This window comes from Pongo pygmaeus, chromosome 3, assembly GCF_028885625.2.
Source record: "Pongo pygmaeus isolate AG05252 chromosome 3, NHGRI_mPonPyg2-v2.0_pri, whole genome shotgun sequence".
In the NCBI taxonomy this organism is placed as follows: Eukaryota; Metazoa; Chordata; class Mammalia; order Primates; family Hominidae; genus Pongo; species Pongo pygmaeus.
In genome coordinates, this window is record NC_072376.2 from 131,236,659 (window position 1) to 131,342,754 (window position 106,096).

A 106,096-nucleotide genomic window follows, 5' to 3' on the forward strand; every position below is an offset into this window, starting at 1 on the left:
AAATTCCACACTTTATTCAGATTCGCTAGTTTTCCATTAATGTCCTTTTTCTGCTGGAGATCCCAGCCAGGATACCACATTACATTTAATCATTATGTATCATTTTCTCTGGCATAATAGTTTCTCAGATTTTTCTTGTTTTTGAGTAGTGATTAGGTAATTTGTAAAATGTACATCAATTTGGTTTTGTGTGAATTTTTCCTCATGGTTAGTCTAGGGTATGGGCTTTGAGGAATAAAAACATGGAGGTGAAGTATCCTCATCACATGGTAACAGAGTACACATTATCAACATGCCGTATCACTATGTTAAATATTGATCACCTGCAATCCGTAATGTGTGCCACTTTTCACCAAAGTTCAGCTTTCTCCCCTTTCCTTACGCTACCCTTTGAAAGCAAGTTACTAAGCACAGCCCACAATAAAGCTGGTGCTGGTATCAGAAAGGGGAATTAAACTCCATCTCCTGGAGAGAAATGGCTTTCTAAAGTAAACATAAAACCTTTTTGATTTCAGAAACATATTGAGTACTTCAAAGCATTCAGTAATGCAACTGACTGTTCATATAATGAAAGTCGTTCTGCTAGGCACTTTAAATAAGAATTAGACATAGTCCTTCACCACAGTTTATAATAAAGACACTACAAGAAAAATGTGAGTTAAGTACTATAGTATGTTAAAAAAAGGAAAAAATCAAATTCAGTTGAAGTAATGAAAATTTTCATAGAACAAGATATTTGAGCAAAGCACTGAAAGCTGAGTAGAATTTTGACAGATAAAAATAGATGAGAATGTAGTCAAGATGGAGAAAAGATCATAAAATATGGGGGTAGAAAAGAACAGATTTTCTAAAGTCCGGTTTCAGACAAAACACAAAGTTCTAATCAAAGGCCAGGACACACGGGTGCACACAAGCGTGCATGCACACATGCTGTCATTCATGTTCATTGGTGTTCTAACACCTTAAGCCAATGGAAACATTAATTTCAAATCTTCAATCAGACTTTTTAAGTTAGCATAAATGCATGGTGTTTTGGGCCAAACTGTGCTTCCCAAAACTCATATGTAGAAGCCCTTATCCCCAGCACCTCTGAATATGACTGTATTTGGAGATGGGGTCTCTAAAGAGGTAATTAAGGTCAAATGAGTTCATTAGGGTGGGTCTTAATCCAATTCGGCCAGTGTCCTTTTAAGAAGAGGCAATTGAGACAGGCAGGTTCAAAAAGAAAACGATATGAAGATACAGGGAGAAGACTGCCATACACAAGCCAAGGAGAGAGGCCTCAGAAGAAACAATCTAATGACACCTAGATCTCAGACTTCCAACCTACAGAACTGTGACAAGTTTCTGTTGTTTAAGCCACCTGGTCTGCGGTATTTTGTTATGAGAGTCCTAGCAAACTAATACAGATAATTATTTAGATTTAAATAAAATGTAACTTGGCAGAACTCCCTCCTGTGATTCAGTATGCAAGCCTTGTTATCTTTTCGGTTCATTAGTGGAATGAAGTGAGTGAAGTAACAAGACAAAGTAAGATAGGGTGAAATATGGTGAGCCTTAGAAGCAGCTCTATTATCTCAAATAAAAATGTGTCTCCTATAAGCTTGTCCATTCCAATCCGAATGGCAGTTACTGCTCTAATTAAATCTCTCCCCCCAAAAGTATGTAATGACTTCATGTTTTTGCAGATCTCCACTGTACTTTATTCACTCGTCTTGATACCTTTTTCCTTAACAGCAATTGCTACAATGTGCTGCTCCAAATGGTCCAGCACTAAGTAAAAACTTCACCTGGTTTGTTTCATACAGGAGGAAAAGGAAAACAGAAATTTAGCGTTCTGTTAAAAGCACGTGTCTAACAAAACTATTCCTAAAGGTTGGAAATTCCACTTTACAATGGCGGTAGCTCTATTTCATTGCATCCTCCAGGCAATGTACAGCGGGTAAGACTGAGGCGTTCCGCTTTCAGGAATTAAGAGTCCAACGGCGGCCAGATGTGGGCAACAAACTGCAGGTCAGGGTCAGACTGCAACATGGGAAACGTGCACACGCGCATGAAACCGGGTGTCTCCTAGGCTCATCGGGTCTAACATCCTTTCATTTTTTTTTTGAGACGGAAACTCGCTCTGTCGCCCAGGCTGGAATGCAGTGGCGCGATCTCAGCTCACCATAACTTCTGCCTCCCGGGCTCAAGAGATTCTCCCACCTCAACCTCCCGAGTAGCCGGGACTACAGGCGTTCACCACCACACCAGGCTAATTTTTGTATTTTTAGTAGAGACGGGGTTTCGCCATGTTGGCCAGGCTGGTCTCCAACTCCTAACCTCAAGTGATCCGCCCGCCTCGGCCTTCCAAAGTGCTGGGATCACAGACGTGAGCCACCGCGTTCGGCCGCTTTTTCTAATATTGTCTAAAATAAGTATCCTAAACAGGAAATACCAAAATAATCGCCCTCGCTTTCGTGACCTACACCGGTAAGCGTCAGCATCTTTCGCTATGCGAGAATCTTTTGGCTCTCGTATGTGCGCATGCGTCTGGATCCGGAGGCAGGTGACCCGCTCAGACGTGGACCATGGGCGGGGGAGGGGGGAAAGGAGCCGCGGAGCGGGTGGTAGACAGAACAGGTGGAGCCGCGGCGGGGCTAGGCGGGGCGGCGAGTGAAACAGCGTAGGCTCCGCCTCTCGCGGTGCTTCCCCCGGAATAGCGTCATCAGTTCTATAAGAGAGCGTGTGCCGAAAGCCTCGGCCTTTCACATTCGGGAAGCGTCGGGATTAGGTGAAAGTACGCAGTTGTCTTTCGTAAGTTAAAATGATAATTGAGCCGAAACTTACTGCCTTACCTAAAAGGCAGCGCAGTCAGGATATTGGTAGGTCGGGGGCGGCTTTGGAAACCCTTAAGTTTACAAGCATGCGCGGACTTGAGTGCTCATTAGGTCGCCGGACGGCCACATGCAGCCCTGGACCCTGAACCCCGGCGTGCGTGGGCCGTGGGCCCTCGGGGAGAGGTTCCGTGCAGTCGGGGACTCCGGGGAAGCCTGTTTCGCCGTCTGTGTCATGTGGCCATCTTGAGTCTACTCTGTCGCTCTTGTGCCATAGCACCCCGAGAACCGTCAGTTTGAGCCAGATGGTGAGTAATAACCTGTAGCAGTTTGCTTGCTGGTTAATTCTGGATTGTGAATCTCCATGTATCTTTGGGACCTGTCAGCCGTGGCAGTCTCCCTTCCTAGCCATGGAAGAGCATATTCTTGTTTATTGGCAAAGCTGTCACCATTTAATTGGTATCAGATTCTGACTTGCACAAGTAACATTATTCACTGTTAAAAACCTAGAGGGTGCCGCGTTATTGGGCAAACTTTTCTAAACCGTTGTTCAATGTTTCTAGGAAGCTGAGCTGAACATATTACGATGGATGATGGAAACATAAGGTACGTTTCTTTTTTGATATTCCTGAGTTAATCTGAAACGCCTTAGCGCCAGGACGTTGGAAAGCTAAAGTTGGCCCGTTTTGCTGGCTTTTGTAGTTTAACAACCAACTGAATTAGCTGATAAGATCTCAAAACAGTGAGGTAAGTACACAGCTCGGAGTTTTATAATGCTTTTTTTCTCTTGCAGACTGTCAAGAAATCCAAAGTGGTAATGGGCGAAGTTTATTCAGCATCCGGCAATGGACTTATCGTAGCTGGGGAAACAGGTGTTCCGAATAATATCCTGGAAGTTATCAGGACACCTATTTTAAATATAAGCCTGAATTTTTTAAAGTAATATTTAAGGTGGTCCGTGATAATTAAATAAAATGCTTAATTCATGTGGCTACTCACTGTTCCTTGACTGAGTGATTAATAAACGGAAAGGTAGTTAATAGTGAACATAATACCTATTTAGTGTTACACGCCCATGTGGAAGTAGTGTGAATGAGTACAGTTCTAAGGTTATTGTAGCCTTTGTGAAAAATGTAAAATATAAAAATTACCAGGTTACCCCCCAAGGGAGACAGCAGTCTTTTTAAACCATACAAAAATTTAAGGCAACTATACAAGGTGAAAAATTATGTATTTATTTACACAGATATGCACAGAACACTTGTATCTTTCAAAAGTCACACTTAAGACAGTTGGTTATAGTAAAAGCATGTTGTATGAACAATGTATTCTTAAGGATTGAGCAAACTGCAGGCTGCTTGCTGCCCTTTAGGTTTGCCAGTCCCTGATGTACTTGAAACATGGATGTTGCTTGCTCTCCAACACTGTAGTTTAATTATAAGGGCAGCCTGTGAGAAAGTTTCAATAGACATTTTTCTCACCTATATCGCATGTTTTTCTGAAGCCCTCGTGCCAAGTGTGTGTGCCATGTGTACCTCTATTTACATATAAACGCTGCTTTAAAAGTTTATCAAAATCATGAGTTTTTACAAAAGTTTTTAATGCTCATCTGCATTATATGCAGCATTGGAAATCTGCAAAGTAGTAAAACTATAAAGCACCTTTAGGTTTGCACCAGTTATTACAGAAATGGGGATTTGTGAAAAGGATGTAATTTGATGTAGAAGAGTAAAGTCCTTTAATGACTGGCATTCAAGAGGATTACTTAAAACAATTCGTAAGTTCATGCTAACCTCTTATCTATATTTATACTACTGGGACCTGGGGAAGGATCCATGACATTGAAGTATCTTGAGTGTGCCTTTTAAATTTGAGCATTACTGCTAAGAATGTTCTGTAAAGGTGCATAGTTAAGCAGCTATCCCTTAACTCTTGGAGAAATAGCCATAGGGAAACCAATCATTTAGGTAGGAGAACCATGGGGAAAAAAATCCAGCATTTTTTCTGGAGTTTGGAATCAGTGTTTCACCAACTGGTCTCACTTTGAGGCAAGCCTGTTTTCCCCCATTTGAAAACAAGGGCTGCTACTATAAGATCTACTGGCCTTTTGCAAATTGTCAGTGATGTGCAAAGCTGCCTAATGCAGTGCCTGGCATATATGTGTTCTAACTGCTGTATGCATTAGAACTTTTCAATGTGTAGGCCAGGAAAGCATTTTGACTAGTATATCTTAAGATTGGATTGTATCAGGTTGGTCTTGGGAAAACCTGCAGGTATAAGTCAGTTACAGGGAAGTGTCAGTGGGTGGCACTCTTACATCATGGTCGGGGAACGTGGACTATGATGAGGTGCTTGTTAAAAGCAAATATAGTAGATATGTTAATATGTTGGAGAAACTAGGTTGTATGTCCAGCTGGCATTTAGTTACCAGAAATCCTTTCAAATTTTACTAGTTTATACGCTGTAGGTAGAAAGTATTTTTATCTTACGGTTTCTGTAGCGCTTGGTACTCAACAAGGATACTTGTTTCCAAATATCATATCACTTTGAGAATATATTGTGACAGGCAGATGTCCTTGAGGCTTTACTACTCCTATTCAGGCCTAAAAGTTTATAGTGGAATTCCTTAACCATTGATTTCCTCACTTGACAAAGGCTACAGAGAAAATGAAGACTTCTTGTCAAGTCTTTTGAAAAGATCTAAGCATAAATATGCCACTCTTGTGGGTGTAGTAAAGGGTACCGCATTTATGTCAAATGTGGGTATTTAATATGATTTCAGACACCATTGATTCAATTAAAAGGGGTTCTCAGTTCAAATGTAAAAATGATCTTTTGTGAAATCAGCATAAAATGATTTTGAGAAATAGGCAGGGGATAGATGAGGCTTAGAAGAAGTCACTCCAGTGAAATTAGGGTAGAAAATGTTCATTTAAGGATTATCACTTCCACTACACTGAGGTCTCTGAAAATGTTCACAAATTTCTCAAAAGCAGCAGGGGGTACACAATTTTTTACCACAGCATAAAGCAAAAACATGGATCTCCCCCTTTGTTGTCATTCTGCTGAGTGCTAATAGTGGGGATTCAAAGTTTTCCATTTGTTTAAATGCTGCTTTGAAGTTTCCATGAAGAATTACAGTTTGGTGACACTTTTTATCCAAGGTACAAAGGCTGAGACTTTGGTATAAACACCAGGAGAATCCTTGACTCCACAGCCATACCCCCAGGAGGTCACCCCATACACCACCCAGCTCTCTCCGGGCCGTTCACACATGAGTGGTCCTCCGCTGTCTCCCTGGCAGCTGTCCACGCGTTTGTGTTCATGGAGGTTTCCAGCACAGAGCATTCTCCCTGTAAACCGACCCTTATAACGTTCTTCACAAAACCTCTTAGGAAGTAAGGGAATGGCTGCTTGTTGTAGTGTTCTTGAATAGGCTCGTCCTACTCAGACCAAACATCCGATTAGTGGCATTCCAGATAACCATCACAACATTTAACAGTTACTGAGCATGTAATAGTCATGAAAATAAAATCCCTGTTGTGGCATTAGTGTAGTTTAAAATGAGCAATGACTAACTGGTATGTACTATTGTTAGCTGCCTTTTTTAGTGTTGACACAATCTTAACCTTTACAAATTTATTTCTCAGTACTGAATTGTCTGAGGAATAATGAATAACATTTATGGATTTGTAGAGTAAGGTGACCTAAGAAAGCACATTTGTGCAGGCTTTCGTATTTGAATTCTGTATATTAAAAAGCATAGAATGCATTAATGCTGGTTTCGCATTAGCACATCAATTCATATCTACTTCACTGAATTAAACTTAGTTCTCAGTTTATGCTAAAGTTCTCATTAGAACCAACAATACCTCCAGAATATGTCTCAATTATATGCATGCATTTCACACTAAGCAAAATTTCTCCAAATAAGTGAATCCATTTAAGATCTTACTGCCCATTGCACACCCAAATATGTGGATAATACCAGACACAAAAAGGTGCCCTACTTTTTTTGATTATGCCTCACCTGTGTCACCCCATCCTGTTATGTAACAGTTGGATGCTGTTTTCTGTGGCCTCTCTCTCCAGAGTGGTAAACAGGCTGGCAAAACGTGGCTGCTGAATCTGGCACATTGCTCTTCTGGTCCTTGTAATCTAACCAGGGCTATGTCATAATCACTGCTGTCGGGTCGATACTCCCGATGAATCACAATCTGTTGAACTCCAACTTCTTCCTCAAACTCCTCTGGTACCAGAGTATGATAATCTCCAACCCTAACAGCATAGTTCCTAGTGCTGTTGCCATACCTGAGAGGCAGACAGTACTAATGAGAGACTTGCTTCAGATACTGAAAATTATTGTCAAGAAGGAAGACTAATGAAGATACAAGCCTTTCTTCCAAATCATCAGCCCCTTTTGTAAATTCAACCTTTCTTTCCATTTATCTGACCCATCATTCCTGATCCTCTACTGCAAACCCATTGTCATAACCTCTTGTCTTCATTTCACTATGTAATCTGTTCTCCAAGAATGAGCAAATGTGGAGGATGAGTGGAAAATAAAGACTAATCATTAACCTGTCATTTCCCAAATGAAAAGGGATCAAAACAGGAACAAATAGGTCAAAATTATTGTCCTGTGTTTGCCATTTTTGTTGCTCTGTTATTTCCAAGAATTGTTAATTTGTCATGAAGCTCTGTGAGGGCAGAAACTAACATTGTGTCCCTCAAAGTACTTAGTACAATCCACTTCACTCTTGCAAGGTGGACTTAAACTCCTTCCCTTTCCTCTAAAGTGAATGCAAACCCAAACTGTACTTTCAGATAAACATATATTCATTCTATCCTTTCCCCTCTTTTAAATCTTTATTCAGATGTCACCTCAATGAAGCCTACTTTGACACCCTCATATTTAAAATTGCAACCCATCTTTCTTTGTCCTCCCATCATCAAACACTCCCAATATCATTCATCTCTACTTTTCCTCTTTTTTAAGCATCACTTTCTAACAAAACTATCTAATTTACAATTTATTACATTTATTCTCCTCCCTGCTTGAGTCAAAGCTATTCCAGGTCAGAGATATCTTTATTGTGTTCACTGATTAATCTAAAACACCTAAAATAGTATTGTGCCGTTAATTAGGAATGCAAAAAATTGATTGTTAGTGAATGTTTATTATTAAGGTATACTTTCTATATTCCATTAAAATAGAAGCAATATTTACCAGATGGATAGTTCTCAGCCCATTTTTCAGCCATCATACTTTAATTCTGATACCGAACCCACCTAAAGCAGGGTTTCTCAATCTCAGAACATATTAACATTTTGGACCAGGTAATTATCTGTTGTGAGGGCTGTCCTGTGCATTATAGTGTGTTTAGAAGCATCCCTGGCCCCTATTCACTAGACGCCACTGGTACATGGTACACACACCCTTCATCCCCAGTTGTGATTACCAAAAATGTCTCCAGACATAGTCACGTGTTCCCTGTTAGGCAAACTGCACCCAGTTGAGAACCTCTGACCTAGAATGCATGACACAACCCATCTCCTAGTTACTTCCTCTTTTTCACAGAAGACTAGAGCTCCATGCTCATTGCATTCCACTACTTATAACATTCTTAAGACTTAATTTCCAATAACTTTTCCTTTGTAGTTCCGTGACTTACTCATCTGCAATGAGTGTATTCTCCACCTCATCTCAGCCACCCATTTACAATGTAAGACCTAGACCTTGTATTCACCAGATAACCACACACCTCTGAAATCTTGATTTCACACATAACATATTTCTGCCTTCTGTTTTTACAGCTCTAAAATCCTTCAAACCCATTGGACTTCTATCCTTTGGCCCCACTATTTTTTCATTTCAGTCTTTTATTACTTCCCTTATTATCGGGCTTGGATTCTACCATCTGCCCATTACAACAATCACTCTTGAAAAACTACCCTGCTTGTCTTTTACCTGCCAAAACTCCAGCCCTGGTTTCATCAGCTCCACCTATTTTGTGCTGGCATCTAACTGTTAAAAGTGGGGAAGCATGCATGTAACAACTTTCACCTTAATTTTTTTTTAACCAAAACTTGGGTTTTTATTGTTTACAAGATCTGTACTTGAATGTGAACTTAGAACTGAGTTGGTATTCAAAAGCTTGGCATTTTCTACTGTCTATTTTAAATAAAACTTCCCACTTCTATAAAATTACTGGAGGTTATGAGATGCCTGAATATTCTAATCCTTAAGTAGGGCTCTGACCATCTTGTATATATAATTAACTGTCAGTGCTCAAAAACTAAACAGTGCAATAAAGATGATTTGGCTTATACAGCTACCTACTGTTGATCTTTAATATTAATAGTTAATCTGTGATTTCTTGAGACTCAATCTTAAATCATCACATATCTTTAAAGTTCAGAGGCTTTTTAATATATTGTGCCTAAAGTATATGCTCTTATAGCTTCCTTGAAAATTTAAGTGAAATTTAGGATTATTTCACATACTGAAACTAAAAAGTAATAGGCATGGAGAGTAATCAAGTACTTATTTTCCCTTCTACTTTCTGTGTGCTAATAATATCACTAGTATATTCATTAAATTTTATTAACAGTACATTCATGTATTTAAAGTAAAACCCCAAATGATTTAACACTCTTCCCATGAGAATTATTGTAAATACATCCTTGAAAGTACTGCTGAAATGTTGCATTTATATTTTTAATAGAATTTAAGAAATTATCTAGAGCTGTAGTGCCCGATATGGTAGCCACTAGCTAACTGTGGTTATTGCAGCACTTGAAATATGGCTAGTCTGAATTGAGATGTGCTGAAAGTACAAAATACACAGAATTTTGAATACTTAGTATGAAAAAAATACTAAAATATTGTCCCTATAGATAAGAATATTATCTATAGGAATATTATAATAAGAATCTCATAAGAATCTCAACTTTTCTATTAGTTACATTTTGCAATGATAATATTTTAGATACACTATGTTAAATATATTATTTAAAGTACTTTGACCTGTTTGGGTTTTTATCTTTTTTTTTTGAGACAGGATTTCACTCTGTTTTAAGTCTTATTGCAACAATATTTTCCATTCTGTAAGAAACAGCTGTGACGCTTGGCTAAATTAATCTTTGCAGCTAAACTGGCTGTATAAATCTATTCCGCATTATCTATAAAAATTGAGTCTTCATCCAGTAAGCAAAGAAACAGGACATTACTAGCACAGGCAATTTATTTTTAAAATAATATCAATGTTAAAGCCCTGGGCAATCTTGCCTTAATGTGTCATTTCATGCCAAGACTATTGCAGTAGTTGCCTGAATGGACCTGCTGCTTCAAGTTTTAAATTTTTCAACCCATCCCTCATGCTGCCGCCAGAGTGATGTTTCTGCCTGATAATATTAACTCCTTCTGAGTACCCTTCAAGGGATCCCCAATCTATGTGAAATTCAAATTCCTTAAATGATACACAAATCCATCTAAGAACTGGTCCTTGTTCCCCTCTCTGATACCAGCCTGGCCCCTGTGCTCCTGTCATTTAAACCGTTTGAAGAGTTGTCTTACAAACCCACGTCATTATCCAAACTATGTGCAATGTTGTTTCTCTCATCCCCTCTATCCTAATATGGCAAAACCTGATTTTGTCCTGATCAAGTCAAAGATCTCCTAGGAGGCTCCTCCTAATCCTCTGCTCTCCTGAAAGCTAGCCAATCCTTTTGAACACTCTCAATTCATATGTAACAGTTTCTAGGACTTAATTAAAGGCTTCTCAAGGGGAAGGACCATGTCATGATCACTATTGTATCCTTAGCACCCAGCAAAGTGCTTGGCACAGAGAAAGCACTTAATAAATGTATATTGAATGAGTTATTTTGAAAGACATTCATGTCCACATACATACACTCTCATCCCTAACTTACTGAAATTAAAAAGAGATCTTACCAATTACCATACTATAACAAAACTATCAAAAAAAGTTTCTATTTCATATAAAAACCCCATGAAAATCCAATGTTCTTGTTAATGCTGGCTATTCATCAGAATCACCTATACCACTTTAAAAAATATAAATGTCCAAGCCATACGATCTCTGAGAATATAAATTAATACGGCTGGTGTAGGATCACAGGTGGTTCAGATCCACAGTCAGACTTGGGAACCACTGAACCAAAGACTCAAAAGTGTGGGCATAACTCCTGCCTGTACATGCCCAGAATTTCACTGGATGAAGTAAGCATCCTAAGAGATTACTAATAGAAACCAAAATGCAAAAAGCATACATGTTCCATACATACATTGTGTTCTTGGATCAAGTAGATTTTGGCAGGTAAACCCCAGAATTTGTATGCTCACCAATCAGCAGTTAATATTAAACTGAGAATAAAAATATTTACCTAACAAAAAGGCAAACAGTACCATTCTTGTCAAAATGAAGTTCTTTGTTAGTTCATATGTATATATGGAATACACACACACACACACACACACATTTTTTTTTTTCTTTTTTGAGACAAGGGTTCACTCTGTTGCCCAGGCTGGAGCGCAGTGGTGCGATCACGGCTCACTGCGAGCCTTGATCTCCTAGGCTCAAGCCATCCTCCTGCCTTAGCCACTCAAGCAGCCGGGACCACAAGTGCGTGCCACCATGCTCACTAATTTTCAAAAATTATTTTTTGTAGAGATAGGGTCTCACTATGTTGCCTTGGTTGGCCTCAAACTCCTGGGCTCAAGCGATCCGCCTGCCTTGGCCTCCTGAAGTGCTGAGATTATAAGTACTGCACCCGGCCAGTACCTATACTTTTAAAGTTGTCCTAATTTAGGGAAATGTACCAGCTAAACCTAAGCATGGAGTCTCACACTCCTTTAACTCCAATTATTCTTAGAATATATTTTGTGCTTAGAAGTTGAAGGGCATCTGACACAAGATTGGAATAGTTTTCCAACCAAATTTTTGTCTTCTAGTGTCACCTCTCCTAGTGGGTATGATTATACGCTTTAGGGATAACACTTTGGCTGAAGTACTCAATATGTGTGTGGACTTCAGAAGTATCTATTATGGTTCTAGGCTTCTCATGACAACATATAAAGCAATCTTCTTTTGCAATGTATTTTAAGGTCTTTCTAGTTGAACTTTTGTTATTTTGATAGACTTTATTTTATCCAAAAATGCTTCTAAAACAAACATTTCAGGTTTTGGCTGACACATCATTCAGTTGTTTGCTTTGCTGAAATGCCTTCAACTCTCCCTCAAATAAAAATTGGATGAAATTCCCAGACAAGCTTGAGCAAGAGAGGATCTGAGACACAGTAGTTTATTAAAATCCAATGTCCAAGTTTCTCTGAGACTCTGAGGCTAAAGTAAACAACAACAACAACAAATTACTAGAATTAAATGTAGAATTAATTCAGGTTGCAGGGTCATATTCTTTGTGTTTCTTCTCTACATGGATTCGTTTCTACAGGAAAACAATATTTTACATCAAGCCGTGCACATCTGCTACTACTAAAATCTGTTTTTCCTCTCTGGATGAAACTCAAAAAGTAGTTGACTAAAGTTGTTTATGTAAATGGTTCCAATTGCTTACAGAGAAGTAAACCTCAGTAGAACCTTGTGTTAGCCCTTACACATACACAAATACTATGTGTACTACAGAAATAGTTTTAGCATGATTGGTGATATGTGTATTACCGAAGACTATGTTCCTAAGAGCTCTGTTCTACCATATACTATGTCATGATGAAACATATATTAGGCACCTGACACACTGTGTTCTTAAAAAGTAAGTCCCATTACCTCTGTGGCCATCTCTCTAATTAGAAATATCTAGTCATTTCTAACAATTTCCAGCTACTATTGCATTTCTAGGGCAAAAAGTCAATGAGATAAAGTCAGGTAAAGTTATATTCTTGAACAAGTCCACTTTGGAGTAAAATTACAGAAATAAGAAAGCCCTTCTTTCAGGTACATTTATTCCTGCAAAATCACGTTTGTTATCAGAATAAGCAATTTAAAGAAATTAATATTCAGGAACTTTTGTCTCAGTTATATTGCTGCACCACAATAGACATGGAAGGTCATTTCATGGTACTTGTAGTTACAATCTAGAATAGAAAGCAAAAATTAGCAATTTATATTATGTAAGTTTCACGAGCCAGTTACAAAAGAACTTAATTTATCAAAGTTTCCACTTCAAATTGCCAACAGGATACTGCATTCCATGTGTATTGCATTAACATTAAGAAAAATGTGAAAAATGAGATAGCCTTTAATAGTGATTTACCAACTACTTCAGGTGCACTTGTTACATTGGCATGGAAATGTGTGAAAACTATGAGGGAATAAGGGTTGAGTTACGAAAACTTTGCCAGCCTTCACATAAAGCACCCTTAAAGAGACTACTCCACATGAAATGAGTGTAATTGAGGCTAGTGGCATTATGGCATTAATATGGCAGAGTGGAATTATGGCATTTTGATCTCATCCTCATCAGGCCATCATTCCTAGATTATTCTGATACAAAGATTATATAAAAGAGTGACTGCTATGAAGGCAAACAAATAAGCATAAAATGTTCTCATCCTGTATAATAAAATAACACAAATGGTAATAACAATCTATGCCTTATTGTCCAGAAATGGCTGCTCAAGAACACTGGCCTACATCACTGCAAGAATTAGGTACCAAGGAAGCTCTGATGAACAAGAAATCTTTAGGTATACAGAAACCCAGTAGTTGATAAAACAGTGGAAATGTCAAAAGGGGGTGAGGGGAAGCTAATTTCGAAATATGAAATCCCGTTCCCCTACCTATAGGCCTTATATTAAACTAAGGTATCTTTCACCTGGCATCTAAAAGGACAGGAACCTCTCAGAGCCCTACTACATTGCTTCTGTATTACAGTCTGTATTTTGCAAATTTCAGTGTTTCTGATGATGAAAGGAGGATTTGTTTTAAGCAAAAGTCCCTAAATCTAGGAAAACAAAATTTGGAGCTTGTTCTAATCACTGGTAACTAGCTGTATGCCTTTTAATAAACTTACTTCAATAAAGATGTGAGCTGTAGCCTCCTTAGGCGCTTCAAACAGGAAGTCTATGAAATCCAGCAAAAGGTAAAGGCCAAGTCAGAAGGATATATAAAACATTTGCAAAGCAGTTTTTTCCCTACTCACATTAAAAGAATCTTATATTATAGCCAAAGCATATCAAAATGCTGCATATCATAATCTGCTCCTCTGCTCTTTAATCAACTATTTTTATCTTAAACTGTGCAAATAATGAGAAGAAATTCCAAATGACATATGGAAGGAATTATCTGTTGATCTCGGTTTAAAAATATCATCATCCTCTAAAAAGTCCAACATTCTTAAATATATTCACTATCTGGCAACTGAGCCACCACTTTCATCATGCAACAATCATTCAGAGTATCTACTATGTGCCAAGTCATACAGTAGACACTTGGTGTATAAACACAAATGAGAAATGAGACGATTACTGACTTTAAGCAATAATCAAGACAGAGCAGGCCAAAGGAGAAATAATGACATGTAAACAAATAAATCCAACAATAACAACAACAAAAAAAAGAGCCCATCCAGGGAACCCAAAAGTTAAAGTTTTTAACCTCAAGTGCAACTTTTGAGCAATCTTCCTACTTTAATACTTTAAGCCTTGAACTCCTATGACTGTAACTTTTGGCTGAAATTTGAAAGACAAGAAATCTTGAATAACAGGAAGATAATAGATTATTTTGCTTAAATTCAAAGCCCCAAAATAGGCTTCTTCAAGTTCTTTGCAGTTTTATACCTTATTCTTCTCCATTAGTAAGTGAAATAAAATCATCCTCAGTTCCCTACTTTCAGTAATACGTCTTCAATTCTTGCCTTTTTAAACTCCAACATAAAAATAGCCAATGTTTGTTTTGAATTTTACAGTTTATAAAATACTTTCACATACTTTGCAGATCATTTGTTTCTCACTGTGGAACATTATTATCTTCATTTTACAGATGTAAAATGAAGTAACCTGAGACTCCAAGAGGTTAAATAATTTCTGCAAAGTTAAACAATTAACAATTGGAAGAGCTAGAATTGTAACCCTGGTCTTGGTGGCCAGATCCAAGTCTCCTTATGTTGTATTGTACCAGGCTCTACTGATTTCTAACAGCCTCTCTACCTTCACTCCCTCCTTTCCTTTTCACCTATTTCTATTATTATAATAATCTTATAACTGGTCTCCCTCCAGTATAAAAGTATAAAATTAGGTCCCTTCCTCACAGTCCCTCCAGTTCCTACTTAAATCATTTGGTAACACAGACCAATTTGCCAGAAAAAGGCATGTAAGTACAAACATATACAAAGATTTTTTTAATATAATATCAAGCCCATTCACAGATGCCCCCCTAGATTAATAACTTTGCCTTACCCCCTCAGATATATGCCATAAGTCTCCAAATGACTCATCTCCTGAAACTCTTCATTGATCATCTTTCAAGGCTCAAAACTTTAGTGGTTTCCCACTGCCTAGTAAATGAAAGAGAAATCCATAACCCTGGCATCCCAGGCCATTCTCATCTCTCTCTTCTAAGTTCACTAACAAATCCCAGATCCTGTATTCTAGGTAATAATTGCCATCCTTCAAACATAGCTTTTGCTTTCTCACCACAGTACTCTAAACATTACATCTTATCTACCACCAGCCTCTACCTTCACATGAACCTAAGCTCTCTCTGCTTAAACAGACTCCTTAACAGAACTCGCTTTTCCTCCCACATATAGCCCATTCCATCTTTGAACTGTCCTCGTGTCAAAGAAATAAAAAATAAACAACAGAAGACTCTTTTTTATGTTAAAACAAAAATTATCTTATCTCCCTTTAACATTTGTGGTATCTGAAGCAAAAGGCAACAAATCTAATCCAGTCCCACACAATCTTTCCTTTCTGCTTGTCCTTCTTAGAGCACCATGTCCTTTTCTCATCGTGTGGCACACAGAACTGAGCACAGTTCTCTCTGTTTGATGGACACAGTGCTTTTCTCCCTGACAGTTGCTTGAGCACAGAAAGACAGAATAGCAAGGTTCTTCACTGCTTTGTCTGGACACCGTTCGTCAGTGCTACCCAAGACTGAATTAATTTCATGGGCAACCATATTGTATTGCTGAGTCTTATTAAAGTTGCAGGACACTAAAACCAGTGAGTTTTTCACTTGTGCTGTATTTCAGCCAAATTTCCTGGAACTAAAGGCAGCATTTTATTTCATCCTTATTCCATATTGCTTGTTAGAATCAGCCTATCAAGATATTTTGCCAGATAAGGGTAGGGAACTTAGAGGACCAGTCAATAAGTGCAGCAAACCACGATGACACGCGTATACCTATGTAAAAACCTGCACGTTTTGCACATGTATCCTGGTTTTTTTTTCAGAAGAAATTTTTAAAAATTGGTCTTCCCATATATGAAAAGAAAAGATATTTTGCCATCATGATCCTACCTTCCAACATATTACTTGGCCCTCCCCTTCTTCTGGCACCCAAAAATATAATCAATTTACCATCAGTGTCCTTTATCAGTTTAGCAATTAATATGTTGAACACGATAAAGATAAGCGTCTGTCAATTCCACTTATTCTTCCCCATCATCATTCTTCAACTATCCTTTCTCTAAGCAAGTGGGTCTTAACCTAAGCAACTCCTGGGTCTCATCTCCAAAGATTCAGCAGATTTAGAGCAGAGGCTCAGGAACCTGGACTATTAACAAGCTAAATGAATCTAACATTGTGGTAAAAATATCTCACTTTAAAAATGGTGCCCTAAACTTTTTCTGGTCATATCAGCAAAGTCAACGTCTCCTTCCTCTCAGCTCCTATAACTACATAGTAAACTCTGTAACAGCAAGGATTCTATCTGACTTGTTCTCCACTATATCTCTAGTACATAGCAGGTGCCTGAGAACATTAAGCGCTCAATAATTATTTGTTAAGTGAATGAATTAATATGATCTTTATTGTTCATGCCACTCAGGTAACACAGGAATGTGTTAAACCCACTAGTAAACAGGTGGACTCTGAAGCTCAATTATATCCCCAAATGGCCACTGTTATGTAAAATACAGGTTTGGTCAGGCTGGGAAGGCAAGGCGGGCAGATCACTTGAGGTCAGGAGTACAAGACCAGCCTGGCCAACATGGTGAAACCCCATCTCTATTAAAAATACAAAAATTAGCCAGGCATGGTGACGCACACCTGTAATCCCAGCTACTCAAGAGGCTGAGGCGGAAGAATCCTTAAACCTGGCAGGGCAGAGGCTGCAGTAAGCCAAGATCGTGCCACTGCACTCCAGCTGGGGCAACAAAGTGAGACTCCGTCTCAAATAATAATAATAATAATAATAAATAAATAAATAAATAAAATACATATTATCTGCAGCACCTTGAATGTGGAAGATGACTGCACAAATATTTACTGAAGTACAAAAACAGAAGAAAACAGAGATCCTAGGAACAAGGATATATGAGAATTTGGCATATGACAGCATAATCAGTGGGTAAAGACTAGAATATTTAATAAAAAATGCTGTGAAAACTATCCATAAAAAAAGTATAAGATTAGGTCCTTTCTTCATACCATATACTATAAACAAAAATAAACTGGAAAAATTAAACTTCTAAATATTAAAAGCAAAACTATAAAGGTAATTTTTAGGAAAAAAAATAAGAGAATATCTTCACCAAATGGGGCAAAGCAAAGATTTTTTAAATAAGAAATACAAAGCTTTTGTAAAACTTTTAAGAAAATGATGATACTTTTAGGAGGAGGAGCCAAGATGGCCGTATAGGAACAGCTCCGGTCTACAGCTCCCAGCGCGAGCGACGCAGAAGACGGGTGATTTCTGCATTTCCATCTGAGGTACCGTGTTCATCTCACTAGGGAGTGCCAGACAGTGGGCGCAGGTCAGTGGGTGAGCGCACCGTGCGCCAGCCAAAGCAGGGGCGAGGCATTGCCTCACTCGGGAAGCGCAAGGGGTCAGGGAGTTCCCCTTCCAGAGGTGACAGACGGCACCTGGAAAATCGGGCCACTCCCACCCGAATACTGTGCTTTTCCGACGGGCTTAGGAAACGGTGCCCCAGGAGAGTATAGCCCGCACCTGGCTCAGAGGGTCCTACGCCCACGGAGTCTCGCTGATTGCTAGCACAGCAGTCTGAGATCAAACAGCAAGTCGGCAGCGAGGCTGGGGGAGGGGCGCCCGCCATTGCCCAGGCTCGCTTAGGTAAACAAAGCAGCCTGGAAGCTTGAACTGGGTGGAGCCCACCACAGCTCAAGGAGGCCTGCCTGCCTCTGTAGGCTCCACCTCTGGGGGCAGGGCACAGACAAACAAAAAGACAGCAGTAACCTCTGCAGACTTAAATGTCCCTGTCTGACAGCTTTGAGGAGAGCAGTGGTTCTCCCAGCAAGCAACTGGAGATCTGAGAACGGGCTGACTGCCTCCTCAAGTGGGTCCCTGACCCCTGACCCCCGAGCAGCCTAACTGGGAGGCACCCCCCAGCAGGGGCAGACTGACACCTCACACGGCCGGCCAGGTACTCCAACAGACCTGCAGCTGAGGGTCCTGTCTGTTAGAAGGAAAACTAACAGAAAGGACATCCACACCAAATACCCATCTGTACATCACCGTTATCAAAGACCAAAAGTAGATAAAACCACAAAGATGGGGAAAAAAACAGAGCAGAAAAACTGGAAACTCTAAAAAGCAGAGTACCTCTCCTCCTCCAAAGGAACGCAGTTCCTCACCAGCAACAGAACAAAGCTGGATGGAGAATGACTTTGATGAGCTGAGAGAAGAAGGCTTCAGACGATCAAATTACTCCGAGCTACGGGAGGATATTCAAACCAAAGGCAAAGAAGTTGAAACCTTTGAAAAAAATTTAGAAGAATGTATAACTAGAATAACCAATACAGAGAAGTGCTTAAAGGAGCTGATGGGGCTGAAAACCAAGGCTCGAGAACTACGTGAAGAATGCAGAAGCCTCAGGAGCCGATGAGATCAAATGGAAGAAAGGGTATCAGCCCTGGAAGATGAAATGAATGAAATGAAGCGAGAAGGGAAGTTTAGAGAAAAAAGAATAAAAAGAAACGAGCAAAGCCTCCAAGAAATGTGGGACTATGTGAAAAGACCAAATCTACGTCTGATTGGTGTACCTGAAAGTGACGGGGAGAATGGAAACAAGTTGGAAAACACTCTGCAGGATATTATCCAGGAGAACTTCCCCAATCTAGCAAGGCAGGCCAACATTCAGATTCAGGAAATACAGAGAATGCCACAAAGATACTCCTCGAGAAGAGCAACTCCAAGACACATAATTGTCAGATTCACCAAAGTTGAAATGAAGGAAAAAATGTTAAGGGCAGCCAGAGAGAAAGGTCAGGTTACCATCAAAGGGAAGCCCATCAGACTAACAGCGGATCTCTCGGCAGAAACCCTACAAGCCAGAAGAGAGTGGGGGCCAATATTCAACATTCTTAAAGAAAAGAATTTTCAACCCAGAATTTCATATCCTGCCAAACTAAGCTTCATAAGTGAAGGAGAAATAAAATACTTTACAGACAAGCAAATGCTGAGAGATTTTGTCACCACCAGGCCTGCCCTAAAAGAGCTCCTGAAGGAAGCACTAAACATGGAAAGGCACAACCGGTACCAGCCGCTGCAAAATCATACAGAAATGTAAAGACCATCGAGACTAGGAAGAGACTGCATCAACTAACGAGCAAAATAACCAGCTAACATCATAATGACAGGATCAGATTCACACATAACAATATTAACTCTAAATGTAAATGGACTAAATGCTCCAATTAAAAGACACAGACTGGCAAATTGGATAAAGACTCAAGACCCATCAGTGTGCTGTATTCAGGAAACCCATCTCACGTGCAGAGACAGACATAGGCTCAAAATAAAAGGATGGAGGAAGATCTACCAAGCAAATGGAAAACAAAAAAAGGCAGGGATTGCAATCCTAGTCTCTGATAAAACAGACTTTAAACCAACAAAGATCAAAAGAGACAAAGAAGGCCATTACATAATGGTAAAGGGATTAATTCAACAAGAAGAGCTAACTATCCTAAATATATATGCACCCAATACAGGAGCACCCAGATTCATAAAGCAAGTCCTGAGTGACCTACAAAGAGACTTAGACTCCCACACATTAATAATGGGGACTTTAACACCCCACTGTCAACATTAGACAGATCAACGAAACAGAAAATCAACAAGGATACCCAGGAATTGAACTCAGCACTGCACCAAGCAGACCTAATAGACATCTACAGAACTCTCCACCCCAAATCAACAGAATATACATTTTTTTCAGCACCACACCACACCTATTCCAAAATTGACCATATACTTGGAAGTAAAGCTCTCCTCAATAAATGTAAAAGAACAGAAATTATAACAAACTATCTCTCAGATCACAGTGCAATCAAGCTAGAACTCAGGATTAAGAATCTCACTCAAAACCGCTCAACTACATGGAAACTGAAAAACCTGCTCCTGAATGACTACTGGGTACATAACGAAATGAAGGCAGAAATAAAGATGTTCTTTGAAACCAACGAGAACCAAGACACAACATACCAGAATCTCTGGGATGCATTCAAAGCAGTGTGTACAGGGAAATTTATAGCACTAAATGCCCACAAGAGAAAGCAGGAAAGATCCAAAATTGACACCCTAACATCACAATTAAAAGAACTAGAAAAGCAAGAGCAAACACATTCAAAAGCTACCAGAAGGCAAGAAATAACTAAAATCAGAGCAGAACTGAAGGAAATAGAGACACAAAAAACCCTTCAAAAAATTAATGAATCCAGGAGCTGGTTTTTTGAAAGGATCAACAAAATTGATAGACCGCTAGCAAGATTAATAAAGAAAAAAAGAGAGAAGAATCAAATAGATGCAATAAAAAATGATAAAGGGGATATCACCACCGATCCCACAGAAATACAAACTACCATCAGAGAATATTACAAACACCTCTACGCAAATAAACTAGAAAATCTAGAAGAAATGGATAAATTCCTCAACACATACACCCTCCCAAGACTAAACCAGGAAGAAGTTGAATCTCTGAATAGACAAATAACAGGAGCTGAAATTGTGGCAATAATCAATAGCTTACCAACCAAAAAAAGTCCAGGACCAGATGGGTTCACAGCCGAATTCTACCAGAGGTACAAGGAGGAGCTGGTACCATTCCTTCTGAAACTATTCCAATCAATAGAAAAAGAGGGAATCCTCCCTAACTCATTTTATGAGGCCAGCATCATCCTGATACCAAAGCCTGGCAGAGATACAACCAAAAAAGAGAATTTTAGACCAATATCCTTGATGAACATTGATGCAAAAATCCTCAATAAAATACTGGCAAACCGAATCCAGCAGCATATCAAAAAGCTTATCCACCATGATCAAGTGGGCTTCATCCCTGGGATGCAAGGCTGGTTCAATATACGCAAATCAATAAATGTAATCCAGCATACAAACAGAACCAAAGTCAAAAACCACATGATTATCTCAATAGATGCAGAAAAGGCCTTTGACAAAATTCAACAGCCCTTCATGCTAAAAACTCTCAATAAATTAGGTATTGATGGGTCGTATCTCAAAATAATAAGAGCTATTTATGACAAACCTACAGCCAATATCATACTGAATGGGCAAAAACTGGAAGCATTCCCTTTGAAAACGGGCACAAGACAGGGATGCCCTCTCTCACCACTTCTATTCAACATAGTGTTGGAAGTTCTGGCCAGGGCAATTAGGCAAGAGAAGGAAATCAAGGGTATTCAATTAGGAAAAGAGGAAGTCAAATTGTCCCTGTTTGCAGATGACATGATAGTATATCTAGAAAACCCCATTGTCTCAGCCCAAAATCTCCTTAAGCTGATAAGCAACTTCAGCAAAGTCTCAGGATACAAAATCAATGTACAAAAATCACAAGCATTCTTATACATCAATAACAGACAAACAGAGAGCCAAATCATAAGTGAACTCCCATTCACAATTGCTTCAAAGAGAATAAAATACCTAGGAATCCAACTTACAAGGGATGTGAAGGACCTCTTCAAGGAGAACTACAAACCACTGCTCAAGGAAATAAAAGAGGATACAAACAAATGGAAGAACATTCCATGCTCATGGGTAGGAAGAATCAATATCATGAAAATGGCCATCCTTCCCAAGGTAATTTACAGATTCAATGCCATCCCCATCAAGTTACCAATGACTTTCTTCACAGAATTGGAAAAAACTACTTTAAAGTTCATATGGAACCAAAAAAGAGCCCGCATCACCAAGTCAATCCTAAGCCAAAAGAACAAAGCTGGAGGCATCATGCTACCTGACTTCAAACTATACTACAAGGCTACAGTAACCAAAACAGCATGGTACTGGTACCAAAACAGAGATATAGATCAATGGAACAGAACAGAGCCGTCAGAAATAATGCCACATATCTACAACCATCTGATCTTTGACAAACCTGACAAAAACAAGAAATGGGGAAAGGATTCCCTATTTAATAAATGGTGCTGGGAAAACTGGCTAGCTGTATGTAGAAAGCTGAAACTGGATCCCTTCCTTACACCTTATACAAAAATCAATTCAAGATGGATTAAAGACTTAAATGTTAGACCTAAAACCATAAAAACCCTAGAAGAAAACCTAGGCAATACCATTCAGGACATAGGCATGGGCAAGGACTTCATGTCTAAAACACCAAAAGCAATGGCAACAAAAGCCAAAATTGACAAATGGGATCTAATTAAACTAAAGAGCTTCTGCACAGCAAAGGAAACTACCATCAGAATGAACAGGCAACCTACAAAATGGGAGAAAATTTTCACAACCTACTCATCTGACAAAGGGCTAATATCCAGAATCTACAATGAACTCCAACAAATTTACAAGAAAAAAACAAACAACCCCATCAAAAAGTGGGCGAAGGACATGAACAGACACTTCTCAAAAGAAGACATTTATGCAGCCAAAAAACACATGAAAAAATGCTCACCATCACTGGCCATCAGAGAAATGCAAATCAAAACCACAATGAGATACCATCTCACACCAGTTAGAATGGCAATCATTAAAAAGTCAGGAAACAACAGGTGCTGGAGAGGATGTGGAGAAATAGGAACACTTTTACACTGTTGGTGGGACTGTAAACTAGTTCAACCCTTGTGGAAGTCAGTGTGGCGATTCCTCAGGGATCTAGAACTAGAAATTCCATTCGACCCAGCCATCCCATTACTGGGTATATACCCAAAGGACTATAAATCATGCTGCTATAAAGACACATGCACACGTATGTTTATTGCGGCATTATTCACAATAGCAAAGACTTGGAACCAACCCAAATGTCCAACAATGATAGACTGGATTAAGAAAATGTGGCACATATACACCATGGAATACTACGCAGCCATAAAAAATGATGAGTTCACGTCCTTTGTAGGGACATGGATGAAATTGGAAATCATCATTCTCAGTAAACTATCACAAGAACAAAAAACCAAACAGCACATATTCTCACTCATAGGTGGGAATTGAACAATGAGAACACATGGACACAGGAAGGGGAACATCACACTTCGGGGACTGTTGTGGGGTGGGGGGAGGGGGGAGGGATAGCATTGGGAGATATACCTAATGCTAGATGACGAGTTGGTGGGTGCAGCGCACCAGCATGGCACATGTATACATATGTAACTAACCTGCACGTTGCGCCCATGTACCATAGAGTCTAAAGTATAATAATAATAATAATAATAATAATAAAATAAAAAATAAATAAATAAATAAATAAATAAATAAAAGAAAATGATGACACTTTTAAATATATTAAGATAGTTTTGTAAGAAAAAGACCATAAACAAGTAAAAGGACATGGTCCAGACTAGGAAAAAGTACTTGTACCACCTGACAACAAAGACTTAGCCCACAGAACATATCCAAAAATTTAAAAAATCAATTACAAATAGACAAGTAGCCCAATACAAAAACAGGCAAAGTATATAAACAAAGAATTCATGAAAGAGGAAGACATTGGTCAGGGAAATACAATTAAAAAGAAACCCCAAAACTTTGTGATTGGCAAAAAATTTAAAATTTTGATAGTATCAAGTTTAGGTGGAGTCATGAGGAAACAGAAACTTACACATTGCTGGGTTATAAACGGATACAATTTCTTCAAAAGATAAATTGGTAAGGCTTGAAAAATTGAAGGGAATCCATATTCCAGGACCCAGAAAAATGTCCCCATGTGCACACACCCAGTGAGACTTGTACCTGGCTGTTTATTGCAACATTGTTTTCTATCAATGAAAGAATGGAAAGCAGCTAACTACGCAGCAACAGGGGAATAAATAAACTGGTTCAGTCTTTCAATAGCAGTTAAAATTCATAGAGCAGTTAAAGTGAATGAACAAATCTGCATGGATGGATTACAAGTACATAATGAGGCAAAGGTATGTACCATATGATATCACATAAGAAAAAACAGAAAAATTTCTGCTTGCAAAAATGTTTCAACAATGTGGTACACATTTTTTTAAAACTTCATTGTGACAATGTTCAAAACACAAAATTAAAATACTATAATTAAACTCTGTACTCAACACATTGCTTTAATAATTATCAATATTTTGACAAGCATTAGTATACATATTTAAATACCAAAATTAATGCTGAGGAAAGGGCCATTAACCAAGGCCCACAAAAAAGCACTAAACAAGAGAAAGTAGAGCCAGTTCTACTGCAGGATCTGCCACCATGAACTCTGTGACTCTGGTGACTGCGTGACCTCTCCTCTGAACTGGGAAGACTTCAGAAAGGACTGATAAAATGTTTGGGACAAGAAGAAATAATCAGGACTAAACTACAGGAAACCAAGAATGAAACAGATGCAACCTTTCTCAAAGGTACAAGACACCAAGACTCAAAGAATCAAAAACACTACAACTGCATTCCCTACTCCTTATCATTATAACTAAATAATCCGAGGTCTATTCTACCTCTACAAAGATATAATTTCAGGTCAGATATGTTCTTGGGGGGAGCACTGACATTGCTGCCTCCTCTCCAAAAACCCCTCTTCTTCTGTTCTCCCTAAATCCAGAGTTTGTTTCAACACCAGGGTAGCAAGTGGCCTTCTAAGGGCTCTCTTTGCTCCTTTTGTCACTCCCTTATTCCACAGGGCTGCTGGCACAAGCAGCGAAAGCTGATAGCCTGGCTCTGACACCTTGAGTGCTGTAGAGCATGAGGGGATTGGAAGAACTGATGAATACAAGCTACACTGGGTTGTTTGGGAAGGTGGACACATACCTCTTGAAACAGTGTGCTGCTGTGAGGACCCAGCAGCTACTCAGGAGAGTAGCCCCGCAGAGGAGCCTGCCATCTCCATGGGATGACTTCAGCCGGAGGGAAACCTGCCAAGGCCAACCACCCCTAAGAAGAAAATGAGCTACACATCAACGTCAGTAAAAGACAAAAAAGCAAAGGAAAGCACTGGTTAAAGCAATGGCTTTAATAACTTTAATGCCTTGCAGGTGGGGGAAAAGGAAAGCAAAAGGGACTCCAGGATACAATCCCTTCCTACTTTGAGAAGGAGACCCCACAACTCCAAGCAGGCCCGGCATCAGCAACTCTGAAGATTTGCTTATAGGCATTTGTATAGATCCCACCTATCTGACACTCTTAGAAACAAGTTGTCTTCTTTATATTTCATGATTTAAAGTGTAATTTCTCTCCTCACTCTACCTCGCCTATGCAGTCTGAAGAAGTATTTAATAAAGTTTTCCATGAGTAAATTCTACAAACAAAAAACTTAGATTAAACTGAGTCAAGTCTGAAACAAATACATTCTAAATTAGATGAATCTTTGTAGTTATACACACTTCCAGGTCTCCTGTTAAATTATTTTGTTTCTGCCATATAACTTTTCAGCAACACATCTAATCTCTTAAATCAGGCGGGTATAAGAACATGGTCTATAAAAAGTAAACATAGGTCAAAGGACAGTGAAATTATCAGTGAAATCTGAATTTAGTTTAGAAAATAAAATGAGTACAAGTCCCTTATATAACAGAACATCCCCAGTTTGTAACACTCTATGTATATAAATAATTCTGTAATATAAAAAATCTCTTCTGGAGGAAATTTTACCTTAAAGAATTTTTCCCACCAATGATCCGCTTCTGCCGACGGTGCAGTAATCTCAAGCCACAAACAGATGAGAGGGACTCTGAAGCAGAAATAGGTCATTAATTAAACTATCACATTGCTGACGGAGGGGTAAGACGATAAGTGACATACTCCACTGATGCTTCCTCCTCTATGTCAAAATGCCTTTTCTCTGCAAATTAAAATTTTTCTTGTAACAAAAATAGTTTTCTCATTTGACTAAATGACAATAATTTGCAAGTAGACAAGAAACATTATGAGGTTTCCCATTCTTCACCTCTGAGGGGTTCATGGGCTGCTGACTGGTTTGACTCTGTCCAGTACTTTATCCTGGTAGGTACCTATATCTCCTGCTGCTGCTATTTGGTGTAATGTGTGGAACAAAATGTATGGAACATTAAACAAAATAAGAGAACTGCAAAGGCAGTAATGGCCTAAATTACTTGCTTTCCACATACAACACTGTTCTAAGTCACATAAAAAAATGTAACTCAGAAGAGCAAAGCACATTCCCAGGCTAGAATTCTGATCTGAATTTACATTTACTTAGCATGTCAACATATGGAAAGGGTTTGCTAAGCCAATTGAAGTGGTAAACTATGGTTAAGGGTATACAGGCAAACCTCCCAAGGTAACAGACTTCTGTCAAGAACATACAAAAAAGAAGAATTAAATTAAAAATATATAAAAAGGTGGTATATGAAAGAAAGGCAAATGCAACAGGTATGACTAATTTTTAAAATATTTGAGAAAATAGGAGAATTTATATAGAGGTACTTTGTTTCTTTGGTTAAATATATGTGTATAAAGTATAGATATGTACTGTTTTTCTATCTAAGAGGAGGAGGGTGGGAACTGTGCCAAGAACAGGAAGACCTAATCAACACTAATGGTCTCCCATAATAACCAGGTAGAAGAGAGCCCAACAGGGAATCAGCAATAGTTATTTCTTGATGGAGAAAGAGGTTCAACAATGTGTACGAAGATGATTAATTTGCGAAATGATCTCAGAGGTATGCTTTCAAACTTTAACCTTCATTTCTTAGAATATGAGTCCTCTGGATGACACTGCAAATTGTAAGATATTAGAAAAAACATAAGTTTCCAATAATGCTCCAAGTTGGGTCAATGTATATGATGCCAAGAGAAGGAATGATGTAATGTTTAAAACAAGCAAAATTTTAAGTTTACATCATTCTGGGGCAAAGAACCAGGCTGCAAAAAAGTAAACTCTATTTAAAGTCATACACTATTATTTAAAATTTTTTAAAAGAAAAATGAAGTTCATTTATAAAAGGAACCCATCAGATGACCAATAACCAATGGTTTCAGTTGGAATCACCTTATAGATGTCACCAGGTCCTGAGTATCAACGTAAAATCAACTGGTTAATATGCCAGATTCTGTAATCTGGCATCTAGCTGGGCTAAGATGAAATCTTTTTACTTGAAGTATGGTAGCATTGCCATAACCATGGAAAGATATCAAAAAGAATATTGCTATAATTCTAGGAAGGCATTAAAAACAAACATATAAATAATGTTTTTTATGTTTTTCAACTGCTTACGGAATTTCACATAATTCAAAGAATCAGTTATATCCCATTTGTAATGGTAATTTAAATTATTAAAGGGAATTTAGTAAATTAAGTTATAATCAGTATTCAGGGGAAAGGGCTGGCCAAATCATTCACATGTATACATATATCTATACACACATTCATATATAAAAATATGTATATATATTTAATATATATGAATAGAAAATAAAGTGAAAAGGATTGTAAGTTTTCTTTTCACAATCAGAAGCCCCTCAGACAGCAAAGAATCATATTAACGACATCCAATTCATTTATTGCATTGTCTTTGGCAGTTATTAAAAGGTGTTAGAAAAAGAAAATCCTCAAATATAGGTGCACTTGATTTTAACAAAATCCAGTGTATCAGAACTATAAACTTTCAATCCAGATAAAGAGGTGACTGTTCTTTTCATAAAATATACCACAAATTTCTCCAAAATAGCTCATTCTCTCAGTCATTTAAAGAATGTTTCATAAAAATTAAATAGGCCAGGTGCGGTGGCTCACGCCTGTAGTCCCAGCACTTCAGGAGGTTGAGGTGGGCAGATCACCTGAGGTCAGGAGTTCTAGACCAGCCTGGACAACAGGTGAAACCCCCGTCTCTACTAAAAATACAAAAATTAGCTGGGCGTGGTGGCAGGCGCCTGTAATCCCAGCTACTCGGGAGGCTAAGGCAGGAGAATCGCTTGAACCCGGGAGGTGGAGGTTACAGTGAGTCAAGATCGTGCCACAGTACTCTAGCCTGGGTGACAGAGCAAGACTCTGTCTCAACAAAAAAACAAAAACAAAAAAAATTAAATGTATGCAGAGCTTTCAAGAACTCTATTCAATTAAAGTATGAAACATTACTGTATCATATGAAAGGATTACTTATCATTTTCCTTAAATTTTTAAATTTCAGAGAATAAAATCTACAAAACATCATTTTCTTTTTGAAATTCATTTTAAAATCCTTGTTTAAAATATTAGTAAGACTTTAGAAATGCCTTTAATTCATTTCTATATTTTCATTTCTTTCCTTTTTATGAAGTCAATATCAATTCTGAATCTTCAAAGATAGCAACAAGCATGAGAGCTTTATTACATCTAAAAAAGGAAACACAGAAATGGCTAAGAAAGTGAAAAGGGGATGATCCCAAAGATTACAAGGCCCTGTAAATCCACTCCTACCCCTGAACCTTGTTCTGCCTGTCAGCCCCACCTAGGCAAGTTTGCCAAGAACTACCGGATCTAAGTAATAGCACAAGACATGGGCCTGTATACGTTCTTGTTGTACTAGATTTCTGTTATCAAAGTACTCCTTACAGTAATGGAATGGGAATTAGTATTCCTTGACTTGTTTAGGGCTCCAGAAGGTGACTTACCTTTATTACTGTTACCTGAGGCCTTCTTGCCAAAATAATCACAAATAACTCCTGCATCTTCACTGTGGCGGCAGTTGTGTCTTCCAATATCTTGCTTGATACAGTCAGCCAAGGACCTCTCATTTCCTGTGCACCTCACATTATCCACATGGATGGGTCCTTTTCCTTCTCCAAAATAAGCCATGGTTCTTGCTCTGGCAGGACCCCTGAAGACAGAACATTCTTAATCATGTGAAGAATCAGTCAGTCATATATCTGAATAAATCACAACATGTATTCAATTTTATTCCTTAATTTTTACATATTAAAATTAGCATCTGCATGTGCTAAAAACCATTTGTTTCATGACTGTTAAAAAAATTAAATAAAAAAGGTAATAACTATACTTTCTCTGTTGCCATACTCCACAGCTACTTTATTACATCACTTGCCTCTAATTTAGCTTTTTCTAAGAAACTCACATTTAATGGCACATCAAAAAATCATGATAGTCTTTAACTCTCATTTAAGCAGGAAAAAATCACCTCTAAATTTTTTACCCTCTTAAAGAGTACAATACCCTCTTAATACTGGTATAATATTGCAAAGAAAATGATGAGATTAAATAATAACCTACAGAGCTAAGAACTAATTTTTTGCCTCCTTTAGAAGAAAAATGTACAATTTTTTTAGGCCGGGCGTGTTGGCTCATGCCTATAATCCCAACACTTTGGGAGGCCAAGGCAGGCAGATCACCTGAGGTCAGGAGTTCAAGACCAGCCTAGCTAACATGGTGAAACCGTTTCTACTAAAAATACAAATTTTAGCTGGGCATGGTGGCACGTGCTTGTAATCCCAGCTACTTGGGAGGCTGAGGCAGGAGAATCACTTGAACCCAAGAGACAGAAGCTGCAGTGAGCCGAGATCGTGCCATTGCACTCCAGCTTGGGCAACAAGAGCAAAATTCTGTCTCAAAATAAATAAATAAATAAAATAAAATAAAATAAAATAAATTAGCTGGGCATGTAGGTAGTCCCAGCTACTCTGGAGGCTGAGGTGGGAGAATGGCTTGAACCCAGGAGGCAGAGATTGCAGTGAGCCGAGATCACGCAGTTGCACTCCAGCCTGGGTGACAAGGCGAGACTCCGTCTCAAAAAAAAAAAAGTACAATTTTTTATATTTATTTACTTTTTTTTAAAGACAGTCTCACTTTGTCACCCAGGCTGGAGTGCAATGGCGTGATCTCAGCTCACTGCAGCCTTGACCTCTTGGGCTCAGGAGACCCTCTCACCTCATCCCCGCAAGTAGCTGGGACTACAGGCGCATGCCACCATGCCTGGCTAATTTGTTTGTATTTGTAGTAGAAACGGGGTTTCACCATGTTGCCCAGGCTAATCTCCAACTCCTGACCTCAAGCGATCCACCCACCTTAGCCTCTCAAAGTGCTAGGATTACAGGAGTGAGCTACCGCACCTGGCCTAAAAGTACAATTTTTAACAGAGACAGAGAAAAACAGGAATCATGACTAGATGGCAGATTTACTTTTAGTTTATTAATTTTTTGTTTTAATAACACATTTTAAAGTATGCAAATACAAAAATATTTAAATGAAATAAATATTTCAAACTAACGCCATATTTAGAACTCAATTTCTGATAAATTAATGAAATAGTTATCAAAGGCAAAAGCTTTCAAGCAAATTAATGAAATAGTTATCAAAGGCAAAAGCTTTCCAGATGAATTACTGGAAAACTATCCTTGAAATCTCAAGTTAGGGAAAAACTTAATAAAGTGGACATAGAGGGTATAAACTATAAATTTTTAAATTGATAAACTTAAAAATTAAATTAAGAATGTAGCTTTCCTAAAAACTACCCTAAGGAAAGTGAAAAGATAAATTTAAAAGTTGATATTTCTAGAAATATATTTGTTGGTGAATATACTTTCTAGTAGAGAAGAATGGCATACAATAGACAAAGAAATCATTTAAAAAATAAGTAATCTGTTTTTAACAAAACTCTAGGTGATTCTTCTGCGGATAGTTCTGCATCAAACTTTGGCAAAGAAAACTAAGTTATTTCTCCATTGTTGCACATATGTTTTAAAATTATTAGACTTCTTACAATTATGTATATATCCTTATACATAAATCTTTGTGGGCAGCTTAGATTTCTTCCTAGAAGTTTTATTCTATTTTTTTCTATTTTTTAATTAATTAATTATATTATTTATTGTATTTTTTTAATTTTATGTATTTATTGTATATCACGGTTCTTGTCTGTCTGAAATTTATTTCTTACTATTAGTGTTAGTAAGAAATCTAGCTTTATTTTTGTCCTTAAAGTAGTTGTCCCAATAACCTGCTGATTTGAAAGTCTTTCTTATTTATCATGCTATATGCACACAAGCCATTTCTTGGTCTTTACAGTTCAGTAATTCACAACCTTGGCTACCCATCAGAATTGCCTTTGAAAACACTTAAAATATAGCACAACCTGAACCTCATCTCACATGAATTAAAGTAGAATGGGTAGTATTTTTTCAAGTTCCAAAATGATTTCAATCTACAACCAAGGTTGAAAGCCACTGCTGCAGTGTCACTGACCTCTTTGACTATTCCTGTGCCAGTACCACATGGATTGGATTTCAGATGAATTTGGAAGTCAAATCCCCCTCCCCACCCCATATGCACACCAAGAAAAATGAAAGATTTTTACTAGCATAGTATTTAATGTATAAATTTATTTCTATTTTGTCTTCACATTCAGGATTGCGGTACATCTCTTCATTGATAAGGTCTTCTAGCTTTAGTAAAGACTTAGGTTTTTCACATAGGTCTCAATTCGTACAAAGTGTATTCCTAGTTTTTGTTTTGTTGTTAGTTTTTGTAACTTCTACAAATCTGTTTTTCTTTTTATTTTCTACTTATCCCACAGGCAGACCATTGCCTTTTAAGTATTTATGTTTTATCTTGTTACATTAATAAACACTAGTTCTAGTCTCTTTCCAGTTGATTCTCTTGGGTTTTCTAGGTGAACAATCATATTATTCATATAGATATTCTGACCCTTCCTTTCCAATACTGATACCTCAATTCTTAAGGCTTTAGTGCAACCTCCAGACAATGCTATCATTGCAGTAATGGCAGGGACTCTTTTGTTCCTATTTGATGCTTATTTGTGATATAAAATTAAAGCAGTTTAATTTTGTTCTCAGCTTCCTAAGAAGGAATGTTGATTTTATCATACAACTTTTCAACATTATTAAGATATTTGTTTAATCATTTATTAAAATTATTGTATATTTATAGGTGACACACTGAATTACATTAATTGAATGCCTCAGTTTGAATCACTCTTACATTCCTACAACAGACTCCACTTATTGGTGGTATATTGCTCTTTTAATACATTGTTGAATTAAATTTGCTAATATTTTGTTAGCAAAATAACTTTGTATGTAGATTCATTAGATTGAGGCATAGTTTTCTTTTTTGTGTGTTTACTTACCTAGTCTTGAAATCAAATTAAATTAGCTTCATAAAATAAATGGAAAGATTTCCATAAGTTTCTTTGCTCTGCAACAATTCATGTAATTCAGAAACTGTTTCTTAAGGACTGGTGAAAAGTCCAGCAAAAAAAATCAGTCATTTCTTTCATAGGCATTAATCTAATTGGGTTTTCTATCTCCTGTATCAATTTTGATAATTACATTTTTATTGAAAATGTAGTTTCCCAGATAATCATCCATTTCATCTAGATTTTCAAGTGTATTTGCTAAAAGTAGTTCGTATTATTAAACTTTTTTTTTTTTTTTATGAGATGGAGTCTCACTTTGTTGCCCAGGCTGGAGTGCAATGGCACAATCTCAGCTTACTGCAACCTCTCCCTTCTTGGTTCAAGCGATTCTCCTGCCTCAGCCTCCCAAGCGGCTGGGATTAGAGGCATAAGCCACCACGGCTGGCTAATTTTTGTATTTTTAGTAGAGATGGGGTTTCACCATGTTGGCCAGGCTGGTCTTGAACTCCTGGCCTCGAGAGATCTGCCCGCCTCGGCCTCCCAAAGTGCTGGGATTACAGGCGTGAGCCACCGTGCTCAGCTGTATTATTAATCTACTAGGGTTTTTGTTTAACCTTCTATATATCTGTGCTTAAATTTCTTTTCTGTTCTCTATGTTTACTTGTATTGTCTCCTTTTTCTCAGGCAAAATTGCGTAAGATTGTTGAGATTGTTGTTTATTAACCTTCTTTAAAAATAAAAATAATTGCTGATAAGGTATAGGTATAATGTAAAGAAATTTGAAATTCAAATCGGCGTAATTTGAAGACAATAAAAAATTAATAGAATTTGGAAACAAAAATTCCAGATGATTCCCAGCAGTTTCAGAGGTGAGAATGGGTGGAGGTAGAAAGTAAACAACAGTATGTTAAATGTCTTTATCTTTTTCAGGAAGGGGAAGTTACAGATCATAATTTTTGAAATTATTAAGAAAATATGTTTCAGTATGTTTGCTAAAAATTTAAAGAGAACTTCCAGAAAAACAATAAGAATGTTGAATTTCTAGACCACTGAGAAAAAATGAAAATTGAAAATTGAATTAATCATGCAAATCAAAAAACAGATGATTACAGAAAAAAACAGAAAATAAAGCATGATAAATAACATAAAACTAGACGGCAGGTAGAAGTAGACATACAGAAAATAAAATTTAACTCATTTAAATAAACCAAAAGGAACATTTCTTAGGAACTGATCAACTTGCACAAACTAAAAAAAAAGCACCATTTTAGATATATCGATAAGTAGAAATTAGAGAACATTTTAGCCAATAACAGCACATGATTAAATAAATTCTCATTGATATAGTGAAATCTAATACATTTTCTTTTGACTACTCTTTCTTTAAACAATTAAGGACTCTGCCATCCACAGAAAAAAGGGAAAGGTTTCTCACTGGTTTACTGAATCTAGTAATTCACAGCTGAAAATTTCAATGACACAACAGTTTCTAATAATTAGTCTTTAAACTGGATGTCAAGTGCTCCTGGTAGATAATAACTTTCCAAGGGATACACAGGCTCTAAGTGAATCTAATTTTTATATCCTCAAATTTCACATATATTATTTCTTAAAAATAATCTTGCTGCTATCAAGATCAAACTTCTCTTTCAAAACTTCACTTCTCTTCTCTCACTTCACAAAAAGCATATCTTGCACTCATTCCAAATCCTACCACAGTGCATTCCTCCAAAGTTTGAAAGCCTCTAAAGGGGACAAAAGAAAAATTCAAAATATATGATAGCGATGAAGCTTCCTTAATCCAAGCAACACAAACCCAACCCATTGGTCTAATTAAGAAATGAGAGCTTTGGTAAACTTTTATTTTCTATGTTTAATAATTATTTAATAATTTTATTAAATTTTTTGCTGTTTATTATCAGTTGTATACTAGAAATTATAAATTCTAGAGAAACCTGAAACTTGTTAGCATAATTTCTCTCTCTCCATGTACATATGTGTGTATATCTGTATATATGCATACATGTGTATATGTGTGTATGTCTGCATATATGTGTGTTTATATACATATACACACATATTTTTAAGGCATAATAACACTGAGATTCCATGGGGGAAGAAAATTTAAAATACAATTTCAAGGAGAATAAAAAGCTGTAAAATTTCTGGTCAAAGAAGTATTTTTTGTTCATGTATTTTTTAAAATGGATAGCAGAATCAAATTACTATATTTGTATTTCACTGGATATAATTAAGAGTGGTGTAACTGTTTTATATTCAAATGTCATACAAATACACCAGAAATTAAGTCCTTTGCAGCTATTTAAATGTAAAATAGATATCAGATATACTTAATTTTAGATCTCTATTAAAGCAGTGAGAATATACAATTTTTAAAATTTTTTTAAGGATTAATACGCTAACAAACATGTTCAAAAACAATGCTATATTGGAACATATGCTACTGGATCCACATAAAGTGTAAATAGAATGGAATTTCCATCATGACTACTTAGTCTATCTCAATGAATTTAACTGATCTCAACACATTCTCTATCAACAATCTACAAACAATATGCTCATATGCTAGACTTTGTCAGACATTATGTAATGCATCAATAAATAATGCCTTTTACTTTCTGTTCACTTTAAGCATATCTGTATTAGTTACCATTCACATTTCCTTTTTTATTATCTCATTTCTGTCTTTCCCATTATGAAAAGCCTCTCTAATACTATTTTGATTCTCAGTGTTTCCAAGGACTAATCCTCATGCATCACAGAACTGGCTGGAGGACAGATCTCTGAAATTCCTATTAATGAGGCTCAAACCTTATAACAGCTTCAAAGTTTCCTGGATTGATTTCTACAAGTCCTTTATTAAAGATTTTTTGTGATTCAAAATAGACATGATGAAAAAAAGATCCTCGGCACTAGTCACATACCTGTTTATAATTATATATATATATACACATACATATATACATATACACTGAAAATATACGTATATGTTCTTATATGAAATCCAATTTCCCTTCAGTGGGAAATTATAAAAATATTCCAGTATATTTAATCAAATAGCTAAACAATTCTCACTTAAATACTATTTGATGGCAAATTGCAGATTATGTTTTCCAATTTGTTATAGTAACATTAAATTACTGAATTACTTGTAAGACTATTTAAAATGCAATTATAAAGTCTTTTGATGCTTTTCTTGATTGATAAGTATTACAGAAATATTGAAAGCTGCAACAAACTTTGTTCACTTAATCTAGATTGTGTTTCTCATCTAAAATCACTTCTTTTTTAGCTTTAATTAGGTATAATTGATATAAAAAATCTTCATCAGTTTGGACATATGCATGTATCTGTGATACCATTACCACAACCAAGGTGCTAAATATATCCATCACCTCCAAAAATGTCCTTGTGTTCTTTTCTGAGGTTTGTTTGTTTGTTATGTTCTGCTTCTGTTTTCATTTGGCTTTGGTAAGAACACAAATAAGATCTATACCCTCCACATATTTTGAACTATACAGTACCATATTGTTAACTATAGGTACTATATTGTACAGTAGATCTCTAGAACTTATTCATCTTGCATGACAGGAACTTTATACCCATTGAAAAATAATTTCCCATTTTCTTCTCCTCCCAACCCCTGATAACCACCATTCTATTTCTGCTTCCATAAGTTTGACTATTTTAGATATCTCACATAAGTGGAATCATGTAGTATTTGTCTTTCAGTAACTGTATATACATACATACATACCACATTTTCTTCATCCATTCATTTAGGCTGTTTCCATATCTTGGCTATTGCAAATAATGCTGCAATGAACATGGGAGTGCAGATATTTCTTTGACATCCTAATTTCAATTATTTTGGCCATATACCCAGAAATGGGATATCTAGATCATATGGTAGTTCTACTTTTAACTTTTTAGGGAACTATTTTCCATACTGTTTCCATATTATTTTCCACAGTGGCTGTACCATTCTACATTCCCACCAACAGTGTGCATAAGGGTTTCAGTTTCTCCACATCCTCACCAACACTTGTTATCCTTTGTTGTTTTGACCATAGCCATCCTAACATGAGGCTAAACTCACTTTGAGTTAAATGTTAAATGGACTAAATGATTGTGTTAGGCCATTCTTCCATTGCCGTAAAGAAATACCTGTGACTAGGTAATTTATAAAGAAAAGAGGTTTAATTGGCTCATAGTTCTACAGGCTTTACAGGAAGCATAGTGCTGGCATCTGCTTGGCTTCTGCTGAAGCCCAGGGAGTTCTCAATCATGGCAGAAGGTGAAGGGGGAACAGGCAAGTCACACAGCAACAGTAGCAGCAGAAAGCGGGGTGGGAGGGTGCCACACACTTTTAAACAACCAGATCTCATGTGAACTCAGGGCATGAGCTCATTTATCAGCAAGGGGATGCCCTAAGCCATTCATGAGGGATCTGCCCCCATGATCCAAACACCTCCCACCAGATCCCACCTCCAATATTATGGATTACATCTCAACATGAGATTTGGGTGGGGACAAATATCCAAACTATATCAATGATGATAAATAAAAAGCAATGAACAATTTAGAAAGAAATCCAAGTAATAACACACAATTATATGTGTGTTGATGATGCCTGATGAATATGCTTAGAAAATTTTTCTCTCCTTAAACTTAGCTGAGACACACAATTTGAAGATCAACTTTGGTGCCAATGTTTCCTTTTGTATTTCCAGAGGTAATACTACGTTTCTTGGATCACCTCCACCAAGACAATAAAATTAAAATATGGCCAATAAACCAGTCTCAAAGAGCAATATCTTTTAACGGCTGATTTTGGGTGAGGAAATGTACCGGGAATGTAATGCAAGAACAAGAATAATTTTTTTTTCAAATGGAAAAAGGAGTGATAGAAACACAGTGAGCAAAAGAAATTTAAAATTAACCACTGACTAAATTCACTTTCACATCTAATATAGACTCTCCCTACTTTACTGCCCCATAGTTTGAAAATTGAAAATTTATATCACAAATGAAGGATTAATTGGCTGTAGGACAACTGGAATTGCAACTGGGTCCAAAACTGAGCCATAAATTGAAGTAGTATCGAGTAACCAGAAACAACTTTGATTTTGAAGTTTACCCCCAACATGTGAACTTTTATTAAAACGGAAATGCTTTTTAAAATAAACATGTATTCTTTATAGAAAATAACCATATGAACTGTTCAATATTTAAAATGAACATAGATATATAATTAAGGATATATTTTTAAATCCAAATTACTATTAGTAATCTACTCTGAGCTAGGCAATATATATATATATTATCTTAAATTTATAACCCTCTGAATTATAACATTTTCCGTATTTTTGTTACTTCAAAATCATTACTTAGGGTGCTTTCACAGTCATTCATGACATATGCAGAGCCAGTAAAATTTTAAATTACCCAGCTGAGGTCTAACCAACAGGAGATGATCTGCCTTCTTTTTCGCTCCTCTCCTACTGTAAACAAGTGTCCTTTTCACATTCTATTTAGTGCCATATTCTTATTGTAACTCACGCCTGAGGGAAGCTTATCTAATGCATGCATTTTCTCTCTAAGTCACACCACAGCCTTTCTGCACTTAGGAACACTATACAGCACTTCGGTACTATAAATGGGGGCCAATTCAAACAGTGAAGTCATCAGCAAAGCAAGCACAGAAATGCAAAAAAAAAAAAAAATTGGCACCACACAGACTGTAAAAGAGGACAACTGTTTACAAGTATGAAAGCTGAAACAAGAAGGGAGAGCAGTGACCTCAGCTCTAGGAGCAATGGCTCAGCATTTGCTAATTCAGTGTCCACAGTGACTTTATAACTACCAAGAAAAATGAGAACCAACAGTAATTTCAATACCTCTAGAGTCCCTTAAAAGGCTACAGTGTTGAAACATCAATCACAGAGAAAAGGTTAACTGATAGAAGCTGATACAAGCAGTATTATGACTAGTCAGAGTTATTAGACTATTTTGTTATTAGATAAAAAGCTACATTTCTTGTGTGACATAATATTTCCTGTGAGTAGAAAAATGTGAATAGGCTCTACTTACTACTTCTTCATAATTCTGGATCAAATCAATATGCGGCCAGTATTTTCAAATGAATGACAGAAGCTCATTTTAAGTAAAAAGTAACTCATTAGATTAAGCATTTAAAAATTCAGATATGCTCATCAGTAACCATCCCAAATAATTAGGTTTTCCTTACTTATAGCCAAGCTGACGACAGATCACAGCTGCATCCTTATCAGTCCATCCATCATCACAGATTGTTCCCCACTGGCCATTGATAAAAACCTCCACTCGTCCTTCTTTCTTATTTTCTCCATCCATCAGTCTGACAGGAAAACCTAAGTCATGATTCAAATGTATTAGAACAGCCCAAACAAGCAAACTGATTCTAAAGCATGAGTGACTCTACAAAACACAATTGTTCTTTTTAAATCAGCTATAAAATCAGATGGGAAATACTTTTTTGAGAGAGAGGAGATATAGCAATAAAAATTTTATCCACTTTTGTATGTCTCTTGCAGCCTTGAATTCAAAGTGCTCACCTTGCTCAACCTTGTATCCCCAGACTGTGGAACAGTGCCTGGCATACAGAGGATATGCAATTGCTGTTTGTTGAATGAATGAATAGCATTATAAAACTGTGAATTATTTTATTACACCTTACTTCTAAATAGTAAAAGAACATTAACTTGAGGTTGTTTTTGCTTCATGTCTGTTCATTTACCCATGAACAGAGAGCTAGAAGTTTATATGCCGAAGACAAGATTTTTAGAAAGATATAAATAGACACAAGCTTGGCATTCATAGTTGGGTAACTTGATTCAAGTCTAATGCTGGAGGAGGCAAAAAAAAAAAAGAAAAGAAAAAGAAAAAAAAAGCAGTAAATAGGGACAATTTCCATCTAAGGCTTTCCATTGATTTTAAGGGAAAGAATTAAGTCACAAAAATTACTGACTTAAAAGTTGAGAAACTGAACTCTAGCAAATTAAGATTTATCTAAGTTAATGCAAATGAAGGGATTTGTAAAGTGTCACATATCACCACACCAATAATTATGATTTTGAATCGAAACTCCTCACTGTGACTTGCATGGGTTGAATTGTGAGGTCATTAGGGTGGGCCCTAATCAAATACGCTGGTATTCCCATAAAATGGAGAAATTTAGACATGAAGAGGATGATATGAAGAGACACAGGGAAAGGACTGCCATATACAAGCTAAGGAGAGAGGCCTGGAGCATCTCTCTCTCACACAGCCCTTCCCTCACAGTTCTTTCTGAAGGAACCAACCCTACTGACATTTCATTGTGGACTCCTAGCCCCCAAAACCGTGAAACAATAAATATCTGTGTTTAAGCCACCTCTGTGGAACTTTGTTACAGCAACCCAAGCAAGCTAACACTCACACATCTGATTACCTAGTTACTAGAAGGGTCTGCAGCTTCAGGGCCAAGATTTGCTGGTAAGGATTTAGGGAATACAATAAAGCATGGTAAAATTATCAGCAGAACTAGGGAGGTAGACGTCTGCAGGTAATGGACAACATATTATTTAACGTATGTTTAAACCAATATGTAAAGTTACTAAATCAACATTGGTTAACTAAAAGAAAATACTGTTAGCAAGATGGACACACTCTATTTTTATTCCTCTGACCCATTTTTTACTTCTCCATCCTTCTGTGTTGCCCCAAGAGTTGTTGGCTCCCCAGTGTCTATCCCTAATCATGTTCACTTCATGGGACCAGGCAGTATAACAGAATCACAGAGCAAAATCAAACTCAACAAATGTTTATGGCATGCCAACTCTATGTATGCACTGCTTACTATTAGCTGGATAAAAACTTGGAGTTTTAGCTATGTCATAAAACACAATATTGAAACTTCATATTTCTCATTAATATATCTGAAATTTGGGAGTTCTTTGCAAGAACAGAAAGTGAAAAAGTGATCCTCAGATACCAAAATCAAACAAATGAAATTCTTTTATTAAAGTTTTCACTTTTTATATTTTTGGATATTTGGTTGAAAATTAAGAAAACATTTGCACATGAAATTAGATCTACATTTTCCGTTCTGGTACTTTTACAGGCACATTTTCATATACTCTGAAAATAAAAATGATAAAGTGTTTTTAAAGTATAACTTGCATGGCTTTGTAAAAATAATGCATACAATATTTCTGAACCTAATTTTAGCCATTCATTCTACAAAATCATTAAATTCTTAATTCTTGAAGGGAAATTGGACGACAAAAGTCATGCCACCCATACGTTGTCACTATTAAGCTTGCATTGTTACAGAAATAATAATACATAGCATGTTTTATTTCCAAAATCTTAAATATATAAAGTTTTTGGGAAAGCTAAACAATCCTATCGGTATACAGTTATCGTTAATATATATCTCAAGCTGACTTTCAGTACTTTTCTTCAATTTTTCCTGTAACATAATACATTATTTTTATAAAATAATACTGTCTTTTAGAAAAAAGATAAATTCTAACATGCATACATACACAGTAAAAGACTAATTTTAGGCCGGGCTCAGTGGCTCACACCTGTAATCCCAGCACTTTGGGAGGCCAAGGCAGGCAGATCACCTGAGGTCAGGAGTTTGGGGCAAGCCTGGCCAACATGGCAAAACCCCATCTCTACTAAAAATACAAATATTAGCCGGGCGTGGTGGCAGGCACCTGTAATCCCAGATACTTGGGAGGCTGAGGCAGGAGAATTGCTTGAATCCGGGAGGTGGAGGTTGCAGTGAGCCGAGACTGCGCCACTGAACTCCAGCCTGGGTGACAGAGTGAGACTCTGTCTCAATTAATTAATTAATTAATTTAACTAAGCCTAATTTTATACTGTAAAATTGAGTAAGAGGCAACAACCTCACTGGGAAAGAAATCTTTGCCAGGACTTAATACTCTGAACTTTAGAATTAACGTAATATTAAAATGAGAAATCCATATTTTTACCATCCCAGAAATTTCTGCCAACTCACTTAACTGTATTTTTACTAGAATTACTTTTACTAATCTAGAATACTGCTTTTGAGCATTCCACCTACCACAGACCCAAAAGAGTGTCTATAGGGCTATAACTAATTTTGAGAAAAGTTTCCCTTGACATATAAAGTTAAGGTCCAGAAATTATCCTTCAAATAGCTGAAAACAGCAGTAGTCCAAGAGCTCATCACTGCAGTGCCAAAGAAGTAAAAAATCTCCATTGTTTCCTAAATGCTGTTATTCATATCGTTATTCCGTTATCTCCTCCTCTAAGCTTCCCTTTTAAATATATAGTAGTTTTTAATAGGTGGAAGTAATGATCTATGAATGAACAAATAGTAATACGATTCTATCCCAAAAGGATATTTGGCTCAGACATAACATTCTTCAGACAAATGACTTTAGTTAATAGACACATTACTGAGATTAGAACCCAAGAGATTCATAATAATGATCATATGTTTTGTTAATAATTATCACCGTCAGGTTTTTCAATTTTTTGAAAACACATCTAGAGTCCTAGAATTAAAAAGATTTTCAAGGGAACAGAAAAGATTAGTTATTCCAACCATATGATGTATTTAACAACACATGCCTACAGAGAACTCAGCTCACATAGTATTTCATCACTGGGAGCTCACAGAGCATATCTGCGTAGATCATCCCATGATTCCAATACCTGCTATCTGGGGCTGAGAGAATCCATTTCCAGCAAACAAGTTCTATCTCCCTCAACCACATGTAATCATCCACCACATAATCCTGGGAGGATCACAAATCTTTCACAAGAAGAAGGGGCAAGGGAAAAGGAGAACAAAATGAAAAGAAAGAAAAATGGAAATATGGCCTGCAAGAGATGGAATAAAAACATGTATTTCAACTTGGTATAATGCTAGATTAATGCAGTGTCACTAAGCTCTCACAGTGTAGAGTACAATGAGGAATCAGCCACAGACTCTGACAAATTTAAAGTATGTAATATGGTTAATACTCTGAGATTCAAAAAGTTGTTACTTTATAACATGAAGATTTCAGCTTCACAGTCTCCAAACAGGAGAATACAAAGAAGTTGATTCAATCCAAGGTTAAAAGTAAAGACCACCTAAGGCTATTTTAACATCTATTCACACACACACACACACACACACACACACACACACACACACACACACACAGAGATATATAATAAAGCTATGATAGCATACAACAAAGTATTTTGAATATTTCCCTCTGTATTTTTCATTCATATATATTCTGCCCTCCTCACCAGACATTAAGAAATTTATCAAGAATGTTTAACTGCTATCTACTCTCAAGAGGATCTTTATCCATAATTATTTCAATACAGTTAGAGGAGCTAGTTACCTTTTACCCAACAAGTCTAAAAAAGTGTAAATGAAGAGTAACAGAGGTCCCTGATGGGTTTCTAAAATAACAAGTTACACTAGAAAGATGGGTGAGCTATTAACTTTAATTAATCCACTTAGAAGACCACTGAGAAACTTAAAAGAGCAATGGATGGTTGGTGACCAACGAATGACAAGGCTTCAGGACTAGAGAAGAAATGAACCATGAGGCAGGGAGAGGAAAATATTCTTATTTTAAATCCTGTCCCAAATAGCTCACTAGAATTCAAGGTAAATGAAAATCAGAATAAGTGACCAAGGAGTAAGAGGAATAGGTACTGCAGCTTCCTTATTCCATTTTGCAGATACAGATGATTGTAAACATTGTTAGTGAGGAACTTCATTTTCTAAGTAAAGAAAAACAATTTAAGGGTAGAAATTTCATAATGTTGGTGCAGAGACTCAAAAGATTATTTTTCTCTGCATAAAAATTACTGAAAATTAGACAGTTATGGGAAATAGACCCCAAAAAAAGGCAAAGATGAGAAACACTTCATATTCAAGGCCAGTGGTTAGAGGTGCAATGGCTACTGAAAGATGGAAACTTGAGAGCTGCAGCCAGTCCTCACCCAGAGAGAGCCTGTGTCCCTCGCCGCCAGGGTAGCAGGCAATGCTAACATCTTCGCGGTGGCTGCAGTCATGCCTTCCCCACTGTCGCCTGGAACACTGAAGAAATCTGGTTTCCTTTCCTGAGCAGCTGACGTCATCCAACCATATGGGCCCTGTGCTTTCTTCAAAATGGTTGGCAGATGCTTGTTTACCAAATCTGTGACAAGTGAATAAACACTGTGTATAGAACTTCTGTCTCTTGGTTCAGGGAACCACAAAGCATTTAACACAAGCAACTTAGTTCTGTGACATGACTTCAGAGGGTAAGTATCTGTTCTTTCTCCTACCTTGAGGACGCAGTTTAGAGCTATGTTCACCCATCACATGTTTTAATCACCTTAAAAATGTTTGATTATTTCAACAAATAACAAATGAAAAATTAATACTTTTTCCCATTCATTCTTGTGTTTTGTCTACAAAACCAATCAGAGAGAATGCAAAGAGATCAATCTCAAATTCCTGACCATAGAAATTGTGACCAGAAAGTGAGAACATTTGTCTCATTTTGCTTCTGATGCTCCCTCTGAACTCATTTGATTTCAGCAGCTTCTCTTTGGTTTTCTCTCTTTCGAAATAAAAAGTGTGGATTAGTTCAGTGATTGCTCAAGCACTATACCTAATCCATGATTAAATTTAGATTTCAGCCCATCAAAACCAGAATTATAATATTCTTAGCTTTTCATAAGGTATACAAATTCAACTTTAAAATTTTTATCAATTATATTTGTGTTCCAATTGAGTGTATTTGTAACACTGCACTACAGAAACAAAACCTAAATGTATAATAAATATATATGCTGCAGAAAGAGATCTGAAAAATTTTTTAATTAGAAATTAAGTCAATCTGCACCTTCTTTCATCCTCCCAATTTTATTTCCTTTTGTTCCATAAAATCCAAACCTCCAGAAATCACGGAGCTTAAAAATCTTTAAGAAGTCTTTCAGTTCTAACAGTCTATAAGATTCAACTCTTACTCATAATAATAATTCCCTACTTGGTGTTTTTATTATTTCTGTACTAAGAATATGAAGAGATCTTTCTATCTGACATGAATTTTCTTCATTTTTTGTGCAAGTATTTATTAAATTTATTTGACAAAATGAATATTTTAATAAATTAAAACAATGAAAATTTTAATCATTCTATGGCTTTTCTTCCTTCTATTTTGCTGACTAATCAAGCCTTGGCTAGAAAAGTAATAAGCCTAAATCACATATTGCTCACTTTTAACTTATAGACCATTTTTTCACGAAATACATTAGGTTATCATCTGTCCATAGCAACTACATAACAGATAACAGGAAGTCATTTTACTTTGGAATTGCATTTGTACAAAGAAACCCAAAGTTTACTTTTTCTCATTACAAAAGAATATTCTTTTTCAAAAATTCCTTTTTAAACTAGAAGCAAATGTAGCACATGCTTTGACTACCTTCTAACACAATCATTTAAAGTTTTTTACACACATTATTGAGAACATTTTTTAAACTAATAAATGTGAATACTCTGTGCATAGATTTGTGAAACAAAATAAAATATGAAGAAAAAAATCAGTGTTGTTTTCATTAATAAGAAAAAAATATGAAAAATAGAAATAACAGGATTTATGAATCTCTCTAAATGTGAAAATAAATAGAAATGACATGATTTTATGAATCTCTCTAAATCTGTGAAAACAGAGTATAGTTGGCAGTCTAACAGAGATTTACTTAAATATAAAGTGATATTTATTAAGTAATTCTTATCAATTGTCAGTATATTGTATTTATTTGGCTGTCATATCATACCCTTTTACACAAAAATTACAGTAACTTCTCTGCCCAAGACAAGACAAAATAGGGGGAAATTATATGAATATTATATTTTCATGATAGCATTACCTATCATAGGAAAAATTATGCTGACCTAATATTAAGTAAATTACAGTATGAAAATTCTATGGATATTGTTATCATTAAAAATTGTGAGTATGTAGCAATATAAGGTTAAAAATGTGGATAAAAATTACATGTCCATTACTAGAGCTGATATGAAGTTATGTACCCAAATTATAATGATAGCATAAGGATAAAAAAGTATGGAGTTTTTTATTTTCATCATTTTCCAATGGTTTTACATTACTTTTATAATTTTTAAAATATATGTTTAACATGGCTTTGCCTAGCTTGAATGAAGGTATGTTTTTAAAGTGTAGTGAATATCTGCAATCAGCTCTAATCAAGCTAAAATGAAATATTTTTGCCAGGTTTTTTAAGCATAAGACGATTACTTCAAGCATGACAGAGAAATATGGAAAACAAGAAAGAATGGGCATTCATAGCTTTCATTCAAATATTTAACTCAAAAGCATCATTTGCAGTTACTTCGACCAACTTAAGTCTTTACTCTGGAATGCATTATGTGTGTGACATAAAATATATGTCCCAAAGTGTGATACTCAGCTTTCAAGAGAGTGAGGTCAAAAGCAAGTTCTAAAGGTCATCTCCTAACAAGAGGGCTGTTTTTCTCAAATAAAAGTGATAATTATTATCACATTCTGAGAAAGGGAATAATGTAATACCAAAGCATTTGACACTAGACTTCTCTGCAATTTTAGACAATGATGTCAAAACTAAAAACATCCAATAGTAATGACGTGTCAGAATAAAAATGAGCATTCAAAGTCTTACTTGAATAGACACAAGGGGACTTAGAGGTCACCCCTGGCTTCAACTAATTATTCAAGAAGAGGGGTCATGGCAGGAAAGGTAAATGAAATAAACAGCAAGAGGTGGTTATTCATCATCCTAGAAAATGTCATTATTTTTCATTGTTGTACTTCCATACACAGGTAGGAGAGAACAGGTATTTTTATTATTATAAAAATTACAAGTAGGGATTAACATAATAAGACTTTTAACAATATAATCTGGCATTTAACTGCCTTTATATTAATGAACCTTACTTAAATCCCAACTGTCGACAAACCACGTATGTATTCAGCTCAGTCCAGCCATCATCACAGACAGTTCCCCATTGGCCTCTGTAATATACCTCCAAGCGACCCTCATGGCTGCCTTTCCCACCTGCAAGTCTGATGACCCCATCTGTGTTAAGGAGGAGACACAGAGACTAAGCAAATCAACTTTCAAAAAAAGGCAAAACAACATTTGTATTTCACAAGAAATATCAACATATTCAGGCCTCACTCTAGGCCTTTTGCTAAACTTATATTACATCTGTGCTAAATGACCCTCTAGGTTATCATGCTGTTTCTGAAGTTTGACATAACACATTTCTGTCCTAATAAAATATTCTTTCCAGCTGGGTGCGGTGGCTCGCTCCTGTAATCTCAGCATTTCGGGAGGCTGAGGCAGGTGGATCACCTGAGGTCAGGAGTTCGAGATCAGCCTGGCCAACATGACGAAACCCTGTCTCTACTAAAAATACAAAAATTAGCTGAGCGTGGTGGTGCGTGCCTATAATCCCAGCTACTTGGGAGGCTGAGGCAGGAAAATCGCTTGAGCCCAGGAGGCGAGGTTATAGTGAGCTGAAATCGCACCACTGCCCTCCAGTCTGGGCAACAAAGCGAGAATCCGTCTCACGGAAAAAAAAAAACAAAAACATATATATATATATATATTCTTTCCTTTTTATTGGTACTCCTATTCTCTATGTAGAAAAATATATCCTGATATAATTCCAAAGTATCTATTTAGATTTCTCTAGATTAACATTTGGGAAATTTCATATAACTTTAGTCTCAAGTCAGAGCAATACATGTCATTTGAATTTAAAAAGAAAATATAGTAACTTGGAAATAGCTCAGAATTTTAACTGCAAATGAAAAAAATACTGAAATAGGATGACAGAAAAAACTATTCTGGATAAAAGACAGTCTGTCATGTCAATGCATATATTCTTTGTTAGGCATTCATGAATTATAAAAACTGGAAGATATGTCTCGCCTTTGTTCTTTTATTCATAATACAGATCTGAATTTGAATCTTATTAACTCAATAATAATTAATTTGCCTATAATTCTATAAAGAGCTTCTAAGCAGATAAATAGTATAATAAATTTAATTCCCAAAAAAGTAGATTTAAAAGCCATTTTCAACCAAAATAACCCAAAAACTCTCAATGAAACATATAAATAATCTTGGGTAAGGGTCATACTTTTCATGAATCTCAGGGATCTTTTAAAGTAAAGGTCTCTGAGCAACAAACCTTTTATTAATATAATACTTTACTGTCTGCAAAGCATTATGACATGTATTATCTCATCTGAGCATCACGCGATGTTACAAGACTATCCTCATTTGAAGGAGGGAAAAATGGCAGTTCAAGAAAATGAAGTGCTCTGGCTAAAAATCTGGTGTAAATACATTTCTATGGTGTATTAATGTGTTAATCTGCTAATAAAAACAACTGCATGTATAGAAGTATGTGAAGAGAAAGATATAAATCTGGTATTTCATAGATTCTAACAAGTTATTGATTTCCACTAAAGAAATATGTAAACAAAACATTTTTTCCTTCAAGTTCTTTTTACTAAATGGTTTCTGATGAGTCAATTTCTCTTGCCTTTTCCATTTCCTTCTTCTTCTCCCTAAACATGTAAGTACATACACGCACACCAGTTTGTACTCACATATGCCCTTCTTACAACACATGACACATTTTGACAGGCATGCTGTCATTTGGAATAGTCTGGAAATTGTGCATAGCAAAGTTAACTTGGTTTCTTTCACAGTGTGCTTTAATCAACAATTGCATCAATACCAGCTCTAAACACATTCTGAGTCAAGAAACGTTAATAGATGAATGCACTAAAGATGGAATTATTACACCTAATATCTGGAATGTATCACTGTACACTGATTTTGACTATTGGGTACTATATACTGCAACAAAGTCCTATTTTCTGATCTAGCTTTACAAGACTATAAAGCCTTAAATTGAAAAATTCAGGAATAACTATGAATAAAAAGATGGTATTTTAATATATGGTTTGCATTCTTTTTGTTTGTTTTATTTGGTGTATTTATTTGTATGCTCATTTGGTAATGTTGTTGAAATTAAGGAGAAGGGAAGCTGTGGCAGGCCCACATGGTACTGGGGGCAAGAACTGGTATACTAATGGAGTGAAATCCTTACCTGTTAAAGGGGTACAGGACACTCCAGCATCTTCTTTATGGCCACAGTTATGCTCTCCCCAGGAGCTCTTTGGACATTGCTCAATTGAAAGCTCATTCCCAGTGCAGCGTACTTCATCCAACATAACTGGGCCAGACCCTTCCCCAAAATATGCCTGATGCCATGCTTTGGCAATGCCACTGAACAAATAAAAGAATATAAGGATTCTGGATTAGACACCAAAGATTGGTCTTTTATTTTTTTTGTCCCTAGTAAAAGTATTATTATTAATCCCCACTTATTAATTCACTTCATAGGTCATGCATGACTTTCTGTATTTCTTTGTTGTGTATTTGTTTGTTGTCCTTTATATTTTCAGCCATTACACGTTTCAAAGCTAGGTACTCCCCAATATTTAACCTCCTTTTCTTCATTAGTAATGGAACCTCAGATTTTTAGAAGGACAATGGCTATCCAAAATTAAGATCACATTTTGGCCTCCCCTCCTTCTTGATGACTAAGTTTGTTTGTTTGTGGTAAAATAAACATAACATAAAGTTTACCATTTAAAACATTTTTCATTTATAGTGCATTAAGCACCTTCACATTATTGTACAATATCACCACCATCCATCTCCAGAACTTTTTCACCATCCCCAAATAAAATTGTGCTATTTTAAACGCCTAAGTTTTGTTTTTGTTTTTGTTATGTTTGAGTCATAGTCTCACTCTGTCGCCCAGGCTGGAGTGCTGTGGCATGACCATAGCTTACTGCAACCTTTAACTCCTAGGCTTGAGCAATCCTCTCACCATAGACTTTTGAGTTGCTAGGAATACAGGTATATGCCACCACACCTGGCTAATTTTCTTTTTCTTTTTTATTTTGAAGTGGTGGGGTTTCAGTATGTTACCCAGGCTGGTCTTGAAATCCTGGCCTCAAGCAATCTTCCCGCTTCAGCCTCCAAAAGTGCTGGGATTCCAGGTGTGAACCACCGCACCCAGCCATAAGTTCTGACCAGTGATATTTAGGTGGAAGTACCATGTATTACTTGTAGGAAGTATCTTTGTTCCACTTCCTTCTCCTAACTGCAAGGATGGCTGGAGCCTAATAAGTTATCTTGGGCCGTAGGGTCCCATTCTAAGGATGACAGAAGTGCAAACAAGAGAGATTCGGGGCCCTAATAATTGCAGAACCACCAAACTACTCTTGAGCTGGCTACCTCTAGTCTCTTTTCCTAAACATAAAATACACTCGACTCTAAACTTGTTTAAACTGCTGTTATTTTCAGTTCTTTGTTACTCACAGCCAAATCTATTTCTTTTTTGATGTTGTTGTTATTTTGAGACAGGGTCTCACTCTGTTGCCCTGGCTGGAGTGCAGTGGTGTGATCATGGCTTAAGGCAGCCTTGACCTCCTGAGCTCCAGTGATCCTCCCACCTCAGCCTCCTCAGTATCTGGGACTACAAGCGCATACCACCGTGCCAGTGAATGTTTTATTTTTTGTGGAGATGGAGTCTCACTATGTTGCCCAGCCTGGTCTTGAACTCCTGCACTCAAGCAATCTTCCCACCTCAACCTCCCAAAAGTGCTGGGATTACAAGTATGAGCCACCATGCCTGACAGCCAAGTCTATTTCTAACAAAAATATCTCTTTACTGAAGTTTATTTGTAGTTAATTTACTTCTCCCACAATTCAAAGCAATAGCATATTCTTAGTACCCCAGATTTAAGTGAACATCACAAACCTGTCAAAGTGATTAATAATTTCAGATATTGCATTTTCAGTCCCTTTTAGGCTTTTAATTTTTAGACTATAGCATTTATACTTTTAGTTTGTTTTTCAATGATACTGCATCTATTCCCCCATTATTTTAGCTGCTCTTTTCTTATAACATTATAACTTGAGAATTTACAACAAAAATATATTGAAGAAAAAAAGTGTGCTAAATGGCTGTAATACCCCAGTAATGGTAAAGTCTTAGACATCAATTTTGTGGCTAAAAAGGAGCCTGATTGACTATTTCTACTAGAAAACATGGAAGTTTCTTTTAAAAGAACACATCTAAGAAAACAAAAATATCTAAAAGTTAACACCTATTTTAATATCATTAGAGGGCCAGACGCAGTGGCTCATGCCTGTAATCCCAGCACTTTGGGAAGCCAAGGTGGGTGGACTACTTGAGCTCAGGAGTTGGAGACCAATCTGGGCAACAGGGCAAAACCCCATCTGTACAAAAACATACAAAAATTAGCCAGGTGTGGTGGCACACACCTGTGGTCCCAGCTACTCAGGAGGCCAAGGTGGGAGGATTGCTGGAACCCAGGAAGTCAAGGCTGCAACGACCCGTGATCATGCCACTGCACTCCAGCCTGGGTAACACAGAGAGATCCTGACTCAAAATAATAATAATAATAACAAGAATATCATTAGAGCAAATGCTTAGGGAATGCTCCGTCATCACCTGACTCACTTTGAGTTTAGAATTCAAAGAGTGTGCCAAGAGGAAGGATAAAAGAATATTATAGGAGGTATACAGGAAGCTGAGGAAAAGAAGATGGCTTAAGCAAAATATTTTCATGGAGTTAACATTTTAAAATTTAGAATCCTGGCACTTGAATCACTATCTGATATTTCTAACACAGTGGACTCTGAGCAATCTGCCCCAACAAAAATTAAAGACTAATATCTAGAACTAATAGGACAAATGTAAGGAAAACATTTGGAATTATAACACAAACAATATTGGAGTCCTAACACAAAGGAATCCTAATACAAATGATATTGTCAAAATGACAATTTTGTGAGTGAATTTGTTTGTTTTGCTAAGGGAAATGTAATGACAAAACAGAAAGTCATGTCTACTCTGGAAAGAGTCAATAAATGCTCAATTAATAGAATTGTTCTAAATAAAGTTTTCAGTTGTTTCAAAGTATGTCTACATGCCTAGAGAAGAGTGCACTAATCATGAATAAATATTCGTATATTACTGACCATGTCAAAAAGCTTACTTTTTCCAAGCTCAATCTTTGAAGTGGAGAAGTATATGTGGACACAGACTCTGAGCTTCCAATCTGGGCTCTACCTTCAACAAGCTGGGCTACCTTGGGGAAGTTACTAAAACCTTCCAGGCTTAGGATGCAAAGCTGAACACAGGGATGATAACGGCTAACTTGCAGGTTGTAGGAATTAAACTGATGCAAAGTAGGAGCTCAATAAATGCTGGTTCCCTTCCCTCTTCTGGCACTGTTAAGGAATCCCCACGTACCCCCGACAGTTGATAAATATTTTTCACTGCTAAGCAATTTATCTAAAGACCATTTGGTACTTAGTTTAAACAAACACCATGGTTGTTACTTTCCTTCATCCCCAAAAAGTAAAGTTGGGGGAATGGTAAGGAAGGGAGAATCAATCAATATCTTAACATTTCCTGGTTTTAATGTTGTTTTATTTATTTATTTATTTTAAAGTAAATTTCAAAGAAATATTTATGGAAGTAATTTATGGCCTATAAGAGACTGAACGAATACCTGTATGTGTTATTTTTTTTATAGATTATAAGGTTACGGCCCAGAAGACTATTAAGTAAGCTCTGACTTGCATCACTAAACTTCAGATTTTCCTGTGGTAGAGATATATCTAATCAGAGGCAAACATTTTCAAATATTTGAATGCACATAAAGTATTTTATTTAAAAAGGTTGTTGTGCCAAAATAAAACGTTTTGTGCAATGAAAGCACTGATGTTCCTAGAAAAATATGTTTTAAACCAAAATGATCTTGCAATAGTAGTGTACAAGGCTATGAAAAAACTTCAACTGTTTTAAAGATTACTTACAGTAGAAAAAATATCCTCTCCCAGAGAAAATATGTTCATAAAACACTTACTATAGGCTGGGCGCCGTGGCTCACAGCTGTAATCCCCACACTTTGGGAGGCTGAGGCGGGTGGATCACCTGAAGTCAGGAATTTGAGACCAGGCTGGTCAATGTAATGAAACCCTATCTCTACTAAAAATACAAAAATTAGCTAGGCATGGTGGCGTCTGTAATGCCTGCTACTTGGGAGGCTGTGGCAGGAGAATCACTCAAACCTTGGAGGTGGAAGTTGCAGTGAGCCAAGATTGCACCACTGCACTCCAGCCTGCCTGGGTGACACAGCGAGACTCCCTCTTAAAAAAAAAAAAAAAGAAAAAATACAATAAATTAAACAAGGGAACAATTTAACACTCACAGAAAATAAAATTCAAAAGTCATGTAAAAGCTGTAATTCCCACAGTTTGGGGATGGAGGGTGAGTTACTGAAATGTATTATTTGTAATATGTTTATGAATATACTAATATTGGTTGAAAGAAGAAAACTGCTTGGAGTTGTGTGCGTGAGACCTGTGGTTCCTTTTTACAGGGAAGATACAGGATAGGAGAGAAGAAGCCCTACGCCCTAGAGGAGAGGTCAGCAAAATATGACCTGTGCACCAAATCCAGTATGCTATCTGTTTTTATATTGCTCATGAGCCGAGTGGTTTTTAAATTTTATAAACGCCAGGAAAAAAAATCAAAATAAGAATATAGCTTGTGATGTGAAAAATCAAGTGAGATCCAAATTTTACTGTCCAGAAACCAAGTTTTATTGGAATGATGCCACACGAATTCCTAAGTTATTGTCTATGGCTGCTTTCATGCTACAATGGCCCAGCTGGGTAGTTGCAAAGTCTATTTACTCTCCGGCCCTTTACAGAAAAAGTTTGCAGACCCCTGCTCTAGAGGAAAGAGATTAATGAAAGCAAATGTGGAAACTGACTTAGAGAACACTGAGAGTTGAACGACAAAACAGGAGGAGACAGGATCACTGACAGAGAAGCCAGATAGGAAAGCTCTAGAGAAAGGCAGATTAACAGACTTCTTGGATCTTTGCCCTGAGATAAATGCCACCAAAAAAAATCTATTAAGGAAAATTTCAATGGGTATAATTCATTGAGCCATGATTAGGTGCTAGAAGGAAACCTGAGATCAATATGGAAGAACATAAAATTTGATCCCAAACTGGTAACAAAAAGATGAAATCCAGATGGCTTAAATATAGGGAAAAAAAAGAAAAGAAAGAAAGGAGGGAGAGAGAAAGAAGCAAAAGGAAAAAGGAGGAAGAGAGGAGGAGGGAGGGAGGGAAGGAAGAAAGAAAAGAAAACTAAAAAGTTACTAGACTAAAATATAGGAACATAGTTTTTATAACCTTGGATGTAAGAGAGAATTCCTAGGAAACCCAGAAGTCAGAAAACAAAAACTAATAAAGTTAAATTTAACCACATACAAATTGAAAACTACCATACAGCAGAACACACCATAATCAGAGTCAAAATGCAAACGAATAGGCTGGAAGAAACATTTGCAATTTGCAAAAAAAACTCCTAGAAATGAATAATAGTAATAACTTGTTTTATATATATATATATACACACACACATGCACACACATTTCAGTTACAGTTTACTTATATAAATATGTGTGTGTGTATATATCTAGATAGATAGATAATTTTTTAAAGACAGGGTCTGGTTCTGTCACTCAGGTTGGATTCCAGTGGCACAATCTTGGGTCACTGCAAACTCTGCCTCCCAGGCTCAAGCCATCCTCCCACCTCAGCCTCCCCAGTAGCTGAGACTACAGGCACATGCCACCATGCTCGGCTAATTTTTAAATTTTTTGCAAAGATAGGGTTTCTCCATGTTGCCCAGTCTGGTCTCAAACTCCTGAACTCAAGCAACCTGCCCACCTCAGCCTCTCAACATGCTAGGATATTATCACATTTTAATAAAAGACAAAGCAATCAACTTACAAAAATAGACAATAGAGAGGATCCAATTATGCACAGAAGAAGAAATATCCATGGCCAATGACCACAGGATAAGATGCTCAAGATCACTAGTGGTAAAATTAAACAATAATGCATGCTTACCTATCACATTTTTGGAGATTTAAAATATTAATATCACTTTCATACAATTTTTAGGCAAAAAGACAACCAACTGAAGGCTTTTTAATTCCCTAGAAAAAGTAACAAACCCTAAAGTCACGCTTTGGCTGAGAATACTCTGATAGGCTGAGAAAGGGGAGCTGAAGTATATTGTGTTTCAAATACATTAATTATTACATGACACACATTCAAGGAAAAAGCAAAAGTTCTGGTTAATTGCCTTTGAACTTGGCCCGTTCCTTAAAGGAGATTACAAGATAAGACAGTAGAAGCCCCAAACATTGACTCTGGGGATGCTATGTATTTTTAAATCCTCTCTGAAAACACCACTTGGTGCAAAGGACATGGTTTCATTCTCTTGTTTTGTTTTGTTTTTGCTTTTGTTTTTTGAAGACAGAGTCTCTGTCGCACAGGCTGGAGTGCAGTGGCACAATCTTGGCTCACTGCAATCTCTGCCTCCCAGGTTCAAGCGATTCTCCTGCCTCAACCTCCCGAGTAGCTGGGATTACAGGCTCCCACCACCACACCCACTAATGTTTGTATTTTTCGTAGAGACAGGTTTCACCATGTTGGTCAGGCTGGTGTCAAACTCCTGACATTGTGATCCACCCACCTCAGCCTCCCAAAGGATTACAGGCGTGAGCCACCACGCCCAGCCCAGTTTCATTCTTTTTTATGGCTACATGGTATCCTATGGTATACACATGCCAATATTTCTTTATCCAATCCACCATTGATGAGCAGCAACATGGACAAAGCTGGAAGCCACAGTCCTAAGTGAATTAACACAGGAACAGAAAACCAAGTACCACATGTTCTCATTTATAAGTGGGAGCTAAATATTGAACACACATGGACATAAATGTGAGAGCAACAGACACTGCAGGCTACTGGGGGATGAGAGATGTGGGTTGAAAAACTACCTATGGGTACTACGCTCATTACATGGGTCCAATATACCCATGAAAAGCTGAAAATTAAAAAAAAAAAAATACTACCTGGGTGTTTTATTTTCTTCTCATCCATTTCTGTATTTTTATTATTTTAACGATACAAAAATGTTTAAAACAAACTAATCAGAATAACCAGCAGAATAAACTTGAGAACAACGACAAAAAACATTAACCAGGAAACTATAATGTAACACAAAATCAGGTTTTCTGGCTAACTTTTTAGTTTATTTAAGTTAAGAAAATAGTATTTACATATTCACACATTTCTTCAGCCAGTCACTAGTATTTCCTGGTACTCAGAACTGTGCTGGCTTTCAAGAGAATACCAAAATAATTAATGACTCTGCTTTTAAAGAGTCATGAATTACAATACTGAGGAAATCAATGTAAAACTCGTGAACTGTTCAAGTAAATGTGAATTTGATAAAGCTGTGTGTTCTCTGTCCTTTATGGAAATTATTTCCATACCAGCCCCAGCAGTTCATCTGTAATAAAAGCTCTAGTGTTGCCTAGTTTTTTACCCTCTGACAATCTGTAAATTTTTGGGCAGAAATACTCTGATCTAATACCCTGAATTATCTTCTGTGTAAAAATATTTGACCTACATAACAGCAATCCCCAATAAACACTTACTGAACTGGTTCTATTTCCGATCCCTATTCAAAACATTCTTAAATATATTTAGCTAATCAAATTGTATTAATACAAAATTTTTTCTTTTGTTTCGCCCTTACATACACAGAAAAAGGCCAAATAAATGGCACCATCTGACTAACTCAATCCCCAGGCTTAGCTACTGCTTTGAGGTAGACCTAGAATAGAGTTAGGCCATTCTATTGTACAACAAAATTATTTATTAGGTTATAAAAGATTGGCTCTTTAACTGCAATTATCAGTTTGTGCCATATCCAGAGTTTGTAATCCATGGATGAAAAAACTCATTTTTAATATCCCAGATTTCTCTCTAGAAAACAATCCCCGCCATCTCCAATAATGATGTTTGATGTGTATCAAATGCTTGCTGCATGCCTGGCACTGGTCTAACAGTGCTTTTAGATATATTAACTCATTTCTTCCTCCCTGCAACCCAATGATGCTATTATACCAAATTTACTGATAAGGAAACCGAGGCTCAAAAGTTAAATAACTTGTCCAACATTACACTACTACTAAATGGTAAAGTTTGTCTGACTACAGAGCAGACCGAAACACTGAGCATTCTTGCAGCCTTCTGGAACGCTGTCACTTGATGGCTGATGGCACCTCAAATACAGTCTATCTAAAACATGGTCAGTATCATTTTCTTCTTAAATTTAACTTTCTCTCTTAACTTCCTTATTTCTTTCGGCCCTATATTTGTATTTATTCTTATTAACACCTCGCCATTTTACAAATAATGTAACATAACAGAAAAAATCCTAAATTGGGAGACATAAACCTCAAGACTCTGCCTCCCACTAACAGACTTCGGGAATACTGTGTAATCTCAGTGGGCCTAACTTCCTCAACTGTTAAACAAGTTATCTTTCCTGCTCAATAATTCCATACACCAGGCTATCTTTGTTGTAAAGTTTATACCAGGGGTGTCCAATCTTTTGGCTTCCCTGGGCCATATTGGAAGAAGAAGACTTATCTTGGGCCACACATAAAATAGACTAACACTAACAATAGCTGATGATCTAAAATAAATAAACAAATAAATAAATAAATAATGTTTTAAGAAAGTTTACAAATTTGTGTTGGGACACATTCAAAGCCGTCCTGGGCTGCATATGGCCTGCGGGCTGTGGGTTGTACAAACTTGGTTTATACAATGTTTTTTAAAATTTAATGAACAGTAAAATAAAAGAGCAAAGAAAAACAATTTTTTTTTTTTTGAAACAGGGTCTCACTCTGTCACCCATGCTGGAGTGCAGTGGTGCAACTGCAACTCACTGTAGCTTCAACCTCCTGGATTCACGATTCTCCTACCTCAGCCTTCGAGTAGCTGGGACCACCAGTGTGTGCCACCACAACCAGATAATTTTTTTTTTCTTGTAGAGATGGGGTTCTCACTATGTTGCCAAGGCTGGTCTGGAACTACTGGCTCAAGCAGTCCTCCCACTTCAGCCCCACAAAGTGTTGGGATTATAGGCGTGAGCCACCATGCCTGGCAAAAAACAATTTTTAAAGAGTAATTTATATGGGAAGAATTTGTATTCTACTACTCAATAATATGGTTCTATATAATTTTAGAGCAAAAAAGTAAAAATGAAAGCACCCTAAAAGGAAAGAAAGTATCCACAATTTTTAAATTCCCAAGTAAATTATGGCACATCCACAAAATAAAATATGATCTCACAGTACAAAGCTATGCTTTTAGGAGTTTTTGAAAGACATGGAAAATGCTTTTAATGTTAAGCACATAAAAAGGAACTTTAATTAAAATGTCTCCAACTAAACTTCACTGGGCACATATGCGTTCTCAAGTTATCTAATTTTCTAACACCTGGCTACCTCCTTTCCCGCTGCTCATCTTTCTCCATGTTCTGGGTTAATCAAATTTAAGTATCTTAAGTATAATAATTCCTTTTGTATTTAGGAAGTTTGCCAGCTACCAAAATATACAGACACCATTAAAAGATGAAGGTCAACAATGACAGCATCTCATAAAGAAACTGTAACCACTACTCCAGAAAAGCATGATGTAGTTTCCCTGTGGGAATTCAACAAGGCAGATAAAACTGAGATGAAATTTGCTTAAGAATGAATCATAAATTGAGACAAGCAACAATTATGTGTCTGCTATCAACCCTGTGCCATTAAAAAACGATCCTCATCTGAAAGTACTTAGCCTTTAAATGAGCAAAACAAATTATAAAGAAAGAAGAGTCGTAGAGTACTGCTTTAATGCAAACTTATGAGAGAACTATAAAATCAAGTGCAAGAAAAGTAAACGAAGAATGTCAGCTCAGAGCATCAGAGTACTTATAATAAAAACAAATCTCTATAAAGCTGGATTGTTATTTGTTACAAGTGCTTGTGGAGGATTTTTGTTTGTATATTTTAATCACTTTTCCAAAGAATCCCCTCATACGAAAAGCAGCAATGAGCTAGTGTTTGAGAAAGGCGTTAATACTTTACTTAACCCATAAGTGTGTTCAACATTAATATGGCCTTCCTTGTGATTCTATCTCTACATTTTTTCTATGTAACTGACTATCCTTGTCAATATGGCCTTTGTTTAAAAACTGTTTCTATTTAAGTGAAAAAAATATTTGTCTCTCAAGAAAGAACTCTACATTACAACAACAACAACAACAACAAAAAGAACTCTACATTACAGCATGAATTTCTATTTTTATATTTTAGAAAGAGAGTCTTGCTGTCTCATCCATGCTGGAGTACCGTGAGATCATGGCTCACAGTAGCCTCAACCTCCCGGGCTCAAGTAATTCTCCCACCTCAGCCTTCCTAGTAGTCACGACTACAGTTGTGCTCCACCACACTTGGCTAATTTTTTCTTTTTCTTTTTCTTTTTTTTGAAACGGAGTCTTGCTCTGTTGCCCAGGCTGGAGTTAACAGTGGTGCAATCTCGGCTCACTGCAACCTCTGCCTCCCGGGTTCAAGCAATTCTCCTGCCTCAGCCTCCTGAGTAGCTGGGATCCCAGGTGCCCACCATCACACCTAGCTAATTTTTGTATTTTTAGTAGAGACAGGGTTTCACCATGTTGGGCAGGCTGGTCGCAAACTCCGGACCTCGTGATCCACCCATCTCGGCCTCCCAAAGTGCTGGGATTACAGGCGTGAGCCACTGTGCCAGGCCTATTTTAAAAATTTTTTTTGTAGACACAGGATCTGGCTATACTGCCCAGGCTAGTCTTCAACCTATCCTCCTGCCTTGGCCTCCTAAAGCATGAGCCACTGCACCTGGCCACAACATGAATTTTTGGAATCACTTCAATAACTGTAATGTAACTAATATTCAGTGTGTCACTTAAATGTTCTATGGATTTTTCTAAGCAACAAAAGCTTGCCTTTACCCACAAATATATTAATAATCAAAAATGCCTTTTACCTTAAACTTAGAATAACCCATATTGTAACTGATAAGATTAAAAATGCTATTACTATACCCTAAAAGTTCTTAATATTTTTGGCAAAGACATAGGTTTCTTAGTAACTCACATGAAAATCAATTAGCACATCACTGAACACATAACTGATAACCCACTGAATACACATATATACACATTAGAGTGTTTTAAAAATATAGAAGTTCAAGATAACAGCTAACTAAATAGAAGTTCCAGATGGAGGAATAGTGTTTGATGTTCTGTCATTACCAAATGTTGGTTACTTTGAATGTAAGCAATAAAGATGTTTAACAACATCTTTAAAATATAACAGTACCTAATTAGAGTGCCCTTGATAGCCAATGTATATGGTACTTACTATGTGTGCTAACTGCTTATAGACACAAAACCCTATAAATTAAGAAATACTTTATAGATGAGAAAACTGCAACTAAGAGATATTCTGTAGCTTTTCTCAACTCCAAAAGTGGGATTTAAATGAAGGTTTTTCAGTGTCCAGAACACATGCCCATAATCATATGCTATGCTGACTCCAACAGCAGGCACCGGGAAACTTTGAGAAAATTGCTCTTGAAATTGATACCCAATCAAAACACTTTTAAAAAATCTTGTCTCAAAAACGTACTTGTTAGTTTTTTCAAAAGAAACCAAGAGGCCATATTCCTAACCAACCCAAAGAAAATGATCATACCATAGTAGACAATGCCAGTAATCACAGCAAAACCTGTTGACACAGGATCTGCTGCGTTTGTTCCTGTCCCACATGTGAACTATAAATTAGGATTTAGGTCCCATAGTCAGTTACAGGAGAAAGTCTAACTTCACAGTAAAGGATCAGGCTGATGTCACTTAAACCAGTGCTCAATTTCAGCTTCATTTGTGGGGAAAACTAGAGCTTTTCATGATTCCTGGTGAAATGCAAGATGAGAATACATCACCTGTGATGATTTCCAGACAAAATGTTTGCTTTGATCTAATCAAGCCTTTAAACCTAAACTCTAATTTTATGAATTACAAGAACCAGAAGAGTAAACTAAATGACACCAGAAGGAAAAAAATGAGACAAATTCAGAAGATGGGACAGTCTCCAAAACAACTGGCCTGGGCTCTTCAACAAGTCAGCATTATGGAAAACCCAAACCAAACCAAAAAAACAGCAACAACAAGAAACCCAGGCCTTTCTAGAGTAAAAGAGACTTAAGGAACATAATATCCAGATTGGTCTTGGACTAAATTCTGCTTCAGACAAGCCATCTGCCAAGGACACTGTAGGGGCAACTCTGAAAATTTGAATAAGATGAAGTATTAGACAATATTAAAAATTATTACCAATAATTAGCTGTGATAATGATAATCTGGCTACGTAGAACAATGTTCTTATTTGTAAGAGATGCATGCTTTAGTGTTTATAGACAAAGTGTTAAAATGTCTATATTTTACTTTAAAATACTTCAAATATAACATAGAGTTTTGAAAAAGAGAGCCAATTATTTTAAAAAATTGCAAAAAAATTGAACTGTAAAAACTGTTCAAGGTTCAACAATCATGCTCCAGTCAAGGATTATGGTTAACTGAATACAATGAACAGGGAAGAACAGGCCTCCCATCATTGGACCCCTCAGTGCTAAATGAAATATTTTTAAATTCTGAAGTAAATGATTAACTAAATATTTTTAAAAATCTGAAGAAAATTATTAACTTTTAAAAGATCCCCCAATATAATTTTAGAGAAACTTTCAGGCTTGTTATACCAATGTTCAGAATCAATAAACAGAGGGATTAGAAGGTCTAAAATTATAATATTCCAGAATAATCCCAACTGAGGCAACCTGGAATGTTGACTTTCAAACTGCTGTTTTCATGACATAGGCTTCCTTTCCAACCCTACAGGGGAATTATTTCCTCTGTACATTAATAAATATCCTTTGTTCTAAGCACATACCTAACAAGGAAGTGCAGTTCAAAAGTTTAGACAATATTTCATGACTAGAATTTAAATTTGAGTTACAAGCTAACAACTAGTTTTTCATCATATGGGATTTGATTAAGTCACTATAGTTTACAGTGCTGGTTACTACCTGGGAGTAACGTAAAGATTACTAATGAGAAGTAGTAAAAGCTTAGATTCTTAGTGACATAAAATCAGCCTAATTCAGATACAAGCAGGTTAAACCTACAGAGTACATGTAACTGCTCTTCAGGAAGCCTACAGCCCTACTACAAAGATCAAAAGGTAACTTGTTCTATTTGTTCAAGGAAATGTGCAATTTAAACAAACAGCACCTGCCTTTGGGTATGGAAATAATAAGATTCAAAAGTTTAAGCAAAACAAGAGTAGTAAAAACAAACCTGAGGCCCAGCTGCCTACAGATCACTTCTGCATCGGCATCATCCCATTGGTCATCACAGACGGTTCCCCACTGGCCAGCATGGTAGAGCTCCACCCGGCCTTCATGCACACTGCTGCCTCCAACAAGGCGAATGATGGGGAACGTTGGGCCTGTGCAATATGAAATTAAAAATAAGCAAAACCTAGGCATTTACATTGATTGATAAGATTAAGTATATTCTATATTTTTGCCATTCTCAATAATTAAATAATATTTATAAAGCCACACCAGTGATATGGACATACATATATATATCTAATATATTATGGTAATCTTGGCCAATTAAAATATCCCAAATTGAATTATATGAATACAATAACTCTTAGGAGGAAATGTGTTTAAATTGACTTTTCCCCAACAACCTCAGAAACTAGAAAAGGCACACTCAAAGGCTGCGCGTTACTGGAAACGTGTTTGATTTTTATAGTGTTACGGTGGTGGCATTGATTTTTTTTTATTTACGGTAACTTGAGCATTACCAATATGTCATTATTAAGAATGACACTTATGTCCATAACATACTCGTTTTCAGTATAGAATTATTTATGTATTTGTAGAAATCAAGTCAAAGTTAGTATCTAATTCGTTATAACAAGTTGCTGGACATCATGGCCAGTACCTCAACAGAACAACATTGAAACTTCATTTGGGCATGAATCAGCTCATATCCGTTTTTGCTGATAAGGACTATCAAATGTGACTACCTTCTCATAATCTACAGCCCTGATCTAGCCCTTGTCAGACTGTGAACTTCTCTGTCTCTTCTCTGCCCTGGATAAGACAGCACACTGAGGGACTTCCTATTACATTGCCTAATTTTGTCTTCCTGAGAGTATTTATCTAAAATTGTCACTGATTTACTGTTTACATGTCAGTTGTCTCGCTCCTCTTGGCTAGAATGAGGACAGAAATACTGTGTTCCTTTACACCTATGTATTTCAGGTACCTAGTATATACAGGCATATAATAATTATTTATTGACTGCCTCAACTGACAAGCAATGCTAAATAAACCTAGAAAAGATACCCCAAACAAGAAAAAATAATTGGCAACATCCATTCATTAATTTCTGATTAACAAACAGATACCAGACATATGCCTTGTACAAAGTGTTATGATCAGTGCTGCAGGGCATTTGAAGGGACACTAGACAGACCCTGCCCTCAGGAAGTTTACTGCCTAAAGGCATCGATAAAAGGAGTACAGACAAGAGATTATCAAAAACCCTAAGGTGGTTCAGAAGCAAAGGACCTTACTCATGGTTGGGGGTACTTAGGGAATCACTTGTGAAAAAGCTGTTTTTTTAAGAGGGCCAAGATAGATGGGATTTGGAAGTCAGAGATGAGGGAAGCGTGTTCAGGCCACTTGAACATTATGAACAAAAGAAAGAAGCACAAAGCTGAATGAGTCTGGCAAAGAATAAGGCAGTCTAATTTTACTAGAATAAAGGATGTAATATGGTAAAAATTAACAGGTTGGTCCTCTATTATGAAGTCTAGTTGTACTTTTTGCCAAATACTAATCATTTATCTGTATGAAATATGTATCTAATTTTCCACAGTGTAGCAGTCAGTAAACAGCATTTGGATATTCACACTTAAATTCAAATACCATATTTGAGTTTTGTACATGTTCTGCCAAAGCAAGCACTCATATTTGAGTTTTGTAGCAGAAATTTAGATTAGTGACTATCTGCATATACTGTTTACTTGTATAAGTTAACTAGCACTTAAAATTTGTTAATGGATAAAGACAGGTTTAATATATATGGCTGAATGATGGTAATAAAATTCTCACAAATTATGATGTTTATTTTTCCTTTAAAAAGCTTACAAAATACAGAAAAAAATACAGAAAAACATGTATACATTTCTTAATATATTTTTCCCCACCTGTTAAGCTTGGAGAAAACAGAAAAACAAAAATTTTTAAGAGAAAACTGAAAACCATCCAGGACCTAGACTGTTTATGGCATACCACCTTTCACTTTTCTATGTTGTGTTTTATTTTAAAATGTGGTTTCTTTTTCTTTTTTGGATGACTGTTAAAATATAAAAAATACAGAAAAGCACAAGGACAAGATTTAGTTAACAGCCCCATCCTTCCAACAAACACAAAAATCATTTGAAAGAAAATTCAGTAAATCAATGGACTCATATTTAGCTTATAGATAATTAAACTCCCCACGTTTTCATTTAGATTGCTGCTATTTTCTGTATCCAAGTTGTATGCAATCTTCTACTTTGTAAATGTTTAAAAAGCTACAAGTACAGAATGACAAGACACTAAGTGTAATTCCCAAATTTAAGGGAAGTATACTAAAGATCTATCACTATCCCTTAAGGTGAACTCAATGTTCGCTGACTTCAGCTATACAACTCCACATTCTCATTTAATATACCATGAGAGAATCTTTTTAAATTCTCACTTCTAATTTATCATAACTTTCTATATTTTATATATGTTTATAGATGACCATAAAATTATCTTTGCAACCAGAATATAAACAGATGAATAGATTATAGAAGGTGGAAGGAGTAAAAAATGTAGATAGATATCCTGAAAAAAATTATAAGTATTTTTAAAATTTTTTACTTTACTACTTGAAAAACATTTTATCAATCAGGTTGAGCATAGAGTAAAACCAATAATCTACAAAGAGCAATAAATTATTGGGCCCAGTTCACATCATCCTTGAAGCAGCATTGGATTTAGCAAAAGTAGCATTACCCAAAGGTAGAGAACCAAAAGAAGGAAAGGGAAAACTTACAAGACATCAAGGTTTAACATATGCCTCTCCCAGTCAAAAAAAAAGGATTACAACTCTCAGAGCATACACCTGGACTATATCCCTCCATTGGCTCTTCCAGCCAATCCAGAGGAACTACTCCAAACTGGGTCTCTCTCTGTTTTGTGGTAGGAGCTTCCTTATTCCTCCCCCTGATACTTGTACTCAAACAAAAACCACTGCCCTGGGCTGACTGCTACCATTCCAAGTCCTGGGATATCTGGTCATGCCGCTATCACCAAGGAAAGTGCAAAAAGGGATACCGTGAGAGTATGGTGGCTTCAGGTTGTGATCATTCATTAAAATACACCATGGTACCCAGAAAACTCTTTCACCATCTTAAAGGCAGTTGTTCCTTCCTCTACTTCCATGAATATAAACATATCTGTACACGGAACCCATACTGATAATTACCACATACCTACTCTATGGAGTTTGGAAGAAGCCCTCATTCAAGCCAACAATCCATTTTTAGGGAAGGTGCTCTCTCCAGCCCCAAGAACACTGATGCCATAATTATATTGCATTACACAAAGTGAAAATATTTTGTTGTATTTGCTGTATTCTATATTTGCTTTCATGATTATTTTCCAGCTTGATTCCATCATAATTTTCCACGACTAAAATATGTGTTTCATATACAATATATTATACAGTATATATATATTACATATAGAGTATACAATATTTATTTGAGCAAATTATATAAAATAGAAAATATGTTAAAAATGAGATACTACTGGAAAATCAAATGGAATTCAAATTAACCATACTCATACTGAAGACTAATTAGATGGTAAAATATTTTGACTCACACTTATTTCTGTAATTAAAGTCTTTAAGGAAATGATTTAACTAAGACACTTTCATCATCTGGAATCATGTTTAAAACATAATGAAAGTAAAACAACAGAACTTTTTTCTTTTACCATGGGAAAAGCTACACGTGACAGCAGCTGCCATCTTCTGAGGACACACCCCACCCTGCCAGATGTCTTTTTCACAAAGCAGTATATTTTCTTCATCTCCTTGGCAACGGACATTGCTCCAATAAATGGGAATAAGGCCCAGTCCAGAAAACGGGGTTTGTTTTGCTATTCCTTTTCCTCTGGAAGTACAATGAGCGACATTAGGTTTATCAAATGTAGGCAAAACTTTTTATCAAAACATTTGGATTTGAAAAAAAATGGAAGAAATCAACAAAGATGAATATGGAAGAAAAGAAGAAAGAAAGAAGAAAAACACAAAAGACTACATAAATTTCAAGGAAATCAAAACATCAGATCACAACGTGGGTTGCCTACCTATGGAATTCTTTTCATCAATCTTGAATAACTACTTTATGTGCCTTTACCATCAATGACTGATTTAGAAGAAAATGGCCAAGTACTGCAGACATAAAAAGTAAGGCTGTGTGCAAGAGGTGTGTCACGAGCTTCAGTGAGGCTTGGACTCCAGTCTGGACTCAGCTAAAAGTCATGCCAAGCTGCAAGTAACTCGAAGGCTTTGTCTCCTAATGTGTCTAAAGAAAAATCTGGATGCTTGAAGATTCTTTCTGACTCTAACATTCTAGGCTAGCATTTTCAAAATTATTATTACTACATCTAAGCACAATAATATCACAGGAGGCAATCCATTTATGATTTTTAAAACCTTACACTGTATATAGTATTTGCTAGCAAGCCTTTGAAACCAATTAATAAAATAGCAACATGCATCTCTTTCCTAATACCAGGAGAGTATTTTTAAAAGAAAAAATGAAAATAATAACATACAGATGGGCTCTGCTTTTAGCTCATCTAATCCACATATTTTTGTAAGTAACCTCTGCTGTGTACAAATTGGCATTAAATTTTAAAAAGATGAAATGCTTATCTGATTAACATGGTAATCTCTACAACTGTCTCCATGCTGCAGCATTCCATCAACCGAACTGTAGATATTTGGGGCATATCTAAAATGTAAATGTGTCTTCACAGCAATAAAGCTGGGTTTCTCTGATTTTATTGTGTGATTCCTTTTTTTTTTTTAATGGACTACTGAGAGATGATACTATATAAGCAGCTAGATCAGCTTATCTGAAGTTTGTTTGCAAAATAATAGTTTACATACTTTCATCAATCAAAAGACTAATAAACCACACAGTAGTTCACACCTCCACTATAGCGTTCTTGTTTCTTTGTATCTCACAGAAAATTTTATTCCTTTCTGATTTTCCGGGATAATAAAAGCACAAATAGGTATGTATATAAAGGAAGACACTGACATCGGCCTACAAATTTATTACATCTCTTGCCCCTCAAAGGAAAAAGCATGAAATCAACATTCTTTGTGACCTGCCCACCTGCCAATGTCTGTTTGCCAGAATAAGTATTCATGATAAAATCAGTAATTAACATTTCCAAGCACCATAACACTTTATAGGCTCTGGCCTTACTCCTTCTTTCATCCTGATTTATATCAACTCCTCAAAATAATTAATTTTAATTTACTATGATAACCCTATTTATTGCTCTAACAGCATCAAAAATCTAAGCAAAATTTAGGCCTTCAAGCTTTGCCTCTACTCAATACTCATTCCTCAGCTTCCTAGTGGGAAGACAAGAGAAATCTGGTAAAAGTTCTACTTCTTCATTTTGTGTCATCATATTACCACTCTGATTATTAATGCAAAATACTTGCAAACTGCAAACCTCTTTTTTTTCAGTCTTTTAGACTGTATTTTTTAATAACAAAATATTTTCCATGCTTTCTAAAGATCTCTGGTGATAAACGCCAAGAAAAAACATATGTTAAGTGTGCTTAGAAAATATAAAGGAGACACACACAAAAAAAAATAAGAAAAACAAAAATAAAACCTGTTGTCCCAACAAGAAGCCTTCTGCTCCTGGTGAAACTCTATGGCACAATGAATAAAGATGCTGGGACTGATGAATTCAAAATACACTGACTTGTCGTAAAGACGGTGCCTAGGGTTACAGCAGAGCCAGTTCCCAGGCTGGCAGCTCCTCAGGAAGGCAGGACACTGCCAGAGCTGACAGAAGCTGCCATCTTCCACAGGACCTCCTCAGCACCAAAACCTGAGGCCTGGGACATCACCATTTCCCCATCAAGGACAAGGGCACTGGTAAACATTGCCCCTTTCACAGACAAATGGAAACTTGTGGGTGGATAAAAGTAGAAAGGTAAAATCAAACGACAACAACAAGTTAAGGCTGTGCTAATTAATTAATTATAATTAATAATTAGAATAATTATAATTAATTCATTATAATTCTAAGAAATTATAATTTTTAGAATCAAATTTTTGGAATCTGTAAAGGCAAAACTTGCTTCAAAGGCCTCAGTATTTTATTAAAGACAAAGACCAAAAGATGCTTTTAAATTTTCCCACTTAGTATTTGCCCATTTTCCTAGTTCAGCCCAGGTAGTAATATGTGAAGTACATTTGCATGTGAGAGAATTCATTTCTTCCATTTGGGGCCCTTTCTTTATAGCTCTCTTGTGAAAAGTGAGAATGAGGAAAGTGACAGTAAGAAACAAAGATACAAGCTTTACAAAGCAATGACGGGCAACCAGCATTATTCTCAAATACTAGCAGACTGATTTGGTCAGGGATGGGTACACTCACCCCAGCTGCAGCTGGTGACAAATGACTGATGCATCAGAATCATCCCAGTGGCTGCTACAGACAGTGCCCCAAACTCCTCTTGCATATACTTCCACTGTGCCTTCAAACTCATTTTTGCCACCACGAAGTCGTACTGATCCTAAAGTGGAAAAGAATCCCAAAATCTTTTAATAGTAAATAATCATTTGAACATATTGAGCCAGTCCTGGGTTAACATGATTTTTAAACTTAAGTAGTAAGGGATCCAGGCAGAATGATTTAGCCTCCACTGTGTGCGGCATGTGTTTCTTCAAGTGAGGATTTAGCAAGCTCCTTCTTTTTTGTAATTAACATCTTGATGTCAATGCTAATTATATTTTCTTTTTTATCTAGGCAAACAGACAGTCCTATTATAATTTTTTTCTTTATTCCATTATCGCCTCATCAAGAAGCAACCACTGTAATTTTCAAAGGGGGAAAAAGTGGAAGAGTATGACTAATATCAGATCTCGTATCTCAAATACTAGATTACATCACACATGAAGTTTTTATTATTTATTACCTTCCTCTTCTCATGAGGTCATCAATAAGAAACACAGAAACAAAATTAAATGTTCTGCATATGAATTAGCTGTAATTAGCTGTGTTATATCTTCCATTTGATTTGTTCATCCACTAAGAAAAAATAAAATGTGTTTTCCCCTTTTAACTTCCAGTAGTAGTCATTAAAATTCTGAAGATTATGTCCATAATCTTCATTTTGAAAATACTGCCTAATGCTAGTCTTGGAAAAATAGCCACTAGGTAGTATGTAAAATTGAATGCCCCCGGAAAGTCACCTCCTCTAAATATACCACACCCAAAGAGCTGTCCCAAAGTCCACAATTTAAGTCATTCCTTTCGGTCTTTAAAAGAGCCAAGATTTAAATTCAAGCACCCTTGGGAAGGATAACACTTTGGTCTTAACCCTTAAGTGTGGTTCAAGGACCTACATTCCTCTTCTCATTGGGACTGGTTCCAGAGCAGGCACTGGGAGGCAGCAAGTGGGACAATTGAGCAGTGACAGAATTAACCTCAGACAACTTAAGAATTGCATAAAATTCTGTTTAAAATCACCTACAATGGCCTTTATTTCATAGGTAAGAAAACTAAGAAATTAATTTAAAAAATCAATCTTACCCAAAAAATCTAGCACAATTTGCATATTTCAAAGTTATGTATGGCTTCATAATAACTTCCAAAAATATTAGATTCACAAAGTACCCATTCATTTCATTTGTACAGGCTTAGTCATCCACCACTATTATTTTCCACATCATCATCCTTTAAAAATGTAAGCATTTAAGAAAAACATATTATATTTCTCATGACAAAAACAAAGTCTCGTTTAATTCAAACAAAAGGCAATAATAAATGGAGGTGAACATTGTACAGTACCGCCAAATCCTGAGTATTCAGGAATGAACAGGGCATGGGTCATTCATATGACAAATCATCTAAAACTCATTCATATATTCTAAACTTCTTTAATTCACACTAAGCAAGAGGAAGTCCTGCCTAGCTCAGTGAAGTATGAACTACAGAATATTTTTAAGGAAGTATTTCTGAAGAGTTCAACTGATCTTTAATGATTTTTTATATCACAAAACCTCTTCTACAGAGGTCCACATAATATTATGCACATCACAAATGCCAGCAGTTTATTTTAGTCAAAGAATTCATTTGCTGACCTCAAGCAAACTTTATTTGAATTGATATTTAATCTATTATTTCTTTACTAATTCCTCCCCTTAATCACGAAGTTACTCAGGTCAAAAGGGCTGGAAGATAGTTCTAGTAATGAAAACAAAGGAAATATGTACTTATGCACATTAAGTGATCATAAGATTTAAAATAGTGCCTACATCAAAAAGCTATCAAGAAGAAATGATATACACATAGAATCTAAATGATTGAGGCACTTAGAGGTGAGAAGGAGAAAATCCCGAGTAAAGTATAATTATGACCATAACAATATAATGGCAATGATAGAGCTGGAAATAGTTTCCAGGTCAACTATCAGCTGCACCATCATTTTCTCTAACGCTCCAAGCACACTGTGAAAGCCTGGATTCATTTAGCAGTATCTGCTATATGGCAAGAAATGTGCAGTGCTCAACCAATTTTCCTTTAACAAATGAAGACAAATATTTGCAATTCTTAAAAGGCAATTTGCATGTCAATGACTAATGAATTCTATGTCAGATTCCACTCCAGGCACAGCCAGCCCCCACACACACCTTCCTAACAGTGTCCTCCACATGGTTTATCCTTTCCTAAGGGCCATAAAAATGTCTATTCTGAGGAAACCATCTACCTAGGACTCAGAATGAGTATTTATATCATTCTATAAAGCTCAGTTCTTCTAATAATTATTTGAAACACCTTTTTTAAAAACAGCATTCAAATATGCTCTAAAAGACTAAAAGTTTGAACACACGATTCATTCTATTGTAGGAGCCAAGAGCACTTTCTCTGCCTTCTGAAGGTTCACTGACAAGAGGCATATTATTAGGATAAAAGGCATATAAATTTATTCGATCGTGGTTTTACGTGATGTGGGAGCCTTTAGAATGAGAACCCAAAGCTATAGAGGATATTGCCCATTTTTATGTTCAGGTTTAACAAAGTGTGGACAGCCACGTAGAAATACGTTTGGACAAAATGGGTAGGATCTCATCTCAATAGACTGAGTGAGGAAACACAGTAAGGCTTATCAGTTTAGATTTTTCTTGGCCTCTTTGAGTTTCGTTTTGTTTTTTTCTGGGTATGAAGAAGAACCCTCTCTGGAATGGGGGGGTCTTATGACATGTAATCAAACAAGGTAGGTCAGATAAATTTTTAAGGCCAGTCTTTACACAGAAAGCTGGGACATGAGGGGAGTTGAGTAATATTTTTAGGTTTTATGGCTGACTGTGGAAACAAGGGGTTCTGGTGTCTATAGCCCACCTTGGAAAAGAGGAATTCTAGTTTCTGCGGCTAGCCTCAGGGGAAAATGAAGGCCAGTGACAGGAAAGTAGGAAAAGATCAAAGGAAAACTTGTTTCTGAGACCACTTCTGAGGGCTTCATTTAGGGATATCATTTTCTGAGAGCCAACACTATATACATTTAAGATAAGTAGTAGTTTTCATTTGTTTTCTGGCTTTATTTTGTTCTTGCTGCATTTATTCTCTTAGAAAAGCTGAGGTGGTCAAGATCTTAAAAACTATAATTTATGGCTGGACACAGTGGCTCATGCCTGTAATCCCAGCACTTTGGGAGGCCGAGGCGGGCGGATCACCTGAGGTCGAGAGTTCAAGACCAGCCTGACCAACATGGAGAAACCCCGTCTCTACTAAAAATACAAAATTAGCTGGGCATAGTGGCACATGCCTGTAATCCCAGCTACTTGGGAGGCTGAAGCAGGAGAATCACTTGAACCCAGGAGGCTGAGGTTGCGGCAAGCCGAGATCTCACCACTGCATTCCAGCCTGGGCAATAAGAGCAAAACTCCTTCTCAAAAGCAAGCAAACAACAACAACAACAAAAAAAACTATAACTTATTTCCTTCTACTTATGGATGAAGAAGCTACAGACCAAAGCAACTGAGCAGTTACAGAGCCATGATCAACTATCTCCTAGTTCCCTGCCCTGGTTACTGACCTTCTGCCTCCAAACTTAAGCAAAGACCCTAAAATACAATAAGTACCTTTCAAAACTCCAGATATTACTTTATGCATTATATATCACGTTAGTGTTCACCATCCTACTGAAAATACTGCAACTAATCCACCAAATCTTGTATGGAAATAAGCCAACTAGGCAGAGAAGCATAAAGTAGCCTGAAGTTTCTTTACACTGTGGAACAGGAGAGAAGTGGCTTTCTGGTGCTCCTATAGTTGACGCAGATCCTCCAGTAGAAACTGATTTGTCCCACAGCTGTACAAAGTTGTGGGAGGACTATGAACGTGTGCGTGTACACATTTGCACAAATGTATAGGTACACAATTACACAATGGAGAAAGGAAAATAACCTTAGCTCAAAGAAATCCGCGAAGCCCAAAGCTAACCAAGTGAACTAATTTCTATTGCTGTACCTAACAATAAAGTGATTTGCATAAATTGTAGACGAAATACTTTGTTTGGCAAATATTGTTCAATTGTCTAATTTTTTATTATCAAGAATTGATCCCTCACCTTCCGCCCACATTATCCTACAGCAACCAACCATTCTTCGATACTCTAGTCAGAGTTTGTGTCCCTGGACCACACCCCAGTGTGTGTGATCTAGGGTTGCACTGTCTTAAAGTCTCTCAAGTGCCACGTGCACAGAAAACATTCTATTCTACATATTTCTATCTTTAAAATGCGTTAAGAATAATAATTTAAAGTCTCAGGCAGAGGTTTTAGGTCAATTATATTAAGCATTATAAACATGCAGACCAAACTAGTAAAGGAAGAAAGTCTGGAATTGTACCACTATGCGTGATGGCATGTCATGCAGTGGAGGTCCCAGAGTTCCTGAAATGAACGGCTACCAAAAAAGAAAAAGGTCAACTGTCTGGTGGTGTTGTAACTATTTAAAGGCAAAATGTTCCAATGTACAACAATGTTCAGAATTCTACTATCTTAATTCCTTGATAAAAATGTTTAACTGTTAAACATTTACAGTAAAATAGTTTACAACTGTTTTCCTTCTAAGTACGTAGGCCTCCAGTTTTATAAAGGAAAGAAAACATAAAAGGTTCGTGTAACAGAAATTTGCTTGATGCACAACTTCGCCAGAAAACAGGAATTCCCCAAATAGCGGGACAGGCATTCAAGAAGAGTTCTCTTTAACCATCTTATCCATCTCAGTCAATACAGGTAAACTAGAGAACAGCTGACTGGATAAAAATTCCCTAAACAAGTCTCATTGGTTTCTGAGCTTTAAGATATAAGACTAAGGCAAGGCACAGTGGCTCACACCTGTAATCCCAGCATTTTGGGAGGCCAAGGCAGGAGGACTGTTTGAGCCCTGGGGTTAGAGATCGGCCTAGACAACAGAGTAAGACACTGTCTTTACAAAAAAAAAAAAAATTAAAAATTAGCCGGGCTTGGTGGCCCACATGTGTAGTCCCAGCTACTCAGGACACTAAGGCAGAAGGATTGCTTGTACCCAGGAGTTCAAGACTGCAGTGAGCTATAATTGTGCTACTGCATTCCAGTCTAGGCGACAGAGCAAGACCCTGTCTCAAAAAACAAAAAACAAAAACAAAAGCAAAACAACCTTCCTTTCCATATTCCATATGTGAAGGAAACCTAAAAGAAATAGGAGAAAAGGAACCAAATGAGTCAACTATCTTCACTCTATATACCCAGCTTATTCCATAATAAAGCAAATGAGAAGATATCCCTGTTTAGCCTAGATAACATAGCAAGACCTCACCTCTACAAAAAATTTTAAAATTAGCCGGGCGTGGTGGCCCGGGCCTGTAATCCCAGCTACTTGGGAGGCTGAGGCAAATGATCGCTTGAGCCCAGGCATTCAAGGTTACGATGAGCTATGACTATGCCACTACACTCCAGCCTGAGCAACAAAGCAAGACCCTGTGGTGGGAAAAAAAATGCATGCCTGCCTATTTAGTTAACCCCTCATTAAAATGTACTTATAAAATAGCATTCCTTAATTTAAAGAGAAAGAAAATGCAGTAAAAACAAAGACCCATGCCAATAGTGTTTTCTGAATAAAATTAGTAATAAATATTTTAAAAATCTTTTTTTAAAAAATCACAGTTTGATAAAAGAGTAAAAAAAACTTAATGCTTTCACACAAATCCTTTCTTGTCTATTATTGAACCTTACAGATGCATAAAATAATTAGTTTTAGTCATTTCTATTGTTCTAGTGGAATAGAAAGAATGCATACTGGCAACATCCAGCTAGTGTTCAGATCCTTGACAAAAAGTACACTTAAAACTGTGAGTGATGCCGAAATTTCAATTTATGACCTATTCAAAATAATAGAAAAAAAACCATTACATGTTGAACAATTTAGTACACATATTTGACATTAAGTTAAATATAATACTATGTCTTATACCAAATGCAACACTATAAAAATATACTAAATGACCATTCTCTATCAATTATAAAATACATAAAAAAATTACAGTATCTGAAAACAACTGAATTGGGGGACTATTGGTTGAATTTTTCAAGTACAGTAGGGGATGCTAGGTTAATTTTTATGTTATTTTCTTTCTTTACCATATTCTACAATACTAAGTTATACTATTTTCATCTATAATTATATTTACCCATTAATTAAACCTGCTATATCTTTGCTAAATAGTATATTTTATTCAAGTCATCCCAGGCCAAGATGAATCAAATCATTTTTAACATACAAGGCATTCCCCTGAACCAAGATCCAACTGAGCTATATTTGCCTCCATTAGTTCACATCTATAATTCATACTAATTGTTCATTTATTATTCATGTATACAACTTAAATGCTGAGAAAAAAAATCAGTTGGTATAGTTCAAAACGAGAGTGCATTCTCTAAATTAGCAATTCTACCCGTTTACATTGTGCTTATTAGAAATTTATAAATCTTATAAATTATTCCTTAGTTTAAAACATTATACGATATCAAACAAAAAAAGATGACTCTGTCCATGGTTAAGCTATAGTAGGCTAGCAATACATGCATATAACCTCAACAGAAGGTTTCACAAATTGTGTGTCCCCAGACCATCTACAAATAAACAAATGGTACGGGTATTACCATTTTATTGTATAGCAGTGAGTGATGAAATTGAAACCAAACAATAATCTCCTTGTCTCCCAGATCATGCACCACAGGGAAGGTAATGAAAATGCGTATTTTTCTTCTGACACCTCACCCAGAAAATGGCTGTCCTCAACCAGAGGACAAAGGTGAATTTCTGATTCATCTTTATAAATGCTGCACCTAGTGTGAATGCAGTAAATGTTTAATGAATAAATGAAACCTATCCTTACCCTGTTAGAAGAATCAGCATTACACTTTGTATCCCCTCTGCTGATCCTAATAAAAAGTACTGAGGCTAAATGTGCATGTGTGGCTTGTAGGGGGGTAAATATCATTACTTTAGTGTTTTGCATACAATAATTTTTTTATTAATATTGTTGCACTGATTTGTAAGAAGGAGAAGGAGGGGAAGAGGAGACTGCCCTGGAAAAGGAAGATGCTAAAGGGGCAAAAATAAACATTTCTTTAGTTTCTAATGACAGCAGACCAACCGTGTAGACATCAGTCTAAATCAATTGTTCATATAATGCCTATTTACTATGCAGCTAAGGAGAGAGGCTTCAAAGGACTGCTTTCTTTAAAATTTAATTCAGGGGAAAAAAACCTTCAAAATTAGAATTAAATCATATAATCATGTTTACTTAATAAATGAACTAACTTCAGCATTCTCATCAGTTATGAAATTATTCATTTCAGATATAAATGTGTCATAATATTTGCCTGCAAATAGCATCTTAAGACAAGGAAATATGCTTTGTTAACCAAACCAGAGTCTAAATGTTATTCATCCAGATATGACTAAAAAAAAGAATGTAACATTTTACAGCACTTTATAAATTACTTACTATTATTTTTTAATTGCATTAAGTTTCCCAAATATAAGGACAAGTCCCAACCATACTCCTTAGCAAACCCTTTTGGTTCTGATCAACAACTACCTTGTTTCCTCCTTGCCAGTTGAATCCCCAGATGATTCAGCGGTTAAGCTAACTAATCTATGTAATCATGGTAATTGTACATTTCTTTCCAAAGAGTGTCAGGAAGGAACATGTGATCCAGTCTGGGCAAACGAAATGTGGAAGTCTGTGGGGGAAATTCCAGAAAGGTTTCCTTGTTGTTTCAAAAGGACATTCCTGCAGAGGGGCTTTCTCTTTTCTTCTGCAGATTGTTCTATCTGTAAGTGAAGCCTGGAATAACCACCAGCCTAAGAATAAAGGCCACGCTTCTGAAGAGCATAGAGGAGACAAGAAAGTAGCAGAGGAACAGAAGTGTACCATGCTGGAGTCTGCCCATGATATGGACTTCTTGTAATAGGAACAATAAGCCTCCTTATTGTTTCCGTTTTCTATTCTTTGCTATCAAAACCACCCAAATTGATTCAAGACACATCCATACCCAAATTCATAATTATCATGTTTTCTTCCAAATCTTCCAAAAGCATCTTTATTTTCACAGTCATAATGTATATATATAAATTTCATACCCTTCTTTCCCCTAAACATTATCATAAACACTTTCCTTTTATATATATATATAAAATATTTACAATAATTATTTTAGTATCTGCATAATATCCACCAAATGCAGGTACCTGTGAGTAGTACCATATTACTGGATATTTCATTTTCCCTTCAGTTATAAACCAAATTACTTCTACATAGGCTACCTTATCACAGGGGTCCCCAACCCCCAAGCCATGGACAGGTACAGGTCCGTGGCCTGTTAGGAACTGGGCTGCCCAGCAGGAGGTGACCAGGAGGTGAGCAAGCGAAGCTCTATCTGTATTTACAGCCACTCCCCATTGCTCACATTACCACCTGAGCTCTGCCTCCCATCAGATCAGCAACAGCATTAGATTCTCCTAGGAACTCGAACTCTATTGCGAACTGTGCATGCCAGGGATCTAGGTTGCATGTTCCTTATGAGAATCTAATGCCTATGAAACCATCCCCCAGGTCCACAGAAAAACTGCCTTCCACAAAACTAGTCCCTGGTGCCAAAAAGGTTGGGGAATGGTGTCTTAACACATAGGTGCACACATGCATGCGCACACATGCACACACACACACCACAGTGACCACATAAGTAAATATACACCCCTGGACAATAGCTCATAAAAGGCAATAGTAACAGGATATCTTATTTTCTTCTCTAAAAAAAAAAAAATCACACTAGCTAAGAATCAGATAATGCCCCCAAATCTAAGTATTTGACATCTGCCTTAGTCTGAAAAGCAGATTGAGCTCAATATTTAAAATCAACCAGGAAATGTATCAAATCTGGTATTGCTAATAAACGTTTTTCGGCACTGCTACATAGAACCAAGATGTAGCACTTAAAAGTGGCAGGGGACAGCTTTCAGCTAACTTTTTAATTAACATTCACTACAAACAACAGACGGAGTTCAATGAGTACAGCCTGTAAACAATAGTACTTGGCCCACATGTCCTCTATCTCTATTTCAATCAAGAGATTTTGGGTGGGTAGGTGCACATGAACAGATGAGCATGACAAGACAAAAAGTCAGATCTCTGACTCATCCTCTCCTCCAAAATCTCAATGATTAAAACTTTCTCATTTACTTAATCTGTTTTACCTCTCAATCATCAGCCACCTATGGTTGGCTTGTAAAAAGGGAGGTTCTCAGCACAGTGTCAAGCAAGTTGCCCCATCTGCTATGCCAACCAGAGACTAGAAAAGTTACTGCCCCTCCTAGGCAGGAAACACTAAGTTATTGCAAGCTATTGTGTTTTGTTGTGTTTGTTTTGCTTGTTTTAGAGACAGGGTCTCCCTCTGTTGCCCAGAATGGGGTGCAGTGTCATGACTATAGCTCACTGCAGCCTCTATCTCCTGGCCTCAAGTGATCCCCTTGCCCCAGCCTCCTAAAGTGCTGTGATTTCAGGCATGAGCCACCATGCTGGGTGGTGGCTCATGCTTGGTCACCAAGCTATTGTTGAGGGAAATCAGTTGCCTGTTAATTCTTCCTGTAGAAATGCAAAAATAACCTAGCTCACATTCAATTAATAACCATATTCTGGGCAGCCATGGTAGCTCATGCCTGTAATTCCAGGTACCTCCCGCCTGGGAGGCCAAGGCAGGAGAATCACTTGAGCCCAGGAGTTGGAGACCAGCCTGGGCAACATGGCAAAACTCCGTCTCTACAAACAGTACAAAAAAATAATAATAAATTAGCTGGACTGTAGTCCCAGCTACTTCAGAGGCCAAGGTGAGAGAATTGCTTGATCCTGAGAGGCAGAGGTTGCAGTGAGCTGAGATGGCACAAATGCACTTTGTCTCAAAAAATAAAAATAAAATAACCATATTCCGGTGAACTAGGTTATTACTATCCTACACTGGTCAAAGGAAAAACCAGAAGTGCCATTTCTAAAACCACACAAAAAGTTAGCATTGGCATGCCTTACACTTGCTCCTAAAGCCTAACAGGGTTAAGTCACAGAATGGTGGGCTCAGTTAGTCTATATCATCACCTACCACTATACATTTTAGGTGGGTTCTAATGCCCTTCCATGTGTTCTGCCTGACTGTGACAGAGTTTTCAGCATCTAAATCACTCTGACTGCTCAATAGAAATGCATGTTCCATTCCTGATCCAGATCTAAGAATCACTCAGAGCCCGAGCTACAGTCTAAGAATCTGCATTTCAACAAGTCCCAAGGTGATTCTAAATGCTCATAATGAGACCAGCTCCCTGAGCTGATTCAGCGTATTCCCAAAGCCAGAATGATTTTTTTTTTTTTTTTTTTTTTTGAGACAGAGTTTCACTGTTGTTGCCCAGGCTGGAGTGCAATGGTGCGATTTCGGCTCACTACAACCTCCACCTCCCAGGTTCAAACGATTCTCCTGCTTCAGCCTCCCAAGTAGCTGGGATTACATGCATGCGCCACCACGCCCGGCTAATTTTGTATTTTTAGTAGAGACAGGGGTTTCTCCACGTTGGTCAGGCTGGTCTCGAACTCCCGACCTCTGGTGATCCACCTGCCTCAGCCTCCCAAAGTGCTGGGATTATAGGCGACAGCCACCGTGCCCAGCCCTAGAATGATTCTTTAGTATTAATTTGCAAGTTTCATAAAACCAGGGCCCAAGTATCATGTTTCCTGCTCTCTGACATCTGAGCCACTGGAACATCCATGCCCAGCCCTGGCTCACCTGAGGTTCCCACCCTGCCCCTTCAACTTGGCTTCAATCAACTCTTCACCACAGAGACACCAACTTCCTCATTTTTCTCGATGCAACAAGATATGTGACTCTGGCCAGCACTTTATTTTTTAAAGGAGGGATCACATTACTATAAATTGTTATTTTCTTTTGCCCTGGATTTCTGTAAAGAAAAAAATATGTCGGGCATGGTAGCTCTTACCTGTAATCCCAGCACTTTGGGAGGCTGAGGCAGGAGAATCGTTTGAACCCAGGAGGCAGAGGTTGCAGTGTGCTGAGGTTGCGCCACTGCGCTCCAGCCCGGGTGACAGAGAGAGACCCTGTCTCAAAAAAAAGAAAAGAAAAGAAAAGAAAAAGATACCAGATATCTTTTAAGCATACGAGACTGTAAATTATGTGCATCGGGCCAAACATAATTCCCTTTCTTCCTGTTAGACTAGTCCATAAACTACAAAATGAGGATTACTACACAACACAGATATTTCTACTTGTATATGTAAGTAAAGAAATACAGCAAAATGAGCTGTGAAGTAAAAATACACATATCTAACACTATTTTCTCCTACACTCCTCATAATACATCTTCACATATTTTCATCAGTAAAATGTAGGAACTCACTCATAAGGTTGCTACAAGAATGAAATGAGGCTGGGAGCGGTGGCTCACACCTGTAATACCAGCACTTTGGAAGGCAGAGGCGGGTGGATGGCCTGAAGTCAGGAATTCAAGACCAGCCTGGCCAACATGGTGAAACCCCATCTCTACCAAAAATACAAAAATTAGCCGGGCGTGGTGGCAGGCGCCTGTAATCCCAGTTACTCAAGAGGCTGAGGCAGGAGAATCGCTTGAACCAGGGAGGCGGAGGTTGCAGTGAGCTGAGATTGCACCACTACGCTCCAGCCTGGGTGACAGAGGAAGACTCCTGTCAATAAATAAATAAATAAATAAAAATAAAAGAATGAAATGAGAAAATGCACATAAAATGTTTAGTCCAGCATTCAACACAGAATGAATGCACAGTAAGTCCTAGCTAATATGATCAGCCCAGGTTGTTTTGCGTACACGCTCAGTGCTGCAAAGGTCTTTTAAATTAATTTACTCAAAACTTGCTTTTCTCCTGATGAGGGAACCAAAGCTCTAAGAGTTAAGAGTCTTACCCAACGGTGCACAGCTACTGGCAGAGCCAAAGCAGACACCAGTGTTTTCTAAAGCACAATTCAATATTCTTTTCACCACTCCATGATACTTTTGTTCACACCCCTAATTGAAATGTAGGACCAAGAGAGCCATAAGGTTCAAAATATGCCAGTCATCTCAAAGCTATAGATTATGCCCAAGCAGAACTGGAGGAGTAAATGATAGAATAAGATTGAGTCTGTGAAAGTAATTCATTATTACACAGCTGATCGTTTTCCTATTTTTTTGTGGTGGTGGGAAGGGCATTTATCTCCCATCTTGAGTGGTTTCTTTTGTTTCTCTTTTGTTCAATCACTTTACTCCAGGAGGTACAAACAACTATTATGCAGTATTTGGGATTTTGTCTGGTGAGAGTTAGCTAGGAACATAAAGGCGTTCAAAAGATTTACATTTCTAGTCAACTGAAGAACGTGAGGTGGCAGGAAATCCAAGGACAAGTTACTCTCCATGTCTGAAATATAAGGCTGAAAGAGTTATGTCAGAAAGAGAGCAACAGATCACTATCATTTTTTAACTTTAAATTACTTTTCTTGAGTCTGTGCTTATGTACTTAAAGAGAAGTTGTATATTCTCTCCTACACATTCATTCTCTAATAATTCTCCACTCTTATCTATTTATAAAACTAAGAATAATATGAAGATGAAAAAAGTCAATGTTTGCTAAACCTAAGATTTTACTATAATCTCTTATGGTGAATAACGAGACAATGCTAGCACTCTGTTTGACATCACCTCAAATTTTTTATAGCTACATTGACATTCTGTTCATGAAACACAAGTAAAGCGATGACTTCATTCCCAAGGATGAAGGATAATTGATCTTAACCTTCCTATCACTTTTCCTTAACTCAAAGCACTAATGCAATTGAAGGTACTGATAAATAAAATTTCTCCAGGAAATGAATGACATTGTGACAGATAACCTCCAAGTTACCTCCAAAAAGTACAAAGTACAATATGATTCAGGATCTCAATTCAGGAAACCCTTGCCCCACAGTGTGAATGGAAAGCTGCCAAAAATATTTTGTTGAAAAGAAATTCAAACTTTGGAGGATATTTTTTCTTCCTCAGTTTTTAAAGAAAAAAAAACTAATTTCAACAAAATCCCAACAATTCAAAATGAAGCAATGTTCAAAGCTGGATTATTCATTTACATTAAATTTATTAGTGTGATGCTTTTATTACCACAAACCTAAAACATTTTGCCACCTTTATCTCCTGATGTTACCAACTAATCCTGATAAAACATATAAAGCTAAGTAACGGCTCTGGAAAACTGTGTATGACTGTATCAAGTTGCTACTTCACCAAGATAGTAGTATTCCCATCTCTTTTCCCTTTCTTTTTTTCCAGTCACTAATGATACTTACCATACTGAGCTGGAGTATGTGAATATCGCTGATTTTGGCCACTTAATTTTGTCATACTTTTTAAAACAGAGGTCAACAGTTAAATTAAGGCAAAAATTTTACCACATTTTTCCAAATCGGAGTCTAAAGAATGGAGGGAAGGTTATTGGTTGTCACGTTAATGTAACATTTCCCTTTCCAGAACAAGTAATTATGCCTCTTTAATGTAAATATGGTAACCCACTCAACGTAAGCTAATCTAGAGAACAGACGCCCAAAGCACACTGTCACCCAATACACGAGCGCACACACACACAGTGGCCAGAGGACAGAGCAGATCCAGAAACCGAGAGCTCAGCACCTTGCATAGAAACTGTCACCCCTGACAACCTTCACACAAGCACACCTGGCTGGCTGGCTCAGATTTGCAGCACCAGTATACCTTACTGGTAACCCAGCTGCAGCCCACCATCACAGCCCGCAATGCAAGCCCACAACCCCACACCCCGTCACTTTCTCCAAGAGACCTGTACGCCGGCCCCAAGCCTCACTGGCTCCGGGTCCGTCCGGAGTTTCCGCGGCCGCCCCGAGGCCACTAACCGTGCCTGCAGTCGCAGTAGCCCCAGTCCACCTTGCCACGGGCGTCTCCGTAGAAACACCAGGGTCTGCCCGCGCCGTCGGGGCTCCGACAAAAGTTGTGGCGCTGTCCTCGCAGCTGAGCCCAGCTCGCCGGGGGCGAGCGCTCCAGGAAGGGTGGCACCTCCGCCCACTGCAGACACGGGGCGCCGAAGTCCGTCACGCTGACCCATGGCTCGCCGGCAGGGCAGCCCCAGGGGTGCGGCCGGGGCGTGTGCCCGGCCTGGAGGGCATGCGGGCGCTGGGCAGGGAGCGCCCGCGGGGGGCGCGGGAAGCGCGGGAGAGGCGGCGGCGGACGCGTCGTCGGGGGCCGCTGCTGGGTGGGAAGGTAATAGGGGTACTGCAGACCCGGAGGGGGCGAATGGCGGTGGCGGTGGCGGTGGTGGAGGGAATCATTGAGGACAGAATCAAAGCCGACCACTTCGGGGAGCGCCCCTAACACCAGGGCCAGCACGAAGCGGGCAAGCGTCATGGTGCCAGCGCTGCGGGGTCTGGTCCATGCTCCCCAGCTTCTCGGGCTTGGAGCGGAGACGAGGAGGGGGCGGGGGCGGGGCTGCCGCGTCCCTCGAATCCCCCAGCCCCCTTCCGCCCCCGGGCGCGGACCGCCCTCGCCTCCCCAACCTCGCCTCCCGCCGCTGGTGCCCTGCCGTGCCTCGGCTCCTCTCCCCCGGCGGCGGCCGCGGGTGGGGAAATCTGGAGCTCAGCCGAGCCCCGGCCAGCGGAGAGGACCGGAAAAGAGAAGGCGCGGACGCAGCGGGGAGCGGTGGAGCCTGAGCCCCAGGTAGCGGCGCAGGCACGAGCCCGGGAACTCTGCCCCCTGGGGGCGGGCGCTGGCCGCGCAGGCTGCCCGGGTCCTCCGCTCGGCCCCTGCCAGGCCCACCGCAGTCCGCCCGCACGGCACTGCCAGCTGCCTGGACCGAGCTCGAGGGTGCCTGCACGGAGCACGGTCTTGGCTGCCCCTTGCCAGCATGCAGCACCAGCACAGCCCGGCGTTGGCGGCTCCCAAGTCTGGCACCGGCCCCTGCCGTCATCTCTCCTCCAACCTCGTCGCCCCGTATCTTGTTTCCTCTGTTTTGAAATCTTTACCAAAGTGTGGATGGATTTAGATGCAGCTCTCTCCTTACAACTCCCAGGATAAAAGTTATCAAAACCCACGAGGAATGTTAAAGCCGTTTCACTGAACTATAAGCTCTTCAAGGACAAGACCTCGTTTTATTCAGCTTGATATCCCCGTGCTTAACACCGTGCCCCAATAAACATTGGCTGAAATTAAATTCCTGAACCGACTCAGGGGAAGGAGCTTGAGTCTTTCTGCTTCCTGCCTCCCACTTTCCAGCCGATGCCCTGGACAACACCAGTTGTTTGGTTATTATTGGGATTCAGTGAGGCTCTCTTAATACCAAATTTCCTCTCTAACCAGAGAAGACTTCATCCGTCCCGGTTTCCATCCTATCCAAAAAGTCCATCCCCCTAGCACCTGCCTTGTTTTTTGCAGGGCAGAGGACTTCAGTTAAGCCTATTCATTTGCCTCTCCAGGGTAGACTCTGCCTGCTGACAATTTTGAAGCTTCACTGTTGGCTCGACCTCAGCTTAGGAGGGCCCTTTCAACACTCCTCGCCCCCCTCCCACAGGCTCCAAAAAACTGTTGGCTTAGAATTTAAAAAAAAAGTCACTGGAGCTGGATGTTTTAGTATTTCGCCTTTCAGTTATTTCTGACTATGCTACCAAAGTTTGACAAGGAAAAGGAAGCCCGTAAAGAAGGCAGCATTTTATTTTCTGGCATGGTCATGTTTCATTGTGAAAAAGCAATGCTGTCTCATAATATAATGTACCCTGAAGAAAACTTGAACAAAATTAAAATGTTTATTGTTAAAACCTAGAGTTCAATTAGGAACTGAACTAATTCACTACTAGCTTTAAATAAGCCATCTTTAGCCGGGCGAGGTGGCTCACACCTGTAATCTCAGCAGTTTGGGAGGCCCAAGCAGGCGGATCACATGAGGCCAGGAGTTAGAGAACAGCGTCGCCAACATGGTGAAACCCGCCTTTACTAAAAATACAAAAAGTCGGGGGAGTGTTGGCGCGCGCCTGTAATTCCCGCTACTTGGGAGGCTGAGCCAGGAGAATCGCTTGAACCTGGGAGCAGAGGTTGCAGTGAGCCGAGATCGTGCCACTGCACTCCAGCCTGGGTGACAGAGGGAGACGCTGTCTCAAGAAAAAAAAAAATCCATCTTTAATTTTTGTGGGTCGTTTTGTTTTTTGTTTCACTCTTATTAATGAAATATTTGATTTTACTTCAGAGATAATTGGGTAAAAGAAATGATATTAAGAGTCCAGGGATGTATTTGTCAAATCTTTATTCAAGATGTTTTTATTCCAGTTGTTTTTACCCATTATTTTTTTACTAATACTTTTCTGGCTCCAAAAGCATAGTTAAATCTATACTTGTGGAAGACAATGAAAGATAAAATATATATCTGGAGTAGTCTATTTGTTCATTTTAGTAAGGGTTGGCAGAGCTCACCAATCACAGATTTTTGAAATAATAGGTGACAGTTCTATCAGGGGTCAGCCCTTTTTCTTTCTGACTGTCTCTTCCACCTCAGGCTACACACCTGATGGCCCAGGGAAGGCTCATTTTAGGACTGTGGGGAGGCTGTTTGGACCCTGCTCCCGTCCCTTCCCACATTGACCCCTACAATCATTGCTTCCATGCTTCCTGGGGGTCCAGAAGCAGACCCAATTTCCATGCATCTACATACCTTGCAGACAGGAAAATAATGAGAGAGAAGTGAATAAAACAGAAGACTTATTAGATCTGAGCTCCAGAGAGGAGCATGGCCTCGGGCAGTCTGGCCTCTCCTCCACTTCCCTGTACTCTGAGGTCACTTAACATTTAACAGACTATAAAATTGACATACACAAAGTGGAGTTACCCACAGAAAATTCCACATCCGGATTTCATCATTTAAGTTTTAAAACATACTTTTCTTAGAAAACATAAGGGCATTTATGTAATTATGATTTGAGGGCCTCAGCTTGGGTTTTGCCTTCTATTTGACAGGAAAAGTGTGTCTTAAATAGCTCTCTTCTTGACATGTTAGTCCCCTCCTCTGCTAATATTTTCTCTTCCTCTCTTCTTTCATTTCTCCTTGCTGCTGCCAACATACAGATGTTTAGAATTTCCAATTCCCAATTCAGTCCCTGAAATGCATTTCTCCCTGTTCTACCTGTCACATCACAGGGTGTGTGGAGTTGGGAGGAATTAAGAGTACAGGGGTTTGCAGGAAGAAATCTTTTCCTTCTATCTCTATTAAGGCACTACTTAGTCAAAGCTCCCTTTGACTAAGGGATTTTCATCACCCTCTAGTATAGATAACAATGCCAAAGGAGAGGGGAGGCAATTCCGTCTTGTTACAACTGTAAGAATCCTCCTCATGTGCAGTGGCTTAAGCCTATAATCCCAGCAGCTGGGGAGGCCAAGGTGGGAAGATTGCTTGAGCCCAGGAGTTCAATACCAGCCTGGGAAACATAGTGGGACTCCGTCTCTCTAAAAAACATTTTTTAACAACAAGGAGGCTGAGGCAGGAGAATTGCTTGAGCTCAGGAGATTGAGGTTGCAGTGAGATGTGATCACGCCACTGCACTCCAGCTTGGATAGCCGAGTGAGACCCTGCCAAAAAAAAAAAAACTCCCGCAGCTGATCCTCTGCTTTCCCTTCCTTTCAGCAGCAACAAAGGAGCAAGGAAAGGGACAAAAAGAAACAAATGACATCTTGCAGGCACTTCTCATCTCAACACTTAGAAGTCCCAGGGAGGCCTCCATAATGGGACTCTGTCACCTCTATCACCTCTGATTTCATCAATCCTCTGTCATTGATTTGGGACCTAAGAATTCAACTCTCCTTTGCCACACAGCCTATTCTGGTAGGGCCTAGATCCAGAACAACAACTGGAAACCTAGGGAAGTGAAGGGAAGAGTCTCCCTGCACACACAATGGCAGGGAGGGGGTGAGGGTGCAGTACACATACATCTGTATATCTGTACTTTCCCACGGCAACTATGTTATACATGAACATTTGGTTTTGTGGTAGTTTAGGGGATCATCTTACTTCACATAAGTGATGGGCTGAATAGCTCTTGTGTAGTTTGATTTGGAAACATAGCCGATATGTATATTATTTTTAGAGAGTTCCAAAAACCAATATACAAAATAACTTTTGGAAAAGGCCCATTTACAATTTAGATAATGCCTGTATTTAGAAAAGCTAAGAACTTTTAAACAGATGGCTAAGAACAGTATTTACTTTGACAATTCCAATGGCAAAAAAAAAATTGTCAAAAGAACACTGAGCATTGCTCTTTCACATCAAAGGAAAAAAAAGTCAAATAATATGAGGAACTGTCTAGGGACTGTAGGGCACTCAAAATTATAGAACATTGTCCAGCCTATAGAGAGGTGAAAATAAAATTAGATGACAATATAATATTTTATGTAAAATTCAAAAAAAAAGAGAAACATCCAGAAAATAAATGATGTATTGCCAAATGAATAGCACAATGCTTTGGCATCAGAAGTCCCTGTTGGTAGGCAGTCTCTGGAAATACAGGGAAAGTCTCTACCTATGCCTTGTATTAGTCACACTCTTCTCTGCCCGCCCCAAACCATGAAGACATCTGAGGGCCAATGATTGCAACAGTAGTACCATAGGAGTCATTTGATCTTGATTTTTCTCATGGTTTAAGGTTGAATTTCATAAACAGAACAAAATATTTTTTAAGTTTGGATTGATGTTTAAAATTCACCTAAACTTGATATAATTCCTATGCAGAAATTAGTTCTACAGACTCATTTTCAGGGTTACCCAATTATATATGTAAGGAGTGTGTGTGTGTGTGTGTGTGTGTGTATGTATGTGTGTGTGCCTCACACTCTCTCTATATATATAGTTCCTAAACTTGGTTACTTTGGCCTTGGCATCAAACCTGTGCTTGATCTGCACACTAATCAGTAGGGAAATTCAGACGAGTTTCCTTACCTCCTAAGCCCAAGGCTCCTCATCTGTGGAAAGGGGAGAGTGACAGTACTTGCATGCTAGATCTCTGTGAGGGGTAATTGAGATAATGCATGTAAACTGTTGAACAGAGTACTCCATATTGTACGGTGGAATAGCATCAGTAACTGCCATTGAATTCTTAACCCCTCAAACTAAGTCACCCGGTGAAAATCTACATCAGTGTTGCAGGAAATTTGTGTAGATTTTCCCTCCCCATCATGCTCTGCCTCTTACTGCACCTCAGCAATTTCCCCTTTAAGATTGATGGCAGTCATGAGGCTGCTGTAGCTCTGCTCACTTGAGCGCTTGTTCTCTTTGTATGTTTTCTCTCTTCCTCTCCACAAGTTTTGTCCCTGAAAGCCAATGAAATACTAAGTATCTCAAGTTAAAACACTTTTCCAGAGGAGTTTGCCTAAGTATAATGAGTGGTTTTCAAATCCCTCAGCCTTCTAGTTGCAACTGGGCTGTGATCACAGAGGAAAAGAGTAAACAGATTGAAAGAAACACAGCACCAGAACTGCTTGCCAATGATCTGGGAATCACAGAATCTTAGTGTGGAAAAGGGCTTAAAGCTCCAACTTTCTGTCAAATGCAGGAATCCTTCCAGAACTTTCTGACAAACGGACCTCCATCTATTTCTTTGTTTCTTTTTTCTTTCTTTCTTTTGGAAATGGAGTCTTACTCTGTCACCCAGGCTAGAGTGCAGTGGCACGATCTCGGCTTACTGCAACCTCTGCCTCCCAGGTTCAAGTGATTCTCCTGCCTCAGCCCCTGAATAGCTGAGATTACAGGCATGCACCACCACGCCTGGCTAATTTTTTGTATTTTTAGTAGAGGCAGGGTTTCACCATGTTGGCTGACTGGTCTCGAACTCCTGACCTCAACTAATTCGCCTGTCTTGGCCTCCCAAAGTGCTAGGATTACAGCCGTAAGCCACCATGCCCGGCCCCATCTATTTCTTTAAAATTAATCATGGGAGAAATTCCTACTTGGGAGCCAGCACACTCTTATCTCTAGAAAATCCAAATTGTTCAGAAAATCTTCCCTTCCACAAAGCCAGAAGTTCCCTACAGGTAGAAACCTACTTTATCTAGCTGTAATTCTGTTTCTATCCTCCTACTGATTTGGGGGAATAGAGGTTATTTGAGTGGGCAGTAACAGTTGTGGAATCCACCCCACCTGGGTTCAAATCCCTGTTAAATTATGTATTCGCTTCTTGGCCTCCAGGGGATGCTAAAGACTCTTTTCTTCCCCATTTCTCTCTGTCCTCAAGAAAGAGGAGATGTGTTGACTTGAGGGAGGGGCAGATCGAAGAGCAGTAATTAGTCCACATTACTAGGGTCCATTAGTAGTATTATCATGTGAGGTATAAATAAGTCTGTATATGGCTGGGAGCAGTGGCTCATGCCTGTAATTCCAGCATTTTGGGAGGCCAAGTTAGGAGGATCATTTGTGCCCAGGAATTCAAGACCAGCCCGGGCAACATAACAAGACCCTGTCTCAATAAAAAATAAAAATAAATAAGTCTGCATAAGCATAAGTAATCAGTTTCCTATTTTACCTCCTTTTGCTTATTGTGTTTTTCTTTACTTTATCATTGGAATCATAAGAACCATAAAGCTGAGGTTTGGGTAACAGTTGTAGTAAAAGGTAGGAAAAGGCGCTGTTTAGTTATTTGGCCTAGGTATTAGTAAACTGCTTTGGGGTTTGGGGGCAAAATTCCAGTTAATTTTAAAAGCTTGCATTTGACTAAGCTTGTCCTCTACATATAGATGTCTCCCAGGGAATTCACTGGGAGTGGGGAGGCATGAAGATCGTGTCAGAAGTGTTCAAACCAGAGCAACTCCATCTTGAATAGGGGCTGGTTTCTTGGAGGATGAGACCTGCATTCCCTAGAGGTTAGGCATTCTTAGTCACAGGATGAGATAGGAGGTCAGCAGGACTGGCTCCATAAGATACAGGTCACAAAGACCCAGGTGATAAAAACGAGATGTGGTAAAGAAGCCAGTGAAAATCCACCAAAAGCAAGATGGCGATGAAAGCAACCTCTGGTCATCCTGGCTGCTCATTATACGCCAATTATAATGCATTAGCATGCTAAAAGACACTCTCACCAGTGCCATGATAGTTTGCAACATCCAAAAGTTACCCTGTGTAGTCTAAAAAGGGGAGAAACCCTGTTTCAGGAACTCCCAACCCCTTTCCCAGAAAACACAGGAATAACCCACCCTTTGTTTAGCAAATAATCAAGGAATACCCATAAGTATACTTAAGCAGCCCATGCTGCTGCTCTACCTGTGGAATAGCCACCCTGTTATTCCTTTACTTTTCTTAATAAACTTGCTTTCACTTTACTCTGTTGGCTCACTCTTGAATTCCTTCCTACATGAAGCCAAGAACTCACGTGGCCTCCCAGTTTTGGGGTTCACCCTGTGACAACATGATTTCAGGATCCTAGCTTCCCAGTAATCCATCAATTACTGATAACCTCTCAAAATATAGTTTGCCTGTCCATTATATGGAGGTAACAATTCTCCTCTACAGGATTAAAAATATTATGTTGGACACTAAGCAAATGACTATCATTTAAGTTTGTGAAAACAATTATCAGGGCTTTTCTGCTTTTTCTAGACTAAATGTACTATTTTTCCTTCTACCGCTTCTTATTTTGATGCCTTATGCTGGAACCCCTTCTCTGGTTAAGCTCAAATGCAGCAATATGCTCATTAAACTGTAGCTCATAGAATTAAAAAACAATACTTTAGATATTATTTGACTACAGCAGATTTCAAGAGAATAAAAATGTTCCCCTTGTTTCAAATATCATACTATGATTATATTAACTTGTTTACAGCCACATAACATTTGGTTCTTATACAATAAGCACAACGTTACTTAAATTCTTGTCAGCCTGAAAATTGTCAACAGCCCTGTTCAAACTGTGAAATCTTCCCTAACCAAATTCTGGTCTCAAAATATGTGTTAGCCTGGCACGCTATACACACAGAATTTCACAATCATAATCACATTAATCCAGAGCTGTCTTCATTATAAGCTCTTTAATGGAAAGAATTATGCACTCCACAGTGACTGGTCCTTAACTGGCAGCCAATGAACAGTCATTGAACAAATAAGGTTTTTAAGTAAAGTGCAAATGAGTTTTTTCCTTTTTTTTTTTTTAATAATATGGTAGTGTAGTGTCTACAAAATACATCACAAACCAGAAGCCAGCAAAATGCATATGCCATCCAGATATGTTTTATGTGCTACCAACTCTTTTTTTTTTTTTTTTTTTTTTTTTTTTTGAGACCAAGTTTCACTCTTGTTGTCCAGGCGCGAGTACAATGGCATGATCTTGGCTCACTGCAACTTTCGCCTCCTGGCTTCAAGTGATTCTCCTGCCTCAGCCTCCCAAGCAGCTGGGATTACAGGTGCCTGCTACCACACCTGGCTAATTTTGTATTTTTAGTAGAGATGGGTTTCACCATGTTGGCCAGGCTTTCCTCGAGCTCCTAACCTCAGGTGATCCACTTGCCTCGACCTCCCAAAGTGCTGGGATTACAGGCGTAAGCCACAGTGCCCAGCCCCAACTCATTTTAAAAATTAAATTTCATTCATGATTTTAAGATGAGTAGCTCACACATAAAATTATTGATTTCTACCTTCTTTTATGGAACTGTTAGAATACTTTAGGCTGCAAGTAAAACAAACCTCAAGCTGCCTTACAATAAGGTTTTTTAAGGACCATATAGGTCTCATAAAATAGGAAGCATCAAATTCCCCAGGGTTAATTCCTTCAATGTCTAACTAACTATGCTCTTGAGGTCCCAGGCTCCTTGTCTTTTTCTGCCTGCCCATCTTACTGTTAGCTTCACCTTCATACTGCCAGCAAATGGCAAGACATCGTATTCAGATAGAGCCTGTGTTTAGAGGAAGGAGACTTGTTATTTCTGTACCTCTTTTTTAGGAGCAAAGAAATCTTTCCCAGAAGCCTCCTTGGAGATTTTTTCTCTAATGTTGTTGACCAGAATTGGGTCACATACTTGTTCAATAAACATTCTCTGGCAGGGAGGATAAACATCCTAGGATCAGCTTGGACTAATTATCTGGGGTATAATGGATGCTTGGGAAGAGATTAATCCAACCTATGTGTACTACCTTGAAAAATCAAAAGATCTGGCAACACTGCAATCCAGATTCTCACATGGCAACAAACGTCGAGAGCTGTTTCTATCCTCACAGAGACCTAGAAAATGATCCTCAGTTCCCCATGGTCCCCACTTGCCTGGCCTTTGTAACCATTTGAGTTTTACCACACCTAGTTTATACTTCTTTATCTGGCAGGAATTTCATGCTAAGTTATAATGTTTCATGGGTATTTTAGTCTATGGATTTTTCACAGCAAATGATTTGTAGGTAATTGTGTGAGTTATCTATAGCACATAACAAATTGTTCCACAACTTAGTGTTTTAAAACAACAAGCGTTTATTATCTCACAGACTCCTGAGGATCAGAGCTCTGGGCGTGGCTAATCTGCAGCTCAGATCATGAAGTTGGTTGCAGTAAAAATGTTATTGGGACTGCAGTCATCTGAAGGCTTGACTGAGGTAGAGGAACTGTTTCCCAGATCACTCATGTGGCTATTGGCTGGAGGCCTCAGTTCCTTACCACATGGACTTCTCCAAGGTGGTGCTTAAAACGTAACATTAGCTTCCCCATTGCAAATGATACAAAAGAACAAGCAAGACAGAAGACACAAAGACTTTTATAACTTAATCTCAGAAATGGCATATCATCACTTCTGTCATTCTCTATTACTCACACAGTAAATTAGCCCTGGTACAGGGCAAGAGAAGACTATGAAATGATGTGAATTCTAGGAGATAGGGATTGTTGGGGGCCATCTTTGAGGCTGGTTAACAGTTATATTCTGCAAAATTGCTCTAAAACAGAGAATTTAAAAATACTGTGTTTATAATGTGGCCATATGTATTTTCTAAATGCTAAATAAGTAAGTGCATTTTCAATGAAACAAGCATTTTAAACAAAACATAGGGTCAGTTCCAAGCAAAAGTGTTTTAATTTCCCTACAATTGCATCTCCCACTATACTTTATGAGCAGGATCATTCTTGTTCTATTATTTTTCTGGTTACAAGAAAGCAAAAGATTTTATCCATGAATTTAGGTATCCGGACTCACAGTAGGACTCCAGAGTGTACAAGCTGCCTGATAAGACTTAATATGTCAATCAGCCTCGAGTTATTAATATCTTAATAGGGACAAAAGAATGCATGAAACTGACAAGGGAACTACAGGATTTCAGGCACCCTCTGAACTGAGTCCCGAGGAGCAGAAATTTGGCTAAGAAAGATGCTTCCTGAAAAGCTATCACTTGTAAGGCCTCTCATATTAGAATACTGCTAAAGACAAAGAATTATAAAACAAAACCAAAACAACCATGATTTAATTTGACAAAAAGATTACCAAAGTTTTTCAGTTAAATTATATTCGCTATCTGCAAAACAAACAACTCTGAGTATTTTGTAATGCATCAGAATTTCCTGTCCAATAAATTAAGCTGCACACATTTCTATTGCCTCCCAATACACTCTCAGCCAAACAAAAAACCCCAAAGCGTCAAAAAGTGTATATGCATAATGCAGCTATAACAACTAGAAACAAAATTTGCTGGTACAGCTAAATCAGAAAGAATTTCTTTTCCCCCTCTTTCATAAAACAGCTACATTGTGAAGGACATATGCTCTCATTTTGGTGCTGAAAGATTGACACAGTTTTGAAACAGAGACTCATTGGCAGTATTAACAGCTGAGCTATGTAATAAAACAAACTCAGGTCATTAAAAATATGACGCTACCCTAGACTAGTCTTTATTTTTAGAAGGCTTAGAAACCTCTATCCAGTGTAAAAGGCTTTTTCATATGACTTCATGTTCTTTGCTATCGAATGGTCATTTAAAAGATGAAATATGGTCATTAAACAAGTAAGACAGTATTTGGCACATAGCATTAGTTAGTTATGTTGCAGTGCACAGCTGAGGCTTAGCAGACAGCTTTATATAAGTTGCTAGGTTCCATCAGGATTCTAAAATAAGAAATGGTAACTGGTTAGACTTTGTTCTGTGAAACAATGCCTATTAATGCAATGCATATGTCTTGTGGAATGTTCGTCTTCAGAAATATTTTAAGTAAATTATTTTGGAGAATCAACAATAACTTTGGATAACATTAACCTTTGGACCTTAATTAGCTCAAGGCATATAATGATTAAAGCAGAAGGAGACGACCTGTTAAAAAATAGATCTCTAGAAGGGAGGAATTTAAAATGTTTAAACATTGAAAACACACAAAAACCAGATAAATGACATGAGTTTAAGAAGACAAACGTCATGATTTTCATTTTTGATTGTGATACACAGTGTCTTTGGAAGCTATGATTTTATACTTTTTAATTTTCTATATTGTTTTATTTTCTAAATATGTTTGATAAAGATCTTTAAAGAGAGAGTGCAAGCAGAGTAAAAATATCTTTAATGTACACCCATCTAGTAGCATCCATTTGATTACTTAAGGATATACTGACTTATTCATAATGAAGAAGAATTTTTCTCAAGTGGTTGGATGGATTTGTGTTGACTGTAAGTAAGCTTTTGAGGGAGATATTGGATCTTATTCATTTCCAGATCCTCATTTAGTGAAAGCTGCTCAATAAATATTTTTCACTGATTCTATCTCCAGTCTCTTACATAGTTCTCTTTATGGTCAGTGAATTAGATTACCTTTGTGAGATGTTTGGCTGGAGGTAAATGCATAGAATGTAGTGAATACAGGGTTACAAGGTTGTTGTTACTGTTTCCTACAAATTTAATAGATTTTATGGGAAATGTTAATGAAAACTTACTTTGTTTAGAATATTTTGCGAAAAATATACATTTTCCACTACATTTTCTTTCTAATTCTCTCAGAAAATGGATTGGATTATCCATTCTAGAGGCTTTGAACAAGATGGATTGTAACATACACAATTTATAAAAGCATCTGGATATGAATTTGGAACAACAATAATTTGAAAAGTGCTTTAAGCAGTCAGACATATGCTAAATCAATCAGAGAACACACAACCACCTACATTTCTCTTTTGCAAATACAGAAGAACACTGGGATTTTACTGTTTTTCATATAGCTTCACTCTAGCCCATGGGGCTCATGAAGTTGCAGTATATTAAACAATCTAAAAATATTTCTGCATGCAGTATAAATTACTGTATTTAAATCAGCAAAAAAAGCATATGCTATAATCAGGAAAAATAAATGAATAGATCAGATATTTTTGGGAAGTTAAAAATCTGACAGAAAAGATGTAATTAACGGTACTGTTTTATTTCAAACAGAAACTCTCATTATCTACACTTCATGACTCATAAGCCTAAGTTACTCTGAGGGGGTTGAGAATATTTACCTTTGCTTGCTTTTTATTTGCAAGGATTAAAGCCAGATTATTTTCTCTTTTTGTATACCTAAGTATCTAGCAAGGTTTGTTCCAAACTACACTATGTTGTTAATGCCAAATCAAATTTTAGGTGAAATAAAAAGGGACAAACTATAAAGAAGAATTATAAACAGTAAATCTAATAAATAAACATTAAATTTTATTTTTTTATTTTTTATTTTTTGACATGGAGTTTTGCTCTTGTTGCCCAGGCTGGAGTGCAATGGCACGATCTTGGCTCACCGCAATCTCCGCCTCCTGGTTTCAAGCGATTCTCCTGCCTTAGCCTCCCGAATAGCTGGGATTACAGGCATGCACCATCATGCCCAGCTAATTTTGCATCTTTAATAGAGACAGGGTTTCTCCATGTTGGTTAGGCTGGACTCAAACTCCTGACCTCAGGTGATCCACCTGCCTTGGCCTCCCAAAGTTCTGGGATTACAGGCCTGAGCCACCATGCTCAGCCATAAACATTAAATTTTAAAATCTATCCTTATTCTTTCAGATTTGTCTGTTTGTTGAACTCTAGCTCATGTTCAAAGCTTGCTTTAACAGCATACAAACTATAGACAGGGGAAGAGTCAAAGTGAATATCTTGACAATTTAGGGAAAATAATAAGAGTTGGCATTAATTGAACACTTACTCTGTTCAAGACCCCACAATAAGCATATCATCAATCATATCAATCATTCATTTTATGTATGTTCATTAAGTCTTCCCAAAGCCTATAATATAGGCAGACAGGCATTATTATCCAATGGAGAAAAAATAATAATAAAAGAAAAGAAAACTGAAGCTCAGAGAGTTTAATCAACTTGCCTAAATCTATACAGGTAGTAAGTGATAAAGATGAGATACGCAGGCAGGACCATAACCACTTCATTGCAGAACAGAAAATAAGCTTCTTTTTCTTTTTTTTCTTTTTTTTTTTTTGAAACAGAGTTTTGCTCTGTTGCCCAGGCTGGAGTACGGTGGCGCGATCTTGGCTCACTGCAACCTCTGCCTCCCGGGTTCAAGTGATTCTCCTGCCTCAGCCTCCCGAGTAGCTGGGACTACAGGTACCCGCCACCATGCCCAGCTAATTTTTGTATTTTTAGTAGAGAAGGGGTTTCACCATGTTGGCCAGGCTGATCTTGAACTCCTGACCTCAGGTAATCCACCTGCCTTGGCCTCTCAAAGTGCTAGGATTACAGGTAAGCCACTGTGCCCAGCCAATAAGCTTTACTTGCAACTGAATTATCCTAATTGTTATCTTCAACTATAAAATTCAGTACAGATGCTCAATTCATGATTTCTCAAAAGCAAAGATGAAGATCCTAGTAGACTTCATTAATCTACAAAGTTATATTAGACTGAAGTCTTACATCGGGTTTTAGGAATTGTAGCCATGCAGCCATCCAATTTAGAAAAGCAGATTTAAAGAACTTAAAATCTTCAGGTCTCTGGTGACTGAGTTTATCAGGCAAGTTTTCACACTTGAGCACCAGCTGAATATAAAGATCTGGACTTTGAAAAGCTGAAAAACCAAATGGGAATATTATAGCTAATGAGGGGCCACCACTTGCCACTGAGCTGAATGCCTGACCTGGTTATGATTTTGTCACATAGGTGAGTTTCTATGGCATAATTTGGCAGTTACCAACCCAAGCTATGAGCTCACACAGCTTGGGTTCAAATTCATCTCAGCTGCTTATTATCAATTTGAGCATTTTGGCAAGTTATATAACGGCATTAAGCCTTTTAAAATTGTCATAAGAATTAAGTGAGATAATTTTTGTATATTTTGGTATAACACTTATTTTAGGTCTGACTTTTTTTTTTTTTTTTTTTGAAATGGAGTTTTGCTCTTGTTGCCCAGGCTGGAGTGCAGTGGCACCAACTTGGCTCACTGCAACCTCTGCCTCCTGGGTTCAAGTGATTCTCCTGTCTCAGCCTCCTGAGAAGCTGGGATTACAGGTGTGCACCACCACACCCGGCTAATTTTTTTGTATTTTTAGTAGAGACAGGGTTTCACCATGTTGGCCAGACTGGTCTGGAACTCCTGACCTCAAGTGATCCACCCACCTCAGCCTTGCAAATGCTGGGATTACAGGCGTGAGCTACCATACCCAGCCAGGTCTGACTTTTCAAAAAAAAAAAAATATATATATATATATATACAGAAGTATTAATTTAAGGAGAAAGTGAGAAATTTTTAGTTCATAAACTGCTCTTATTGAAATTAATAGGTTGGACACAGTGGCTTATGTCTGTAATCCCAGCACTTTGGGAGGCTGAGGCAGAAGAATCACTTGAGGCCAGGAGTTGGAGACCAGCCTGGGCAACAAAGTAAGACCCCATCTCTACAAAAAAAAAAAATTTGTTTTTAATTAGCTGGGGTTGGTGACCCACGCCTGTAGTCCCAACTACTCAGGATACTAAGGCAGAAAGATTGCTTGCACCCAGGAGTTCAAGACTGCAGTGAGCTATTATTGTGCCACTGCACTCCAGCCTGGGTGACAGAATGAGACCATATCTCTTGAAAGAAAGAAAGAAAATAACAAAAATAGTTATTTGAAAACTACTGGCCACTAACACACAATTTCAAAGAAATTTTGCATATATTATGTTATATTATGTAACGTAGCAATTAAGGACTGGCCTTCAAGAGGAGTCAGAAAAAGTTTGTGTTCAAAATTTAACTCTGCTTCTTACTTAACTTGGATGACATCAAGCAAGTTGCTTAACTGCCTTTAGCTCAGTTTACTTGTCTATAAAATAAGGATAACTCTAATACTTCAGCAGTAATTTTTTTTAATTTTAATTTTTTTGTACAGACAACGTCTCCCTATGTAGCCCAGGCTGGTCTCAAACTCCTAGTCTCAAATGATCCTCCCACCTTGGCCTCTCGACGCACTGGGATTACAGGTGTGAGCAACTGTACCCAGTGGGTAATCATTATTTGATGAATAAATAATGAAATAACAGCATGGTACCTGGCATATAATACACTTTAGATAAATGTCTGTTAATAATGTTAATGAAATTATTATTGTTAAAGTATAAGTACAAAATAAGAAATCTAAAGCTCAAGTAAAGGGAAGTGAAAAGGATTTTGGCTTTTTCTCCCTATTGCTTGCAATTCAATTTGGCCACACACTGGGCCACTAGACTGTCTTCTGAGAAAAGAGGTAGGAGAGGGAAATGTTAGACATGGTTTAATGAAGTCACATGTTCAATGACAATTGAGACTCAGCCTGCCCAGGAGCTAGGTAAACATTAGGCTCTCTGGCCTCAAGTAGTTGGTGCTTAAGAGCAGGCATAACAATCTTCTGCCAAGGGAAAATATTGATCAATAAACATAAACGTTACCTGAAAGAGTTCTTAACATTTCAGTGATTATTTTGTTAAGAAAGAAAAAACAAAGATTGTTTGTTTCAGAAATTTTTAAGGTGCCCAGCCTAGGCTTCTATGTGAATTCCTGAATAATAACAGGCCAAAAGAATTCAAGGCTGGGTGTGATGGCTCATACCTGTAATCCCAACACCTTGGGAAGACAGGGTGGGAGGATGGCTCGAGGCCAGCTGTTGGAGACCATCCTGGGAAATATAGTGAGACCTCTCGTCTACAAAAAATTTTTAAAAATTAGCCAGGTGTGGTGGTGCGCCTCTGCAGTCCTAGCTAGTTGGGAGGCTGAGGTAGGAGGATTACTTGAGCCCAGGAAGCCAAGGCTGCAGTGAACTATCATCATGCCACTGTACTCCAGCCTGGACAACAGAATGAAACCCTGTCTGTCTCCTTTTCCATCTGGCGGCAGCCATCAGGTAAGCCAAGATGGGTGCATACAAGTACATCCAGGAGCTATGGAGAAAAAAGCAGTCTGATGTCATGCGCTTTCTTCTGAGGGTCCGCTGCTGGCAGTACCGCCAGCTCTCTGCTCTCCACAGGGCTCCCCACCCCACCCAGCCTGATAAAGCGCACCAATTGGGCTACAAGACCAAGCAAGGTTACGTTATATATAGGATTCGTGTTGCCGTGGTGGCCTAAAACGCCCAGTTTCTAAGGGTGCAACTTACGGCAAGCCTGTCCATCATGGTGTTAACCAGCTAAAGTTTGCTCGAAGCCTTCAGTCCATTGCAGAGGAGCGAGCTGGATGCCACTGTGGGGCTCTGAGAGTCCTGAATTCTTACTGGGTTGGTGAAGATTCCACATACAAATTTTTTGAGGTTATCATCATTGATCCATTCCATAAAGCTATCAGAAGAAATCCTGACACCCAGTGGATCACCAAACCAGTCCACAAGCACAGAGAGATGCGTGGGCTGACATCTGCAGGCCGAAAGAGCCGTGGCCTTGGAAAGGGCCATAAGTTCCACCATACCATTGGTGGCTCTCGCCGGGCAGCTTGGAGAAGGCACAATACTCTCCAGCTCCACTGTTACCACTAATATAAGTAAAGTTTGTAAAATTCATACTTAATAAACAATTTAGGACAGTCAAAAAAAAAAGAATGAAACCGTCTCCTAAAAAAATAAAATTAAAATTAAAAAAAAGAATTCAAGAAAATTCCTCTTCCTTAATCACAGATGGATAATGCTTCTAGGGCTTCCATGCAGGCTATAGTTAGCTGCAAATGATTTTATTCTTCCTTCTTTCCCCAGGCCTCCAATATCACAAGCTCTCTTTGAAATATAACCTTGATCTTTAGCAGGTTTCTAACCATTAACTTTCTGTCAGAAGAAGGGAATATTTCAATAAAGGTGATCATTCAAAAGGTGGATTTACTTATTTTTTCTTAACATTAAATTATTATTTATATTTATTGTTATATTTAAATAAGGAGATACTAGGTTGCCTAGTGGATAGCACATAGATTGGCAATCAATGGACATTATGTCAAATTCTACTTGGCTATTTTATACCTCAGACTTGCTGTTTTTGATTGAGTTGCATCTGTAGATGACAATATCACCTCATAGTAATGTTTTGCAGAGATGCTGTAAGAAAAATGCTGTTTGTTACTTCATATGCACTCAACAGATGGTATGTTTTTGTTCCTTTTTGTGTGTGTGTGTGTGTGTAAGGGGCAGAAGAATTGCTTGAACCGGGGAGGCGGAGGCTGCAGTAAGCCGAGTTTGTGCCACTGCACTCCAGCCTGGGCAACGGAGCGAGATTTCGTCTCAAAAAAAAGAAAAAAAGATAAATGTTCATTCAATATTATTAGAGGATTAAATGTTTGTTCCTTTCCAAAGCATGTGTCAAGAAGCAGTTTTGCAATCCAGACTGAAATGGAACTAGTCAGGAAAAGTTGTTATAAACCCTTGAGAACACGCTAACCTTTAGAAAAAAAACTCACCCAGTGTTTATTTGGGACCCTGAAGTCCAGTAAATAATGTGTACTTAATTAAAATCTCAGCTTCTTTGGGAAGGAAGTGAACTTTCTTTGTCGTTCAGATTGGTAGGCAAAGGAATTTAGACCAAATTAAAGTGTTGTTGAGCCTTCAAAATACAAAACAAACGAAATAATACTTCTAAGGACTAAATGATATGCTGATTTTTTTGTCTTCCTACACTGACATTTTAACTCTTTTACTGTATTAAAAATATAAAGTGGCCAGGCGCAGTGGCTCACGCCTATAATCCCAGCACTTTGGGAAGCTGAGGCAGGCGGATTGCCTGAGCTCAGGAGCTCAAGACCAGCCTGGGCAATATGGTGAAATCCCGTCTCTACTAAAATACAAAAAATTAGCTGGGTGTAGCAGCGTGCACCTGTAGTCCCAGCTACTCAGGAGGCTGAGGCAGAAGAATTGCTTGAATCCAAGAGATGGAGGTTGCAGTGAGCTGAGATCGCGCCACTGCTCTCCAGCCTGGGCGACAGAGTGCAACACCGTCTCCAAAAAAAAAAAGAAAAGAAAAAAGAAAAAATATAAAGCATTTAGGCCATTGAACATTATCTGTGATGCAGTTTCATAAGTATTTCTTGAAGGAATAAGTAAATGAATCAATGATTGTCTTTACTCTGTTCTCTACCTATCTAAATCTTATTAATCAATGTCCATTTTTTCCCCTATAAATGTCCTTCCAGAGGATTCCAGCCCAAAATGTAGATTAAAACAAGTGCCCTCATTTTCAAAAGTACTAGACTACCTTTTAGAATTCACTACCTCTCTGCCCTAAGTTTCAATTGCTAGTCAACTCTGACTCAAATGATCACCTCTGAGTTTAGGTTAGGCCCAATCAATTATGTTCTCATAATCAATTCTCAGAGACTATTCAATGAGTATGTAATCTCAAAGCATTAGTCCCAAAATTGAACTCGGGACTCTTAAGGGTGCCACCATGCTATTCCAGATAGTCAATTTTAGGAGGAAGTACAGTGTAATCCCTGACTTTTCATGCCAGTCTGCTCAAGACACTGAGGAACCCCATCCAGGCCAATTCCAGTCCTGGCTGTCAACAGACATCAAACCAAAGTAAGCCCTATGTAAAACAGATATTTTTAAAAAGTGGCTGGGAGCGGTGGCTCACGCCTGTAATCCCAGCACTTTGGGAGGCTGAGGCAGGTGGATCACCTGATGTCGGGAGTTCGAGACCAGCCTGACCAACATAGTGAAACCCTGTCTCTACTAAAAATACAAAATTAGCTGGGCATGGTGGCGCATGCCTGTAGTCTCAGCTACTTGGGAGGCTGAGGCAGGAGAATCGTTTGAACCTGGGAGGCAGAGGTTGCAGTGAGCTGAGATGGTGCCATTGCACTCCAGCCCGGGCAACAAGAGTGAAACTCCGTCTGAAAAAAAAGAAAAAAAAAAGAAATCTGTGCTTCTTGCTTTTCCATAGTCTTCACTTTGGTTACTCTTGCCCTCTCTAAGAGTGTGCTTCCTGAATCAGATCCCAGGGCCTACTTTCCTAGGTGTGGTGCTTTCTAGAGACTCCTAATTAAAAGGCAGCCTTAGGAGTACAATCGTTGAGTTACAATCTTTCCTCTTTCTGTAATTCCCTCAGTGCAAACACTTTGTTGTGGACCATATCAGTCTCTTGGTGTTTTCAAATAGTACCAGTGAATCTGATAAATTCCATTGTGCTACACTAAAATAACCTTCAGGGCCTCTTCCCTATCTCAAAAAGTCTTAATGATGGTTTTTTAATGATACTTTCGTTTACCATCCAAAGGAATGAGAGAAGAGGTTAAAATTCTAGACCAGGTGAGAGGTGAAGGTGAACAGGTTGAGACAGATACTTTTTATGAGTAGCTTGCTGAGGAGCTTGATTCTTCTGAGTATGTGGCCAACAGCTTTTTCCCAGCTTTCCAGTGCCTGCTAAAGAATGAACTTGGCCGGGCACGGTGGCTCACGCCTGTAATCCCAGCACTTTGGGAGGCCAAGGCGGGCAGATCATGAGGTCAGGAGTTGGAGACCAGCCTGACCAACATAGTGAAATCCTGTCTCTACTAAAAATACAAAAATTAGCTGGGTGTAGTGGTGTGTGCCTGTAATCCTAGCTACTCGGAAGGCTGAGGCAGGAGAATCACTTGAACCCTGGAGGCAGAGGTTGCAGTGAGCCGAGATTGCGCCACTGCACTCCAGCCTGGGCATCAGACATCTCAAAAACAAACAAACAAAAAAACAGAATGAACTTGAGCAAGTCATTTGGGGAAAAGGAAAGTTTGCCGCTCGATGTTTGTTATTTTCTATGGTGATTTCTAAACATCTCCATTCCCTATTGTCCTTCCCTCTTTTTCTCAGCCGTTTTTCCTCCTGAATGCTCTTTGTCTCTTCCCACACCCACTTCAGTGGTATTTTTTTCTGCACAGCTTACTAAGCCTGAAGTTCTCCCACTTCCTTTGTTTCTATCTTCGTCTTCCATGCACATGTTCTATCATTCTTTAAGATTCTTCTTTTTTGGGGGGATGGAGTCTCATTCTATCACCCAGGCTGGATGGAGGGTACAGTGGCACAATCTCAGCTCATTGTAAACTCCGCCTCTTGAGTTGGAGCAATTCTCCCACCTCAGCCTTCCGAGTAGCTAGGATTACAGGCGTCCACCACCATGCCCAGCTAATTTTTTTTGTATTTTTAGTAGAGACGGGTTTTCCCCATGTTGGCCAGGCTGTTCTTGAAATCCTGACTTCAAGTGATCCACTTGCCTCGGCCTCCCAAAGTGCTAGGATTACAGGCATGAGCCACCGCACCCAGCCTCAAAATTCTTCTTTTGAAATCTGTTACTTGCATAATGGACATGCCAGCTCTGAAATTTTCCTCTTGGGACTGGAATAAAGGGAAAAACAGGAGAAAAAAAGATAAAAGAAGCATTAGCTCTGTTTCTCATCTTCCTCTGTGGGACTAAAGAGAGACAGAAACCAGGCTGTCTCTCTCTGTGAAAAACCCATGAACCTTGGAGGTTTCTTTATCTCCCTTGACAGATTGAAGCCTTAAATATCTGTCTAAAGTCATTAGACTGTTAAAGTGTTTACATTTTATTTATGCACTATTCTGTTAATATTATCATTACCATGATTGATCATATTAAGAGAAACAATGCTATTTCCCATTTTTTTGTTATTTAATCTTATCGAATCTGGTATAATTTGTTGATATTATTAAAACAGAATAGTGTAAAATGTCAACATGTTAAAAGACTCATAAAATGATTACATATTTCAGTGAGGCATCCAATTGATACTTTAACATTGTAGACATAATAAAAGAGTTCCTATGACAATTATTTATCACAAGGTATTTTGCCACAAACTCATAAGAAAATTCATGACATCAGCTTTCAGAGTGAAAAAATACATTGAAATTTAAATTATAAAATATATGAGTTGTGATTGTGAGATTTTTATCTCAGTTTTTCTAGAAAGCATGCAAAAATGAAGCACTTTTACCACTGTGACATTATAGTCACTTGTCTGCTGAAATTACAATGAAGAAGAAGTCTTTTGTCTTAATCTATAATGAGTTCAGTAGAATGGCTGCATACTTCTTCAAGCTGTTGAGCATCCGCTTGTTGCTAAAGAGATTTACGTTACTATCTAGTGAGGTTTAGTTAGTGTGATAATGAGGGCACAAGGGAAATTTTCAAAAAACAGTTGGGTTTTAAATAGATAATGTGAATTTAGCTACAAAGAGGCATAGATCACAAATATCTAAAGATAAGAGCTACTACTGTGTCCCAACAGCACAGTGGTTAAAGGTAGTAGGAAATGAATTAACATAAATGTGAAATAATTCAACCTAGAATACCAAAATGGTACTCAAATTTCTCCACTTAAGATATCACATAGAGGGCTGGGTGTGGTGGCTCACACCTGTAATCCCAGCACTTTGGGAGGCTGAGGAGGGCAGATCATCTGAGGTCAGGAGTTCAGGACTAGCCTGGCTAACGTGGTGAAATCCCGTTTCTACTAAAAATACAAAAAATTAGCTGGGCATGGTGGCGTGCACCTGTAATCCCAGCTACTCAAGAGGCTGAGGCAGGAGAATCGTTTGAACCCAGGAGGTGGAGGTTGCAGTGAGCTGAGATCGCGCTGTTGCACTCCAGTTTGGGCAACAAGAGCCAAACTCTGTCTCAAAAAAAAAAAAAAAAAAAAAAAGATATCACATAGGATGTGATATGTTATCACTTAATGAAGGTATCACATGGAATGATAGAGAATTGCATATTTTAGAAAAGTACTGACTGACTATAAATACATAAATAAATAATTCTAGTGGAAAAATCATCCAGCATATCCTGACCAATGGCTTAAAGTCTGCTTTTTGTTTTTGTGCTAGTTGGATAGTAACAGTGGCCACTGCTTGATTAATTACTGGCAATGATAAATCAACTTAATATATGTTACCTCACTCAATCAACCCAGCAACCTGTACAAGACAGACATTTTCACATAAGCATACTGAGGTTTAGTGAGGTCGAATAATGTGCTACATCTTAAAAGGTGAAACCAGGACCGAAGCACTTGTCCTTCACCGCTAGGACACCTGTATGCAGGGAAACTTACAGGCAATGAGATGGTCACAAGATTTCTGCCCATCTTCAAACAGATGCATACAGTACTTTGTGAACTCACTAGTGAAAAGCTAAATGAAAGCAAAAATATGAGTGCACTGAGGTTTAAAATAAACCTAAACAAAGCCAGTGGATTTCATAGTCTGAGCTTTGTCTGGTTTCCTGATTGGTGATGAAATATAGTTGAACTTATGAGCCTCTCAGAAAAATGGAGACATTTGTGGGGGAAAATACGGAAAACATGATAATCCTCTGGACTGTTGTTCTCATAAAATATAGACATCTCTCTCAGACAGCAACAACATTAGCCATGACCTACACATTCTTTTTAAAATACATCACTGAGTCCATTTAAAGTTACAAAATGTGTTACTCAGTGCACAAATAGAATAACAGTTGTTCAAACCAAATTAAGGGCTCCCCTCAGATATCTCTTTTATTGACAGTATATTGGTACACAGGAACTACAGCCATTAAATAAGTACTGTATTCTCAACCTAGAAGATTTGGTGGGAAATAACTTCTGAAATTGATGTTGAACAGAACAAGTGGCTTTCTAGTTAATGTTTACAGATACTTTGGTTCTTCCTGAATGACTTGTGAGTTCTATCACATTCCTGCAATCACTTGTATACATCTTTCTCTTTTATTAAACTGAGAACCACTGGAGTGTGGGCTCTGAGTGTGATTCCTCTTTGTTTACCCAGATTATAAAAATAATTCATGAGTTTATAGTGATACTAAAAAAGAAAAAAAGGGAGAAAGTGAAGCTACTCTTCAGAGAAGAATGTTAGATAATGAACATAGAAAAGATGATAGAATTAGTAAATCACCATTTTCCAGACACCAACATAATACCATTCAGGAAAGTATCATTAATA

At 37.9% G+C, this 106,096-nt stretch overlaps 1 protein-coding gene, 1 long non-coding RNA gene, 1 other non-coding gene and 1 pseudogene across 7 annotated transcripts; 3 read left to right on the plus strand and 1 right to left on the minus strand.

Moving 5' to 3' along the window:
• Window positions 1-1,689: 1,689 nt before the first annotated feature.
• LOC129035733 (uncharacterized) lies at window positions 1,690-3,810 on the plus strand. 2 transcript variants are annotated; one of them, XR_010126103.1, is made up of 4 exons: window positions 2,708-2,796; window positions 2,931-3,124; window positions 3,380-3,422; window positions 3,610-3,810. It is a non-coding gene; the product is annotated as an uncharacterized LOC129035733 (long non-coding RNA). The 2 variants fall into 2 exon arrangements; XR_008502303.2 differs by having other exon boundaries at window positions 1,690-3,124.
• On the plus strand, window positions 3,177-3,307 carry LOC129035966 (small nucleolar RNA SNORA24). The gene has a single exon (XR_008502441.1). It is a non-coding gene; the product is annotated as a small nucleolar RNA SNORA24 (small nucleolar RNA).
• Window positions 3,811-4,028: 218 nt separating the features above from the next.
• On the minus strand, window positions 4,029-83,417 carry PRSS12 (serine protease 12). Of its 4 annotated transcripts, none has more exons than XM_054486493.2 (13): window positions 82,627-83,417; window positions 68,529-68,667; window positions 65,827-66,005; window positions 62,069-62,219; window positions 48,744-48,922; window positions 46,549-46,690; window positions 43,565-43,761; window positions 38,784-38,925; window positions 29,016-29,221; window positions 26,055-26,133; window positions 25,215-25,337; window positions 6,847-7,127; window positions 4,029-6,259 (listed from the first exon to the last, which is right to left on the minus strand). In XM_054486493.2, exons 1-13 carry the CDS (start codon window positions 83,132-83,134, stop codon window positions 5,952-5,954), a joined length of 2,634 nt encoding a protein of 877 aa, XP_054342468.1. In that variant the 5' UTR covers window positions 83,135-83,417; the 3' UTR covers window positions 4,029-5,951. The 4 variants fall into 4 exon arrangements, with proteins under 4 accessions (XP_054342468.1, XP_063520127.1, XP_054342470.1 ...); XM_054486495.2 differs by lacking the exons at window positions 4,029-6,259; window positions 6,847-7,127 and adding exons at window positions 12,079-12,933; window positions 13,872-13,921 and having other exon boundaries at window positions 82,627-83,402; XM_063664057.1 differs by lacking the exon at window positions 25,215-25,337 and having other exon boundaries at window positions 82,627-83,402.
• A 15,596-nt stretch (window positions 83,418-99,013) lies between these two features.
• Window positions 99,014-99,712, plus strand: LOC129035731 (large ribosomal subunit protein eL15-like; annotated as a pseudogene).
• The last annotated feature ends 6,384 nt before the right edge of the window (window positions 99,713-106,096 follow it).

What these genes read in the sequence shown, in the direction of transcription:
- PRSS12 (XM_054486493.2), bottom strand. Translation starts at nt 83,134, where the DNA reads ATGACGCTTGCCCGCTTCGTGCTGGCCCTGGTGTTAGGGGCGCTCCCC. An exon ending in CTACTGCGACTGCAGGCACG is followed by an intron (nt 68,668 to 82,626) that starts GTTAGTGGCCTC and finishes TTTCCACTTTAG; the next exon opens with GATCAGTACGACTTCGTGGT. An exon ending in TGTCGTCAGCTTGGCTATAA is followed by an intron (nt 29,222 to 38,783) that starts GTAAGGAAAACC and finishes TTCTGTCTTCAG; the next exon opens with GGGTCCTGCCAGAGCAAGAA.